This window comes from Pseudopodoces humilis, chromosome 3 (assembly GCF_049639895.1).
Source record: "Pseudopodoces humilis isolate 2021_Gansu_Grassland_sample_001 chromosome 3, ASM4963989v1, whole genome shotgun sequence".
Taxonomy (NCBI): domain Eukaryota; kingdom Metazoa; phylum Chordata; class Aves; order Passeriformes; family Paridae; genus Pseudopodoces; species Pseudopodoces humilis.
Window position 1 is genome coordinate 30,075,230 of NC_142202.1, and position 144,179 is coordinate 30,219,408.

Genomic DNA, 144,179 nt, shown 5'->3' on the forward strand with positions numbered 1-144,179 from the left:
AAGGAGGAATTTCTTCACAAAAGATCTGATTAGACACTGGAATTGCCTGCCCAGAGAAATGGTGGAGTCACCATCTCTAGGGGTGCTCAAGAAATGACTGGACATGGACATTTAATGTCATGATTTATTTGATTTGGTGTTGGGTCAGTGGTGGACTACAATTCAGACGCCTATTCCAACACAGTAATTGTGTGAAAACAAAACACGACAGGCCTCCGGTGAATTACAGCTTTTCTCCAGAGCGAATCGCCGGCTCCGCTGTCCGTCCCGGCCAGCGAGGAGGGGCTAACCAGCTGCCTGCGGCTGCCCACGCTGAGACAGCGCCCTCCCTCCCAGCCCCTTTCACAGCTCCCCGCGCCCCAGCCACACCTCCTCCCTGCGCCTTCACGCGCAGGCGCGGCTCGGCCATGGCGGCGGCTATAGAAGGGCGTCTCGCTCAGTTCCGCGCTGCCCGCAGCGGCGCTGTCGCCGTTCCGCGCCCCGCCGACCCACCGGGAAAGGCCGCGGCTCCGGAGGCCGTCGAGGAACCGCAGGCAGCCGCAGGGTGCCCGGGCAGCGGCGTTCAGGTGACCCCCGAGGCGGGTGGAGAGGGGGCTGCGGCAGCCGGCCGGTGCCTGACGCCGTGTCTCCCCACCGCCTCTGCAGGTCCGTCCTGGCGCGACGGCGGCAGCTCCGGTGTGGGCGCGCCCGCTGTTGCTGAAGGTGTTGCTGTGGTCCGTATTGCTGGCGCTGTTCGCGGAGCTGGAACTCGGGCTGCCCTACTTCGTCCTCTCCCTGCTCTACTGGATGTACGCCGGCACCCGCGGCCCCGCCGAGCGGCGGCCCGGCGAGCTCAGCGCCTACTCCGTCTTCAACCCCGGCTGCGCCGCCATCGCCGGGACGCTGACGGCCGAGCAGCTGGAGCGGGAGCTGCACTACCGCCCCGCCGCGGGCAGGTAGCACCCGGCCCGCCGGGGACTGCGCTGTGCTGGGTCGGCCTCGCAGCCGCCGCCCCGGGGAAGGGCCGGGCCTTGGGGGAATGAAATGGGGTTTGTTCCTATGCAAAAATCCGCCTGAGCCATACTGCTGGACCCGGGTCTTCCGGCGCCGGAGGGTCCCGAATAAAGCCGTAGCAAAGCCTGCACTCTGGTCTCGTTTCCTGGGGCCGGGCAGCTGTTTCGGCCGCTATGGAGCGACCCCGAAAAGCACGGCCTTGTCATAGCTGCGTCTGCCAGCGTGTCAGCTGGAGGGCTTCAAGTCCCAGGAGCTTTGCCACGAGTAACAGAAAGGCTGGCGTTTGACGACGCCTGCAGTAGAAGGGCCCGCTGCTGCTCTCCCCTGCACCGTATGGAAACCACATTCTGAAGAAATTACATGAAGCAATAACCATACACATAAAATAGGCTGCTGCTTTGGTTTGCAGTGGTGTCTTTCATCTAACACAAACATCAGATAATAATTCCCTTTTTGCTTCATATTCCAGGTTTCATAATTGTAAGCCAAAAAATACTTTTTTCTGGCCAGGTGTATTTGTATGATCCACTGCTGTTTTATATGTATTGCATTGAGGCAGACCTGCTTAGCAAAGTGGTACTCACCACTGCTCAAAGCATGTAAAAAAACACATGGATGTGACATTTGAGAACATGTTTCAGTGCTGTACATGGTGGTGATGCTAAGTTGGACTTGATTATCTTAAAGGTCTTTTCCAACCATAACAATTTAATGATTCAGTAAGTCATCATTTTGAAGAGCAGCTGCTAGAACTTGTGTCTCTGAGAACAGAGTTGAGAGGAAAAGTCACAAATTGGTCTTTCAAATCCTATTCCATTATGTCTTTTCTGATTTAACAGTTAAACTCATTGTTAAGGCAACATAAGTTCTATCATTGATTGTAGAAACAAAAGTGGAGCTTTGAATTTATTGGGACTAGTAAGAGAGTAATAGATACACAGCTAAGCATCTTTCAGTAGCTCTCCACAGCACTCTCACAGTTTCTGTCTTGGGCTGTTGTATAAATTCAAAGTCCTGCTACTTAAAGGCAAAAAATTTTGTCATTTGCACATATTCTGTCATCCTCCAGTAAACCCCCCCCCCCCCCGAGTTTTCATTATTCTTACTGATTCCTTTTGACTCTGTAACATGCTGCATTTTGGATTTGATTAACATAGGCTCAGCAGGGTCAAAGGCCTCATGGTAGTGGACACATGGTTGCACATATAAAGCGTTGTTTCCGTGGAAGAACCACAGATTGTGAATCTTTCCTTTCTTAAAAAATATTCTAATTGCAGGGTAAGAAATAGCTGGATGATACTCAAAACACTTGTAAACAATGGAATTTTGTGAATTGAAACTTTATTCACAACAATAAACATCAGCATAGTGTTTATGGGGAGTTGATAATCTGATATCTTGTCACAGTTCAGTTCTGTGGGTATTTATTAAAACAAGGAAATACATGCAAATAACTATTAAATATAAGGTAAGATCCATGAAATTATAAAAATTCTTAGCAGCAATGCTGGAAATAAAGTTTTCACTTGCTATAAACTCTAGCTGCATTATGTCCAGGTGGATTTATAGACTCTTGCATTTAATGCTTTATTAAACAAGTATGAAACAACCACAATAAGTGAGCATGAAGTCAAAAGGCACAAAAAATAAAAATTGACACAGTTCATCTGTTCCAGTGCTTTGTGTTGGTTTATTTATTTCATGCTACTCAAATAAATGTACATTACACATTGTAAAATAGAGATGGCATGAATAACAAGGGCTTGCAAAAAGGTTTTACTGAAGTAGATAAAGTATGATGGAGAAATTGGCATTGAGGCCTTGCTAAATCTCTAAATACACAAATACTGTGATTCTGCTTGGTGGTAATTACTTCCACTGAGTTGTTTTGAGAGGGCATTTAAAAAGGTCTGAACAAGTGAGAGCTTAATTAGAGGGGGGGAAAAAAATTTCTCTGCAGCCTTCTGCTTGGCTAAGACCTCACTTAGTTACCTTACTTTTCTCTTGCATTCTAACAAAGCAGAAGTCACCAGGATAAGTTAACTGGAGTTACTCCTGTGGGACCAAAACCCTCAGTTCACAAATGAGCAGGAGGGACAAGAACTTACTAATTCAAAAGCACGTCAAGCTGTTGAATCTTACGACAGTAACTAAGTACAAGTTTGTTACCTCACATGGAAATGCTCTCTATTCCCATGTCTGTCCTCTTTAATTTGTTACACACACTTGTTTGTCCAGCACAGCAGTGAATTAAAACAATTCTGTAACTTCTGTTGTAAAAGCAAAACTATCATCTTGCCAACAGCTGTGCAAGCAGCAGAAATGTTTTTTCCCAGGTTTGCACAAATTAAGCAGGACCAGCATCCACTCTTGAATATTAATTGAGTGAAATTAAGTGAAATTAAGTGCATTAAGCCACAGCTGTAAATTGCATCTGTCACCATGCTGCCCCTTCACCTGCCAGTAACAATCTTTAGTACTTTTTTCCTATTCTTAGCACTTCAGGGTAGACATTAGATAGAAACATCAAGCATACTCTGTATATACAGGAAGATAATTAACTTGTAGGACAGCAGTTAACACCTGCATTTATTAGACAAGTATTGTATTGATGGCCACATAACACAGAAGCTAGTTATTAAATACAGAGAAGAACCTGAAGTGCTTCATTCCAAAGTCAGCTTTGCACTGATGTTGGGGAGGGAAGGCGTGGAAGCAGCCTTCAGAGAAGTTAGCGTGCTGCACATAAGCCAGCCTGAGAACTGGGGTGGATTTCTGCAAACACGCCTTTCTCCTTGGAGTTCAGTTACAAGCATTAGAGCAGAAAAAGGTAACACATCCTCTTTAATTCAATTCTAACCGATTGCAAAACTAATCCATACTGTTGGCAATTAGAATTCTAATACAATAAATACAATAAATAATCCCATGCAAAGCAATCTAGCTTCAGGCAGGAAAGATGCTGAGTTACATCCCAGAATATCCAGTTCACTTTCTTGGCAATAGGGGCTGTGAATGCAAGTGCAAAAATACTTTAAAATAGGGAGGGTTATTTCTGCTGAACAGTTTTAACTGCTTTGCCATGGAAGTTACTTATTTATTTCAAGAAATCTGTGAGCAGGGAGATTCTCAGAGCTCGTCTTTGGCACTTTGCCTCTTTGTTGCAAAGGGAACCCAAGTAAGAGCGGAATAAAGATGTGCAAAGGTTGTTATTAAGTGATGCAACATACCACACCTGCTTCTAAAGGTACTTCGGCTTGTCCTCAGCAACTCTTGTCAACATCAGGCAGGGAACACACTACACAGTGCAGATGTAGTCACTGCACGAGCCCTTGTAATTTTAAGCAGATAGAAAAAGCTCATGGATTTCAGGAATTTTTGTTTGGAGTTGGTTTTGCTTGGGTTTTTTTGGAACGCTGCTGATGGGAAACTAGGAGGCTCTGGAGAAAGGCAGCCGGCCCCGGGCAGGGGGGCGGGAGCTGTCCTCGGTCCTGAACCCGTGCCCTGCACAAGGGCCACCTCCCCATCCGCGAGCGTGGGTACCTTGTGTCACAGAAGAAAAGGACCAAGGCCGGGGAGGGAAACAAAACTGCCAAAACCGAATCTTTGCAAAAAGAAAAGGTCTGCTGAGACCAGCAGCGGCTGTAAGCTGACTGCTTTCTGTGTTTGCACCCACAAGAAGCAGAGTAAAGCTCAGACAGGAAACATTCTCTTGAAAAACAAGCCATCACCCCATCCCTGTGAATGCCTGTGTGCCCACAAGGTGGGCATACTAGCACTGACAGTGGAAGGGCTGTTCATGCAGGGGACATTTCCATCCATGTCAACAGAGATAATGTGCACCTATTCCTTGCAGAGGAGGTTACTAACAGATACTGCATTTTTGTTTTATTTGGGTTTTTATATTTTTTTTAAGTGAAGCTTAAAGGTAGCATTTAGAAGTGCTCACTAACATTACCTGCTGTATATTGATACACCTTCAGGGTGCTGTTTTTCACCTACCCAGAAAATAGATTAGTGTATTTTCAATTTTAACTTTGGGAAACCCCTGCTACAAAACTGATTCTTCCCTGAAATGTAAGTTGTGTCCCACTAAATTATTTTTTTCTAGAAATGGTGATGGCACCTTACCCTATCCCCAGGAAAGTCTTAATTTATTTTTCGGCAATAATCATATTCTATATCCCTGTAATTTAATCAGTCGATCATTCAGCTCACCCACTCAACAGTAATAAGCCATTGACCCTGTGGTTTCAGACTGGATCAATGCTACACTTAAGTTCTGGACCCCCGGAGGCCTTGTGTGCAAATAGGAAGAAACTCTTTTAACTTACTTTAGATGTGACCAATTTTTCCTCTGATCTGTTGATTACATTAGCAGATTGCTTTCCCTAGGAACTCTGGCCAACAGCCTGCAGTGATGAGCAGCATATGCTTAAGTTTCTTTCTGGAGACAGCAAACTTAAGCCACAAGCTTAAGGTATTTAAGGGTTTTCAGGTATATTAAACATTGTTCTTAGTCTGATTCATCTGCAGAAATCTCAGCTGAACGTGGCCTGACAAGTGGCAGCATAGACACTGCTGCCGACTGTGCCCCCACTACTGATGCTGTTGGCTGGACACTTCAGAGGTTTCATACTGCTGTTTCTCTGGACATAAAAGTGTTCCAATCTCCAGCGCTCCCAGCTTTTCCGAAACTCCATCTGAACCTAACAGAAGCAAAGATGGAAACAAAAGGAATGAATGTAGAACTAATCAGCTCTTTAAATTACTCCATCAGAAAAAAGCAAGGATACCACACTACTGAAAAAAGCTGAAAGTGCTTTAAACCTGCAATATTATCACTTCCAATTATCCAATTATCTTATTAATCCATTGTAGGCCATTCCACATTTACAATAATGATGACATTCATTTTTACTTGTAGAAAAAAAGCTCTTTTATGCACCAGAAAATCTTACCTTCATTATTTTGCCCTAAGTTGTATTCACCTGCAATACTGATTTGCACTCTATGCCCTACCAGTACTAACAATTAAGCTGACTTTGCTTATCAGCCATGAAACAGATGAGAAGACTAGCTTTCTGCTCAATATTGCACCACAGGTATTCTTAAGAGTTCTGACTTCTGGTTTGATTTAAACATTATTTTTGTTCTCTGAATATTTATGCAGGTTCTTTATATTTCATACAAAACCAAATGTTTATTCAGAACTGAAAACAACAATTAAGCAAGTTAGAGACTGTGCTTGTCCCACCTTAAACAGCAATTACAGTATCTCATTCCAGATACCAGCTTTTCTTAAAGCTACAATGTATGCTCATCTAGTCACAGGTTCTGAGTTAAGACTCTGTAATCTCTACACTGGTTTGGAACTTTATCCAGGATTTCGTAACTGCTAAACAAGAACAGAATTAGATCTTCCCGCTCCATACGCAAAGTTCTTGCCACTTGATTGAATTAAGAACCTCCATTAGCTTTTAACATATAAGGCAGAGGACATAAAATTCCACACTTGTTACTCTACATAAAGGCAGGAGTGCAACCACAATAATAAGTTCATTATGGTGTGTACTTCAGCCTGGAAATAAGTTCACTGTAGATGGGTCACTTAAAGGAGCCTTCTCTGGAGAGATGCTTTTTCTTTTATTTTAAGTTCTCATACTGGCTACCAAAAGACTAAGTAGGTTGATGGCACAGTTTGAGCACAGGTTTGTCATCATGTCCAGGCTGTTGAAACCTTCATATTCTGAGGGAAACTTCCTAGGGAACCAGCTGCTGTATGTCTGCTTTCTTTGCTTGTTCACTGTGAAATACTGAATTTGAGAGGCTGTCCTAAAAAAGGTGCAAAACCTTACAAAATGAATTGTCTTCCCCTGGTGCTTGTCAGTGCTTGTCAGCTCTGGGCTACAGCCCTTGTACTGAATATCCTGGTGGAACCAGCTGCATCTCTGTGTTTCTGACAATCTGTCAGAATCCAGAGTCTGACCTCCACTGTCACAACCAAATCAGTCAGAAGATGCTGAAACAGATGCTTGTATTTTACCATGGTAGGGGGGTTGGTTGTGTCAAAAGGTGCACAAAGACACTAGAGAAAGACAGTATGTCTGGGATAGCTTGGCATAGAAGAATGAGGGAGAATGGTCAGATAATGGCAGAAATCCAGGAACCATAGTGTCTGCAGGAAAAGAATTTACCGTATCACCACTCCAGTATTTGGCACCTTTTGTGTGCATGGAAAACAATAAGGCAGCACTGGGAAAAAGCTGTTGTAGGCATTTACTGGCAAATCATGAATGAAAGTATGACCATAGTGACTGAGAGTAAGTCAATGAGTGATAGAAATAGGTACTTTAGGTCAGCCAAGGGGAGAAAATAAGTTTTTACTCCAGCTGGACATGACAGGCTTGAGCTATGATACAAATAGCCTGCAAAACTGAGATAAAGTGAATGGAAGACCTGAACAAAAGACTGTAGGAATGCATCTATCTTAGGAATGGATATGACTGGCATAATATCAGTTTTTCTCTCCAGGAGTTAGGAAGAGGGTAGGGAGCAGCTCTGCTGCCTGTGTTGAATTGACCTTTCACCCAGATGGCTTTGAATGTATAAGCAAGGGAATTGGTTAAGATTTATTTTGCAGAGGCAGTTCCTGAGCACAGAAGTAGATCTACAGATCCTTCAGCAAAGTAATTATCCTAGTAGCTTCCCTGTGTTGATAAGATTCCTCAGAAATTAGCCATACAGGAAAAAGGATACCAAGAACAAAGCTTCCATGATGTGCTGATTTTGGATGGTGGAGTTAATTTTCTTCATAGCAGCTAGTATGGTGCTGTGTTTTTTACTATTTCTGCTGGAATTGTGTTGGTAATACAAAGATGCTTTTGTTATTGCTGAACAGGGCTGGCACAGTGCCAAGGCCTTTTCAGCTTCTCATACCACCCTGACAGCAGGCAGGTTGGAGGTGTGCAAGAAGTTGGGAGACACCTGCCTGCCAGTGGGAAGTAGTAAATTAATTCCCTATTTTGCTTTGCTTTGCTTTACCTATTTAATTGTCTTTATCTCAATCCAAGAGTTTTTTCACTTTTATTCTTTCAATTCTCTTCCCCAGCCCACCAAAGTGGAGTGACCGAACGGCTGTGCAGTGTGTAGTTGCTGTCTGAGGTTAAACCATGACATGTGAGAAAGGGGAAGGAAAAATTTTTATGCAGAGTATTTTAAAAGAGAAAAGAAAGAAAGAAATGGGAGAACTTGAAAAAGATGGTCATGGAGGTTAAAGAAGAGAGAAGATCTCTCACAGAGAGCTCTTGATTGAGCTTTATGCAGCTGATGGGGAAGGAAGTTTACAGTGTGGCAATGGATCTGGAATCTAATTATGAAAAGCGCTAAATTTTGGCAAAAAAAATCTCAGCAAGTGATAGTGAAAGAAGGTAAGTCTAAAGTGAGATGGAATTAAGGTGATGGAAGAGTTTAATTAATGGTCTGTATAGAGAATGAAAAGAAATTAAAAGCAAAAGGGAGGATTGGGTAGTATTTCAAGAACTCAGGAGTCCTGGCATCAGGACAGATTCTTTGAAGTAGAAGAGACTGAATAATACTTCCATTGTGACAAGAATGCAAAAAGCAAAACCAAGGCTACAGACAATGAAATCTGAACCATCTTCAGCTAAATGGTGGAAAAAGGCAGCATCTCTGTGGTTTAAAATATTTCTTATAGAAAGCAGCACTAACAGAAGAAAAACTGGTCATATTAAGCCTAGCTCATTTTGCAAACAACATTGGTGGTAACAGGGAATCTCATGAGATCCTACTGTTGGCTTCAGAGCAAGTTCGGAGAAAATCCAGAATCTTTCAGGCAAAATAAGACTGAAATATGAACAAATTATATATTTTTTTTCAGAAGTAGATATTAAAAAATTAATTAAAAAATTAATATAATTTCTATCTTAACTTCTACTATTGATCTGGGCACCAGGACTTGCAAATAACTTTCATTCTGTATGGTTAAGGAAAAAGAAAAAGGAGTCAATGAGTCAGACAAAAATAAAATGTAGACCACATAGTCTTTGGACACATACAGTGTGTCAGAAGACAGTTTCTCATTTAGCTTAGGAAAAGAATTATTGTATAGTTTAGAAAAGACTTCACTTAAATTCTTTGCAAAGATTTTTTTTTATGGAACCCAAACAGGTTTGGGATTCAGCTGAAGTCACAGAAGATGGTGCTTGCAATCAATTAACTCAAAGCCAAAGGTACATTTCTTCTGGGTGTGTGAGTTTTACCACTCTGTGAAGTTCAGTTTTAATGAGAGAGTAATTATGCTTTTAAGCAGCTGGGCCACAGGGAAACCAGATGAAACCAAACTGTACAGTAATAGCCATGAGGACTCTCCAACTTCACCAGCAAGCTGAGCTGAGTTCATAGAATAAAATGGGCTTCACTCCCACATTCACAAAAAAAGGCAAATAAGAAGCACTGTAAGACAGATTAAGAAGAGCAGCTGTAATTCTTAAAGAATCTACCAGTGCAAACTACACAATTGTAAGCAAGACTATTTGTGAGATTCCACATCTACAAATAGTGACTGTAAATTATACTACCTGAATTCCTTCCAACCACATTTGTCTGATGAGTTATCCCACAGACCTGTGCAGAGGTCTGTAAAAAAAAAAAAGTCCTGAACAAGGACAATTTAGCAGTTCAAGACCATTTTCAATTTCCTTTTCCTATAGTGTATGCTGATAAGGCAAATTGGAACAAATAGTTTCTCTCTTACCTCATTATTAATGAAACAGTAAAGAATCGCAACCATCAGCCCCTGAAATCAAAAACCAGAACAGTGAGCAGAACAGTTTCCTCACTTTTCCAAACTCAGTTGCAAAGGGCTAGAGGATCCACACTGACATGTCTGATAAGACTGAGAGGTGGAAAATCCTTGCTGCCTGTCAATTCTGATGGCAGAGCAGAGGTTTGACCAAACTATGTCTCAAAGCATGTGATCTTAGGAAAAAGGAGTTGTTGTTTTCCTCAATCTGTTATTTTTGTCTAGTGATTTCTTTCCCCTTCTTCCTTACAAAGAAAAGGTTTTAAGTCCTAAACACTTCGTGAGTAATTCACAGTGGTCTTAAATACAGCTCTGTGACTGATAAACAGGGAACGATTGAGTGTGCAGGGAAACAATAATGTTTTCCTTACAAGGAGACTCATTTGAAATGCCTTTACCGAAAGCAACAGTTAAACAAAAATCACAGTAAGTCTACACCCTCCTCACACACAGTTACAGCTAGAGACATTTACCTCTCCCAGCCCAGATTTTCCAAGGAGACTAAGAAACACTGGAGAAAGTACAAAATGTGCTTTCAGCAGTGCCACTGTACAGGAAATCACAATTTTGTTATTGCCCTGAGGTGAACCATGGGAAATAAATATTAATATGTGGACAGGAATATCAGCCTATTGTAGTAAAGTTGGCTGTTAAATATTAGTCCTTACACTTTTTCCCTTTCACTGTCATGATCCTATAACATCCAGAGCTAAACTAAGAAATATAAGGAACAAGGAGCATGCAATGAATGAAAGAGAAAGCAGGACCCCAAATAGCATTTAAAAAATATCTTATGCCCATGGGCACACTGTGAGTGCTACCTGGAATGAAGCAAAGGAGAGCTCAGTAAAAAGCTTCACAAAGCGCAGCATCCCTCTGGCATGCTCATCAGTAATAAAGGCAAAGATGACCTCATGAGTCCCCAACAGTGGGATCAGAGTCAGCGTAGACTTGGCCAACCTAAGATCACAAGAAATTTTAAAAACACAATGCACTGAATAGACCATTTTTGATCCAAATGATCACTGGGAGTCACCATTTCTGCATTCTGTTTCTGACACAGGTTCAACTTCGGTAAGTTGCTGCACCACTTTGTGACACAGGGTCTTCCTCCAGAGGCTGCAGGTTAAAAACTTCCTCAAAATAACCTGAGTAAGTTCCTACAAGTTTTAACCTCCCCTACCACTTGGAGACCATTTATTGGTGAGAGCAAAGCTCTGTATCTGGCTACTGGCTGTATTTCATCTGGAAAATCTTCCAAACTCAGTAAGAAGCCATGTGCTTTCTTGTACCTGTGATGTCATTCCTCTGTGTTCTTTTCTCCACCTGTAATTGGGAAAGAGAACCAAAACCTACCTTCTTGATATCCTGAAAGACATAATCTATCAATAACTGGAATCTTTTAAAAATATCTTGGCAAAGGGAGGAGCACTTGGTATTCCTTTCCACCTCTGTGCTGTGTTAAATCTTCTAAAAATTGTAACTATCTAACTGCAGAACACTTTGTCAAAGCAATCAAACTTTCTTGAAATGAGGATGGCAAGTTCAAAGACACAGCTAGCAAAGGATGAAAGCCAAACCAATCTGAAATAAATTATTATTCACCTGTGAGAGAGCTGAAGGTACACTAGTACAGGAAAAAAATCACAAGAACGATCCTTAATTCCCTTTTGATAGACATACATACCAGCCACCCAACAGGTTAGTGAAAGATGACTGGGGATCATGTGAGAGCTTCCTGGGCCGCAGAACTTACCAACATCTCACAACAATCTGTCTTGAGAAAAGTCACAAGTCACTTTGATGCAAAATCACGCAATTAGAAGGGCTGTCACATCTTTGTAGATCGTGTGTGCCTGAGAGCGATCAGCTGCTATTCTGAGTCATGTAACCATTCAGGTTGGAAGGCACCTCTGGAAGTCTCTAACCCAGGTCCAGCTACAGCAAGTTATTCAAGGCTGTCTCCAGCCAAGTTTTGAGTATCTCCAAAGTCATCCAAAGCTCCTCTGGGCCTCTCTTCCAGCATCAGACCACCATGACTGTGAACTAATTTTCACCTTACATGCAAGGGGAATTTCTCTTGCTATAAGTTGTGACTTCTGCCCTTGTCCTTTCACTGTGATGCTTTGAAAATACTATGTTTTCTGTACACGTGGGCTTGGAATCAAAGCCTCCAGCTCAGACAAGTCCTCATCTTTGCTTTGAACTTTCAAAAAACATTAGTATTTCCAAAATTTCATGTGAGGTAAAGAAGGTAGGTAACATACATGGCAACTCTACAGTGATAAGAATGCACCAAAATACATGCTGTGTCTAGTTTAGAAGGCTGCAGCATCGAAATACCCAATGGCAAAGTAGTTAAATCCAGTGCCAGCAGCAGTACCACAGCATGTAGCTTCACACTTCAAGAGCTAACTTGTTATTCTTACATTGTTTTTCAGACTGTGATACAAAAGTGAAGATGCAGAAATTAAGGATGCAACAATGAATCTTAGCACAGTGATTAAATAACAGGAATAATATAAACATGGATAGACTGAAGGCTGCAAACCAAAAATTGCACATTTCTGTAACAGCCCTGACACCTCTCTGGAAATACCTCGTGCATTCAAGACTGAAAGTTTGTCCCAATAACAACTATTAAGAAGAACAAGGAGCAAAACTCAAAATGATCCTATCTTGTCTTCCTTGAAGTAAAAGCTTTTATTTCTAGCAACTCGAATTATTTTGTTCAAATTGAAATGAGATAGGATACTTCAGCTGGGAGGAACCTACAACAACCACCTGTTCAAAACTTAAAGCACATTCTTAATGGCACCATGCAAATGCCTCTTAAACACTGAGAGTCTTGGGGCATTGATCACCTCTCTAGGAAGGCCTGTTACAGGGTTTTCCCATCCTCCCAGTAAAGAAATGCTTCCTAACATCCAATCCAAACCTCCCCTAGTGCAGCTTTGAACTATTCTCACATATCCTATCCCTGGATACCAGGGAGAAGAGCTTATCACCTCCCTCTCCACTTCTGCTCCTCAGGGGACTGTAGAAGGCAATGAGGTCATCTCTCAGAGCCCTTTGCTCTAAACTAAACTAGTCAGAAGCCCTCACAGGATGTTCCTTCCAGCCCTTACACCAGCTTTGCTGCCTTTCTTTGTGTGATTTCAAGGACTCTAACATTCAGTACTTACATATGCTGCAAGTATTTTTAAAAAATCTGCTTAATTAATATTCATCCAGTTTAATGGAAGACTGTAAAGTGAGAGACATCAAGCCTTCTCTTTATAACACAAGTGAAATACCTGCCCTGGCTGCACTAGACTTTTCTGGGGACTGACTGTCTATGCAGTTACACCAATGTGTGACACCACACTTGTGCATTACTATGGGGCTTGTGCTCTTTAACCACCTTTGTCAACCCACTCCTTTCATATATGTCATTGTCTACTTTTATTCTGATGAGCATGAAAAGTGTCAGACCACCTTAAAATATACCTGCATTTTATGTCAGTTTTGCACATCAAATTAGCCTGCAGTTTGGAGATGATGATGCATATAACTCTGACGAAGATGAGGAAATTCACCTGGAGAAATGAAAGAAGAATTTATATCACTAACAATAAACACATGTCCATAAGTAATCAAAAACAGTGATTCATGTATGCATGTGTAGGTCTGTGTGCATCCTGATATGCAGCAGCTGCAGAATTTACCATGGAGCTCAGCTCCTTGCTAAGGAATTGTGGACTAAATGTGAAGGAAATATGGACTAAATTCAAGCCAGCCTTGAAAACACAGGCACTTCATTACACGAAACAGGGGATCCTACTTACTCTCTGGGGTGTGAGACACAGTGAAGGTGTGGGTTGGCCCATTTGCCTTGTATGGAAGTCTGAGCCTGACACAGTATTGTGTCTGCAGAACATTTCTACACAATACTACACATGTTGCAGTTTTTTTGTGGCCCAGTACCTGAAATAGTATCTGTGGTCTCCTTGAACTACTTTCCATACCTCCTGCTTGGAGGGGAGTTAATGCAACTGTTGCAGAATGCTGTTCAGTTCCCACCTTCTGCCACTACAACATGACAGCTTGTGGCCAAGTTAAAGAAACAAAATGCTAGTCTGGAATTTCAGTGACAGAAACTAACTTGTCTTCATAAAATCACATTTCTGAATGAAAATATAAATAACCTCAAGGGTTATTAGCCTTCGGACATGCGTAATAGCCATGTGTGCATATTTGTACCATATTGTGCTGTTCTCAGGAAAATCTGCTATCTCACAGCATATGTCTCAGACTCACCCCGATGGCAATAAGAATGGGCAGTCTGATGATCAGCCAGTAGTTCATATTATAGTTTCTGGTCCAGCAACTAATAAGAGGACAAAAAGGAGATGAAGGAAAAGTTTCAGTTCATTACTAACATTTCTTGCTTTTTCTGTTCCAGGAATGCATATGGAAAACAGTTTTAAGGGCTAGATACTAGGAAAGCACATCATGCTGACATGGAAACAGATGCAGCTGCTTCTTAGAAATCCTGAATGCTTTGTACTATTGCAGCTATCATAATCCAGCTGGATACTACTCACTGGCCTTTCTTGCCCACTAATGGCTAGCTCTACTCCACAATTTGCTGTGAATTAGCATCCATTAATTGTGAAGATTTACTCCATTAAAACCAAGGTCAAATTTGTCATTTGGATGAAAGGAGAAGGGGAGGAATCTGTTTGAGTCTGATCTTTCAGTTGTCATTCCTAGCCTCCTCATCCTGCACTATTTTTTATTTTTCTTTAGTCTCTAATATCAGATCATCTCATTTAATTGCTTATTAGTTCTTTATCCCATCACTTACCATCATTATTCTCATATCAAAATTGAGATCAGTCATCTATTTTATCTCTCCTTCTTTTGAAAAAGGAGTTACTAATTTCAACCAGGGGAAAGCAATTGCAGCTGCAAACTCCAGCTCCTTCAGTTCACATGCTCAAGGTTTCAGGCCCGCTGGAAGTTTTAAAAATTATAAACAAATAAAATCAAGAACGGGAGCAACACTTCCTAACTTTTGCTGACCTGAGCCCTCTGCCAAGTAAGTAGCATGCTGCAGCAATATAAGACTTCATTTACTACCAGTCTCATTTTACCTTTTAAAATTCCTGTCTCTTTGAGCAATACGGGAGAAAAGTTATAAGAAAAGTCATGGCAGCCACAGTTTGGGATCACTGGGCTGAAGTGAACCTTAAACTGAGGGTTTTTACATCTAGTTCCTTTCCTCTGGCCACAACCATCCACCACCACTATCTGATGGGCTGTATCTGTGTAGGATGGCTCAGGTGTTAGGGCGGCGCTCATGTGCCACTTCCCTTGTTGCTGCAGTGACAGCATTCTTAATATTTCTATGAAAAGACATTTTCAGCCTCTTGCTCAGCATTACTCAAAAGCAACAGTCACCAGTAAAGCCAGAAGTTCCCTGAGCTACACAGGCTAGAAAACAAACTAGGAAACAGCACTACATAAAACATAGGTTCCTTCCCAAAAAAAAAGGTTTTTCTTCATCTCCAAATCTGCCAAATCTGTTCTGCCAAAACATACATATACACAATTTTCCCTAAGACTTCTTAACAGACCTATGAAAATCAGCTTGGGTGACACTGGTGGAGCTGAAACCCGCTCCAGCCTTGTAGTGGGACAGTCTAAGGGAAAAGAACAAACCATGCAGCACCTGGGAGGGATCCATGCTACAAGCACACACCCACATGTGTCACACTATATTAGTAATGGCGAAGCAGTACAACATGACTCTCTTAGCTGCACTGTCCAAGAGAGCAAAGTTTGTTAATCTCCTTTTACACATGTTCGAGAAGGTCCAAGAGGTAAAACTCTGGTCATTCAAGGTACACATCACCATAAGTGGAACAACACCCCTTGACTAAACAACACCGGCAGATTGTTGTCCTTTACCAAGGACTGTTTGAATTCTTTCTCATGCTTTCTCAGGCCAGAGTGAGAAGCCTGTGTGACTTAGTTTCACACAGGCTCTCTTCCCTGCTTGCTTTTTGCATTTAATATCTACACACATGCTCATTTACAAGAGAGGAAAGTGTAGCAGCTTGGCTGTGGAAATTCCACATTTCCTTGCATTGACTGCAAGTTTGAGAAGGGCTCGGGATATAGTTTTTCCTTCAATTTCACGTGTACAAAAAGCATATTATTGCCACCAGCAGCTCTACAGCCTCAAATTGCATTTTAGGTACGAACAAAAAAGGTGTGCAGACTGTGTGCAGTGTACCTGAGCCAGAATCTGAGTTACAGAACTTCTTAACTGGCACATGTGACTGGGAACCAGCTTTGTGGAGACTTTGAATAATTTTATTTGAACACCTCAAGACTGATGGGGTAATAGGCATAGATGGAAGTGGAGTTCTACTTTTCTCATTAGATACAGTAGGAGCAGATGCAATTTAAAAATTTATAATAACAGAGGCTGAGAAACAATTCTTTACATTAACTCTGCTACATTTCTGTGTTAATTTGCTTCCTGTGACACACATCAATTTTAGCTACCTTTAAATTTATACAAATATGTGCAATAACAAAAAAAATTGCAGGTCAATTAAGGTGTCATGGCTATTAAACTCTCCAGAAAATGAAACTGGTAGATCTCTGCATGATTTCTTGTCCATCTGTGCTTTCTGTGATTACGACACTGATAAATCTATACAATATCTATTGTGCTTCAGATCTATCCCTACAGTTTGCTTGGAACCTCTCAGATGATGCTTGGCAACTAATAGCCTCAGAGCCATGAATGGAGCATTTGTCCAGCATAAAAAAAATGCTAGTGGGATGTTTCTGTCTTTGCTTATCAATCCAGTATTCTCCTTCTAAAAGAGAAAATAGTGAATTTTTACCTTGAATTGCTACAGGTGGATGGAAAAAAAGGATTGAAGGCTGACTATTTTGTTCCCATACTTAACTGCAGACAGAAGCAAAAATGTGTAAGCATTAGCTTTTTAGGCACAGTCTAGTAACTAAGAACAACAGCTTGCCTTTAATTGTATTTGTAATCTAGACAAAATATTTTTGAATAGCTCATTTTTAAAAACACTAATTGCATTCTAAAGGAGTTTATACTTGCATATGTAAGGAAAGAAGAAGCTGGTGTGCAACCAACCAAGTCTGGCAGGCTTCAGTCCATTACTCAAATGGCTACATTCACAGGACTGCCTCAGATTCCTAGCCCTGACCACATTTATTTCCAGTTATTCTTCATAGCCAGGGAAGTAGTTAAATCACAAATGAAATTTACAGCCCACTGCATGGTGACAGAGCTATGGCAAACAGCATGAGAGATATCCCTGGCTGCTCCAGCAAATGCCTGCCCAAGGCACAGAAATCTTGCCTTTCAGACCAGCTGCTGCATGTGGTTATTTATTGCTGTATTTTACAAATATTTAAACAAGATTTAGAAAATTCAATAATGTGCAAAATTGCCCCTTAAGGTCTGCTGAAGGTAGTGAATGACAGTTTTCCTTAATAGAAAATATAAATCAGCTCTGAGCACCACATAATGTGGGAGGCACAGCATGAGCACTTTGAATACATTTTCTACATAAATGGGAAGATATGCCCATGGAATGTTGCCTATTCAGAGGCTGCATGGTCTCTACACCTATTCTGATAATTTCAACAAAACCTGCACTACATCAATACAGACAATCTTGCTACAGAATATCATCAAGTCAACCTTGAAAAGGAAATTCAAAAAATCCTAGCATTACTTAAGCTAGAAAAGGAAGCTTTGACTGAACTTGTTCAGTACTAGGAACACACATACACACACAAAAAAAAAGCAAAAACAAAAAAGCAAGCTGGTGCTTAATACTCAGAAACACCAGAAAACTATTTGGAGGTGGCTCTGACTAAACTGAATTTTTATATTGCAGCATCTCTCCAGCAATTATTGTGTTTGGGTAGTTTGATTGGGTAGTTTGGAAACCAAGTAAGAGGAAAACCCATTAAATAATAAATTTAAAATAAAAATTAAAGAGCATAGATTTATTTCTTTTCAAAAAGAAAGCTACCTAAATATTTCTAGTCAGCCACTATCTCTATAAAGAAGAAGCCATTTTCTTCCCTTTAAAAAAAAAAACCAAAACACAACTAAAACCAAAACCAACAAGCTACAGGGCTATTTGTAAAATAGCTATTTATAAAGCATATAAAAATGTAATTTTTTTCAGAGCAGCCACCATGGAAAAATGGACAAAAAATATTTTGTGTTTTACAGCAGTCTTCTGCTTCAGCACAAACTAACATAAGCAAACAGAGAATGTGCTTTTATTTTAGGAAAATCTAAATAATGAGAGCTTAAACAAGAAAAGGCAATCACTTCTCTGGTGCTAGGCATAGGCTAATCACTACAAATTGCAGTCAGAATCCTGTGGGAGGTTGCTGTCTTCTTCTGAAGCAATTGTAAACACTACTGCCAAAAGCACAGTATCATGAGTGATCTTGTTTGGGTAGGATGACTGCTATTGTTGTTACTATAAGTACAGAAATACAAAATATACCTTTCCTTGACCTGCAAAAGAACAGATTCATTCAGACATGCAGAAAATTCTGATCAGTAAAAAAATTATGCTCCTTTCTGAAATGTTATGCAAGACCTTCAGACAAAACAGAAGCAATTATGTGAGGTTTCAGCACATGGCCAAAGCAAACCACATTAAACAGAAAGCAAACAGGGACCTGCTGGTGCACACATACAGCATAAATGAGATAGCTATAAAAATCAGAACTAAACCAACCCCTCATCTTCATAAAGGTACTTGACAGTTCCCCAGAGAATAACAAACAGCATTGGCACACCTGAAAAGAGAGGAGACAAGGCTGACATTGACATTGAGACTGAGAAAAGCAGAGAGAAGAACAACTTTCTCTGCCCCCACCATAAAGATGAGCAACATAATTAACTGGTGTCAGGGTTGCAGCTCCTATCCAACACAGATTTCCATGAACAGTGGACTCCCACCTAGTTCTCAACAGGCATGAAAAATGAACAACACCAGTGCCCCGTAACAGGCATTCACCACTTCTTCTGTGGATATTTTCACAGAGAGGCCAAGGGAGTTAAATTTTTGGAAGCTCTACTAGCCTCTGTATTCATGGTAGAGAGGGGTGCAGTGTGTTCTGACCAAAACTTTTGTGCCTAAATTTCTGCTTGTGGGTCACCTACACTGTACTGAAGCAGGTCCAAGTTCAGACTGTCTATTGGTGTTGAGGCTGGAGCACGCCCAACCCTACATGCCTTCCATGGCAGAGTGAGTGTAGGCACACTCAGCAAGTGTCCTCCCTCACAGAGAAGTCCCAGTTCAGTCTGTGGAACTGGTGTGGACTTGAGTAGCTGCAGAAAACACAGAAGATGAAACTGGCAGTGAAGAGAGGCTTGGCCCTACCCTCACCTGACAGCACATATGCTATAGCTGGTCAGTTCATTTGGTGTGTAAAGGGCAGTGAGACACACCAAGTAAGTTGCCACACACTACCTGCTTTACAGTGAAGGCTCTCTAATTAACTTCTTTCATTTATGAAGAGCCTAGGTTATTAAAAACAATTTAAAGTGCATCTACCAACAAATACTCAGTACAGAGAATGATAAAAATGCACACAAGGAAGGAAACCAGATTGTGAGTCAAAATGCAAGGTGAGGAATTTCTGCTGAAGGATAGATCAAGACCATCTAATTCCTCCTTGGACGGTGTCTGATGCTTCATGTGCATTGTACAGAAAGAGCAACATTTAGCTTACTTTGTTACTTCATTCTTAAGAACCAGTAAAATAAGGGACCATAAGAACATCAGGCTGCAGCAGTTAGTTCTGTGCAGGGCAAATCCACAGTTAATGGCAGCAGAAGCCACTGGCAAATGGGTAATCTCCCACAGTCTGAATACCTCAAGCAGTATCTTTATTGGGTACTATCAGTCAAAAACCTTCACTGTTGTTGCACTATAGAACTTCTCTGCTATCAGAACAGCTAAATACTACAGACACTGAATAACAATAATATTCTCCTTAATCAGTTAATTAAAAAAAAAAATTAAAGGAGATAAGAAAGAGCAGCAAGGAAAAATTACCAATAATTAGAATAATAGCAAAGATAATGAATTGAATAGAGATTATTTGGGGCAAATAGCTGTTGTAGTGCATCTAAAAATCTTGATACCTCCCAAGGGTAAAACTCACCTCTGGTTTGTGTAATGTGAGTTCCTACCTGAGAACCTTCTTTCCCTTCCCCCTTCCCATTGGCTGTGACCTCCCTGCATCCCCTAATCACCCCTGCCCCCTGGTATAAGAGATGAGACCCAGAGCATTTCGGTCTCTCTCTTGCCCCGGATGGACGACAGACAATAAACCCGGGATTATTCCAGCAAGTTTGAGCCTCCAGTGTCTAGATACTTTGAGTCCGTGTTGTATCCACTCCAGGACCCCCTCGGCCGCCTGTGCCTTGAGACGAGCAGGCTCTCACCACGGGGGGTGGAACGGAGGGGTCCCATCGGGGAGAAGGATTACAACAGAGTGGCGCCCGACCGTAGGGGCTATACAAGCCCACGTTTAAAGGCTTATCGGAGCCAGGGTGAGCCGTTCTTTGGAGACTTTGGATGCAGTTTAAACAATACAGCAAAAAAAGTTTCTGAAAAGGAGTCGAAAATCCTCCAGCACCAGGGGACCGATTCCAGGGCAATAAGTATCTTTCCACCGCCAGAAAACGACAGAAAAAGGTAAGATTGAACTCCGACACCGGGCTGGGAAGGGTGGAGAGTGAAACAGGCCCCGGGGGGGACTGTGTTCTGTGTAACGCCTTCCCAGCGGCAGCGCCCCAAGCGTGTGGGGAATCCCCCAGCCGTGGGCAGAGACGGGGTGGGGGGGGGGAAGAGGGAATTCTCCCTTCTGTCTGTAGAGTGTGAGTTTAATTGTAATCCTTTTGGTGCAACTTTGTTTTCTGTGGTAGGGAAAATAGACAGATTGTGTGCAGAGCTGCTGTGACCTCCAAAATGGGAGCCCGGCTCTGCACACAAGAAAGGAGTCATACACAAAAGGTACAGAATTTTTTAAAAACCACAAATGTAAAAATTTCAAAACATAAGATAAAACAGTTTGTATCATATTTGACTCAGCAAAGTAAACAGATCGAATTGTTGAAATTAGATTCAGTAACTGCCTGGGATGAAATTGGAAATTTATTAACCTTAAAAATAGAAAGAGGAGACAAATCGGCCCTGAAATTCCTCCCGGTTTTTCTTTTAATTCGAAAAGAATTAGTTAACAGAGAAATAAAAACGGAAGACAAACAAGCACCACAGTATCCACCTAACTTTCCTAACTTTCCCCCCAAAACCTCTGTTCCCCCAATGAAAAAGATACCCGAGACAAACAATTCAAGTTCTAGTCCGGTGTGTCTCTCTCAGCCACCCAGTCCTGCCTCACAAGCCATCAAGGCTCCCTCCCTATACCCCTGCAGTGTTAAAGAAAATGTATCTTCCTATCCCCACATGGCTGAGAGCCAAGATGGCACTGGCCACGTGTTACCTGGCCACATGGCGAATTCCCCTGTGTATCCCCTTTCTTCTACCCATGATCCCTCCCACCCACCGGTTCCCACCCATAACCCTTATCACAACCCCTTTGTTCCCCCTGACATTCCACCCTGCACCACCCCCCAGCCCTGCCTGGCCCCACCCTATGACCCTGTCCCCCGAGGCTGTAACCCTATCCCCTATCCCTCCGGCCCCTGTCCCGCGGGGAGGAGGAGCGGGGAGGGAGATAGTTACACCCCTTGCTCCTGCAGAGGGGCAGGGGGAGGGGTGTCCCGGCACTGCTGCCCGATGGGGGGGTGCCTGCCTACCGGGCCTGGAGTGGTGGGGCGCGGGCCCTCTCCCGGCTCCTGCGGGGGTGGGGCTGGGTCTCTCCACAAGCCCGGTGAGGGAATGGGAACCCCGGGGCCCGGCGTGAGGGGGGGCTGCCCACTGCCCGGCTCCTGCGGGGGAACAGGCACCCCGGACCCCGGCGTGGGGGGGGGGTGGAACCCCGGGGCCCGGCGTGAGGGGGGGCCGCCCCCTGCCCGGCTCCTGCGGGGGGACAGGCACCCCGGAGCCCGGCGTGCGGGGGGGGGGGGGAACCCCGGGACCCGGCGTGGGGGGAAGTGGAACCCCGGAACCCGCCGTGGGGAGGGGCGGCCCCCCGCCCGGCTCCTGCGGGGCAGGAGCTGTGTCTCTCCACAGGTGTGGGGAAGGAACAGGCACCCCGGAGCCCGGCGTGGGCGGCGGCGGGCTGAGGAGCCCGGGGAATGCCAGCCCTGGAGAAGATATGCTGACAGCAGCCCCTGTAGTATACAGTAACAGCAGAAGAGCAATGCGATTACAACATCAGCCTTTCAATTACCAAGTAATCAAAGATATTTGTAAAATTAAAAATGATTTTGGTCGTGATAGTGAAGTCTTAAGGGGAATAATAAGAACTACATTGAAATCACAGGATTTAATTCCTGCAGATATTAAAGATTTATTTCGGTGTTTGCTAACTCCCTCTGAATATGATCTTTGGGAAAGCTTATGGAAAGGATCGTTAACAAAACTCCTAGCTGAACTCAAACAAAGTAATCAAAATGCACATGATACAGAGAACAATGAAATCACTTTAGAACATTTATGTGGGGAGGGAAACTGGATTAATCCTGCTGATCAAGTGAGAGTGTTAACAAAGTTTGTTGCAGATAAAGTTTGTGATGTGGCTGAAAACATTTTTAACCAATTACCAACAGCTGATATTCAAGTCAGTTATGTTAATATTAACCAGTTTCCATGTGAGAGTTTCTTACAGTTTGTAGATTGTCTGAGACTACAGATACAGAAACAAGTTAAAGAACCAGTGGCCCAGGCGGAACTGCTTAAAGAAATGGCCCAAAGAAATGCTAACGAGGCTTGTCGTGGAATAATTCTGAGTCTTCCTATCAACCCTCCACCCACCATAGCAGATATGATTGAAGCGTGTGCCCAGAAAGCAGACTTGTACAGTGTACACGACAAGAAACCAGACAACCCAAGGACAGTAGCAGCAGTGACACCAGGAATGAACAAGCCACAGATGTCACCAGGACAGCTGCAGCACATTGTCTGTTTCCAGTGCAAGAGGCCAGGGCATTTTGCAAGGAACTGTCCTCAAACCCAGCAACAAGGGAAACAGCAGAAAAAAGACTCTGTTTTAATGGGAAAAGGGGAGGAAAGGGAGGGGGGTGAAAAACTGCAAAAATATAATTGTGAAAATCGTTTGCCTAATAAGGTCTGGCAACTGCAAAAGCGATTCAGACTTGTAACTTCTAAAGCCTTTTTTTTCAGATCTGACCGCTGGACTGTCGTGGGAGTAGATTTGCAGGATAATTCACAAGACCCGGCTGGACTGGATAGTAGGTATTTTGTTATTGGAGACACAGCACACACACCAATAGAGATTGAGGTGGCTCCCATGACAATCACGGGAGACCTAACACACCTCATTCTCTTAGCTAGGTGCCCCCAACCACCTTTCTATGTAGATAAAGGGCAAGTAATAGCCCAGGTAATCCCTGTTCCAACAGAAGTCCCAGTAGATGACAAAGCACCGGGAGTCTACTGGGCAGAAGTAGTGGGTGAAAACAAGCCCATTATGGGATGCAATTTAATAAATAAATCAGAACATCTCCATGTGGAAGGGTTAATTGACATTGGGGCAGACGTGACCATCATACCGGAAAAGGTGTGGCCCTCACATAGGGACCTACAACCAGTGGCAGGGAAAATACAGGGTGTTGGAGGAATGAAACTGGCAAAAATTGCTAGAGATATCGTCCAGATCGAAGGTCCGGACGGTAGGATAGCTAGTGTCCGACCTTTTGTTATTGACTACAAGTGCCCCTTGTGGGGGAGAGATACCATGTCCCAGTGGGGGGTAAAACTAACAATCCCTGAGACACCTCAGGATTTTTGATAGAGGCCACTGTAGAGCGTCCTGACCAAAAATTATCTTGGCTAGATAATGATCCAATTTGGGTGAACCAGTGGCCTCTCAGCAAACAAAAACTTGGGGCGCTAGAAAAATTAGTGGAAGAATAATTGGCTAAAGGACACATAGTAGAAACAACCAGCCCTTGGAATTCCCCGGTGTTTGTAATAAAAAAGCCAGGGAAAGATAAATGGCGTCTCCTTCAAGATTTAAGAGAAATAAATAAAAAAATACAGGACATGGGATCTCTCCAAACAGGAATGCCGTCTCCAACCATGCTACCGCAAGATTGGCTACTAGCAGTAGTAGATATTAAAGATTGCTTTTTTCAAATTCCCCTTCATCCAGAGGATGCACCAAGGTTTGCCTTTTCCATTCCCACAATTAACCAGGAAGCTCCAATGAAACGGTACCACTGGACAGTTCTACCTCAGGGGATGAAAGCCAGCCCCTTCATCTGCCAGTGGTATGTGGGGTCTTTGCTGTCCTCAGTGCGTGCTGAAAAGAGAGAGGCTATCATTTTGCATTATATGGACGATATTTTAATATGCTGTCCCAATAACAACATACTGAAAGACACCCTTGACCTAGTGGTTAAAGTTTTAACCTCTGCTGGATTCCAATTGCAGGAAGACAAAGTTCAAAGGATGCCACCTTGGAAATACCTGGGCCTGGAAATTACTGCACGGACTGTTGTTCCACAAAAATTGGAAATTATTGGTAATCCTAAAACTCTAGCAGATCTTCATTCCCTATGCGGGTCACTAAACTGGGTCAGACCATGGCTAGGTCTCACAAATGAGGACCTGAGCCCCCTACTCAATTTATTGAAAGGGGAGAGAGAATTACTGTCTCCCAGGGAGCTGACTCCAGAAGCAAAAACTGTAATAGAAAAAGCACAAAAGGCCTTGACAGAAAGACAGGCACACCGCTTCAAACCTGAGCTGCCTTTCAAATTTATTGTCCTGGGGAAATTGCCACACCTGCATGGGTTAATATTCCAATGGGCCGAGGGGCAGAGAGATGCACTCTTAATCATAGAGTGGGTCTTCCTCTCCCATCAAAGACCCAAAACTATCACCAAGCCACAAGAGCTGATGGCTCAGCTGATTCAAAAGGCCAGGGTAAGGCTGCGGGAACTGGCAGGCTGTGATTTTATGTGTATTCACCTCCCAGTCAGGCTCTCTGGAGAAGGCAAAAACTCCCCTGAGAGACTGACCAAAGAGATGTTTGAGCATCTGTTGCAGAGCAATGCTAATCTCCAGTTAGCTCTGGACAGCTATAGTGGGCAAATTTCAGTTCATGCACCATCACACAAATTGTTTCATGAGGAATTCCATCTCATTCCTCATGAGAAAAGGAGCCGAAGGCCACTCAAAGCGCTCACAGTGTTCACTGAAGCATCTGGGACATCCCACAAGTCGGTGATGACTTGGAGAAATCCACAGACTCAGCTTTGGGAAGCTGATGTTGAGTTTGTGGAGGGGTCACCCCAGATAGCTGAACTAGCTGCGGTCGTGAGAGCCTTTGAGAAATTTTCAGAACCGATTAATTTAGTTACTGACTCAGCCTACGTAGCAGGAGTGGTGTCCAGAGCGGAACAGGCAGTTCTCAAGGACATTGAGAACGAGCATCTCTTTAGATTGCTTTCAAAACTGATTTATTTGGTTTCAAATCGAGAACAACCTTTCTATGTGATGCACATAACATCGCACACCCCGTTGCCAGGTGAAATCGCTGAGGGGAACCGGAAGGCTGATTCCCTTACTGCCCCAGCTGAAAACGTATCTCTCCCAGATGTGTTTCAGCAGGCAAAAATAAGTCACCAGCAATACCATCAAAATGTGCCAGGACTGATTCGTCAGTTCCAGCTGACACGGGATCAGGCTAAAGCCATCGTGGCTACCTGTCCCAATTGTCAGCTCCAGGCAGTGCCATCATTGGGCATCGGGGTTAATCCCCGAGGCCTCAAGAGCTGTGAGGTGTGGCAAACAGATATCACTCACATCCCCAGTTTTGGCCGCCTTAAGTATGTACATGTGAGTATTGATACATACTCAGGAGCGGTGTATGCCTCTGCTCATGCAGGAGAAAAGTCTGTACATGCTAAACAACACTTAGTGCAGGCCTTTTCCGTATTGGGAATCCCTAAAGAAATTAAAACAGATAATGGCCCAGCGTATAAATCCAAGGAGTTCCTGGGATTTGTCCAGCAGTGGGGAGTGGAACATAAAACTGGCATCCCCCACTCCCCCACAGGTCAGGCTGTAATCGAGCGTACACACCAGACGCTCAAACAAGTCCTAGCCCGGCAAGGTAGTGAAGCAGTGTGGATGTCTCCCCAACAGAAACTCTGTAAAGCTCTGTTTAACATTAACTTCCTAAACTGCTCATTTGAAAACATGAATCCTCCTGTAACTCAGCATTTTAACAGTGGTGATCAGTTTAAATTGTCACAGCATCCACCAGTTTTAATCAGGGACCCTGAAACTTGGCAAACCAAGGGTCCCTATGAACTTGTCACCTGGGGGCGAGGTTATGCGTGTGTATCCACCCCTTCAGGCCCCCGATGGATTCCTCAGAAATGGGTAAAACCTTTTGTTCCAAAGAATCCAGGACCAGCAAGAAGAGAAGAGAAGCAAGTGGCTGTTGCTTCCAAGAGAAGACGCCGCTGAAGAGAGCAAGAAGAAACCTCTCTAGCCTCTGACCTGCATACTGTAACTGTGAATATGTTTTTAAAAAATTTCTGTTTCCTTTTTTTTAGAAATAACCTACCTCTTACTCAAATCCATGTTTCTCATTTTTGTATAACAGAAAAGGGTGAGGTGATGTAGTGCATCTAAAAATCTTGGTACCTCCCAAGGGTAAAACTCACCTCTGGTTTGTGTAATGTGAGTTCCTACCTGAGAACCTTCTTTCCCTTCCCCCTTCCCATTGGCTGTGACCTCCCTGCATCCCCTAATCACCCCTGCCCCCTGGTATAAGAGATGAGACCCAGAGCATTTCGGTCTCTCTCTTGCCCCGGATGGACGACAGACAATAAACCCGGGATTATTCCAGCAAGTTTGAGCCTCCTGTGTCTAGATACTTTGAGTCCGTGTTGTATCCACTCCAGGACCCCCTCGGCCGCCTGTGCCTTGAGACGAGCAGGCTCTCACCACGGGGGGTGGAACGGAGGGGGTCCCATCGGGGAGAAGGATTACAACAAATAGCTACCATGTTCCATGGATTTACTTACTGAGAATACATAGTATTTTGGGAGCAAAGTTACCAAAACCTCTATGCTGCCTTGATAGTTGTATAAGTAGATTAAGAGCAGCCTCACTGTACATTGCTTCCAAACCAAATGAGACTTTGATTCACAGAAACAAATTACAGCTTGAATTATTCCCTTCTTGACTTTGCTGAGCATTAAGTCATCTCAGTATGAAACTTACAGGATAAGACACAAACACTGAGAGCACAAAGGCTGTATCTCACTGGATATATCATTTGATAGATCAAGTGATAATAGTGATTTGTGGATATCTTAGTCTTGTGGATTCATGAGAAATCTCTCCATGTTTAATCAAACCACTTGACATTTGAATTGAGAACCTATTATTAATACTGCTATTATTTCTATATCCTCTGCTTCTCTGTTGCCACTGTCCGCCCAGCTGCAGCCAGGGAAACAGGGGAGATCTTATATAGCATCGACCAGAGGGCTAAAAATGAGGCTCTTCCCCTTGCTGAGATGGAAGTTCAGCTTTATTCTTGTTCTTGGGACCCGTGGAGAAAGAGAGCAGGAGGAAAAGAGGAAGAATATTGATAACATGTGTCTTTTTGAAGGTAGGGGAAAGAGGGTGGATTACATTCACACAGCCAATAAGGAGAACTGGGGAGAAAGAGATAAGGGGGAAGAAGCTTACATTCTGTACTTTGGGGTTACAGCTTGGGTTATACCATTTTTCTAAATGCATTACAACATAATACTATATTTAAAAAGAGCCCATAATACTATATTTAAAAAGAGCCTAGGGATAATAGAATTGTATCAGCTATGCAAGTATTACACAAATTAATAGGCAGCAAGTATATAGCAACTTGTTCAACATTCTCTGCCCACTCCCACTTGTGATACATGCAGCTGGTGTCTCGGTATTGCAGCACCATCAATCACACTGTTTTCCATGCTGGCAATGCACATTTTAGTCTGAGACACCAAGACTTAACAGTGCAATACACACATGAATATGCATTCATGTTCAAACCTTACTGCATGGATACCACCTGACATATACCAAATTCACAAAGCCTTGTCCTGAGAAATGGGTTGTTTTGGAAACTAACTGGGATACAGTCTCAGCAGATGGGAATACATGCAGTTTTCCAAAGCCCTGGTAAAGATCTAAAGAGGAGACTGCCTCAAGAACATTCCCTAATTCACTTTAAGCCTGTAGAAGTCATTCTATCATAGCAAAAGAGCAAATCTGAAGCATCTCTGCAATAGCTGTAGCTTGCAAAGATCACTGATCTCCAAAGACTAATTAACAATCTTGATATCAAATTTACCTGTATTAACCAGCAAAAAACCATACATTATTCTGGTTACCTTACTCACTCAAGAGAATTCTCTGGTTTGAACAGGGAGTAGAAATAGACCGAATACAACTCACTAACACCACAGATGACTATGTTTCATTAACAGAATCAGTGGTGTATTCCATTCCCAGGCTACCAGCATAATACTTTTGATGCATTTGAGTTTCAGTCTCACACTTCTTTCTTCTGCTGCTGCTAATCAATGTATATCAGATAGCCAAGAAAAAAAACTGCACTCATTTATAGGAGGCATTTATTTAAGGTGTTGGCTGAACTCTTTCTGGTTTTGCTTTTTTGTCATGCAGAAAGCTCTGAGACGGATCCTTTCTGAGATTAACTGACCAGAGGAAAGTCTCTGAATTCTGGAAATGGTAAAGTGTACTTTTCCTTCTGTACTGCATCACTTCTGAAGATGTCAGAAACCGCAACAGCCTGATCATGATAAACTCTGTAATCCTAATTCTTGCAGGCTGACAGCTGACCCAAGATCTTTGAACACTACATGGTGATTATGAAATCTGTCAAGTGTATTAAAAAATAAGCCTGCTGACAGTTCCACTAATAAAGTTCAACTTCAGATGACTGGGTATCTGAATTATAGGTTGCAATAATAATATATATTATGGATGATGAGAAAGTAATGGAACTGCCAAATCAACATCTTAACACCCCACTGCATAAGTAAGCAGTACAACATACTTAGTTTTACTCTAGCTCACATATTCTACACCTGATCAGGTGTTTTCATAGTAAGGGGGAAAAAAAAAGAAGTTGGAAAACCAGTCTTTTTTCAGAATGACAGAAGGATGGGGTAGATAAAAGGACAAAATGTTGAGAAAATCTTCACAGGGTGACATTTTCAGAATGCTCCACTATCCCTAACAAGAGGAGCAAGAATTCCCGCAGCTGCTAATGGAAGTTACCATGTCCTGATAGGAGCATGCAAAAATCAGTCTTTTCATTTAATAGGTCTGAGATATTTTGGTAACAGAACAGAAAAGCTTGAGTTTGTTCTGGAACCCACAGTGTCCCCACTACCAAGAGACATGTCACCGGATGGTGATATTCTATGCCATCATCTTTCCCTTACCTCCACATGCAAGCAGGTTTCCATTCTTACAAACACACCACTGTAGCTTTGACACTACTACAGACACTATGATTTGTAGCTTTGTAATGTACCTCACTTTATGTGGAGGCAATTCCAGGAAAGACTGAATGAAGAGCAAGAGAAGCTCCTCTCATCCTCATGTGTGATTAGAGATTCTTTCTGAAGAAGATTTCTCTCTGAAGGAGCAGAGCACTGCCATCCTGCTGAAACCCTTAAAGAAGGGTTTATGTGTGATAAGTTCAACCCCCAAGAAAATCAGGCACATAAACCAGAAGGACACTACTGCTGTCAGACCAAGTTCATTCTTCTTTCTCTCAGAAAGCATCCAAGATGGTCTGAATTGGTCAACTGACTGATGAAGGAATGCAAGAATGATGCTCTGACAAACTGAAAGAAATTATAAATAAATAAGAATACATATAGAAATAGTAAAAGTACTGTAAAAGATGAAACATTTTTGTTCTTCCTAAAAAAAGGAAAATCATGGAAGTTTCATTTAGCGAGCAAAGAGGATTAAGAGGAACTCCTGACATGCATTTCTTACTAAGATCAGTCTGGACACAAAATCTATTTTTACGTCCTTGTCTGAAGCAGAGCTTTCATTTGAGAATAGAAAAGAAGTGGTCAGTGCAATGAATGCATCCTGTTGCTACAGTGAATTCATACAGGACTTCTGAAGGAAGGTTTCTTACTGGCTCTGCTCCAGTCAGATCCTCCTTGCAATCAGGATGTAGATTTTGATGCCCTAGCCAGGCTTCTTGCTTTAAATAGCTTCATTCCTCAAAGTATTCTTCCTCAGAGCAAGTTTGGATTGCCAAGGCTTGGAAGGAAGCAGATTATTTATTTTTTTATGGTGATTTTCCTGCTGCAAGTGCAACTGGGTGTAAAATTACCACAGAAGCTCAGAGAATATTTAGCTGTTTATTAACATTTTCTTCTTAGCCTTTAGTGCTGAAAATGGTCTCCTGGTCTGGACGCTCAGAGTCACTGTGGGATCTTTCTGTTGTTTCCCCATTCTTCCCTCCTCTCTACTCCTATATGTGAATAGGTTCCTTTTCCACTAAGATCTGCTGATACTGCAGCTTTACAGTATAAACTGCTCTTTTCCAGAGACTACTCAGTACAGTACTGATAGCTGAAAGTCAATGTCAGGCTCAGCAGCTCCTGCCTTGGGTTCAGACATGATTGGTTGGCGTCCTGGACATTGATTCAGACCAGTCTGGACATACTGAGAAACAAAAACACCAAAGAAGTAATGACCTTGATCATTAACTTAAGTAGTTAAATTGTTTTTTTTTTTTTCACCCCTTTCTTATAAATGTTTTTTCTTCTCTCTACAAAGTGAGATCCATGGGCGAGGATTTCTCAAGGAAGCACCAGGTACCAGCAATGTATAACAACAGATTTTCTTTTCTGCAAGTGCAAATGGCTATGTGAATCAACAGCTGTTGCAGCTGCTGTTCTGCTGACACACATGTTAAAGAAAACCTCTCACCTACCTGCTCTTCCATTAACCTATTAAAAATTTTGCGGTTTTGATGCTGCTAAGTGTTTTTGCCTTGTTTTTCTCCATCAGCATTGAAAATGGAATATACCATTGTTTTTGCAGTAAGATACATAGAACTTAAAGCTGACACAAATGTATGAAAGTCTGCTTTGACAAAGAAATAGAAGACATAAGCATGACATATTGCACATTAAATGAAATAGGAAAAAATTAACACCGCCATCTCAAAGCCTAGTATGGCATGAAATCTCAGCAAGGAAGTGGCCATTAGGAATACAGTTACCTCACAAGTAATAGAGAAGGTTCATAGAATCCTATCAATATACATAATGTTAATATAAATGACTCACAATTTATGAAACTATATTAGTTTTCATAGGTCTATCAAGATTTTATGACTTTTCTAGGTTTTGTAAAGTACAATAATGCAAGACAAACAGACTTTTCCCTTTATAAACACTTGAACAGAAAAGAATAATTAATCATTTGAACTGATGATAAATGGACTACTGTCTAATAACTGACTTTAGAACTGTCCTGATATTATCATATAACAAAAAATACATTTGGAACATCTTGGAACAACTGGTCTATTGTGGGCTGAATCTGACAGAGAAGGGAAAGGGCATCTTTAGTCATGGGCTTGCCAAGCCTGGGAAGAGGGTTTTAAACTAAAATTACTGGGGAATGGGATCTTTAATCCATCCCACTCCTCCCAGCAGGATGCCAGTGCCAGTATCTACAAGGCTATGATCTCACTGGCATCACAGAGACATGGTGGGATGGCTCCTCACTGGAGTGTTGGAACAGAATGCCACAGGCTCTTCAGGAAGGCCAGGCAGAGGAGGAGGGGGTGTCACCACATCAATGGCAGCTGGAGTGCATGGAGTTCCACCTGGGGATGGATGACGAGCTAACTAGGTGCTTATGGGTCAGGATTAAAGGGAAGACAGGGACAAGTGACATTATAGGGGAGTCTGCTGTAGGCTGCCTGACAAGAAAGCCCTCCTGTAGACAGAACAGAGCATCCCTGTAGTCACAACCCCTGGTCCTCCTGGGGGACTTCAACCACGCATATCTGCTGGAGGGATACCACAGCAGAACACAAGCAATCCAGGAGTTTCCTGGATCACACTAATGATAGATTCCTTCTCCAAGTGACAGAGGAGCCAATGAGGAGAGGTGCCATGCTGGATCTTGTTCTCACAAGGAGGACCTGGTGGGGAACATGAAGCTCAAGGGCAGCCTTGGCTGCAGTGACCATGAAATGGTGGAATTCAAGAACCTTAGGGCAGTGAGGAGGATGTACATCAAGCTCAGTACCCTGGGCTTCAGGGGAGCAGACTCCAGCATGTCTGAGAGTGATCACAATCTTCAGTTATAATTGTAAAAAATAACAATATGAAGTGACTGTTTTTAAGCAATACGAACATGAAATATTTTGACATAATTATTCATCAAATGATGAGAAATGAACAAGTTAAAAAATTATCCTGTAAGAAGACAACTCATTAATGGAACAAAGGGTCAGAGTATCAAATTAGTTCTGGCAATCAAATAAATATTTATTTTTTGTTCCAGCTTTATTTTTACAGTTGATTAACTATTTCAAAGAGCAGGACAACAGTTCAAACAGGAATCTACTGGCTTTCTCTGAAGCCTCAGCATTACACTGAGGCTATCATGCAGCTCAAAAATCAAATTAAATGAAATTCCTCTGAGCATTACATACAGCAGAAAGTCACGTGGTGAGGGACTTGAACACCCAAAAGATGGAATCACAAACAAAGAAACAGAAAGAAAGGGGAAAATCTTTGAATCTTCCCACTGGTTAGAGATGAAACTGTTATTTGGTATAACTAATCTGGGAGCACTGAAATAGCAGATGCTTCTGCATTTGAAGATGGAGAATGATTGGCAAGGTTTGCGTGTGCAGACACAAACGGAAGAGCAAGAAACTGTACAGGTAACAATTGAACGGCACGGACAGAGCTTTTTCAGGAAGTTTGGATGAAACCCATGTATCTAGCGCCAAGTTCTTGCATTGCTGCTCATTTCCACAAACTCCTCTAGAAATTCAATATACAATAGCAAAACCGTTTTTGTAAATAACATAATCTGTTTCTGCTTTCTGCATTTTCAGGAGACAAACTCAGAAGTGATTCAGACCAAAAGCAGACTAACCCTTTCTTATAAAACAACACAATCCCCTCAGGATTTGACTGGATATAATTTTATTCTAATTTCTTTTCGATTTACTTTCATGACCTCAGTCACTGCTTCAGGACAGCTCCCACTCCCCCTTTTTTTAAATTAAATTGAGGGTCTAATTAAAACATATAGTTCAAATGTTAAACAAAATGATGCTGTTTTTGCCACATGCCTTATATGAAAGAATATGGAAGACAGAGAACTTTAATTAAAAATCTCCAGCAGGAAACTGCTATTATTTGCATTTATTTATTTATTACTATCATTTAGCCAGAAAACCTTTTCCCCTTATATATCACGTTTTTGTAGAAATGGGTAATTCACACTAATATGCCATTTATATGAATTTTCCCAGTGAACTAATCTGCTAAAATATTCACAGTTGAAATCCATAGAGAGAGGAGGAGTGTTAAAGCAATTTAAATGTTCAAACTAGCATCTGTGAAAGCACTTGCAGTATTTACTTGGATTTACTTTCATTTTTCCAAAAGTAGCCTGATTTCACCAAAAGGGGAGGGTAGAGAAGAAGAAGGGAGAAAATGCAATAAAAGTGCATGCAAGATCACTCCAAAAATAGAATTAATCCCAACCTGTAATGTATTTTCAGGTGAACTATACAGTGGAAGAATCAAAGCTTTAGCCCTTCTACAGAAGGTGACCCTTGCTCAACCAGCTGATTTCAAGGCATCACAATCCTTGATTTCAAGCACTCATGTGCCCATGGCACATGCACCCTGACCCTTTTTTCCCAGGCAATCCCTATTTGACCTGCTCTGCCACTTAGCCAACTTGACACCTCCCTGCTAGCAGCCCCTTGTTCATCAGCCCCTTGGCATCACCCCCACCTCATGCTGCCACCATTTCTTTACTGTTGTCCTCACCCAGATGCAAAGCATCGTTGCTCTTTTGCACCACATGTAGTTAACACATCTTTTAATGCAATTTGAAACTTTCAGGAGATGAAATCCACAAAGTCCAGAAAGTCCACACCCAGCTGGAACCACCCACGCATAATTTGGTCTGGGAATCTAATGTTCTGCAGGGAAAGTCCCATGTGCCTGCTACTGGTTTGGTGAGTTTCTGCTGTGTCCCACAGCCTCTGTGCCATGAGCATCCAGGAGCTGTGATCACATTCTCCAGCCCAAGCAAGGTAAGGGATTGGGAACAAAAAAGGAATGCGGAGTGCAGGACTTGAACTGGACAGCACTAGGACAGACACGCAAGTTTTCCTCTTATACACCTGCCAGTGCAGCCACAGGCAAACAGAAAAATCAACTCACCCCAGCCAATACAGAGATAAAGGCGGAAAATCCTTTGCTCAGAGAAGACCGAAAGTACCAGCAGTGTGTACAGGTACATGCCTTCCACCAGCAGCCAGTAGTAGTTTGCAGCCACGCAATATTGCATCATCACGAAGACCAAACGGCAGCTGAGTGATTCCTGTTACAGAAAAACCACAGCCCAAAGTAATGCAACAGAGACTGAGAATAAAAGGATACTAACTCAAAAGATTGGTTCTCTTTCCTTCTTTTGCTCCTCAACAAAAAGAGCTTGCTAAATGAATCACGTTTTATTGCATAATGGACAGAAGCCAGTAATAGGTGCTATGCACCACAGACAGATGCCTTCAACAATATTACTCCTTAAAAAAAGAAAGGTATGTGTTCTGTATTTTCCCCTCAATAAGCAATGGATTTCATTTTGAAAAGGATGAATAAAGATGAACAGTCAGTGAATCTTTCACTTTCCTGTATGCTTTATTTTGCAGTTGAGGATTTCTCTATTAAAAAGAAAAGAGTGGGTGCTGTAAGGTTGACTATTTGCTAAAGCAAAAGATATTTTCATAGAATAGCAATGTTGGCCAGTGCACCCCATTTAAGTGCAAATTCTCTCATAGATGATAAATTACAGAGATGAGCAGTAGGGCTTTAGATAAGTTTGAAACCTGATTACCTAATTAATATATCCATCAGACCTGATGAAACCACTATTGAGCAAACCATGTGTAAAACCATAAAGCGTATGTTTTTTGAAAAGAGGAAATGACTGACTATCCAATATGAACATTTCCAAACCATTAAGATGTTTAAATTTTACAATGTTATTTTCTGGCAACTGATAAATTGGAAAAAAAAAAAAAAAAAAAGCAACCATCATATGAGATTCACTAAATTGTTTTAGCACTTCTGCCTTAGGCAGTGTCAGAAAGGGATGGGCACTAAGGATACATCAGGAGAGTTTCCCTGTTTCCCTTTACCACTCCAACCCTGTACTGCAAATGCTGTACCCATGTTTTAGAGTCACAAGAGCTCTATACAGATAATAAAGCTACCTTTCTTTGATATTTCAAGTACATTTTGCATTCCAAATCCAAATGAAGAAGAGCACTCTTCCATCATTATTTACAGAAGAGTTGTATATCCTCTCTCATCAATTAGAAGTATTTAATTAGCCTATTCCTCCAATTTTCTAAATGCTTTCAAACTTGCATTTTAATCTGATACTTCCTTTTTTTACTGTCATCAAGAGATTATATAGAAATGACTAAAAACAACCAACTTAGCTGGTGGACAACCAACTGACCAGATGGACAGTTCTATCACAAAAAGTGCTGGCTTAGGAAAATAAATGCCCTCATATCACTGCTAGAAAGAAACAAAACTGCAGCATAGAAAGAAGATATGGGCACTGGTGTATGTATACACATATGTATGCAAAAAGATCAGCTTCTTGTTCCTCTGTCTAGTGGGGACAAACTTCCCACAGGTACACGTCACTTTCCCACAGAAACACATCATGCCATCAGCTAAAGAATTAAATTACCTGCTGTCATGCAGACACAACAGTGATGACTCCAATATCCTAAGAACAACCACAGTGTCTGCCCTTACCTGGAAGGCTATAAGTCCTTCCCACTGGTACTCCTGTGTGGCTGTGCTGTACATCCACTTCACCACCGAGTCTTTAATGAAAACAGATATAGCTCTCAGGATAAAAGAGGTGAAGAGGTTCAGGTGAATGTAATTCCTCGTGCAGTGCAGATGTCTGTAAAAAGAAAAATCTAGTCATGGTCCACTAGCTACATAAAAGATGGAACATCAGACACAGGACTGAGAAAGGGAACAATGAGCCCTGTAAGAAATCATGAGGCACCAGAGGCAATCCCATAACTTGAGAATGGCTGTAGGGATTTCAAACTGTCTTGTCTTTGGGAAGAAAATATTATCAAGAAAAACACATTCAAAACTTCAGCCCCTAGAGCCAATGTTTGGGGAAAGGAAGAAGATAGGTGCGTTAAAAAAAAAAAAAAAAATCAAAAGCTCATAAAGTGTAAAAATAAAGTCATTTTCAGAAGCCTTATCTGAAAGGACTAAAAAAGTCAAGTTCCAAATAATCCTGAAGCTAATTGCTTTGAACTAACCCCAATGTCACTGCACAAGTTTTGGCGCTTGGCAAAGCTCAGGACTGGTGTGCAGTGCACTTTCTGGCTGTGCTCAAACTCGCAATGAAAAAACATACATCTGTAAATCACCCTTTGACAACAAGAGAAAAATCTGTATTCAAATTGCCTTCTCGGAGAATTGTAAATATTTTCTGTAGAAGTAAAAGGAACAGATTTTTCACCTATGCATTCAGAACTGGAAGCAAAAAACAAAGGAAAAATCCTCTTGAGTTTCAGCAGCCAGCTGCAAAGACAATAAAATTGCTACTTGTCAAAAAAAAAAACAACGCACATTAAGGGATAGCGAAAGAAACTGCAGTCATGTAAATGGCATCCAGTTGCAGAGTACTGACAATATTTTACTAGATTTATTCGCAAACATTTTTCTGCCAGCTCAGCAAGGGTAAACACTTTACCTCAATGAAAGTTACACTGGGTACGATTTTTAATATGCTAAAAGATAGACATAACATATGATAATCAGCAATTATTCCAGCAAAACGTTCAATGAACTTATACTTTAAATGCCTGGTTTTTACAGATTTATACATTTTGGTAGAAAAATTGTCTCAGTCTGAAAGTTAGAGGTTTGCGCTGAAGAGCAATTTGTCTGTCATAGGTCAGATAGAATTTTTTGTATCGCTTTTAAGCCACAATTTATTTCAAGACTTATCTATGTTGGTACCCTTCAGAACTGCTTCACATTTTAATCTGATTAAAAAAGTTATGTAAATTAGGCAATTGAAGAAAATAGGTCGTAAGTAGTTACAGAGTATTTTTTTACAGGAAATGCAAGTTATTCAAATTGCTTCAGTCATGAAGCTATGGGCCTAATTCAGCTTCCACCACGGAAATTACAGACTGCCTTCCATTTTTTTCGGAAGGTGCAAAATAGGACTCTAGAGAGATACTGTTTCCTCCACTCTATCACCTTTAAAGACAAATATAAAGGTTATTCTGTAGTCTAAGAACTCTCTAAGAGGCCCATCAGTATTTGCATGTCATTGAATTAGATTTTGATCCCCATTTGTTGAGGCTGAGCAACTCTGGGGAGATGACCAAAGATTCCAGTCAGAATCCAGAAACTGCAATTCACATTGGGGTAGGTCTCATATTTCATGAGATCAAGGACCAAGTTGTGTCCTGGTAAACAGCTTCGACAGGAGAACACAAAATAGATTGATAGCATAGTTTTAACAAGACTCTTGGTACCTCTGATGTCCCTGGAACCTCACCTTCAAAATGAGATGCACACACTTGTGTACACTTCTTCAGTCTCTGCTTCATAGTTGAATGAAAAAAATGCTAAAGCATTACCCCACAAAAGTCAGGGCATCAAAATTCCATCTCTCCTGCCAGTCCTTGGTGACAAACTTGCTCTTTGTCCCCTGCCAGAAAACATCCTTTCTTCCTTCAAAAGTATATGGTTGTGCTCTGTAACCTTTACATTTGGGCTGCTAAGATTACTCAAGAATTAATTAATTAATTAATAGGTGAAATGAGGAGAAAACAGTTATCCTGGGGGACATCTGGAGACTTCAAGACCATCTGGTGCTTTTTCAGAAAGGTCCCAAAGTTGCACACGTACAACACATACAAATGATAATTATCACATGGCATTCACAGAGGGTGAGCCTGTCTGTGGATTTCTGCAGTAATTTTAAAACTTTCTTGATATTGCCCACCTATGGTACTTCACTGGAAATAGAAGGGATAATACAGTGCTAACATGTATGCTTCCATGTAAGAAGGCTTGCATCATTTCAGTTTTGGAAATTAGAAGCTAAAAGACATGACTGATCTTTTTAAATACATAAGGGAAGAAAGGAAAGGGACTGCCTTGCTAAAAGCATAGTGCAGACACCAGAGCAAATGACTAATAACTGGCAATGATAATTCTTCAGTCAGGGAAGGAAGTTTCTTAAGGATCAGCATACTTAAGGTCCATGACTGGATTTCAAATAAGGGTACCAGGGAGGCAGTCTCATCAGGACACAAGAGTAATGGGATCCTGCCTGTAGAGATCATCTTCATTGCAGAGAGACTTCCCACAACAGAACAGGATCTCATCTTTGTGTTTTCTAAGTATCATTCTCCTGTGCTCAGCACCCCCGAACTGAAGGAAATTCTGGCTGGAATCAAAACATCTCTTGCATTTACACGGAGGAAAAGAAAAGATCCCTATTAGAATCCAAAGTTGTGTTTTGGTCTGGTGGGGGGTTTTGTCTTTTATTTCTTTTTTTGACCAAACATACAGAGTATTTTTCACATATGCAACCAAGAGTTTTTAAATTTTTACATGCTCTGTTGAATTTGTAGGTGCAAACCTGGATGAACTCAGTATGTCACTATGGCCGGCTGTCAGCAATATATTTCACAAACTTTTCAAGTTTCAAATTAGACTCTCTTCTACATTGCAAAAAAAATAAAAAAAATACAAAAATCTGAAAGTTCTCCAAAAATAAAAACTTTGTCAAAAATACATTTCTGCACATCTTGCATGTGAGGGCTGAGATACAGGCCAGACTGAGATTCATGCTCTGGGTAACTCCAAGCAAAGCAAGATGAAAATTTTTCTCCTAAATGTTCTTGCTCATCTCAGATTTGTGCCTCATCTGCAAGGTGAGATCATGAAGGAACACTTGCATCTCTCTCTTTTACCACCTCTTCCAGCAGAAATTCCATTGAAATAAAAACTTGCCTAACAAAATATTCCAATTGATAAAAAGTACCTGTTCCACATGTTCATATGGGTAACTGCATACATTTTGAGAAGGAATTATTTTAGGAAGGAACACAGAAGTGACAAAAGATAGAGAAATAATGATGTGACGGAAGGAGAGCAAACAATAATCAAATGTTTCTGTCAAAGTCTGATACTGTCATACAGAAAAACATAAAACCTTTAGTCCATTCTCTTCAAAGCTTCGCCAGTTACCTGAATCCAAGAAGAATGGCAGTTGCTATTACAAGGGCAGAGAAGGAAAGAGCATATCCAATGGTGTATATGATGGACAAATTCAGGAGCTGTTCTTCTGGTGCATCCTGAGAGCATATAAAGAAGAAAAAAAAAAAAAAAAAAAAAAGTGGAGGGGAAAAGAGAGAGCTCATGGCCTTCAGTTCTTTTCTCCCAGCTACTTTCTTACTTTCTTAATGATAACCAGAAGTCATTCTCCGACTTTCAAGTTTAAATGCACATGTCAAATCAGTCTTCCATTTTCCATATGCTCTAAAGAAATAAAAATTTAATCTTAATTCCTCAGCTGCTCCCAGGTGTTTGCTCAAATAATTGGGTTGCCTGGCTAGAAAAAATAGATAATGTGACATTATTTCATAATAAAGAGAGACGTGAATTACCACACAAGCAAGTCTTAAAACTGATGGCAGGAAGCACAGACACAATTCAGACCTGCAGTAAAAATGAAGACCTAATCTTTTCAGACTTGAGCACTGCAAGCAAGTCTCCTTACTGTGATAATGAGGGGGATCCTCATCTACACTTCAAAGTGCTACATCTACACTTTTAAGTGCAACAAGCCAGGTCACAGTTGATGATTTGGAGGCAAAGCATGCCTTGTGTTCACATAGCTAAACCTCATCTGCCCCCAAATAATCTGTCTTGTGCCTCAGCTATGCAACCTCCCGGTAACAAACCACAGCCCAACAGCATCTCATGTGCTGGGTGTTACTGCACTATTTGAGAGGAAGCAACCTGCTGCATACCAGAACAGTGGGGACTCCCTTCAGATTCACTGAAAATATGATAATTGAGACCCTTGCTTGAAAACTCTGGCAAAAATCCTTACAGAGAAGAGAATTACTTGAAAAGGTACAGGCAGCTCTGAATTTTAACACAGTCTTATTGCTCAGCCTCCAAGACACATTCATATTCACTGTTCTAGTTCATCTCTAAGCACATATCTTTGTCAAAATAGACTCAATGATTTTCCCTTCTTCAAGCTGCTAACTCTGCAATTGACTCCTGAGACCTGTGCTGTATAAAGGAATACATTCTTTGTACTTCATAAATAGGTGCAGTTATTCAAATGTATTTTGCAGAGCCACGAGGATTTAAGGTAAACATACATGCTGTACCTCAGATTTGCTAGTTTAATGCTTTGAAGGGAATGCTATGAAAGCTGCCTTATGAACAGGAAAAATCTCTTCAGTATCAAAGCTTAAGCAAACAACTGAAACCTGACAATTTAAAACATGTACACAGATGAAAATGATATCGTACACCTAAATTTATAAAGATTCACCAACACTTTGGAATTTGTTTTAGTTACATTTTTAATATAACACATGACAAACTTATAAAAACAACTTCTTGTTCCTGCATGCCAGATGCATAAACCAAAGTTACTATGGGGCTCTATATACCTTAGCTGGAAAACCAAACATGGCTGTTCACATTTCAGGGAGTGACACCATGTACAAAGGGTTTCAGAATCCAAATCAGTTCATGAAAAATTCAAGTCGGGTGCCAAATGAACAAATGTTACCATTAGGTATCTCACTCATTGGCATGTCCCAACACAGCTCTGGAAGAAATCATAATGGCCAACAAGGAAAAGTCAAATAACACAGCATTAACACATTAACAATGTTAAGACATTAACAAGACAATGTGCTCTGCAGGTATAGTGCAAAACACAAAAGGGATAAGGAATTAAGGTTGCAAGTCAAAAAAAAAGGTTAAAATTCATATATTTGGAGAACAGAAACTCTCTTTTTTCCCATCTTCTCCTAGGCTGTAGCCATTTATTCTTTCTGAAGAATGAGGCACTGAGCAATGGAAACTACAGAAAGTATAGATACTGAAGCTCTTGGGACTTTCATAAACTTGAACTGTTTTGACTAGGTAATGCACTAGTTCCCAGTACCCTGGGATAGAGAGAGTGCACTCAATTTCTGTGAGGGAAAGCATCGCCCTTGGAGGTTCACAGTAGTAGTGGTATCACGTGTCATGGGAATGCACACAGTGTGCTGGCTGACGCCAACACTGTTAAAAATCCTTTGAAAATCCCTGTGCTCTCCATTTAGTGCCAGGCATCTCAGCTCCCTGCAGAGTAAAAAGCATGAGGGCAAGAAAATAACACTGACAAGCCTAATTCCACTGCCCACAGAAAATGAAGTATAAAGACAAAAAAAACATTAAACAAAAAAAAAAGGCAGGGATTGCCCCATGCCCAAAGGTGAAAAAGCAAATATTCTTCAGTTCAGTTCATCTTAATTACCTTAATAGCTGCTAACAAGAAAGAGCAAATGTTCACAGTTGAGTTCCTTGCACGGCACCACAGCTGGGATGACCTGAGTCACTTCTCTTGGTTCTTACGTACATTTAAAAGTGCTCTCATCTACTTTCCATGTTCCCTTTGTTGAAGGGAAGAGATCTGATGTCCCTTACCATTAGGCTCACTGAGTCCAGATTACTTTGACAAAAAGTAATGACAAAAAGGTGTGGGCATCAACAACTATTTTTTTACCTCTCTTCTGCTTTGTCCTAAACAGCAGCAAGACTGGGGGGAAATGGGAAATACTCTTACCTGGTCAGAGGGCTCACACTCAGACAGGTTCCTCCAGGGCAGAGTCGAATTCTCCTTCAGCAGCCAGGTCCCGTCCAAGGTGCAGAAGCGATACACCTGTCCATGCAGAACTGCCAGGAGCAAAATGGGCCACAGGGTCAGTAGGAAGAGAGCCTGCTTGACCAAGGTACAAGGCTCATAGAGCATCTCCATGCAACCCTCCTTTCTCACCCACCACTCTCCTGTCTGGAGGGGGAAGTTGCAGCATGGCAGGGGAAGTGCTCTACCCACTCCCTGCCTGCCACCAACACTCTGCTGCTTGTCTTCAGGGCCCCAGAGGAGCTGCCAAGACATCAGATAGCACCAGGACATGTTCCAGGACAGCTGCTGACCATTCCACAGTAACAAGAGACTGAAATAATTGCTGCCATCTTTGTGAGGATTTTACAACTTGCATAAATTCCAGCTCACTAAAATATTAGATTTTGAAACATACACATTCTAGGAGTGTTAAAGTTCAGCTACAGATTTTACATGGAAAAGAAGGTGCGCAAAGACTAAATGCACCTTTTCTTTTCTGAAAGCATGCACACCCAGAGAAACCTCAGAACAGGTACACTAACACAAGCTTCCCAAAATGTAAATGCTTATACAAACATCCGTGCTACAAAATGAAACCATTAATCTTTTCCTAAACTACCCACATATTCTTTCTACTCCTTTTGTCTCCATGTTTGAATAACAAAATTAGCAATTAATTAAACCCCTTTCCGGATTTCCAAGTTAGCTGCTTGATCTTGTAAAAGCAAGTACATTGAAATGTACAATGCAACTGCCATCTGACATAATAAAATTATGTCAGACCGAAGCACCAAAAGGAAAAATGCAAAGGGAAAGCAGCACTCAGTCATAGTGTATGAAAATAAACTCCCTCTCTAGTGTCTGGAGTACTGGGGAAATCTAATAACTTACACAGCTGTATACATAAGCAACCTGGAAGTGTCCTTGTATGAGCTGCTTTGCAAAGAAAGTTTCTTACTAATCACATTTTTGACCCAGTAAATTGACCTATTCTATATAATGAAGCTACCCCTCAAAAAGCAATGCTGGGAGACCCTCCACCTCAACCCCCTACCCAGATGATGTCTGGAAAAAAACTCTTACAATATTCTGGGATATAAGAAGTTCAGTTAGGAGATTTAGTTCTCAAGGGCATCAAAATACATCCCAATTACAGCTTTTGCTCAAACCCAGCCTTGCCTGCTGCAACCTCATCCTGTTGTCAGCTCCCTCATTACTGCAAAACAGAATCATTAGAATTTGGCATTTCTGTTCAAGGGCAAAATTTAAAAAATTACTTAAAATTCTGACAAGCCAGGAGGTTATTTGCATGTTAGCTGACAACTGGTAATCTCTTTGATAATTGTCAGCAGCTGACAACTAGTAGGTACTCTAATAAATGTTTAAAAAAAACCAATATAGACATTAAAATTCTAATAAGCCATTTTTAGTGAGTATGCTAAATGATGGCTGATAATGGTTCTGGTAGGCACAGCCTATTTGGTTTTGTAATTGCTATACTGAATATACCAGTAAGAGATAATATAAAGATGATATAAAAATGAAGTTGTACTTGTGGAAGTTTTTTCTTACTATTAAGGGTATCTGTTCACATGAAAACAGAAGAAGAGCTTAGGTTGATTATGTTGCAGCATCTGCAACACACACATTCACAGCCATTAACTGCACCTGCTTTCATTATCTACTGCCAGTGACAATCACTTCCTTAAGTCAGGGTATTGCTATGATGTTGCTCAAGGGTACTAAAAATTTTATTTAGGAACATCAGGAGTAAAAGAATGACTAGGAAAAATATGGGTCCCCTCAGGAAGGATAGGGGAGACCAGCTGCAAAGGACATGGAGAAGGCTGTGAGGTACTCAATGGCTTTTTCGCTTCAGCCTGGAGAAGAAAAGGGTACAGGGAAACCCTACAGCAGCCTTCCAGTTCCTGAAAGGAGCTACAAGAAAACTGGAGAGTAGACTTAGATTAGATATTAGAAAGAAATTCTTTACTGTAAAGGTGGTGAGTCACTGCAACAGGTTATGCTGAGAGGCTGAGTATGCCACATCCCAGGAAGAGTTCAAGACCAGGCTGGATGGGACTTTGAGCAACCTGGCCTGTGGAGTGCCCCCACCCAAAGAGGTGGGGATTTGACAGGCAGTGTTAAAGTGAGAGGCATGGCTTTAAAGCCCAGGAAGAGTTGCTCCACCCCCAAATCCCTTGTGGGGTGCCAGCCCGAGGTGTTCTGCCCTTCCTGTGTTGCTATTCGTTGTATTCTGCTGCATTAAGCCCTCCTATTGTACCCCTGTTGGTTTATGCTCCTGGGGATCTCCCTTGCTTTGTCCCTGTTGGACCCAGACCCTAAACTCCACCCTAGCTCGACCCCATAAAACCCACCACCCTGCCTCTGTTCAGGGTTCTCTGTCTCATGCTGGGTTAATTCCTGAGCTGGTGATATCCCAATAAATGGATTCTCGAGTTTAACGAAATTGAGACCCATCTTGTTGATTTCCCACGCTGGGCACTGGTGGCTGCACCTCCCTGGACATGATAGTGTTGCAACACGTGATACAACATTGGCCCAGTGGAAGACATCCCAGTCCAGGGCATGGTGGTTGGAACTAGATGATCTTTCAGGTCCCTCCCAACCCAACCATTCTATTGATTTTGTCCATATATTAAGGATTTCACACATCATTCCCACCCCCGCTTAGGATTAGTGGTCAGCAATTTGAAGTAAGCCATTCAAAACACCTATGCAAAAGCAGCCCTAGGAATCTGTAAATGTTGTGTATTTGGAGCCAATGAATGTGAATTCCAGGAGGTTTAAGTCCAGAGGGTCATAGGACTAGGCAATTCTGTCTGACTACCATTAGATGAGCTATAACCAAGTATTACAAGAAAAAATTATTATGAGGAATAATCTCAGAAAACAAGAAATTTAATTATATTCTTGAAAAAAAAAGAAAAGAAGAAAATAAATAAAACCACAAGACCCACACTTCAAAAAGAGAATTAATTAAAAAACAAGCAAGCAAAAAAAAAACCCAAACCCCAACATTATTTCACATTTCCTGAAACACTTTGTGAATTACCTCTCCCCACCAGTACTTCTTAATGGTGAGGTTTAATTGGGATGAATGCCTAGCTTCAATATATTTATTTTTTCTCCCAATCATCATGACACACATTAATTTTCTTTTTATCAATAACACTTCTTTTTAAATAATGAAAAGGAAAACCTGAAGCCTAGCATATATTACAGAATAGAAAGATTTACTGTAAATGGAACATGGAATTTGCTATCAGACAGAAAGACAAGGCAATTCATTTAGCTATGAAGAAAAAATTATGTAATGCTATTACACTGGACAGGAACGTTCTTGCCACATCTAGGAGTCACAAACACTCAAAGTGGATGGCTCTTACAGACTTCTAGGTAGACACATGCCAGCTGTGTCAGGTTGTCATAGACTCACTGATTGCCAAAACAGTGGTGATCAGTGCAAGACTCAGAGGCAGCTGAAGAACAGCTGGGCTATCTGTAACCAGGAAAAGCCTTAAAATGTGAAAGAATAAATCAAACAAATTCCAAATAGATGAAACTGCACATCACAATGTGAGAGCCTAAACACCTGGTCTATGGAATAATTTATTAACCAAGATGCTTATGAGACAGGAAATGTTAGAAAAGAGAAAACTTCCACTTTGAGGCACCACTGAGATTCTAATTCATACATGGGACAATGCTCATGAAAGACCTGACAGAATGCAGCTCTTAAAATAACAAGCCTGATGCACTGCAGGCAGCCAGTTGCTCACAGAAATGTGAAAACAAATCTCACTGTTGTGGAAATGGAATACTTTCAGTAATGTGTCAGACTCCCCCTTACCCACACAGCACCATTATGTGGAGCTGTAAAGGGCTCAGAAATGGATAAACACCACACATGAGACCCTTCACACCCTGCAGCTTGGCCCATCCAACACTAGCACCATGCAGGGTCTCCCAGGTAAATCCAGCCCAGGGGTGCAGACACCTCCAAGCACTGTGTGATCAGTTTAAGAAGCTGCTTAGAGGAGATTCCCAGAGCAACGGTGCCAAGAGCCCAGACTTCACACAGCATAGCCACAGAAAGGTCTGCCTTTGAAACAGACCCCTCCCAAACTGCATCAGCCCATGGTCATTCCTACTTTCTCCATTTCCCAGAAGCAGAAGGCAAACAGTCTTCATCTACTCCTCCAGGCAACAACCTCAGTCACAGGCAGCCACCTGCTACTGCCCAAACACAAAAAAGGCTGTAAATGACTGATAGAAGAGATTCACCTGATCTGAATGCTCTTCCCCAGTCTTGCCTCAGTGAAGTGAGGGACAGAGTAAAGCTTCTACACCAGAAACTGCTCTGTTGTTTCTCCAAAATAACTGATAAAACCCTGGAGACTTTAGATCTTCTCATATACAAAATTCCTACTTTGCTTACTGAAAGCAGTTCCATCGAAGTTCAAGGAATCCACTAGCTTTTAGACAGCAATGTTTTGACACAAAAATTTTAAGTGTCTTACCACTCTTACTGCTCAGAGGAAAGCATGTGATTTGCAATAAAGCTACCTAAAAATGTTTTAAATACAATTTTTTCACATGTACTTTTTATGACTCTCTCTGCACAGGTGGTCATGGCTTAAGATGGCAGATATCTTCAACCTTCTAAAACAGATAAAGGGATAGTATATGTACACATTCTGTCTTTGCTGAGGGTCTGGTCCAAAGCTCACTTGGAACTTAATTTCCTGCAACTTTCATGTGATGCCATTGCTGAAAAGAAAATCAGTTATTAATAGACACTGAGGCAAACTAACAGTGACACGCCCAGAGGTGGCCTGTATGCCATGAAAGAAAGAAGGCACCCACACAGCTTCCCTGGCAACTGCTGAGCAATTTCAGCTGTTTGCTTGCTTGCCTTACTCAGAGGCAATTCACGTTTGTCCATGGCTGAATTCTGCAGAGCAGGCCCTCTTACCTATAATGCAGTCAAAACACCAAGCATAAAATGATCAGTTATAACAGACCAGAATGACAAACAACATTTTTTAAAGGTTTGAGGTGGTTGTTGCTTCTTTGATATCCTGCAATACCTTTTCCCTGTCCTGTTATGTTTTCTGTTACCATATAGTCGATGTTTTAAATCATTCCACTATATTCTAGAATTGGCTATCATCTTCTGCAAATAAACAAACATACCCACAGCCAGTGCAAAGGGAATCTGATTTTATTTAAAGAGCAAAAAGCTGCAAAACCTTTGGAGCAGCAACTTAATGGTAAAGGTTTATTTGAACAGTGTCAATCACACCTCATTAGAATTACATATTAAAACATGGACTTATGCCCAAAACTCAGTCTCTGTAAGCTGATAAAAGGTAGATCACTGAAGGTAATAACATCTATCTAGTGAACCTGTAAATCAAATCAAATCTCAGAAGCAGCTGAATACTTTTATGTAAGGAGAGCATGGGCAAAAAGCTGACAAACTTTTCCTTATTAGCCCCACTTTTACTATAAAGAAAACCAAATTGAATATCTTCTCTGTTTAAACAGCCAACCTCATCTGCATTTTACAACATCAGGGTGTCAAGGTCAGTGTGACATTAGTCACCCAACTGTCCCTGAGGATAATCTGGAACATTATTGATTGTAATAATAAATTATATCATGTCCTAGCTAATCTATTCTATTCAGGCGTGAGAAGAACAAGAGACTGCAGTTTTGTCTGTCTGCTCTGTGTCAAGTATTATAGACCTGTCCTCTATTAACATCCATTCTCTGCTTCCAGCTGGGGAATTGTTTTGGAAAAAGTTCAATTTTCTCCATAAAGCAGGGACTCAGCAGTATGAGAGCATCATCCCAGTCTTCAAGACAGACTGGCTTGTTCCTGAAATGAGCAACCTGCCCCTTGATGGGGACAACAACTTATCAGAATTTAGGAGGTTGTGCCCCCATCAGCAGCTCTGTTTAGCTATCACTTGCTGTGACTTGGGCAATGCTCTCCAGGAATCACTCTTGGCCATAAAAGCTGCTGCTAAGTGTCACTCAGTCCCAACCTTGGTGCTGCTTTCTGCAAAGGCATCCTAAACCCAGGACTCATGCCTAGGAGCATGCAGCTAAAAACGTGACATAAGGGAACAGCCTGATCCTGAAACCTCCAGGGAGCTGGAAGAGCCCCAGCCTGCAGCACTGTCCAAGAATCACATTTATTAAAGTGCTCCTTTGTGCTGGGCTTACCACCCTGTCATCTGAAATTATATTACCTCAACAGACAGTTTAACCTACAGGTACTTCCTACTATTCTTCTTCCCTCATAACGTATTAGTCATCTCAACTCCTTTGCTTTTGTGATAAAACCAAGCCTGTGCTTGCTTACTTGGATCTTCCCTTGCACCATGTAAAGGTGGCGGTTAGGTGGGTGCAAGCTCATGTCTATCTCTTGGTAGGAGTGTGAATGCATCTACTTTTCTTTTTCCTCTTGTTACTCTTCCTCCTTGCAGTGTTTTGGGTTTTTTTTTTTGATTGGAAAAGGCTGGAGAACTTCTTGGCTCTTTCAAACTAAGAGCTAGTGATAAGAAACATTTACAATAGGGGTGTTTGAGCCTGTTTCCCCGCCTCTCACCCAAAAACCATACACACTACTGAAAATTATTCTCTTGCAGCAAGAACTTGAAGTGATCACCTGACACAACCTTATACAGACCTAACAGACACCTTTACCTGATGAAAGGGAAGATCCAACCAAGCACAGGTCATGCCACAGACTACACAGACACCCCTGTATGTCCTGGAAATTCTCAGTGCCAGAATCCTCTGCTGTGCTGTCAAAAGCACAAAGTTACAGACACCGCAGATAGAGATGATGCTCTTTGGCATCATCCAAGGAATACTGCCTGCATATAAATTCTTATTTAAAAGCATTTCCTTTGAAATTACATTAGCAGAACAGCACTAAAGATTCAAGAATTAGGAAGTGTTAAGCTAAGGCTGCTTATATGAGTTCTAGTTCCATCCAATAACATTGTTCTACATACACAATCATACATTGTTTTCCCCATCAGAATCCACGGTTTTATTCAGGATATAAAACAGAGGGAGATAATTTGATGTGAAATTACTCATTCTTACTACTGTGAGATACAAGCCATATTTAAGCAGACAATCAAGTCTATACCAAATACAGCATTTTCTTATTTGAATGATCCATTCAAAGACCACCAACAATTCAGCTCCCCAATGAACACTAAAGGCTATTAGCTCATATGCATAAAGACATGACGAAAAAATAAGGACCATATTTTGGTAACATAATAAAGTCACATTTATACAAAAAGAAAATTATGCAGGCACAAAATTTGTTCTGCATGGGCATATTCAGTTCTCCTAGTGCAGAGATCTTCCTTGCCAGCTCTGCAATATCTTGCCTCAACACAAACTTCCTCAGTTAATGAGGCAATGATCCCGCAGAGAAGAGCCCCCTTTACTACATCTCACATGCAAATCTATTCTTCATACTGAAAGAGTAAGATCTGCGAAAAAGAAAATAATCATAAAATATAGCTTCATAATTAAAAACTACTTGAATAATGGCGGCAAATAAAAGTTATGGAAGCCAAGAAGACCATATTAAATCACAAAATATTCCTTAAGTCACAAATTTATACAATACTGGGAATGAGTATCTCAACAATTGAAATATCTTTCTGGAAAAGACCATTTTTTTTAACAGAGCTTTACCCTAAAAGGAACTATACCCTCCAAGCATTTAATTTGAGGAACTTGTATTAAGAAAAGGCTGCACATGTAGTGGTTTAGATTCACCAATTTGAGTTTCCCGGCCAATGCGCCAAATAAGGTGGTGGATCTCAGCGCTGGCTAAAATCACCAGTGCACTTACTCATTTCTTGCTGTGAGATATGGATCGTGAGAAGGGTAAAACAGGATCAAAACTTAAAAGGTATAAATAAACTTTATTAACAGGACTGCAAGAATAAGAAGTGTCAGAATAAAACCTCCAGAACACCTTTCCTCCCCCTGCCCAACTACTTTCCTTTCCCAACTGACAACATAGAGACAAAACCTGGGATGTTAAATCAGTTACCAACCATACCATAGTCTTTCATCAGTTCTTGTAGGGAGCGGAGTTTTCTCTTGCCATGCCATGGAGACTTCTCCACAAGAAACAGTTACCTTGTGGCTTTTCATTTCCACGAATAGCAGCTGCCTGGGAAAAGTTCTCCCACTGTGAAATTCCTCCCATTTTCACAGCCCTACTATAGGTGTGTCCACGGGCCATGAACTCATAGGGTATTATTTTAAGGATGAGTTATTCAAAGGAAAAGGTTCTCTTCATCTGTCTCTGTGATCACCTCTGGGAACAGAGATTTTCTCTTCTCCATGGCCTTATTAAAAGAATATTTCAGCCCCATTAGGCATCTCTTCTTTCTTCTTCCATCTGAGGCTTGACTCCTTCTTTACTCATCTTGGTGTTTTCATGTTGTCTTTCTACGCGTCGTCACTCTTTTTTTCTTTTTTTTTTTTTTTTTTTTTTTTTTTTTTTTTGTCTCGGCCCGGAGCCATTGGTGCAGGCCAAAAGGGGGGCTTAGTGTCAGCAAGATGTCAGCAGCCGTGGCCCAGCCCAGCCTGGGGCCGGAGCCCCGCAACCTCCATCCCCTGCCCAGAAGCTGCTGGGGTCCGGCCCAGCCACCCCCAGGCCACACAGGCTGCAGGGGAGCAGGGCCAGTCTCATCAGAGCTCCATTACCTTCTGAGGCCGAAAGCCAAGAGAGAGATTTGTGGGTTTGTGGTTTTTAAAATGTGGAATTCACAGAGGTGGATCTAATTTCCAAATGGTTCAAAATGTTGTCAGCTGTCAGAACTAGCCAGCTACTGGCCTTTTCTAGACACAGAGGAAGCTCCTAGCAGCTTCTCTCAGAGACATCAGTTCAGTGGGTGGTTTCTTCTTCCCCAAATGTCAGTCAATACAAAACCAGCACACTAGCTAGAGAACACCAACACCTAACAACTTTTTAAAATAAACTTAAAAAAAATCATAAAAGTGCACCCATGTATGTGGGCATCAGGTTTAATGAGTGTTTATGAACTATAAAAGGTAAGCAAATTAATGCAATTAAAGAAGGCAGCTTATGAAAAACAAGCATGTATGACACTTTGTCAACATTTGACAAGAAGCACCACTAAAAGTTTTGTTCAGAATAAATAAAAGTGGGTTGGAATACATTTATTGCAACAACAAACATGATTGGAAGTTTAATGCAAAATAAACTTGTAAAAAAGCTGTTAAGAGGTTTTGTATTTTTAAGTTATTGGATCTGTTATTGCAATTAATAGAAGCCATCCTATTAGAGGATATTAAAATGATGCAAAAAAATTCAAAAATTCTGCAGTAAAAAGTTCTCTTAAAAGGCTGCAAACCATACAACTAAAGTCTTCTCAGGGCAGAGGAAGGGATCTATTTTACTATGCTCGTATTCCGAGGCCTTATAAAAATAAGCAAAAAACCCTCAAAACAAGCTAAAAGGAAAGGAAAAAACTAGAAAAATCACTAGCATAATGCCTGCTGAGATAAAGCATGCAAAAAAAGAACTTTGAGAAAAGACAGCAGATAACTAGTATATTAAATATTCACAGTCAGGAGGAGAGTGATATACACATGCATATAAACACTGGTTGGTTGGATGCAGCTTCTGTGCAAAACAAAAAGCTCCAGAACATGGAGGCTAAAACAAATGCCAGGTGATGTAAGCAAACTGCCAGTCTTTGGCAACATGGAAATTAGTGGTATTTGGTTATCTGCAAAAACAATGGCATAAAGAACCACTGATTAAATAATCCTAAATTTATCATCTCTCGCAAGACAGTTATAAAGATCATCCAAAAAATCTTAAACAATAGGAAGCTTTCAGCACAGACACCTGCAAAATAGATCATAAAATTTATCTCAAACTATCAAACTTCATTTAGAGCTAGCTGTAATTCCACAAGAATTAGCCACTATCTACACAAAATAAAGAATGTGGATACTTCTAAGCAGAACAAATAAAATAAAGCATGTCATCCATTTTAAAGACTGTAGACATGCCATTCTTCTCTCCCCTAACTGCATTCCTCTCCTTGGTTCTCCTCTTCAGGTTCATCCTTCCAATACTTCCTGTTGCTGCAATATTTAGTTCTATGCTGCCGCTCTACCTTTGCACTGTTGCTCCCTTTCCCCCCACACTTTCATATTTTGGTCTGAGCTCCTACTTGGGGTTGTCATTTTCCAAAACCATTGTAATTAAATTTGCAACTTAACTCCAGCCTCTCCCATCTCCTTTCTCTATTCCTCAGCCTTCCTCATCATACTCCAAGCTCCTCTTGCTCCAGCCAAGCAGAGAAGAGAGGCAGAATTAATGAACAACATCTGCTCTCAGATCTGGACCTACTGCAGCCAACAAGGCCACAAGAAGCTCTGATCAGCCTGTGCACCAAAAGCACATCTGGCCTCAACAGTCACACATTTCAGGAGAAAGGAATACTACTTCACACAGCTATGGCCTCTGGAGACTGTAGGTGCAAACAAGCACACATAAGGAAGTCATTCCCACAAGCAGCAAGAGACATATCACCAGTATCACAGAAGCCATGCTCTTTCTCATCCACATGCTGAAATATAGAATAAGATTTTGACAAAAAGTTCTTGGAAAACATCAGCTTTAAAACAGCGTTCTAATTTATTGAATCTCATCATGCCAAGGCCTACAAATCTGTAAGACACTAAATACAAGCTCTTACAAATAATGAAAAAAAAGAAAAAAAAAAGGACCAATCAATTTCATTACGAAAATCATCATCTTTTCTGTCAGGAGGCCACTAAAGCTACAGTTATGTCTGGATTTACCTTTCCATCACAAAGTCAATCTTTACACCAGTCTCAATGATTCTTACCCTCCAACACAAAGCTGGGACCCATCCCTAATCTAAGAACCAAGATAATTACCCTTATATGGGTAATTTTCCCCAAGTTCTTGATTCCATTTTCATTTCTATTCCATTTTCAGTGCTTGAGATGTATTTGGATGGACATAAAATCCCTTTGACTTAAGCTTTTCTTTTCCTGCCAAGGAGCAATCCCTTCCCTTGAATATTCACTGCCAATGATACCTCACATTTAAAAATACTTAGAGAGGCCCACTGTCATTCATCAGTCACACCAACACAATGTTTTCCACATTTTAAGCATCCTTTCATTCTGTTTAAAGGAATTGTCGGTGCCCTGCTTCATTAAGCTCCAGGACCATTATCAGGCAGTTTTGGCACGTGAAAGTCAGTTTTTTGTTTTCAGGGGAAATATGCCAATGAGCACTTGATTATCATTTTCTTGCCTAATTAATTTCTGCTCATTCCAATTGTCAAAAAGCAAATTAGAACCAGAAAGTCATATGAGTCTGGATCAGGCATCAACCAGCATTATTTTTGTCATCAAACAAGTCATGTACCCAAGTTCTCTCATAAACATCGCCCAGAAAAACTTCATTCTTATCTAAAGAATAATTAAAATGATGTATGAGAATCCTAACAGTTAACATTTGGAGCATGTTTGAAGAGGATTAAACACTTTCAAAATTCATAGCAGGGGCCTGGGTCCCTCAGGGAAAAGCTAGTCAGTCTATGACAGAAAATTCTCAAGGGGAAAGTCACCAATAAAATGTGCAAGTAGAAAAGAATAATACTGTTAAACTAAACCATGTGCATAATTGAGAAGTGTAAACTTTACAAAGATTAGCATATTTTCAAGTTAAAGTTGCATATATGAAATGGCATGAAAAGGAGAATATTCTATAATTAGACTTACATTCAAACACCTTTCAAGTCAGTCCACATTTTTTTGCAGGACTACTCTGTCAAATGAAAATATTATTAAAAAATCCAACCGCAGAGCTATTCACTTCAAGAGGCAAAGACTCAGCTGCCTTTACATAAAGCATTTACATACTTATATATAAATATATATATATATATATATATATATATAAATATATATATATATATATATACATACATGGATTGAATTGTATCTTCACCAAAATTAACTGAGAATATTGAAAAAATTAATAATCTTTAAGATCACTATTATAACAGAAGCATATCTATTATGTGAGAGGACACATGTAGGTTGGATGTCAGAGGAGTCTTTCCCATCACCCAAGATGAAGTGCCAGGAATTCCCGAAAAGGGGAGGAAGAAGTGAGCCATATGGGCAAGTTGCTCTCCACCTATGCTGCTTAAGATCAGGCATTCATGTCTTATCACATCTTCAGGGACTTGGGGGGGGGAAACCCCAAAACAATCAATATTTAACTAATTAGCAACATTTAAGTAAGCTGAAAATTAATAATGCATTTTCAGCAAGGCATTTAATTACGTAGCACATACAAACACTATTGTTCATTCAGACCATTAATTAGTTCAGTTTACTCCTTGTCCACAGCAATTAAAAACTGCAAGTTCGTGAGTGTAAGTAACCTGTAGAAATGTGTGAGGTCCCTCTGTTTAAGAGTGCAGTGGTACAGAAAACAAATAAAAGCAAGTAGATAATAACTTCAGTTATGCAATTATGTAATGAGAGCACAGATGAAGTTAAGTGTTAAGCTCAAACATATCTAGCTACCTGCTAGACTAGCATGGACAAAGCACAGAGGCAGTCCAGCTCTTCCTTGCAGCTGGGTCTAATGGTGTTCATTTCTCACTGAAAGGCATTATTCATGGCCAGAACAGCTGTAGGAAATGTCTCAAGCACTCACAAATGAAGCTCAGCTATCTTTTCTGAGGTGTGCCTTGACATCCTTGACAGTGGATTTCAAGGAATTACTTTAAACAAAAACATGATACAGTTATAACTAAAAAAGTTCTGGAAAACATACAGTCCTGCCAACTGCTCCAACTCCCACAGACATAGCAAGCTGATATCCTACAGCAGGCTTGTCCAGCAGTGCAAAAACAGTAATTTTTCCTAGAAGGTCTCAGGTAACCAGATCTATACCTAACATATGAACATCATGCTTTCATCACACATATGTGCATTTTGTCATCTGGCCATATGCAAAGTTTCCTGTTCTATAACACATTCGACGTATTTTGGTAGCAGCAGGAGAAGAATCAAAGCAGAGAGCTTTTCATTGTCCCTACAGAAAGTCACATCTCAGCCCAGCTAGAAGGTCATAAACTACTGCATTATTATATGTACCTCAATCTGAAGCAGCAGTTTATTTATAAAGCTGTTTCTTTTGCTTAACAAAATTGATAAAACAGAGAATGGCATTGCCATGTGGCCTAAAATAACTGTATGTTAATAACATCTATCTGTTATTGATTTTAATAATTATTCCTGCCAACAGCCCCTATATCCACCCTTGAGACGGGTAACATATGTTTGAGAGTTCTCTGGTATACTACTGTTATAAATCTGTATTGTGATATTGGCTTTCACAAGTATTAGGATGAATATTATATGTTAAATACTTTTTGGCTATATATGTATTTTTTTTCTTGCTAACAAGTTGTAAGCTTAAAGGAATCTCCCAGTACAAAGCAAGGAAACCCCAGAGGGCAAAGACAGTGGGGCCCAAGCTGTTATCAGTGGAAGAACAATAGAGGCCAAGCTGTTATCAGCTGCCAGGACCAGGCTGGTGGCAGCAGTGGAAGGTTGTGCTGTGAAGCCCAGCTGTCATCAGGACAGGACGAGGGGCCCAGACTGTTATCAACACTGACCATATGCAGAAGAAAAGAAACCAATCTCAAAATAATGCTCATTAGCAAGAATAATGATGACAGCAAAAATAGTGCTGAACAGCAGAAATAAAAACCATACAGAGCATGTTCTAAATAGGCAGAACCAGGGAGGAGACATGCTAAATACTTCTTGAAAAAGTTTGAATATGCATTAAACCCTCACAGCAGGAGGGGATAAAAAGAGTGTTCCGGAGATACCAGGTGTGTTCCTGGCAACCCGCCAGGGCACCCGGCCATTTTAACCCTTTGCTTTATTTCCTTTGTCTCCTAATTGTCTTTTTGTTTATATTAAACTTTTTAAAATTTATTAAGTGAATCTCGTTTTTCACACTACCAGATGGAGACTGACAAACAGAGGCAGAGGTGAACTTGAAAGATTTTTTTTATTATTACTTAAAGCAACTGAAATTTCCAATTAGCTTGAGATAGCTTCTGGTGCAAGGAAATATAAATTCTGAATTGCTTACGGGTTAGCAGATACAAAGAAACATTTTTCACTGAAGAAAGGGTCACACCCCTTTTCAACATTATGGAGAACTTTCTGGAAGCTCGGTTTTATTAAAGCAAATAAGGGAAGAAATTGAATAAATGTCTAATCATCTTCAGAGTATCCAATATTTGAAGTGAAAGTTGTTTTCTTTCACACAAAAAGACAAGCAGGCACTTAAACTATACACTCACAAAGACATCTGCTGTCTTGCTTTTAAAAGACCATCTCAAACTGCAAAGCTAGATGATTAAACAAAAAATGAGAAAGATGAAACCAGACAAGGTTTAACTTGGACCCTTAAACCAAATGTTCCTGCCATGCATATAACTTCAAAAATTGTCCAAAGGAAAACTCTCACACAAATGCCTACTTCCTCAGCTGTAGGGTTTTCCTCAGAGCCCTCTAGAAAGCAACATAATTTCTTTTGCTCTGCTTTGCGCAGACAACATTAGAGCTTCACTCTGGCAGTGCTGCTATCCTTAGGAGGTTTCACAAACAAAATCAAACATATTTTTTTATGTTTTTGCCTCTTGCTGGCACTATGGCACTCTGTCCCCAAACTCCCTCACCCTCTGAGTTTTAATAGTGTGCAAACACAGGCAAGTCAGGGAAAGGGAAGAGGACCAGGACATTGGATTTCATCCTGCAGTACAGCAGATGCCTCAGGAGCGCAGATGCTTGAACACCAGCCCTGAATGACCACATTTGATAGCAAGGGGCTGTGGGGGTTACTAAATCACATTTAAGAAAATATTATCTGCAGAAGCTTTTCCAATGGTCCAGGCACCCAAGAAGCAATGACACAAAATCCTGCTGAGGCAGAAGTCTACATGTGATTCTCGCCTGGGTCACAGATCCAAAGCACTCATGGCAGCACCTTGACATACATAACAAGGTTCTGTTTCCTTTCTCAGCCCTTCTCCTTGGTGGGCACAACAATCAGTGATGGATTTATTTTGGGATCAAATGGATTAATTTTAACACTTTTGGCTTTCCTGGTGTGTATCAGGGAATAAAATCTGCAGTATTGCTGTACATGATATCATTAAAATTGTGTAACTGTGTAAACACAGTTACAGCTCTTGGGAAAAGAAAGGCACCACACAAGAAGGAAGGTATTAATTCATGACTTAAGCAATAGGACTAACTTAGACACTAATGCTGGGTGGGAACTGTGCAAACAATTTCCATGATCTCTGCTGCACCACAGTAAGGTTTGTCTATATCTCATAACCCTAGGGAAATTTCTTTAAACAAGCATAAAATCCTCGTGGTAAAACTGCTAACCTCTGATACTTGGGAGTTCCAAGGTAATACCTCACTTCCACCCAAAGCCTCATGCAGAGCCCTTACCTAAGGACACATCAGGAAAAGAAGTTCTGCCACCAGAGAGAAAATGGGTAATGCTGGAAGAGGGTCTCAAACATAGGTTACAGCAGGGGGAAATGAGAAAGATCTGACCTCAATGTATCCTTGCAACTGATGGTACTCTGGAGCAGCAACCCAGTCTGATCTCTGCATTTCCACACCCACACATGAAGCTCAGCACATACAATCTCTGTGACTGGGCAAAATTATTGTGTGAAGTACAGCTGTGGTGCCAGATATCTCCAAGATTTAATCAGGCTGATTCCATTTCTAGTAGCTAGAGGCAGTCACAAGGTTACTACCTGAGGTCATCTGGTATTACTGCTGGGTTAGTCTGCCACCAGAGAGATTTTCAGGTCTCTCACATCACAGGCTGGAAACTAATATTGTTTCTAGGGGTCCCCAGGATATACTTTGCCTGGTGATCTGGGAGAACAAAGAAGCAGGTGTCACCGTTGCAACAAGTAACATAGTAAAGAGAAGATAATACAGATAATAAAGTGAATTCTAGGAGACAAGTGATTCAAACAAAGGTGAATGACAATGGAAGTTATTAGGTAAACTAAGAAAATAATTTCAAACTAAGAGAAAGGTAGATTGAGAGAGCATAGGGAACTACAAAACCCTGAGGCTTCATGGACAGTATCTATTATGGCATACAAGCCATCTGGCCCTTTACCTGGCACAAGAAACATTAGAATTTAATGTGATCTTGGTAGTGCAAAAGTCCTCCAAAGGCCCGTGTATGGTTGTTCTGGAAGACTTCATAGTAATACAGCCTAATTTATAGGTCTTATGCCTCCCTCCAGGACTGAACAGAATCCAATGCACTCCTGGAGCACAGCTTCTGACTTAAGTTTCCTTCAAAGAAACAGACACCAAAGCTGCTCAAACTAAATAAGTCTCGGCAAGCAGCACAATCAGGGATTGCTTCACAATTCACTACTGTGCCATATGATGTGCCATATGATGCCAACACAGATAGAGACTGGCTTAAAACTAATTCAGGTGTCAGACTCCTCAAAACTAGAGACCGGTTCTAAGCTGAAATAAAAACTTTCAAAGATTTCAGATTTTGAGTGGAGATCTGAGCAACAGTCACATCTGTGTTGATGCAAGATGCTGCAGCCAGCCTTGATGCAGTCCAGTGCATATAGGAGCAAATGGTGCGGCTACTGTTCACATAACTCTTGTCAGAAACTAGTACCTCTGGAAGGTTTTTTTAATTAAAAAGGATTTAGTGCTATTAAACAATAAAATATCAGAACCCCCAGAGGAGGTGTAAGCGCAAGATGAATTGTGCAGCTCCGCAGTTTCCAAATCCACATGGTGTTACTGGCAGCTGGCCCTCAATTATGAGACGGTAACAAGAAAAAAAGCACACAGCCAGTGACAGAGAGGCAAGGTGCCCATTGTCCCTTAAAGGAGCCCCTACTGCTCTCCTCTGAGCTTCTGCACTGATTGTGCTTTGAGACAGCTATGGCCCCAGAACCTGTCATAATCTCTCCAACTACAATGTGGATAGCAAGGTGTGCAAAATTTACCTGGTGTAACTTCAGTGCTATCATAACCCGAGTGGGCTTCACATACAGAGGCAAAAGCTTCAACTCTGCCAGCCGGAAGTATAGAAAACTTGCCATCAACCAGCTCTGGCTGTGGGCCAAGATCTGTACTGGCAATTTGCAGAACAAATTCATTTAACAATAAGCTCCCTCCTGCTACTTCAGTATCTCCCTACAAAGACCTGCCCTCAGTGAGAATTGCATAAGAACAAATAAAAGCCAAACACAGCTAGAGTGAAATAGCTTGCACAGATTTGAGAAACTTCTGTACTTTGCTCTTTCAAAGATGTATAAGCAGGCCAAAAAACACCTTTGCCTTGGTTTGGGTTTTTTTGGGGCGGTAGGGAAGTAAGGTAAGCAAAAGTTAAGCATGTGCTTGTTTTGATAGTCTATACATTTCACTTCATATTTTCAAAGCATTTCAAAATAACACTTGAGAACCAAGAAATCTTCCCAAAGAGAAAATTTAAGAATTTCCCTGCAGAGCCCTGAACAGAATACTTTGACCAAAATTAGATTCCCTTTCACATTACATTTGCCTCAATGATCCTGCTTCCTGCTGTGAAGAAGCAAGAAAGTGCTCCCTCACTACATGCACAAAGCTATTTTATATGGCTCTCAAGGGATACAGATGACTTTATGAACTCCCGCCATGTAGTTGTAGCCCAGCAGCGTCTGGGCTCCTCATTTGCTAGGATACCAACCCCTGTGCTGTGAGACACATCAGCTGCATTGAAGCAGAGGCTACCCTAAACCTCAGCTACTTTGGTTTTGGTGGGATATTGATTATCCAGATACCCATAATATTCTTATTTCACAATTTTCTTATAAGAAAATAACAATAACCAATATACTTGAAGCAGATGAATGCTAATACAGCTGCAATCACATCAAGCAGGAGACTGATCTTCATGAGAGAATAAAAAAAACCCAAATGAAATCCAACCAAACAACAACAAAGAAAAAAACCCCAAAAAACCCCAACACCAAAAAACCAACCAACCAGAAAAAAACCCCACATCTCAGTTGGGTGAAATTTCCAATCCAAGTTTTCTGCATAACTACAGATGGAAAAATTACAGCAGTGCAGTGAATACTCACTATCTCAGTGCAACCTATAATAAAAAAATTCCTTTAAAAAATTAGGTTTGCCTGACACAAAAAAAGTCTGTAGCAGTGCAGACATACATGGTTTCAAACATAAAATCTTGGTCTAATGTTGTGATCTTTCTTCTGTTCAATTATCATGAACATATTCCCAACCCTCAGGGTCCATCCTTGTACACAACATACCAATACTGACTCTTTCAGGAATGCTGACACACCGGCTAGGTAACACAACAAAAAGAAGTCTCAGCCTCAGCATTTCTAAAGACATACAACAGGAGTGGGACAGTATTGATTGTCTCTGATTTATTTTATAGGCTGCCTTTGCAGGCAGCATTTTCAAAAAGGGCTGAAGATCAATGTTGCAATCGCAAGGGAAGTGATCTTATAAGGAAAAATCTTGCAAAGGCACATATTCCTTAGCACAAAAGATCTGTAAGCCCATTCTGCATGGATTTGTCTGGCAAAAGGCTGGTCTTGAGTCTCTGCATGCACACAAGTCTGAATAGGCACACTAGCACTGAACACCAGATTAACTCTCAAGTTCCTCAGTGAACAGATCCCCATCTCCCTAAAGCTGCTCTCGTACCCTGAGATAAATGAGCAAACCAAAGAACTGGAGAAGCACTACTGCTGAGCCATGTCCAAAATGCAGACAGGCATTCAGAAGCCACCACATTAATTGAGCAAGAAGAATGTCACACCTCAGTGAGCAACTCTGTGGCATCACACAGGGACAAGGACTGACTGACATCATCTGCAGTTGGACTAGTGACACAGCACATACCTGCTGAGCACATAAAAAGTTCTTCATACCATTTCCAGCTTGCCACTCTTCTAGGCAACCTGCTGGGCCACATATGCTGTTCAGGTTTGCAGAAGAGAAGGCTTAAGACTGACAGCCACTAGGATAAGAGTGGTACACAAACAGCAAAAGCTATTAAAGCATAGTTTGCAAAACCTGTAATTCCCCAAGGAACGCTCCTGCTTTCTAAACATTTACCATACAAATTTGTCTCCCAAACTCATAATCTGGCTGACACCAACAGAAATTTGTAACACCTGACAACAATTGGTTATCAAGATTTATCTTATAAAAAAGAAATAAACAGAAGAGAATCACAAAACAGTCAACATTGGATTGAGATTCTGGGTATTTCCAAATACAGCAAGTAACTAGGGAAACTTGATCAGGCTCATGTCTAGTCAGGCTATGATCATCTTCAGTGACAGAGACTCCACAACCTCTCTGTGTTACCCATGCTAGGTATTTGACCAACCTCACTGTGAAATAATTACATTTAAAGGAAATTTTCTGTATTTCAATATGTGAGCATACACATTGATAAGATTTCCCCTGAGGCCTTTTCCAGGCTGAAGAATACCAGTTTTCTCAGTCTCACCTCATAAGAGAGACACTCCCACTCCTCAGTAAACTTCACAGTCATTTGCTAGACCTGCTGAACCAAGTCCATGTCTCTCATACTGGGGAGCCCAGAACTGGACAAAGCACACCAGGTATGTCACCCCCCAGAGCAGAGGGGAAGGATCATCCTTCTGAGCTGCCACAAATGCTTTCCTAATACAACCCAGGAAGCCTTTGGTGTCCTTTGCCTCATGGGCACATTGCTGCTCACGCTGAGTTTGGTGTCCATTGTCGTTCTAATTGGGAATGGCAAAAAAGAACGACACAGACTCTCAAGGGAGTCGGAATAGGAGAAATCTTAGTTTATTACTACAGGCCTGTTTTTATAGACAGATACGTGGAAAATACAGAAAGGAAACTCTTATTGATTAGCAAATCAACACATCACCATCATTGGTCAGTGGCACAACACCCCCTGACCTTCTCTTGCAAGGAAAACAAGAGAACAGACAAACAGCACCTGGCAGTTGTTTTCTGTCTTTGAGGATTGTTTTGAAATCCTCCTATGAATTTCTCAGGCTAGCTGTCAGGCAGGACTGAGAGGCCATGGGGCCTGCAGCCTGCTCCAAAGCTAACATCCACAGTCCATCAGTACCTCCAAGACCTTTTCTGCAAAGTTGCTTTCCAGCCAGTCATCACTGATACACACAACTATTCCTTCCCAGGGGTAGAATTCACAGAATTCCTGTCAGTCCATTTTTTCAGCCTTCTGTCTAATCCACACTTCATCAATTTGCTATCAGTGTTATAGGAGCCTGTGTCAAAAGCCTTACAAAAGTCAAGATAAACACCTCCATTGCTCTTCCATTAGCCACCAGGCTAGTCCTCTTACCTGGTTTATCATGCATAATTTTACCTTCATAAATCCATGCTGACTACTCCTAATCACCTTCCTGCCCTTTAAGTGCTTGGAAACCATTCCCAGGATTATTTGTTTTGTTACTTGCCTGGAGACTGACAGGCCAATCATCTGTAATTCCCCAGATTTGCGTCCTTGCTCTTCTTGAAGATAGTAGTGACAATTGCAGGAATCTCCCTCAAGTACCATGACCTTTCAAAGATACTCAAAAGTGACCTCACATTGGTATTAACCAGCTCAATCAGCACTTGTCAGTACATCCTACCAATTGCTGTGGACTTGGGTATACTACATGAAAATGTTCCATATTCTGATCCTCATCCAGTTAGAGTAAGTCTTCATTGATCCCAACTTTACCACTGATCACAGTGGCCTCAGATTGCTTAAGATGAGTTTTACCAGTAAAGGCCATGGTGAAGGCAGTGAGTGCTTCAGTCATTTGCCCATCCTTCGCCAAAGATTCTCCTGCTGCACTCTGCAGTGGATCCAATTTTTTTTCTCATATCTGTTTAGAAGCCTTTTTTGTTGCTCTTCATCTCGCTTAATTCTGGGTGGGCTATGGCTTTCCTTTAATGACCAGTATATGCTTCCTGCTTCCAGCTCTACATTTTTATACAGAAGTGGTTAAGTCATGAAGAGACACTGACTCAATGCTTCCTCCATTTGAGCGCATCATCATAAGCAACACATGGTTTCAAGTGACTCAATTCAGTTCCCAGGGATTTCTGGGGGTATACCCCAGGAAGCTTTCTACAAACTTGAAAACCTGATTCCTAGTCAAGGCAGCAGCAGTCTTAAATATTTGAGTACGCTTGGCTGAAGTACTTCATACTTGATGATGACCTGTTGGGATTATCGAGACACAGATGACTGATAGACATTGTAAAAGGTGTTTTATTTCATAATCAGTCTCATGGAAGGGTGAGACATTAAAGATGTTTCATTCAACACCATCACATCAGAAGCTGTATTAATTCTAGTTACAATGCCTTTTATAAATTTCTTAGCCAATCAACTACTTCCACAAAGCTCACTAGTAACTTTTTACCCCAATCATTGACTATTTTGCATTACATGACTCTGTCACAATGCGTCTCTTCTTATCCAATCATATAATGCAACAGAAACCTACATTGATACATCTTAAGCTTCCTACTAACTCTATAGCAGGTTCTATTGTTAAACTTTAAAATTTTTCACTATCTTGCTCAACATATTTTTTTGCTTTCATAAAGTATATTTCTACTTGCATAAAACATATTTCTGTTTAAACCATAAACCCACATTCTTGCTTCATGTCTGTGTAACTTTATTGTTCCAAATCTTCAAGCCTTTTGCAAGGTCTTAGGTCAAACTTTGTATCCAAACTTTGTATCTCTATCTCTGTATACACAAGGCTCTGGGAGCTTTCTGCGACTCCTTTTCCCACAATGACCTTCCCTGTATATGTTTTGGTACTTCCCAAACTGTCTCATCTTTTCCTCCTCTCCATTTCCAGTGGGTGATGAGATGGAAGCCCTGAAGTGCTAGAACCTATTCCAAGTTCCAAGTAGGGGGCTAAGCATGAACAAGTAATAAACATGCTTTAGTGACCACTCTAAATCACAGGGTGTTCAATTTTCTACTGCTCTAGATCTTCTATTATAAAGACATTACCTCTTCATCACAGCAGCTCATTAACATTCACTTTGAACATGACTCCACAAGATGTCATGGAATTCTATCACATCACAGTAATTTAGGCTCCTAAAGTGCATACCTGGCACTGATACAAACTTCTTATTTTATATTGGACAGTGAAAGTCCTCCTTGTTCCATTTTTATTCCTCACTGATAAAATAGAGTTTGAGGTATATGCACAATTTGCTCAACAAGGGTACCAAAGGTTTAAAGATTTTCTGAAGTGTTTTGCAATTCTCCCTAGCAAGGCGTTTACAGAATACGGCACTTCTCACTGAAACAAAGACCATTTTCATGATAATTAATTTTTTAAAAAACTTATTTCCAAAAGTATGAAAGATATTGCACATTCAAGTAATTTAATTATCTGCAGTATTGCATTAAACCATGGCTTTTTCCAGCAGTGGTTTCAAGAGCAGTTGGAAGTCCATGGTCCTAAAGACTGAAAACAAACAGGTTTAGAGAAAAAGAAGTTGAAGTCTGTGAAGAGTTTCAGGTATCCAGCTGGAAAAGCATCATTGGAAAAAAATCTGCAGTATCCAATAATTTTTTGTCAAATATGAGGTAAATATTAATTTCATACATTTGAAAAAGCTTGTTTATCCATTCCAAAAGCATAACATCTTTAATAACTTGAGAAAGATTAGCAAACAGCATTTCAACTTCTGAAGTCACTTAGGAAAGCGGGCAAAGTTGAAGAGGTAACCAAAGGTGTCCTCTGCAAGGAGAGCCTGGAGCTGTCCCATGCTGGGCACGACTGGTTCCAAAGATCCACTGCAGAGCACAGCTGAGCCCCTCAGCCAAGATCACAGAATCAACTAGGTTGGAAAAGACCTTTGAGATCATTGAGTCCAACCTATGACCTAACACCACCTTACCAACTAGGCCATTGCACCTCAGGGAAAACATATGCAAGAAAGAACCAAAAACTGCCTGGCAGTGAGGGGTGAGAAAAGGAGTGTGAGAAACAGCCCTGTGCAGAGCACTAAGGTCAGAGAAGATGGAGATGGGGAGATGCTGCAGGCACTAGGGCAGAGACTTCTTCACAGCCCCTGGGCTTCAATGGTGGATGAGGTAAACTGACTGATGGGCTGCCAAACACACCCCTGGATGCTTTCGCTCCTCAACAGGATGGGGGAAAAAACAAAGATGTAATATCTTGTTGGTCAAGATAAACAAGTAACCAGGAAAAGTAATGGGAAAAACTGTGACTGGATGTTGCCACAGAGGGGAACAACTCCAAGGAATCCTTTGTGGTTGTAAAGTGGTGAAGGGCCAAGGGGTGTAGTAGTGTTGCGTGTGTAAATTTTTAACCTCTGTCAGTGTTGTGGTGACATTTTGATTTAAGCGTGGGAATTTACACATACACACACCACCAACCCTTCAAGATAATGACAGTTTAATAACTAAAGCAAAATAAGGAATTTATTCACTGCCTCCCGTTAGCAGGCAGACATCCAGCCACTTCTTGGAAAGGAGGGCCTCAGCATGTGTAACTATTTACATGGGAAGACAAGCACCATCATGAATGCCTTTACTGACTTCTCCCACTTCTTCCCCCTTTCCCTGAGCTTTACTGCCAACTATTGGAGTGAAAAACGCTCGCTCGCAGTGAGAGACTTCTCCAGGGTCAAGCTGTTCAAGTATAAGCAATTTATTATAAGGGTAAAAAGAGGGGAGATCCGTGTCCGCCACCAGCCTCGGCGTCCACGTGGTCAGGGGGAGGAGGGAGAGCCCGCAGAGCAGGAGAGGAGAGGTTGGAAAAGGGGAGGGAGGGAGTAAGAGAAACAGAGTGAAAGAGGGAAAAACCAGAGGGAGAGAGCAGGGAAGACGAGAGGGGTAGGAGCAGGGAGAGGGGGCTGAGAGTTAAGAGTGGGGGAGAGGGGTAAAAGGGTAAGAGGTAAGGGGTAAGAGTTAAGAGCTAAGAGCTAAGAGAGTGAAGTTCTTGTTACAATCCAGTATCTTTTTCTATCGTGAATATTCTAATTCTTAGTAACCAATCACCATGAGACACACCCACTAAAGAATTTACATACAGCCTATTCGCTTCCCTATATTAACATACAGTGTTGCATTTTAGATTCTACAAAGCTTTACAAGTTCTTTCCTTGCTTCTTGACCTTTGGACTTTGTTTTATCAGAAGGACATTGTTTTATCAACAGGGATTCTCCTCTAGCTGGATAGGCTATTGTTCTTTGGTTAACCACTACTCAGTATCCTAGGGCTCAAAGCAGGCTTTCATTTCTACTTTGATTCTAGCCTTCATATTTTCAGAATCTAGTGCCAAACAATCACATTCATAAGGTTTCCCTGTTTCACCCTCCCCAACAGCCAACCACATCATAGAGCAGGAATACCCCTTTAGTCAGATCAGATCAGCTGTCCCAATTATGTCACCTCCCAAACTTATGCAGACCCCCAGGCTCGCTGGCCTCAGGCACGGCTTTGAGTGAATGCTTTCATGCTGAGAAAGGGCTGTTGTGAAGAAAGTTACCTCCAGCCCAGCCAGACCCGATATCATCTCCACCCCTTTTTTCATGCTACTTGTATTATGCCCAGTTCCCACACTATGCAATACATTTAAGTAATCTGACTATCCCATCCCTTCTCCTTGTCATTCCTGATATCTCTCCATATCAACATGTTCTCCATACTTACACCATACACTTTGCACCCATCAATCATAATTATATATCCTCATTAAATAATATCCTCGATCCTTTAACAGAGACCAAAGCAAATTCTCCGCATCTGTGGGAACTGAATTAGCTGGGATCTATCACCTTAGACCAGGCTCCTGTCATGGAGGAAATAAATCTGAGGCCATGGGAGGCAGGCTGCTGGGGGGATGCTAAGGGGATGCTATACATTGTGAAGTTAACCACACCCCCAGGTCTTTAGAAGCAGCCCCTCAGACAATGCGGTCACTGTGAACATTAAAAGCTATCTTTGGGCACTCCATCATACCCATTCTGATTTATTCTACCACGCTTGAGCCAACCAAACTGGGGAGAGGGGTCCCAGAACCCCACCGTGACACACACCACCAGAGCTGGCTAATAAACTGTTTCATTTAGACTTCAAAGCATAGAAAGGGCTTCACAAAGAACAAGCTGTACAAATCCTTGGTTTGAAAGACAGAATGCTACACAAAGTGATCTAGTATACCTTGCCTTCAAGCGTACATGCACATAAACGTGTAAAATCTAGAGGTGGCATCCAGTCCTTCATAGAAGAAGTCTTTGCAACCACTGAAAATGCCTTCATCTCACATCATTCTGAGAAATAAGTTTATTTCAGGAAGCAGCACAAAACACTTTCACTTTAGACTTTTCAGTCTGTATCTTCTACAGGATGATGTACCAGTTACCTTTGTTACTTTTATGTCAGTTTTCCAACTAAGCCATTATCATTGTTAGATAGCCTTCAGCAAGCACACAGAGCTAAGTTATAGTCACCACTATCCAAGCAGTAAAACCAGATGAGAGCAAAAAATACCCAAACTAAATGCAGCCTTTAATAAGTCTGTTCCTCATTTTCATCTTCTTCTGCTAAACAGAGATAAAGAATGTATCATACTAATATCCTCCCCTACTTTTTTGTTACAGATAACTGACCGCACTCACAGACATTTAAGCCAATCTTGTCCTTGCTAAGACTGGGCAAGGAAAAAAGGATTGGTTTAAAGCTGTGCCTATAAGGAAAGGCTCTTACCTGCATTAGCCCAGGGAAGATACCAGGGGCAGCTGACATTCACATAGGTGCCAGGCAGTCCATCTGGCCAGCAGGCATAATCGTCAAATGTTCTGTTGCAGAATTTGCCTTCTGCACAGAGAGAGAGAGAGAGAGAAGGGAGGGTCATGCCACTGCCTTGTACTAATTCAGCAAGAAGGAAAAAAGAACAGAATATAAAAGGAAATACAGACACATGCATTTAAGATCTGATGTGGAATTATATGGCATTTATTGTCATAAAGAATGAGTTTATCTTCGCACAAGAAACTGTTGTTTCAGGAAGGAACTAAAAAACAGATTAGGGTCTTACACTGAATCAATAGACAAGAAAGTAATGGATTCGTATTAATTTATCTATTTTTTTTACACCCTTACTTGTCACAGTTTAAAATAATTTTTGCTATAAATACTAAAGATAATAAATAATTCCTCAAAATGGTTCAAAACCATGCAGTTGTAAAGTCTACCCTAATATATAGGGCCACCAATGAAATATCCACACACAACCATAACTTTGCATTACAGCTTAATCAACATGAGAATACTTCAGATTCATTAAACTGTCATTCTTAGAAGGCAGCATTCAATTGCTCAACAGAATAATGTAGCAGAGGGAGATTAATGTGTCCCTGCCATTGTCATGACCTACTGCTCTCACTCTGATATAATAATGTAGTTAAGACAAGGAATATTAACAGTTTTGAAATAATTCTTCACAGGCACAACTTTCAACATCCTCATTGTGTCCCAAAAGCACTTGAAGCAGAGGAAAGGCAGCATGGTGTCCAATGGGAAGCATTATTGACAAGTCACCACTTGTCCTCTAACCACAGCAACACTGGCACGTCACAGATGCTCTCAGCATATTACAGCAGCTCAAACACTAAAACAAGCTACATTCTCCTTAAGTCACTATTTTTTCCAAAGCCATCTCAGCATTTTACAAGGCTCATAATAATTTATACCAGCTTTACAACCTACAGACTCCTAGTTCAATGTGAACAGCATGGTCCCAGACTTCCTAACACTTTGACCCCTAAAGAAGTTCCAGGTCTATTACATTAGTGGCTGTTTGATATGGTTACAGCTACCACTTGCCACTGCATAACACTCTGGACCTAAGGACAAACATCTTTACAATTAGATTGTCCCATAAAACGCTTCCCCCAGCAGAGGGAAGAGTCCCACAGAGAGCAGATAGGAGCAAATGGGATGAAGAAGCAATGGACCAGAAAGAAGTATTTTCAAGTTCATAATCACTCTCTTGCTACTGTTATCATGAATTTTAAAAATTAATACAGCCAATCCTTACCAAATGAGCTTACCTGGAACAATGGGGGGTGTCTCATATAAGTATTTCTGGCACTGGAGCTGATATTCCTTCCATTTCTGCACAACCTCAGAGAGGGATCCATCTGAACTCTGAAAGAGAAATCATGAGTCTCAGACATTGCAAGGATTTAAACCACAGGGTTTTTCATCCAGAATGAGTAGGTGAGTGTGAAAATTACTACAAAAAGCTAGAACAGCACTGCTTATCACAAAGGGTACAAGATGATGCTATGTATTTGCCTAATTTCCAAAAATAACCAAAATAACAACAACAACAAAATCCCTTCTATTTGCACCACAAGGAAACAAAAACCCCACAAACTCTACTGTTTCCTCACTGAAACCCACACTGAGATACCCTTGCTCTCTTGAACACTCCTCAGCTGTGTGATTTATTATCTCATGAAAAGACAGGGACAGCAGTAAGTCCTTTATTAGTAGTTTTCTTTCCAACAGCAGCATTTCTGCTTTCCCATAAAAGAAAACAAGTTAATCACTGTATTCAGCAGATATTCTCCAAGCATTCTTCTAAAATGTGGATGAAAGCTCTTCCAGACATTTTTTTTCTCTGATGAACAGCTTTTTCCTGCATCCTGCATATTTTTCCTGCAACTGCAGAAAGATCTGGAGCCTTCTTTTTGCACATTTTGATAGCCTGCAGGCCCCACCATCAGCTATCCCAAGTAGTGAGGAGGCATGGGAAAAATATGTACAAACATGATCTGAGGACAAAGGAAATTAGCTGTTATTAGAGTGAGCAGCTAACTCAGGGCTGGCTGCTCATTCAGCCAGCAGACGTCCTACGTGGCTCACAGAAATCCAGCTTTACTCACTGCATTTGAGACACTACTCCTTATCCCCCCTCTTTGTATTTGTATAAACAAAATTTAAATATCCAGATCAGGAGGCTGTAAGTGATCAACAATGCAGGTAAGACAGCCTTTTTCCAGAGGAAGCCCCATGGATGTCTCAGACACACAATCAACAACATGAACATGGTATAATACAATAATGCTGCTGAATGAAAGGAAGTTCATTTAATCCCAGATGTCAGTCGGTTTATTTAGTGAAGCATGAGGGTAAATAATCCTTGCAGTTGTACCCTCCCAGCTTTAACTGCTGATTTTTATTTTCCACTTTTGATTCTGAATCTTTTCCAGGTGGTTAGAATAAAACCAAAGTATGGGAAGAATTATTTTAAAACTAAGGAATAATTGTTGTGAGGTGCCTCAGGGAGGAAAAGATTTAGTTTCAGATAAGCATTGTTAACGTGAGAGGCATGACTGTAAGCCAAGCTAGTGTGAATTTTGACCTCCTGCTTTGGAGGATGGGCAATGTGAGCCCTGGATGAAGTTACCCCATCCCAGACCTCTTGGGAGGAGTGGCCCAGGAGTTCTGATTGGGTTTGAGTCCCTGGGGGTTTCTGCCTTGTTGTGTTTCTCGTGGTCCCTAACCCTAAACTCCACCCTCAAAGGTGGAGACCCTCAAGGGTTCTGTCCCTCAAAACCCCTCACCCTGCCTTTGTTTGGGGCTCTGTGTCTCTGAATGACAGTTTGTTCCCACGCTGAATAAATGGTTTCATGAACAGAGGCCCGTCTCATTGGTATTACATGCTGATTCCCAGAAACTGTAGCTTCCCTGGACATGATCCTGCAGTTACGGACTGCAACAATAATTTTAAAACTCTACTGCATTTCAGGAAAGTCAAACTGAATCTTGTCCACTACAACCAATATGACTAAAATTTAGACACCAATGCAATCACCTTGGTATAAAAGAACAGAAAAGACCTCTCAAATCCTCTTCTTTTATATATTTCCAATTAAAAACCCATTTGAAAAGAAATAAACCAAGCACCATATGCATAATGATTCTGCCTGGATTAACCCACTACATTTAATTACAAATATGTTCTTGCACATATGATGAAAAGTACAACATCTAGTAAATACCTATGTTGCGTTTCAAGATTAAGTACCTATAACTTGTAGCAAGGGCCTCACAGCCATAATTCTAGAAGAATTTAGTCAGCTCCCCCTGAAATAAAAAAAAATCACAAGGTTGTGGATCTCGGAAATTCTGACCCTGTTAGCCTGATTTAAATCCGATTACCTATGCCAATAAATGCTGCAAAGTCTGTATATTGTAAAACAAATGGATTCTACTGAATGGAAAAACAAACCTGTAGCATGTATTCAACATAACTCAAGAGGAAAGAAAACATGACCTAAATTATATCTCCAGGTGTGTGTACAGAAACAGATCAGTAACTAAAATGCCATTTACATATCCATGTAGGCTGAATAAGGAGAGATGACCTGAATACAGGGAGAGAATCAGTTTTCAAACTTAAGTTCCTCTCAGGCTGTCTTTATGAAGTGACTTTTAGGTCATATATGTTTTAGATTATAATGTCTTGGGTTGCAATGCAAGATGTAATGAATAGTATGTATTCTATTACCATTTGTTAAAACCAGGTGGGACAGTTTTCTTTATCTCTTCCATGACTTATACCTCATAACTGGGGGATATCTTCTGTTAATGGGCCAGCTGTTAAAACCAAGTGTGGCAGTTTTCTTTATCTCTTCCAGGACTCATGCTCTCTCCAGGGAGGTATCTTCTGTTATTGGGCCATTGAGTCAGTCACTGCATGACTGATAAAAATGAATCATCCTATTGTGAGATGCTTCAACCAGGGGGAGGAGCCATTCCTACCTGAATATAATCAGAGACTTGGAACACCACAGTCAGCCTTTCTCCACTGGATTCCCAGAGAAAGACTGGACCCATCTACACCACCACTGGACCTTCAGAGGAAAACTACACCCTTCTGCAAGTTCATTGCTTCAACAGAACCTATCTGTTCTGTTGAACCTATATCTGTTGAACCTATCTATCACTCCAGGAAGACTGCAGCCATGATTTAATTGGAGTGCTACCAACACCCTGACTAACAGGGTGTCAGGTTGTATTCTGACTCTGCTAGTAGGTTTTTTTGTACTGCATTTTTATTTAAATTTTCTTAGTAAAGAACTGTTATTTCTATTCCCATATCTTTGCCTGAGAGCCCCTTGATTTCAAGATTATAATAATTTGGAGGGGGGTGGTTTACATTTTTCCATTTCAAGGGAGGTTTCTGCCTTCCTTAGAAGATACCCATCTTTTCAAACCAAGCGAAATCAAAGAATTATTTAAAGATCTTCATTTTACAACAGTGGTTAATTGAAGTTACACAAGACTGTTTCACTATCCTCTTATCACCAGGTTAACACTCTAATAAAGGAATTAAAAGGAACATTTTCAGGATGTGTTCTTAAATTATAATTCAGTATAATTTCAGAAGTTACAAAGCATTACACATCTGCCCAAAAAGTAACTGTTGATCAAGCATGTTGATGACTACATCAAGTTAATCCAAATTTAGCTTTTAAAATTATTACAAGATATGGATGCATACAGAGTTTCATTTAGAAACAATACCTTTTAAAACATCTTGACAATATCCTAAAACTGCTTACACTAAGAAAAGTAGCTCTTTTGAAGCCAAGAAGCTTTAAAGCAGTTTTTCTAAATCAAGCTTTCATCTGTTGCCTTCATGAATGCAGGAACCCAGCTTCAGCTACAGCTTAAAGCCAGCCTCTATCCCATAATTAAATGAAAAATTAAAAGCATTCTACTTATTCTACTTATACTGGTTTTTCATAATGTGAGAAGGCAACTCTAAAGAGATTAGCAAACTGTAAGAGTGAAATAATTAGACAAGCCTTTCTGCGGAGATGACCTATTTGGTAGACAGTTTTCTATAATCTATAGTTTGTTGCAATGTGGAGGGAGGCCAGTCCTCCAAAAGGCTTCCACCTTGAAGGTCTGCTCCCTAGGATGAAACAAAACTACTTAGTCATGGTGACTAAGCTATGGACGCCTTCCTGCTTCAGGATCCCATGTTATCTCCGTGTAAACTACTGATCATTTTACTCCAGTCTTAAACCATTGGTCCTTTTCCCAATTCTCCCCTTCACTGTAACACCCCAGCTTTTGCCCAGTTCAGGGGATGTGGCCATCCATGGCCCCCTTTGTTGAAGCCTGCTAATAAAGGACTCCTTGGAATGCTACACGGTCCCCCGTCTCTCATCCATGCATCGGCTGGGGTAACCCATGAGCTGAGCTGATGACTATAAGAGCTGGAATCACATCTAAAAGAGCTGATCACTTGAATACTCAGGCTGAGCTAGTATGCATTATCCCTGGCCGGAAACTGCCTGAGACCCCTGGATGGCTGTTCCTCATGGGACCACTATCCAGGAAGTCTGCAGCAGCTGGGGGTCAGATGAACCTCTCACCGGCTGCAACATTGCAGTAAGACACTGAAACATAAATTCTAAGCCTACATAATTTATTCTCTCTGAGCAACAGTTCACTGTAATACAGCTAAATACTTTTGTTTGTTATCAGCCAAATTGAGTTCAACTTGATTTTAATATATGCTACTTTCTAATTCTCAAAGCTTATGGCCCCCATGAACAAGAATCACAAGTTACACAGTCACGGATTTACCATGTGAGTAGTTATTCAAATATGAGACTGTGTATTTTCTTGAGAAGTTATTTAAGTCCTTCTGCAACAATATACTAAATGAAAGTATACATGGCCAAGGTTCCTGGGTCAGTACCTAAAATTTGGAGCAAATGGAAAATCTATAGCTTTGTTAAACTCAGAACTATGTTTTCATTGCTGAAAACATGTAGTTGTGGGTTTACTTGGATTTTTTTTCCTGTTACATTCAACCATGGGTGGAAAACAGCAGTAGTTTTGCTGTGGTGAAAATATATCACAGAAGGATAGCAGAGGAGAGGATGGAAACACAGCTGAATGGTTAAGGTGGAGAAGTCATGAATGGTGGAAAGGGCATGAATGGATGAAAGACATAAAGGAGGTGAGTGACGGTGCTTAACGAGCATGAAACAAATGAAGAAAAATTAGGAGAGTCAAGAGGACAGACTGGGAGCCTCTCAGTGTATGTATACAATTAAGTGTGATTAATCTCCAGTGAGCACACTCCAAATTAGCACATTTAACAATCTGAAGACAGAATTCCTTACAAATCCTTAACATCTTCATAGGAAAGCCCCTTTATATAGCCATAATTTGTCTTCATAGGCCAGTAAGCATTTTAACCACTTTTCAACATCTTTGAAACTATTCCTGCTGAAAGAAAAAACAGCATCCACACAGATCCAAGGTGATCAATGACACAAAAGCAACACTCTAATACAGTGAAATCAGAGCGCACAGGGTATAAAGCTTCCAGACAAAATGTACCATGAAATGGAATTAAAGTGGAGAGTTCTCAGAGCTTCAGAGGCAACTGGTGACCCCTGGGATTATCTTCTCTCTTCTCCCACCACCACATATAAGGTCTTATATGCAACAGAATGAGAAACTCCTTCTTACATTTGCATTTCTTTTGTCTTTTCTTGCCTGTTTTTAAACAGGACCACTTATACTAAACTTTTTCATGTTCTTAATATTTCAGGATAACAAGCAAGACTTTGCCTTGCTACTAAAGGCTCACACATAACACTACAATCATTGGGACCTCTAAATTGCTAGTCTTAACTTTCAAAAGCAAACTATAAGGAACTTGACATTAAAGAACAGTTTGGCACGTATAGATGCTGAATGCAAGAAAGCAGGCAGGGAGCAGAGAGCCTGTGTGAAACTAAGTCACACAAGGTTCTCACTTTGGCCTGAGAAATCATAAGGAGGAATCCAAACAGTCCTTGGGGAAAGACAACAACCTTTGCAGGTGTTGTTTAGATCCTTGTTGTTTACTTGCAAGAAACAGTCAAGGGATGTAGTACCCAATTGACCAATGATGGTGATGTGTTGGTTTAATGACCAATGAGAGTCTTACCTCTCGGACCTTCTCAGACCTGTCTATAAATGAAGATTGGGAATAATAAAACTTGCTCTCCTGGGCAACCCAACTAAGAGAGTCTGTGTTGTACTTCGCCGTTCCTAATATAGTGTGACAGGCACGGCCTTGATATTCTTCCCTTGGATAGTAATGCTGGCATATCAGTCTTGTGAGAGGAAAATTCAGATTATACTTACTGCCTTGTAGCTCAGAAGGGCACTAGTGAGTTACTCTTAAACTTCACTGCCATTTTTGAAAAGCCCAATGGAACACATTATTTCAAGGCTATTCTGCTCAGGATCAGCACATCAACCAAGTCCAAGATAGGTGAAGATTACACATTACAAGCCTTACGCTCATTCTGACTTGTAACATTCTTTCTGGTATAATACAGATCTTATTATATCATCACTTAGCCAACATAAGCTATAGGTTTGCATCAATACACCTATAGCACAGAGCAGAGCAGGACAATCCCCACCCTTGCCTGGCTGGTGATGCTGTGCCAGATGCATCCAAGGACGCGCTTGGCCCTCTTGACTGCCAGAGCACTGATGACTCACGTTCAACTTTTCATCAACCAGTGTCTTTCTGTGCCACTGCTTTCCAGCATCTCATTCCCCAGTCTGTCTGTACATCCAGGGTTTCCCCATTCCAGGTGCAGAATCCAGCACTTTCCCTTGCTGAACTACATATGGTTGGTTGTAAGAGCCGACAGAGAGATGGGGACTTCAGATGGCTTTTCTTGATAATGCTGTTTATTCCATAGATTGGGTTACAGCAGGGGGTTGTGTGTCGGCCTGTTACTGCTGAAGATGAATAGATCACGCGGACACAGGTCGAGGTGTGGTGAAAGAAAAAGCAGAGTTTATTTTTCCTCCCAGGATTTATAGGCTTCTTAACACGGCCAGGGATTGAATGGTCAGGATAACACTTTGTCACTGCACTGGCTATGAGAAATGCCCATCACAAGATGTGTAACAGAAAGAATGTACACTATCTATGTTTACAGTTACTGTCCTGGGAAAGTCTTTAGAAAACTATGTTAGCAAGCTCAGAAGCTGAGTTTTCAGGGCGACATCGGCCTACAGCTGCTGGCTATATGCAAGCCACGTGTCCTGAAGCCCCTTTGGTTCTGGTTACAATGCATTATATCTCTTTCTTTTGCTGTGCATATTATTACATAACAACCAATCAGCATCATACGTAATACACATTTACATCTATCCTATCCAAACTAGAATTACCACACTATGTTAGTGACTAACTAATCATCTGAGCTAGTAATTACATGTTAAAACTTTGAAACTTGTTTTGCAGTGGAAAATTTGTTTTGCTTTGGTAAAAAACATCTTTCTGTCTATGCATTTTTACTTGGTAGCAAACATGCTTTGTTTGAAGACCACATAACCTGTTGGACTTTAGCCATAAAACTTCCTTCTAACTGACTAAACCTTTGCTCTAAACCTTCTGACTTGACTAAACCTTTGTTCTTTCAGCTGTTTCAGCAAAAACTATTCCTAAAAACATCTTTTTATGTATCAAAGCTTGCTTTCATTTCTAGAGAACCTTCTGCTAAGCATTCCATAAAACTTTTCTGTTAAATTCTCATCCTTCCCAACAGTTGGTGATTGCCCACCACTCTGATTTGTCTATGTCTCCCTGCAGGGCCTCTCTCAAGAGAATCAACAGCTCCTCCCAGTTTTGTACTGTCTCCAAACTTGCTTAGTATCCTTTCCAGTCCTATGTCCAAGTTGTTTATGAAGATGCTGAAGAACAACAGGCCATGGACGGGGCCCTGCAGAACCCCACTAGTGCCAGGTCCCCCCCAGTCAGATGTCAGCCCATTCCCTGTAACCCTCTGTGCCATGAGCCAGTAGCTCACCCATCACATGACGTGTTTATTCAGTTGGGTGCTGGACATTCTGTCCAGAAGGATCCCATGAGAGACAGTATCCAAAACTTTACTGAAATGTACTGTACTGAACTTGGTATTAACAGAGTTCTTTGACTCACTGTTCACCCCCTGATAAAACAGTCCTGTTGAGGATAAGTCCTTCAACTACAGCACTTCTTAAGACCCAAAGACATTCTGGAAGTTTCGTTCTCTGGAAGGGAGAAGGCTTTATTGCTCAACCGTCACTCTCCCAAAGAGATGATATTCAACCCAATTTTATAACTACTTAGTTCAACTTCTGTGTAATAAGTTAATCTAAATCCATTATGTGCAACATCTCACAGTCCAGTTACTCTCCTTTGGGAACTGAAGCTATGCCAAAGGTGGAGAAGATACATCAAAAAATAATGTCTCTACTATAGATAGTTCAAAAGAAGTATCATTTAAAGGCATCCTTTTACAGAGATCATAAATTAGATCATACTTCAGGACTGACATTAGCTAGATCTATGTATTTATCAAATTGTTTTCCCACATTACGTTGCCCAGTATCAAGTTTAATGTAGTCATTTGACATTGTGAGAAATGAACTTGTAAAAATTCGTAGAAATCTAAATAAATGTATATAACAATAATGATATAAAATATAAAGTACAGTATGGCACACAAGCCCTTCCCAGATCTAGCCACGAATTCCCACTCAAAGGATAACGATCCTAGCCGGCGCCCATCAACGAAAAAGAATAGACAGGACAAGGCTCATCAAGCTGACAGGACAAGGCTCATCAAGCTGACAGGGACAGGCTCGGTGCCCATCAACGGGAAAGAATAGACAGGACACGAAACATCAAGCCAACAAGGAGAGGCTCCGACGAGATACTCATCACCGGACCTGAACACCCCGCCTTGCAGGCTACCGTTGGGGGAAGCCATCAGGTAGACAAAAGGAAAAATCCAGCCGAGATATCCATCAGCTCCAACCCGGATCCAACCATCCCATCCAGATGGCCTGAACCACAATGAAATCAAGAACCACCCAGAACTTCTTTACATATGAGGAGACTCGGTCCGGACGTCCATTTGACTCTATTCTCCAACGCCAGGGAATCAATTCATACGACAATCAAGGACCGTTGATGAATGGTGCCTGCCTGGAATTTGGCCTCAAGGCTAAAAATCCCTATAAAAACCCCGGACAGTCTACCCTCCTTCGTGGATTTGGGAACACCTATACCTTTGGGTATAGACCCCTATCCACCCAGCGCTGCGCTGTTTGTTTTATTGTGGTTTTTCCTCATTGTTTATTTTTTATAGAAATTGTTTTATAATAAATTGTTTTTATTTAACCCAAATCTGCCTTTGCATTTATAACAACATTATTAAACACCACTGAGATAAAATCATTACTCTCAGTCCCTTTTATAAGACTGCTTGACTGATCAGACGATATAATATTAATTATGCTTCCAACTCATATTTCACAAGATACTTCATCCAGTGGTTGGATCATTCTGTACAAATTCCTCACCCCTCAGAAAAAACAAACAGGATCAAAACAACTTATCTTTCAGAGGGAAGCCAGCTTCAAGGAGTTTCTCCTGTAAATTTTTCTCTTCCTTAGTTACTAATGAACCAATTATTTCAGAAGCACCAGAAAAATTCACCTTTCAGCATCCTCCCTGCTATTGAAAAGCAAAAAATTAGCTCCCTCAAAAGGAGCTACTGAATTCAGGAAGAAACTCCCTGGTGAAACCTGCCAGCTGTTCTTCTCCTTAGGCTGCAGCAGCTTAGTACTTTTAAGTCCTTCAAGAAAAACAAAAAGTCTCAGGACTTCAGTAAAGGCAAATCTAGGGAACAGTGTTTCACCATCTGTCCAAACATGGAAAGCCCTCTGTTCTGTCACTGACTTTGAATTTCATGACATTAAGCTTTTGAACTCAAAGCTGCGAGAGGAAGCTCTCATCAGACAATTATATATGATCAACACAAAGAAAATACATCCCTCTGCCTGCCTCTTCAGAGCTGCTCAGCCCAGATTTTTTTTTTCTTTTGGTGGTATTTGTTGCTGTTATTCTTTTTGTTTGTTTTAGACCAGTGGCTGAATCTCAGCATTCCTCTCTCTCTGTCTCAGCTGAAAATGACACTGCACCTCACAGTCCCTCATCCTGGCCTTTCTGCCTTTTTCTTTTCTCTTTTACACACCTGTACAGCTTCATAAAGAACGTTTGGCTGGGCTCAATCCCACAGCAACCTTTAATAGCATCTATAAGGGCACTTACCACCACCACCCCATTCCCCTCTCCCAGCCCCTCCGTTCTTAAGACCTGTTCTTTCTAGATTAAGGAAAAAAGAGTAAGCACAGGCATCTCCTAAAGGTCTAGAAATGCAGAAGGCTTCTGCACAGAATCTGAGATAAGGCATTTTAAAGAACAAAACCAAAACTGATTGAGGCCTACTTCTATTTCTTGGTACTTCTGCAAAGGAAGCTGCCAGTTCAGCTGTCTGTTTCACAAATCATTCCAAATACATGAACTGTCTGAGCAGGCAGAAGAGTTTCACCCTAACCACAAGGTTTTCATTTCAGGACCAAACACTACAGGTCTGTCCTGGGATCTTTCATCTGTGCTTTGAAAATAACCAGTTTTCCCAACCCTGAAAATTTTGTTTTTACAAGGTGCATCTCAATGAGAAAAATATCTCTTGGCCCTGTAATTTTCTGGATCAAGACAAAGTATTTGGCATTCAGAGACACAGATGTCAAAGAAAACTTTTAAAGACCTAAATCAACTTGCAAAGTATACAGTTGTCGTGGTTTTAAAGCAGTAACTAAAAAATTACTAGAAAACTTACTTATTTTCTTGCTGTGAGATATGGATTAGAACAAGAGCAAAACAGGCTTAAAACTTAAGAGGAATAAAGAAAGTTTATTAACAAAAACTAAGAATAAGAAAACCAGAATAAAACTTCCAGAAAACCCTTTTCTCCTCCCACTATTCAACTATTTCCTTGTTCACATGACAACATAGAGACAAAAAACCTTTGGTGTTTAAAACAGTCTCAGTTCTTGCTAGAGTCTTCTTATCAGTCTTTGTAGAGAAACAGAAGTCTTCTTCTGCTAATCTATGGAGTTTTTCACAAGAAAACTAATTTTCTTCATAGCTTTCTATTTCTCTGAGGCTAGCTGCCCGAAAATCTGTCATCAGTTGTCTCCTCCCATTTCTCATCACTCTGAGTTGTGTTATGGGTCAATGAGTCTAGGGATGTCATTTTTAAGGATGAGTTATTCAAAGGCAAAAGTTCTCTTCATCTGTCTCTGTGAGCCTCCCTGGAAACAGAAGTTTTCTCTTCGCCTCTACAAAGCTACAAATCTTCAACTATTACTTCTCTCCCTCTGTTCCAGCACCTCACTGTATCACAATTACTCCACTTTTTGCTCAAAATCTACACTTTGAACTACTCTATTCCTCCCAATATACTCTGTTATGAATTAAAGGAGTTTTTTCAGAATGCTATTGTCCATCTTCATAGCTTTAACAGAAAAATATTTCAGCTTATTAAAGCATCTCCTTATTCTTTACTTCTTCTGAAGCTTAATCCTTTTCTTTACTGTCTCTGATAGTTTATAAAGTCTCTTTACACATTGATTAATCTCTCTTTCTCTCTCTGGAAAAAAATGATTAATCTGCAAGTCTCATCTGGGTAATGAAAGGGTTAAAATCTTGCCCAGGCTTTGTAGATGGTTCTGTGATTTCTGCTGGAGCAGTGGCTGGAGTTGTCTGCGATGGAAGATTCTTCATGGCTTTTCTGGAGAGTGTGGTCACTTCTTCAGCCCGCCGCAGGTCAAGAGCTTTTTTTTTTCTTTTTCTTACTCGACAGTCTCTGGTGAATTCAGTCACAGTAAAAAACTGCAGCTGAGACCGGCCTGGCCCGGCCAGAGCCCGGGGGGAAGCCCCGCAGGCCCCATCTCCCGGCTGGGATCCACGGCAGGCTCCCATGGCCTGGGCAGGGGGACGGGAGCCAGCTAGAGCTCTGTTACTTTTCACAGCCAGGAAACAAAGAGACAAAGAAATTCCCAGGCTTAGGTCTTAAGGTGGTGCTCACAGGTGCTCACTTTTCAATGGTCAAAACTGCTGTCAATTCTTAGAAATGGCCAGTTGTTGGCCAGGAGAGAAACTCCCACCAGCCTCCGGCAGTTTTAACTTCTTTAGATGTTTCTCTTTGTTTTCTTAAATGCCAATCTACCACAACAGTTTCAAAATAAAGGTAATAAAGTCTAACATTTTAGCATGCTACAAAATTTAGCATCACCTTCTAGAGAAATAAATAAATTATATCAAACTCCTGTAGGCCAATTAAGATAGTTTGAAAATGTGGTGCAAACCTGTGTTCATAGGGTTCAAGTTTCTAATGTTTCTGTCTCCAGTGATGGACAGACCTGGGACAAGAACAGTTACTTGCACAGCTTTTTTTGTCCCATGAAGAACTTCCCAAGGATGGAAAGATTTTTGGCTTTGGTGACTGTAAGACCCATGGATCCAGTTGCTCATTGTTGAGGAAGGTACACATTTAGATTGGCAGCTGCTGTTACCAGAAAATGTTATTTTCATTACAATGTCTTTCATCTGTTCTGGTAAGTGCCCCTGTCAAGGATGTATTACATGAGCCACTCAAAAATGCCGGAAGAAAACTACTGAGTAACTATGTAGAAATAAAATTCAAAATTCAAAAGCAACTGTAACTCACAAACTCTTGGACAGAAGAAAGCAATCCAACAATTTTAGTAGGAGACAGTATACAGCACTCATGAGAATGTAATTCTCATACAAGGAAATGATACTGTGCATTACAAATCTAGACATGCTTTTTGAAGTGATCTTTTGCAGAGGATTTTATTGATGCAAACACAACAGAGCAAGCAAAACATAATAGTTTAACATGTATTTTTAGACAGATACACAAGGTATAGCTCTAGAAACATCATGGAATGAACAAAGGCAGAGTTGAAGAACACTGCAGGAGGAACAGAAACTACAAAGCTGAAAATGAGAGCAGAACTTCTTATCTACACTCACAAATTCATGAACAAAATTCAGCCTATGCTACTGGAAGAACAACTCAGCATTTAATTAAGAATTGTTCAGTAACACAGAATCATAGAATGATTTGGGTTGAAAGACATTTAAAGATCATCTAGTTCTAATATCCCAGCTGTGGTCAGGGATATCTTTCATATAGATCAGGTTGCTCAGAGCTCAGTCTAACATGGCCTTGAACACTTCCAGGGGTGGGACACGCACAACTTCTTTGAGCAAGCTGTTCCAGTGGTTAACCACACAAATTCTCATACAAATTTCTTCCTTCTATCTAAAATCATGCTACCCTTCTTTAGTTTAAAATCTTGTCCTATGACACTACAAGCCCTGGTAAAAAAATCTCTCTCCACCTTTCTTATAAGCACCATTTAAGTATTGAAAGGCCACAATAAGGTCTCCTCAGAGCCTTCTTTCCTCTGGGCTGAAGTATCTCTGTGTTCTCAGCCTTTCTTTGTAGAAGTCTCAGTTCATTTCAACAGCCCTCTTCCAGAGCCAGACTAACAAGTGTATTTCTTTCATTTATTGGGGACCTCAGAGCTGGATGTAGTGCTCCAGGTGGGTTTTCACGAGAACAGCAGGGAAAGAACCCCTTCCCTCTCCCTGCTGGCCACCCTGCCGTGAAAAACAAGGTTCACTCACTTAATGAAAGGTTTAATATAAAGACAATTAGGAGACAAAGATAATAAAGCAAAGGGTTAAAACAGCTGGCTGCCTTGGCGCCTTGCTAGGAACACACCTAGTATCTTTGGAACACTTTTTTTTATTTCATCTTGCTGTGAGGGTTTAATGCATACTCAAACTTTTCTAAGAAGTATTTTGCATGGCCACTCCCTGGTTCTGCCTTTTTAGCACATGCTCTATAAAAGTTTGATTTCTTCTGATCATAATTTTATTTGGGTTGGGGTTCTTTTCTTTGCAAGCGGTCAGTGCTGATAACAGTCTGGGACTCCTTGTCCTGCTGCTTTTAACAGCCTGGGCTTCACTGTCTTGCCCTCTGGGTTTATCTTGCTTTGTACAGAGGGACAGAGCTCTAACATTCAAAATTCTTCTATGCTTAAAACTTGTTAGCAAGAGAAAAAGGACAGACATAGCAAAAGCATATAACTTTCATCTTAATACTTGTGAAAGCTAATATCACAATATAGATTTATAACACTGCTTTGCATGCAGCCCAGGATACAATTTGGTTTCTGGGCTCTGAGTGCACACTGCCAGCTCATGGCCAGCCTCTCATCCACCAGCACCCTCAAGTCCTTATCTGCAAGGCTGTTCTCAATCCAAGTGTTGTGGTGGGCTTTTTACTTTGCCAGCTCGGTTGGAAGATTTTGTGTGGGTTTTTTCCCTTCGGCCGTCGCTGAAGTGTTCCCCCTGCCCCTCCCCCTTCCCTGCTGCCTGCAGGCGGCTGTGGCGACTGGCACCGCAGCCCCCAGTTCTACTGCACCAGGCAGCCCCCACCGCTGCCTTACCCCGCATCGGGTTCACTCACGCGGGCCCCGGCCTGCAGGACCCTGGGTTCTGGTTTCAGCTCGTGTTTCTCCCCGTGCTGTGTCCATCTCCATTTTCCCGCCAGGCGGCCCGCGCAGCCGCTGAGAATCTGTTCCTCTGCTGCCCGGCCCGGCGTTGGCCCCGGCGGGCGGCCGCTGCCGCCACTGGGGATCCACTCTTCTGTTACTCAAGCCGGGTGTCTGTGCCGCTTTTGCCCGTGTGTTTCCGGTTCCCTGTGTCCGAGCAGCAGGGGCCCGGGCGGCTCAGTTTCTCCCCCTCTCCTCCCTCCACGACTCCACCCCACTGTCTCCTGCCTGTGAAAAAACCCCTAATCCTCAGAAATTAGAGAATTCCCATGTCTGTTACTGCTTATCTTTACCTGTCGGTATCTTATTTGTAAAAAGTTTGTGTGCCTGCTGTATGTAATTTCTAACCGGTTCTTCTCACAATTCCCAATCCCCCGAGGCATTAACCCTTTAAAAGGAGACGGTCAGACCCCCCCGTCCTTCATCTTTTCTCCTGGATTTCTCCTTACAGAATAAATCTGTGAATTGCAAACCAGAAGAAAGTCCTCCCCTCATTCCTTCGCCTGACCTCAGAGACGTGTGTTCAAAGAAGGGCTGAAAAGCTCAATCCTGAACTGGGGCTAAAACACTGGCCTTGGTTCAGGCCCCTCCTGGCCCGAGCCAGAGTGAAAAAGAAAACCTGTCTGTGCTAGTTTCATCTATCAGCAGACCCACAGCTTGATTGTAAAGATAAATCTGTCATTCCTCTCACTTCCCTTACTCTCCCCAAGGTACGTGCAGCTAAAAAGGATTGTGCTTTAAGCTACAGAAGTGAACTGCAATTGTGTTGATGTTAAAGCTGATGGGACTTCCATTCCTTGCCACTTTTCCTTGGGGACACCTTCAAAATAAAGGGGAAAGTGAGCAGCAGAGAAAGATTGCTGTTCAAGCAAGTAAGCATACTGGTTTTCAGAAAGCAAGAGACAGAATAAAGCCCAAGGGAGAAGTAGCTTGGTAAGGCAAGAAAAGAAAAACATGCAGAGAGCTTCAAGTAAGCTGTCCAGCCTGGACAAATGGAAACACAAAAGAGAGCAGCCCCTCCAGTCAAGTCTCCAAATTATTCATTTTGAGGAAGGTGAAGTTGTGCACAAAGCTCCCCCTCCACCGAGCTCCAATTTTAAAAGCAGTGAGGGAAGCAGTGACCATGCAGTAAAGCTGAAAATTGATAGGTCCCTTAAAGGAATTAAATTCATTCCATGTTAGTAGCTTCACAGATACAGGTTTCCTCATCTGACACTAACCTTAAATCAAGCGGCACTTGTAGGAATAGAATACATTCACAGAGAAGACGCTAGAGAAAAAAACTTAGGGATTGAAATAGCATAGGCTTGGCTTGATGTGGGGGCCAGCAAAGAGTTGTGACACTCCTCTGGAGAGCCTATCCTTAAGCAGGATACTTTTCCTCATAGTGAGAAAGTATCCTACCCAGAGACCTTACTTTGCAAATTATATATTGATCTATTGTATCCCATTGGTTTTACTCCCTGTCACTTCACCAAGTTACTTGTATCCCATTTGTTACTAGTTTCTTTCCACCCCTCTCTTTCCCTTATATAAACCCCAGGGTTTTTTCCCTTGCTGGAGGAGCTGCTGTTCCTGGCTCCTTTCACAGAGGGCCCTGATTTTAATAAAGGCTTGTGCTCTGTGGAATGCCATACAGTGCTTCAGTCCCTCTCTGTGTCACCTGAGAGCTGCTGCTGGGCTGAGCTGACAATTACTCGCCAGGCTAGGGACATGCCTGTGCTCCTGGGCTGTCTTTTTAAAGATGCTTCTTCAGGCAGGTCGCAGCACCCCTACCATCTATCCTGCCGTGGCAATTGGCCCCAACGTAAGGCATACAAAGAGCCCCTGAAGAAGCATCCACTTGCAGTTTTAACTGCAGTGCTGCTGTTGGAGCCACCACCCCCTGAGGAGAACCCCTTACATTCTAGCAAGAGGCAATCTGAAGGGCAATGACCGGGACCCTCACTGACCATCTGGGGCAAAGGAGAAAGAAGAGCCCCTGAGGACTGGCTGTCAGGTGACCACCTGCCCACCAACTTTTCGTTGGCCCTGCCGGCATCAGCTGAAGAAAAATCGTGGGTTTCCTACATTTTCAAGTTTTTCAACTTTCTTGGGCCTTCCTCATTTTTATTAACATTTTTCCACTGGGCGGGGAACGAGATATTCAGATGGGAAATTGTCTTAGCAGACCCAAGCTTACCCCTCCTGAAAGAGACTTCTATATCCAAGTTGTGGACACCCTTGTCATGGGAGATTTTAAGTTTTCTAAATGGTAGTTAAAGAGATTTATTCATTGGATTTTCAAACATTTTAAAATTACTTCCGATTCTGTTTATCTGGGGGAATTTTGGGATAATGTGGGAAGAAAGTTGTATACAGTTCAAGCCAATGGGGATCTTTCTGTTGCAAAATTTTTTCCTTTGTTTTAAACCATTATTCAATCACTTGAGAAAGAGGGAAAAAGTTTTGAGATTGTTTCAGGACCCCAGTTAAAACCCCTATTCCCTTCAACCTCCCCATATTCTCCCAACCCCTCTTCCCCATCTGAGGGGCAGTCAGCAGGTGGATGTAGCCACCAGGCACAGGGTTGCTGCCGTTTCCCTGACACCCCCCCCACCGCCTCTCTACCCTTACCAGGATGGCACTGGCCATGCCGCTCTGGACCTTTCCTCTACCCTCCTCCCTCTGCCCACATACCAGCTGCATTCCCCCCAGTTAATGTTAATACACAAGATAGCACCAGCAACGTGGCCAGGCCCACCATCTTGTCTCCTTCGCACCCAAGTCTTCCTGCCTTTGCACCCCAAAATGGCCACTTTCCGCGTCTACCCCTCTTTTCCGATTGCATCCTGCTCCTCCTCCCTCCCCACCGCATCGCTGGGTGTAAGAGTGTTGGGCCCCTCCCATTCCACCAGGAAACCCTTCCCTATCATGGATCCTATCCAAGCCCCTTCCAACTTGAGCTGCTCTCTCGATGGCACTCCCACTTCCGGTCCTCATAATACCAGGACCAGAAGTCAGAATTACAGCAACTGGAAGGAAGCCATCTTGGATTCCACAAACTCACAGAAACAAGCAAGCTCTGGTTGCCTGAAACGGCCACACACTGTTATTAAACACCCTCCATCCCCCCCAGAGAATGTGAGCAGTGTGGCTTCATACTCAGATTTAGATTATGAGTATGAGGACCACTGGGCTGAAATTCAAGGGGAGGTGACTCGGGCCAGGGACTCAGCCCTGTCCATGAAGATTCTAGCCTTCCCTGTAGTACATAGGCGTGACAGGGCAGGGGCAGTCGCCAGTGTATGGGAATCCCTACATTACAGGGAGTTACAGGATCTATGCAAAGCAGACAAGGAGTATGGTAGAGGCTCCCATTTTTTTCAAAAACTTGTTTGAAGCCACCTTCACCACCCATGTCATGGTGCCCCATGACATCAAGAACATTATGAACTGCCTCCTCTCCCCAGCAGAATACATGCTGTGGGAGAGACAGTGGAAAAAACATCTTAAACAATTGGCAGACTCATACACATAAGATGCTAACAAGTGAAATTTAACGTTAGAATGAACAATTGGCGAGTGAAGGTGACTTCCAAAAATCTTGGGACCAAGCCTGAGACCTACCAGGATGAGGCAACCTTACAGGACATTGCTAGTGCTGCAAAGATATCTCTTTCTACTACCTTGATGACAAAATGCCAACACAGTGCTTCACAAATATCAAGCAAGGGGCAAGCAAATCTTTCATTAAATACATAGTTAAGTTAAAATTGGCCATTGAAAAACAAATAGAGTGCCTGCAGGCAAAAAAGGAACTGCTGGTAAAAATAGCTATGGCTAATAAATGCTAACACTGCTAAAACGGCAGTTTTAAGGGCCCTTCCGCTTGACCCTGAACCAACAATTGACCAAATGGCAGAAGCCTGCACCAAGCACGTCTCCACTTCCACTGAGAACACTGTGGCCCTTGTGGTCGCTAAAGGGGTAGCAGAAGGACTATCTGGTGCATATGCAGCAGAAGTGAACAAAGATAGCAGCCACTGTTTCAATTGAGGCAAACCTGGGCATTTCTTTAAAGACTGTCTGAGACACATTTTTTACAAAACCAATACCAACCACCCAACCACCAATGGTTACCGAGACAGAGCTGGCATTTGGGAAACTTCAAGCAGAGTGCAGGACAGCCCTGCGCTCCGACAGCAAATCAAATGCTGCATTGTTCCATTCCAGCAGCAAGGCCTACCATCCTGCCTCCACAAGGACCCTAGTCACAAATCCCCGACCACATCCAGAAGACATGACATAGGGAGCGATTCAGGTGGGAACCCGGTGCCAGCTGGTGACCAGACTTTCTATACATCTAAGAAGTGACTATTTATAAAATCCCCACAGGGAAACGTGGGCCACCAGATGGTCCCTCCAATATTCTAATCCTTGGGGATCCTTCTAATTCACCAGGACAAATCTACATTATTCCGTAAGTCCAAACTGTATACCCAGGAGACAAGATTTTTGTCTCCTTGGCATACACAGACCCACCTTACTATTTACATAGTCAGACGCCTGTGGCACAAGCTTTTTTATTACCATCAAACTGTCCAGAACAGGTTCCCCTCAATCCTACCACAATATGGGCTCAGGTTGTGGGCTTCAAGAAACCTATTATAGAGTGTAGCCATTTCTGCAAGGGGAAAAAGATCCATTGCCCAGTCATGCTTGACACGGGAGTGGACGTCACCATCATTGCCCGTTCCGAGTGGCCAGCCAATTGGGAATTACAGCCTGTGGCAGGGATGATTTTGAAGATTGGAGGAGTTGTGGTCTCTATGAGGAGCAAGCAAAATGTCACCATAGAAGGGCCCAAGGGAAAAATGGCAACCATCCGGCCATTTGTTGTGAGGGCACCAATCACCCTCTGGGGGAGGGATCTCTTATCCCAATGGCAGGCCTCTTTGCGCATTCCCAGCAGGGATTTTTAGTAGGGGTCACTGAAAAGCGTGCCAAGCTTACCATCCCTCAGCTCACCTGGAAACAACACTATCCAGTGTGGGTTGATCAGTCTATGTGACACCAAACTGCATGTATTGGAAGCCCTTGTGGAGGAACAGATCACCAAGGGACGCATCACAGAAACTAACAGCCCTTGGAATTCCCCTGTTTTTGTTTTGCAAAAACCAGGCAAAGACAGGTGGAGGCTCCTCCACGATCTTAGAAAAATAAATGATGTCATCAAATATATGGGCCCCCTCCAGCCCAGCATGCCCTCACCTTCCATGCTTCCTCGGGACTGGAAGCTTGCAATTATAGACATGAAGGACTGCTTTTTTAACATCCCCCTCCATCCCCGAGATGCCCCAAGATTTGCATTTTCTGATCCCTCCCCGAACAGACAGGCACCCCTAAAAAGGTACCACTGGCTTGTTCTCCCGCAAGGAATGAAAAATTCTTCCACCATTTGCCAGTGGTAGGTAGCCCACATCCTGTCCCCAGTGAGGGTCCTGTTCCTAAATGCAATCATATTGCATTGGACGGATGACTGTTGGGAAGGTAGAATTAGAAAGAAATTATAAATATGACTCTGTAGCCAGAAAGGCTAAGGAAGAAATACAAATGATAGCACGGTTTGAATAATTCAAAGAAACCGGGCTGGTATGCCAGAACACATTCTTTCCTGCAATAAAACCAAGCTGAGACCCCTCTTCCCAGCCTTATAAGGAAAGCTCTGAAGGACCCTGAGATAACTAAAAATATGCAAAAACTGCGATTTCTATAGGTTGCACACAAATGTTACTGTATTAGTATACTTAGAAAGATTGGTTAGTAAAGGAATAGAATATTCAAAGGTATAGGTTATATAAGTAATTGCAAAAGAGAATTCGCTCTCTTGGTTTTCTTTGTCTCTCTTAGCTCTTGCTACTCTCTTACTACGCTCTCTTGGCTCTCTTGGTTCTCTTGGTTCTCTTAGCTCTCTTTTAGCCCTCTTGGTCTCTCTTGTCTCTCTTGGTTTTCTAAGCTCTCTTCGTCTCTCTTGGCCTTCTTGCCTCACGCTTTCTACACTCTTGACTCACTCTCTTTTTCCCTGGCTCTCTCACTTCTGTTCTGTTACTCTCTTTCTTAGCAATCTTAAGTCTTGAACTCATGTATTCATATTTTACCCTCTTTTGTATTGTTCTCTCTGAGCCCGCTTTGAGCTCTATCTGCTGGCTCATAGCAGGCTCCCTCTCTCTCTCTATCCCACGCCCTGAAATAAACTTCTAACACCTAACTCAATTATAGAGGTCTTTGCCGTGTCTCAGACTGTCCCCAGAAAGCATCTCCTACAGATGACATCCTGATCTGTGCCGCTGATGAAAACTATTTAAAACAAACTCTATATAAAAACAATAAAGACAATTGAAGACACTGGGTTCGAAATCCGCAAAGACAAAATCCAGCACACCTGCCCATGGACCTACCTGGGACTTCGGATTTGTAAGCAGATCTTTGTACCCCAGCAGCTGACCATCCAGGATGAGCCAAAGACCCTGCGAGATCTACACCAGCTCTGCGGGTCCATCAATTTGGTATGTCCCCTGCTTGGGATCATGACAGAGAACCTCGTGCCACTCTTCAACCTGCTCCACGGCAGCGAGGACCTTGACTCACCATGCACCCTCATGCTGGAGGCCCAAGAATCCATTGTCAAGGTCCAGGAGGCACTGTCTTCATGGCAAGCCCACCATTATAAGCCCAGCCTGCCCTTTCAATTGATCGTCCGTCCTGGGTAAGGCCCCATGCTTGCATGCACTCATATTTCAATGGGACATGGCATTGAAAGATCCACTCATTATCGAGTGGATCTTTACAGATAATCAACCAACCAAGACTATCACTACTCTGCAGGAAATCATTGCTGAACTCATTAAAAAGGCTAGAGCCCATCTCCGCGCTGTTGCAGGGTGTAAATTCACATTCTTTACATTCGCATTTTCCTTACATTGACAACTGGAGATTTGGAGCCTTTGCTCCAGACCAACAAAAGCCTTCAATTCGCTCTTGATAGCTACTCAGGCCAGATTTCTATACACTCACCTGGCCACAAATTATACAAATCCACATTCAATTTGGTCCCTGAATTATTACTTAGCAAAACACTGCTCAAGGCTCTGACTGTTTTTACTGATGGCTCAGGGAAATCCCACAAGTCAGTCATGACTTGGAGGGACCCCAGGACACAGAAGTGGGAGTCTGATGTCCAAGTGGTTGAAGGATCACCACAGATTGCAAAACTGGCAGCCATTGTCAGGGCTTTTGAAAAGTTTCAAGAACCTTTTAACTTAGTAACTGATCTAACCGAAATTTGTATAAATTGCTTTCTAAATTAATATACCTCATCTCCCACAGAAAGCAACCATATTATATCATGCATGTGAGGTCACACACCAACCTCCCAGGCACCATCGCGGAAGGAAATAGGAGAGCGGATGCATTAGCCATGCCTGCTGGAGCGGCCATTGTCCCTGACATTTTTGCTCAAGTGAAATTGTCACACTCATTTTATCATCAAAATGTCCCTGCATTAATAAGAATGTTATTCTTATTAATTACCCAGAGATCGAGCAACGACGATTGTTGCCATCTGTCCCAATTGCCAGTCCTTTCAAATCCCAGCTATGAGTTACGGAGTAAACCCCCGAGGCCTTAACAGCTGCCAATTATGGTAAACTGATGTTACACATATTATCTCCCTCTTTCAGGAGAGTCAAGTATCTCCATGTTTCAGTGGACACATTTTCTGGTGCAGTGTTTGCCTCAGCCAACACAGGAGAAAATGCCAAACATACCATCCAGCATTTTCTCCTTGTGTTTGCTACCCTGGGAGTCCCACAACAAATAAAAACTGACAATGGGCCTGCTTACACCTCTCACAGATTGAGGGACTTTTTCAATCAGTGTGGAGTGAAGCACACCACAGGCATACCTCACTCTCCCACAGGGCAATCAGTTGTGGAAAGGACACATCAGAACCTCAAGAGAGTCCTTGATCAGCAGCGGGGAGGAACAGAGATCATCCCTCCCATTGAGAGGCTCTGTAAGGCTTTGTATGTTATGAATTTTCTAAATTGTTCACCTACAGAGCCTGACCCCCCTGTAATATGGCACTTCTCTAATTCGGCCCAAGCTAAATTCACAGAGAAGCTGCCGGTGCTGATCAAGGACTCTGAATCACAACAAACATCAGGACCTTTCCCACTGATTACCTGGGTGAGAGGGTATGCTTACATGTCCACACCATCCGGTCTTAAATGGCTCCCAGGAAAAAATATAAAACCATACTTAGGCCCTGCAAAACCTGCACCAGAACCAAATCAATCACAGCCTTCTGAGACCCACACAGGTCCATCGACAAGACAAGCCACCACCTGGAGACGGAGACATTACTGGAGTCCACCAAATTGTCCTGCCACCAGAGCCCAAACAAGATCCAAGCCAACACCCAGCTGAAAACTGTGAAGCTGCAATTTTTCAAACAAAGCTCCTCTAACTCCCTTCTCCTTTCCCTTCCTTTTCCATATCCTCCTCCTTCCACTAAACCTTTACCCATATGTTATCCCCCCTTCTTAATTGCACTGAAATGCACCTCAGTGCTGCTGCTGGTGACTGGTCATGCGTCCCCTCTGCATAGAATGACTCCACCAGCAAATAACTACTTCAACCCCAATACCTGCTCCTTTTATATAGTTTTTTAAAGAAAAAGTGGGGAGAGAAGAGAAGAAAGGGGAAAAAAATACCCCCCCTTCAAAATCAGAGTTAATCTTTTTATATTCTATTATAGCATATGGGAATCAAAGCCATCCTTGATTTCTTGACCTTCTGGATGCTCCTGAAAATATCGGTCCTGGATGCCTGGCTGGTAGCACAGCCCAAAGAAAACATATGGCTTACCCTTGCAAAGACTCTTAAGCAAGATCATATGTGCTTGTCCATGGGCAGTGCCACCAACCCTCTGTCATCATGCCTGGTAGGGGTTTCTTTGAAGCCCCACGAATACCAATTCATGGGGAAAGTACCCAACCCGGTAGATACTTGGGACGAGTGGACAAGGATCTTGCCTCATGTATCAGAGGAATCCCAGGAATTGGAGCTTTTGGGGTCCTCCAAGGCCACCTACTGTGTAAACTTTGACTATCGCCCAGTAGGCAAGGCATGGCTTGCCTCCAAATATCATAGGGTAATCCAGACAAAGAAAAATGTTTCGCCAAACAATAAAATTCATAATCAATTTAAGTGGTGCAATTACACCAGCAGCACACAGTTCGCCTCCTCTCACTGTCCCAAAATGCTATCCCAGGGAGTGTTCTTGATCTGTGGGGATAGAGTGTGGGCAGGAATTGCCCGCTGACTCCAGGGAGGTTGCTTCACACTTGGCCAGCTTATCATTCTCACTCCAAATTCAACCCTGATTTACGATGGGCAGAAAAGAAATGAATTGGCCGGCCAAAAAAGAGAACTCACTCAATTAGATGAAAATCGCGATAGCCAAATTGAAGATTAGTCCGATACAAAGAGGGTAGTGATGTCAGCTTTTTTACCTTGGGGAGCCACTGCTAAAGCCTTCGGTGAGCTTTCTCACCTGGACTGTTTGCTTGGTAAGTAGGTCAACTTAACCTCCTCTGTACTGAGTGACCTTCTGGCTGATGAAGAGACGGTCAGGCATGCAACGCTCCAAAACTGAGCTGCGATAGACTTCTTGCTCCTTGCCCAACTACACAGCTGTGAGGAGTTTGATGGACTGTACTGCTTCAACTTAACCAGCCACAGTGAAGGCATCCACACACACATCCAAACTATGCATATCCACAATATGGTTCAGGAACTCAGAATGGAGAAAGAGCCCAAATGGTTTGAAGGCCTTTCTGAAAGTTGGAGACTCAAAGGATGGGTTGCCTCCCCCTTGAAAAATATTTTTTGTACCCTTTTAATTATCATTATTTTCTTATGTGTGTTTAGCTGTTGCAAAAGGTTAATTGCAAAGTCTCTGGGAGAAGCTTTTTTTATTAAATAAAGGAGGGGGAGTTGTGGGGCAAAAAAATCGGCCAGCAAAGAAGTTGTGACACTCCTCTGGAGAGCCTATCCTTAAGCAGGATACTTTTCCTCATAGTGAGAAAGTATCCTACCCAGAGACCTTTGCAAGTTATATATTGATCTATTGTATCCCATTGGTTTTACTCCCTGTCACTTCACCAAGTTACTTGTATCCCATTTGTTACTAGTTTCTTTCCACCCCTCTCTTTCCCTTATATAAACCCCAGGGTTTTTTCCCTTGCTGGAGGAGCTGCTGTTCCTGGCTCCTTTCACAGAGGGCCCTGATTTTAATAAAGGCTTGTGCTCTGTGGAATGCCATACAGTGCTTCAGTCCCTCTCTGTGTCACCTGAGAGCTGCTGCTGGGCTGAGCTGACAATCACACGCCAGGCTAGGGACATGCCTGTGCTCCTGGGCTGTCTTTTTAAAGATGCTTCTTCAGGCAGGTCGCAGCACCCCTACCATCTATACCGCTGCAGCAGCTTGACATGTATTTTCAGAGGAAAAGTTTTCTCTCTGAATGAACCTGCTCTGCAAAAGACTTATGTTTTCACCTCAGTTCACCCTTAAAATCTACTTTTGAAGGATTGGCTCATCTTACAGCATAATAATCATCAGCATTTAAAGCAGCATAAACCAGCATCACTGTTTAAAGGCAGTGGTTTCCCTGTGCCCAAAGAATGGTGGTGATTTTCTCACCCAGACCTCACTCTCCTTGTCTCTTTATGATTTACAAGGCACTCATACTATCAGCACTGCAAGCCAAACAGCCTTACTTTCAGATGCAAAATCAAACAGGAAAAATGCGTGACAAGCTAAGTGTTGCTGTGAAGCAGACACAAATGCAGCACAGCTCACAGTACGATGTAAGAATAATCCGAGTTTTCCACCATCTTAGAAGTGAGTAGTAATAAAATCTTATACACTGTATAAAATTAATTACCAGTATCAAAATGTTAAGCTAGGAGTCAAATATATTACTCAAAAGAAGCAAAGACATGAGTACTTCAACAGTTGGAGAAATAGCCCCTCAATTTTCCTCATCTACGCTCCCTCCCATACAGCTCATGATTTTTCACCTTTTGCAACCACAGTGACCTTGAGGCCAAAGGATTCATGTGATAAACTCATAAATTTTCCACATAGTACATTCTAAAGCCTCACACAAACTGCTGCATCCATTTCACACATGCCAACTTGACCAGAAAATATCCTTCAGAAACAGATCTAATCTTGACTTGAAGACTCCAAGTGACCAAGAATCCACTGCACTCATGCTAGATGCTACTGTGGTTTATCACCCTTGGTACTGAATTCTTCATTTATTTCTAGTCCAAGTTAAATTAGCCATACAAATTACTTTGTTTAAAACTAACTACCTTGCAAAATATTAAGTATGTCACAATAGTTTTAATTAATAAGATGTATCTGAAGTAACTAAAATTTTATCTGCCTTAGTTTTCCCAAGATAACAGGTTTGTTAATATTTATGAGGTTAGACAACTTTTCAGTCTTTCCACAAAATTGGTGGATGCATATCAGATTAAACAGATAAGAGTTACTAGTGAAAGCAAACAGAAGTTGAATTTTTCATAGATCGCTATCATTACATACCACGACACTGTTGTGGAGCCTTGCAAAGGAGAGTATAGCTCCTCCACCCCATGGCCATTAAGTGGGTTTCTGACAAAGAAGCCAGTTGTCCTTTAGCCTCAGATTATGCAGACGTATTAGACAGTTTTATCTTCATTTGCATTTTTGAAACCGTTGGTTTGTACTTGTTGCTATCAGCTTCCTTACCTTTTCATTATACATAACCATTGCAGTTATTTTAGCCACCATTTCTTACCAGAACAGTTTAAGTTCTGAGAAGATATCTGCAGAGCTGGAGGTAGTCATGCTTATAGTATCCCCCAATATCTCCTCAAAGTTAAAAGTACTTGTTCTTTTTATATGATGTTTTCCTTTCACACAATTTTTACTCTTTCAGTTTTGCAGCTTGCAGATGGTAGTTTACATTCTGTTTTCTACTTTTCCAGTTGGAAGGCATGAACTAGGTAAACAAGTCAGAATCTGTAGATGGAAGTGCTGTAGTATCAGGGCTGTGGATCACACCTGCTTTTAGAGATTGGTAAAAATTTTCATGCCTGAACACATTGCCCAAAAAAATATGTATGCTCCTTGTAGCTACCCAAGTAGCACACTGCTGTACTGCAGACAACAGTCCCTTTTCCACCTCAGGCCTCTTCTTTACTTTAGCATTGTAGATTATGAACACAGAAAGTTCACTGAAGCACTTAGATTTAAAATAGGTAAATAAGACACAGTATGTGAAAGTCCGGCTCAAACATCACTCCATAGATATAAGTAAAAACACTTATTACCCAGTTAGAATTAAAAGTACTAAGGGGAAAAGAAAGTAAAGGCCAGCTCCAAAAACAGGCTGGAAATGGCAGAAACATAAAAACCCTTGTGTTCTAACAACCTGCAGGAACAGCTTCTGTTCAGGTCACTAAGATGCATCCTGTAGGGCAACCAAAATTTATTCAGATGCAGTAAGTCCTTCTGCATACAAACCTCCTGCAACATCCTTTATCCAACAATCTCAAATTATTGAAATAAACAAGTCAGAAAATAATGAAGTTAAATCCTTTACAATTCCTGTATCCAAAATAATAGGTTGTTCAGCTATATACAGTGTTTAAAAAAAGTAGGGGAAAAAAATAGACAAAAAGACATTTTTATTTGCTTTTCAAAACAACAACAAAAAAATCACTAATGCTCATCACTACAATATAGTGAAGCTCCAGGTGAGCCCAGAATCTCTAAAGGCTAATCACTGTATAAAAAAGGGGGTGGGGGGAGGCAGGGGGAAGGGAGGAGGGCCAGGATCATTCTAAAAACCTTCATTTTAACTGGAGTTGTTCCAAAGTATCCATTTTATGGAATTCAAGGGAGGAAACAACACAGCCAGAAAAGGCAGTAACTGACTACATGGAGGACAGGAAGACAACACTGGCCAGAACTGGGACATGCTCCCTAGAGGAGCCCACTAGATGAGCAGCTTGGGCAAGCAGACAAACACACAGCAGACAGGCGCTTTGTTTCTACCAGAGTTTTTAATGGAAAGGACACTAACTCACAGAACATTTCTCTTGTCAGATTCCTTGGACCAGAAATGGTCAAAAACTTAAGAAGGCGCCAGGGTAGAGGAAAAGACAGATGAGAGGGAAAGGCAGCTAAAGAGAAGATTATTTAGACAAGACCAAATAGGCTGACACTCTCCATTCCCAACTGTTCAAATAGTTTATTTTCCAGTTTGGATCATAAAACTAGATAAAAGCAAAGTATTGCAAAATAAGCACGAAGCATTTAGATCTCAGTGGCAGTGGAAGTTGAATATTTCCAGGCCAGCTGCCTGTCATCCCATACTTGAGTGTTCCAAACTTGTTGTTTATAACTGTAAATCTTTCCATGCAAGATAGTAAAATAAAAAAGGAAACACTATCCCAAGGTCCAAATCTGGACATTTCTCATCAGCTACAAGATGTTCCACCAGACTTGATGAGAGGCTACAAAGACATTTAACACAGATCTTGAGACACCTGTGCTTCTTTTCTCACCTGACTATTCCATTCTCTAGCTCTGGAAGAAAGCTTTTATTTGAAAGCACAAACACCACATCAGCAAAAAAGAAAACTTATTAGTGAGCCACAACCTACAGTTAGATTCCTCGTCATCAATAACCACTGTCTTGGATGGCACCTCTCCCTTGACTGCTCAGACTAACCACGACTACTTCAGCAACAAGATGGACAGCTTGCTCTGCACATTCTCCTCTAACCATGTAAAGAAGTTTGAGTACTAACCCCAAAGAGGACCCCAAGTACTTTCTGCAGCTGAAAGCATGTACTTTCCACCCATCCTGACACAGGAATTAATCTTCTGTTAAAAAACATTTGATTCTGACTGGATTTTCCAAGAGCTTCCCTACAATACACCATACACACCCCTCAAGACAAAAAAAAAAAAAAAAAAAAATACCCCACCCCAGAAACCCCATCTATCATCCTTCTAGGAAGAGGAAGAGCATGTTGGAAGATCACAGTAAAGGTCCAAAGACAAGACTGCTGTTCACATTTGGAAAGTCTGTGATGCCCTTTTGCAAAAACCAAGCAGTAGTCAAAGCTGCAATAACACAAGACATTTCAAAATATTAACATTACAGAAAATTAAGTCTACTAATATAAGAGCTTCCTCTAGAATTAATATGTCAGGGAAGAGATTAATCCATGTACTCATTAGCCTATTTCCTTACTCAATGTTTAATTGCTGGTGTGATCTTGTAAAGGTCTATCTGAGTCCAATCCAAAGTGATTTTAAGTCTACTGGACAGAGATTTATTAGACCTTTTCACCTCAAAAAAAAAGTTTGGATCAGTGAAAAGCTACAGTAAATTGAGTTTATAACTAATTAAGATGGATGAATGGTGGCAGAGTGCAAAGAAGGCAGGAGGAAGGAGTAAGAAAAAAGCTTCATTCAACCATTACAGGATGTCCCACCACTCATTAAGTATAAGCAACAAGTAGGAAAACAGAGCAGGAAATAGAGAGCTCTGACAGCTCAATGACCCACTGGCATTGAGGTTACCTTACACGAATAAATAACTAAGTGGCCCTGCTTGAGCAAGAAGGTTGAACCAGATTATATCCAGAGGTTCCTTCCAACCTCAGCCATTCTCTGGTTCCAATATCATTTAGGTATCAAAACAAGTGAGACATCAAGAAATGCAGTTTCCAGCTCCAGCTTTGTTTCCTGCAATTTAAAACCATCTCTACTATTGCAAGGCTATTAAGTTAAGAGTTCAAATTATCAAGATAACATTCCTTTATAATTACATTTTATTAGTAATAAAATCAATTTTATTTTACTCAGCTTTAATAGCCTTATTCATTACCACCAAGTGTCTTAATCCCCAAAGAGCAATGAACAAATACAGAGCATATAACTAAATAGTTATAGAATCATTCTACAATTTTTTTCTAGCAGAAATTTCTCCTCTAACTATTGTTAATTAAAAGATAAAATTGCTGCCCCTTGGAAGCCCATAGGGAGCAAAGATGAGTGCAATGAATGCAGGTTTTTCAAGTTTCCTGTGTCAACTTTTACTCAATTCAACTAATACAAAGGATTGGCAGGGTCTAGGCTCAAAGCACATCTATCACAACAATAAATGTGATGGCATATCATTTTCTGAAATACTATTTGAACAGGATGTTTCTCACTACCTTTATATCTGAAAGCCATCCATACCATCTGTGATGCTCTGTATTTCATTTAGAGAGGTCATACATATTAAGGATTTAGGTCTTTTTGAAAGAAGTCGACTACAAACACAATTTATTTGCTGAGCAATTTGTAACAGTGCCACTGTAAACAGCACAGAACAGCATCCTGTCTTTCTTTTCCTCCACAGCGTACTCTGCCTGCAGTGTTGCTGAAATAAAAAAGGAATGGGATCTTTTTGTTATTCTTAGAGTGATGCATTTCAAATGGTACTTGATGAACTTGTCTTCATTAAGAAACAATAATGAAAAGGGCAGTATATTAGAGAATATCACAGCATCTAACAAAAGCAAAGACCAATTGCTATTTCAAATAATTTAGACCAAATAGTACACCTTTCACTTTCCCATTCTTAAAAATGAGATTCACTTAATAAATTATAAAAAGAATTTAATATAAATAAAAGACAATTAGGAGACAAAATAAATAAAGCAAAGTGTTAAAACGGCCGGGTGCCCTGGCGCCTTGCCAGGAACACACCTGGTATCTCAGGGATACCCTTTTTATCCCCTCCTTGCTGTGAGGGGTTAATGCATATTCAAGCATGTCCCCTCCCTGGTTCCACCTTCTTGGATCATGCTTTTCACAGTTTTATTTTCTGCTGGTCAACATATATTTTTTTGCTGGTCATCATTATTTTTGCTGGTCAGCATTTTTCTGGAGTTTGGTTTCCTTTCTTTTTGCAAATGGTCAGGGCAGATAACAGTCCGGGGCTGTCATCCTTCCCCTGAGGACAGCTGGGTTTCATATCTTCTGCTGATAACAGTTTGGCCTCTATTGTTCTCTTGATAAGAGCTTGGGCCCCACTGTCCTTGCCCTCTGGGGTTTCCTTGCCTTGTACCTAGGAAATTCTTTTAAGCTTAAGACTTGTTAGCAAGAAAAAAAGTACATACATAGCTAAAAAGTATTTAACATATAATATTCATCTGCAAAAGCCAATATCACAATACAAATTTATAACACCATCACAAAGGAAAATTCATTCTGCATATAAAGCTTTATACAACAGAACAACTTTATTTGCGAGGAATAGGATGATGATGGAGATTGACCTAAGTGGTTATTGCTGATCTAGTGATATATAGCTGTATATATTATTTGTAATGCATCCACAGCTCTACCAACATCCTTTTAGAGGCGACTTAGGAAGAAGTTTAAGTGTTTTACAGGATCTAATTCTTTCCACAACAGCAGTAGCACCTCTGATGATTTTGGGGTATAGGAGAGGGATTGTTAACTTCCTAGGTATTGGTGTTCCCCTCACACTTCATACTTCCTACTCAATTTCACATACTCAAACAGAGTGAAAAATTCAAGCACTGATGCTTACGTTCTCACTCTCTCTGAAAGGTACAAAATGTGGATTTCTGTGTGCAGATCTCTTCAGCGCAATAAAGAGAAGCTTCTGTAGAGAAGTGACAGCCATAAAGGCAACATATTTCTGGACTTCGCAAATATGACAGGTACTTCGTCCTGTGTTGAGGGTTAGGTGTTCTTTTTTATTTTTTTTTTTTTTACCCATTATGTGCTGGGACAACCTAACTACCGGTACTTAGGGGTGTTCACAACGGACAAAGAGTGGCCGGGCCCAGGGAGGGGGGGGAAGGGGGCAGGAAAGGAGGGTGGGGACAGTTTTTTGGGCTGTCTTTCTTCGGCTTCTGGGTGCTGGGTTCGTGTGCTGGGTCGCGGAGCTGCTGCGGTGGGGAGAAGGGATTTTTCGCCATCACCCAGACGGAGCGGCTGCTTCTTCTCCTTCTCCCCTCTTTGTTGGTGGCCTCTCACCCCCTGCCCTGCCGGGACGTGTGGCAGCCACCGCCGCGGAGCTGCTGATACACCTCAGCCACCGGCCCAGGATCTCAGCTCGTCCCTGCTGTTTCCAGCCGACTGTTCCTCAGAGCCCTGCAGGAGCACCGGGACTGACTGCCCGAGGGGGTTTGTGAAAACAAAACCTCTCCTCCATCCCATCTCAGCTGAGAAAGCTGTCCCGGGGTCCCTGGTTCTGTGTTCTTGTTATTGCTGTAGTTATTGTTTGTTTGTTTGCCTGGTTATACTAGTAAAGAACTGTTATTCCTATCCCCAGATCTCTGCCTGAAAGCCCCCTTGATTTCAAATTTATAATAATTCGGAGGGAGGGGGTCTACATTCTTTCATCCCAAGGGAGGCTCCTGCTCTCCCTAGCAGACACCTGTCTTCTAGAACCAAGACATCCTGCCACCCTATTCCAGCTCTCAGGGTACTACTTTGAGCCTGAACAACCCAAAGATCACGTTGGGATGAGTAAATTAATAGTTTCATAAAGTAGTCATTGAATAGAACATTCTGTAACCTATAAACCAGGCCTTTTGAGTTTCCTGGTTCTCCCCCTCCAATTAGACAAAGTAAGACATCTGATATTTCACAAAGCTTTTTACACCCAACCCTTTCTGCATATCAAAATGACTTGCAGCAAGCCCTATGTTTATTTGATATAGTTTATTTCACACAGAAGAAAACATAGTTTCACAGTAGCTTCTGTACAACATTCTATACATGTCAGAGGAGAAACAAAGTTACCAATTTCCATCCTGAAGAAGACCCATGAATAGGCTACTGCATCGCCAGGAGCCTTTGTATTGATTTCAGGAAATTAATTTTGTGAAACAGGACTGCAGGTATCAGGCACCTCAGTCTCTCCAAGAAGATTTGAAATATAACAAGAACTACATTTTCACACCACAGCTTAGTAGTTACATTAAGCCTATACTTCAGAATTTCCACCAGGCACCTGCACAAACTAGAAGAAGCAACAAACACCCAAAGGGAGTAAGTCTTCTGCCTTTATTTTATCTGCAATAGCTCAGAAACAGTCTCCTTTACAGGCAAGAGCAAAAACACCTGCTGAGTTGCTGACAATACACATGGCACACTGTGCCTAGGATTTATCATCTACTCAATGAAAAGCTAGGAGAGAGACAAATATCACAGGAGTATGTTAGACAGAAGTAGATAGTTATTCTAGTGTCTCCAACCCTTCCCCAGCGTTGGGGCTTTAGAGATGGACTGCAGCACAGAATGCAGTATTAACCCACATCCACAAAGGCTCCTTCTAAGATGAACATCAAATGTTTTCCTGTATGCTTTGTGTATACATGACCTGAAATGTAACAAGTGACTTAAAAAACAGTCTTCCCATCTAACTGAGCCCAAACCCTTTGTCCTTTGCTCTTCATTAAAAGCTGACTATGCCATCTTGAAAAACATTAAAGACTTGGTGATAAGATCTTTGCAATTACAGGGATATATCATACCTCCTCACCTACTATCCTCCTAATGCCTTATATAGAGTAAATTTCAAATTAAAAAAGAGATGTTCTGGAATGCCTGAGAAGTTCAGTTCTGTTTTGGAGTGATTTTCAAGTTTGCTTTGGTTTGATTGGGTTTTTTTGAAGGTGGTCAAAGGTTTTGACAGCCATGAAAGGTAATAAAGTAATCCTCTGATTTATCTGCTCTATAAGGTTCTTGGAGAACTGTGGCCCTATTGCTGCAGTTGAGAAGTCATCTGTAACAGCTACAGCTGGTCTGTAAGCTGCACAGATAAACCTGCTATAACAGACACCAACTCAACCAGCCTAAGCTTGTTAGAGAATATTAGTAAACAAGTCCCCAGCTATCATAATGATAGGCCAGATTCAAATTCAAACAGGACCCCAGCCAACCCCCTTCAATCATTGAATGCAGACATATTATTGGCCAGCAAGATGGGTGGTGTTAAGAAACCAGCCAATCAAGTGTGTAAGCATGGGAAATTTGAGGCCGCTATAAGAAAAGGCGCCCAACAATAAACCGTGGCTGTTGTTGCATGAACTTTGGTGTGTTCAGTTGCATGCAGTCTCAAAAACTGCGATAGTTGCCTATTTGTCATCTATCCTTTATGTCTCCCAGTCACACTCTATATATCATAAAGTCCAATTACACTCATAAGAGTTTCTTTCAGATGTCAAGAAAGATTTAATTGCTAGAAGAGATGAGCATATGCAAAATTTGACTCTGTCCGGTTACATGAGAAATAAACTCTCTGCAAGTCAGTTGTAAAAAAAGCAGAGCTGCAACTGAACAACTGGAATATGCTTGAAGAAAAAAAAAGTGTTCACAATTAAATACATAAGGATGAATGTAGCATCCAGGAGATGTTGCTCACAACATGATATCTATGGAGCAGAACACAAGTAGGAATATTAGCAAAAGAAAGAATACCATAGTTGTTTCCTGTAATATATAAAAGTTTATTGTCAGCAGAACTCAGAGGAAAAGGAAGATTAATGCCACATATCATGAAATAACCTGGTTTTAAGAGGTGCAATCCACCCATTTTTTGGAATTACTTTTGTACATCTCTTGAGTGCTTAGTAGACATTAGGGTAAAGCTTGACATCCATTCCTCAACTTGCTTCAGCACACACATTGTGCTCACAGGTAGCTGGACCGCCTTTCAAAGCACCAGAGAAATACCCACCCTAAGCAAAGCCAAAGCAGCTGGGAGGGCTCTTCTGAAGCTGAACTTCTCGTCTGCTTTTGGCTTGTCCACACATAACAGCAAATCTCAGCCTACTCATGCTGCCATAAACACATGCTCTGCAGTATAAAGAGGACCATTCTGTCACTAGTGGACACGAAGTAGAAAGTGAGGGTTCAATATCACAAGCAGCTGACGTTTTATTTCCAGGAGGCAGAAGCCTTTATTTCAGTGTTTTCAACCCTTTTTATAAGGTGTTCCAATACAGATTAACGTGATTGGTACAAGGAACAATACCTCCCTCATCCCACTGGTGGCACAAGAGAAAAAACATCTCAGAACATCTGTGTCATTGTTTTGAGAACTAAAATCTTACTTACACAACAGTCCTTGAGAGAGAAAAGTTTCCCAAAAGACCTTGGGAGACAGATCAGCCACTGAGAGCCTGAAACTCTCTCAAGTTCAGAAAATCATGTCCACACTGTTCTATACGCTTCTGCCCTGCACCAGAGACATGTGTAGTGCAAAAAGGCTCAGTGGTCACCATTCTTCCCATTTCAATAAGGATTTATAGGACAGCACTGCTCTCCCTCAGGCTGCTCACACAAGTGTTTTGGTTTTCCTGATGCCAGGCCTTTCAGTGTGATTCAGCTTCCAGACTGATGTACTGTGCAGCACCAGAACTCCAGATGTCAGAAGAGTTACCAAAGAACCCTAGTCAGAAATGAAAGTCTTAAGAAGAGTAAAACTTCAGAGATTGTCCTGTGCAGGTGTGCCCATATAAACACCCCACATCCCCCTTCCTATTTGCCCTAAACTCATTAAATCTGACAAAGAAACTGCTTCATGGGGAGAAGAGGCAGCTGGGGAGGTGGGGGAGAAGTGCAGTTCTACAGAAGGGACAGGGAAAAATGAGCCTGAACAACAGTAAGAGGTAAGCAGATATGCTCTACTTACAACAAAACTTAGATAACAGGCTAACTCACGCTCGCTTGTTCTCTAAAGAAACAGAGAACCAGAAGGTAGTGGAAAAAGGCAGGACACCAAAAGAGTCACAAGCTTCTAAGTGTGATCATACGATTCATAATTTCACACACGCAAAAAAGTTCTTCTACAAAGGTCCCAACCCTTTAGCTGCTTCCAAGGCACAACGAGAAAGCAGGTTCCTTTTCCTGAACTTGTCCTAGAGTGCAGCAGACAGCACATAGGTAAAACAGTATCTATCAATAATAGAATGCAAGTTTCAAAAATTGTCCTGAAATTATCAGAGAAGGCACTGGGAGAGTGGCAGGGCATGTGCACAGTGTGACAAGGCAAGAATAGAACAGGTCAATGCAGTTGACCTCAATGAACAGACAAGCACAAGACAAAAATATGGTAATTCTAAAAGCCAGCATAAAACAATTGAAGAAAAAGATGGTGAGAAGGCAAACTAACAATAAAATGCAATTAATTGAAAGAAAAATAGCAGTCAATACCAGACTACACTAAGACAGCAATCTATTAACAATCAATTATGGTGAAACAGCAATAAAACAGTCAGTAAAATGACCAGCTGAAGGAAGTATTTTTTTTCACGTCTAAACGACTTCCTCTACACAGTTACCATATTTTTGATTGTTCTTTCTATTAAATTAAGCCTCTGTTTTCACTGTACAGTAACTGCAGTATTTACAAGACTATTAAGAAACCATATTTGACCTTGGGGCACAGGCTGCTCGCAAGGTTTCATGTAAACATTTGGGAAAGAGTTGTTCATGTTATTATAGCCACACTTAAGCAACCCATATAGATTCATTCACATACAGCAGTGGCAGTTGTTTATTTCTGTGAGAAGAGCTTAAAAATTAAGGTGAGGACAACTGGTAGAAATCTAATCAGGTTCTCCTCCACAAAGATGTGCAGTATCCCTGGAACACTGTCTTTAAGTCTTACTGAAGTCCCAGTAAAACTGGAGGGAGTTTCCTCTTGCATGGGTCCATATTCCTGGCTATATGAGTAAACTCATCTACATTCCTTCAGCAGTGGAAGCAGTGGGCTTTTCATGTTTATGCTTATAAACCACAGATCTAGATGCTGCTGCAACTTTTTCTGGAGATTGTCCTCCTGCCTATGAAGACTGATGAGTATTTTCTAAGCTCCTCCACTTTCATACCAAGGCAAGGGATCACTGGAATGCAGAAAGCATAGCCCAGTATGGTTGAAATTCATAAATACCACTTTCCAAAACTGATAAGAACAAAGCATTGAAGAACACTATTCAGCCACCACCACCACACGTTTTTTCACCCTTCATAAGTTCAAATTTGTTGCATATGAAACTATAACATCTGAAGGGGTTACCTTCTACTTGGCAAGCTAAAGATCCCTAGATATGCTTACCATATCCCTCTTCTAATGCAAAGCATTGGATGCAAGCAATAAATTCAGTCTTTATTCAGCAGCTAGGGTAGGAAATTTTATTTAATGAAATGAGTTCCTGCTTGATGTTTTAATTTAGGCTCACAAGAAAACAACATTGTAGAGCTTAAATAAAAGGTCTCATATATTTGGCTGAATTTTTTTTTTCCAAAACAGAGACATAGCTGCTATTGTGTACACTTTTGTTCAGACACAAACTAATACAAATGATGTATTCCACAAAGATACTTGAGGAGGCAGCCTTGATGGCAGTACATACACTGGTTTATCACAGAAACGCAAAAGCTGTTCATGAAAGAAGATGGTAACAGCTTTCATTTCCCTACAGCATTGGAGAAAGAAACAATCAGTTTTGAAAAGGACTATTTCCAAGTTAAAAACTAGTGCAAGCCCTGTGATTTCACAGATAACAGCTCCTCCTGGTATGTCCTCTCAAGTAACTGGTAATCAATCAATGCAGCAAATTAAAGCCCTATTTATACAGGCTTTATAATACTGTATCTTTAAAAATCTGACAGAAGGCAAACAACTGTTTATGTTCTGTAAATCAGGCCCAGTTTCACTGAAGTTTATCTCAGTTACAGAGTCACAACTTTCAGAGTGCAGAAGGATTAATTTTGCAAACCTTCATCACTTCCATCTTACTTTGACAATATTCTTTTTTGTGAGTTCTTCTCACAAAGGAGAGCTACATATCCTTGCACAGCCATAGTATCTGTCCTTCCATGCCCAGCTGTATCTTTCTACACTTTCCCTCAAATACTTTTGTCCGAACTTTCAGATTGTTTCCTAGTTTGGGGGGGTGGGGAAGTAGTGATGCTGAAGTCACAGCTACAGAAATAGGGGGAAGGATTTAAGAGCTGTTTCACCAACTTAAACTTTCCTGGAACAGACATCAGAGCTTTTAAACAATGCCAAGGACCAAGTCATTGTTCTGTTGTGTGAAATACAGTCCTTTCCTCTGGTTCTTGGAGATCACAGAACCATGGAATAGCCTGAATTAGAAGAGATTTTAAGACTACCTAGTTCCAACACCTCTGCCATGGGCAGGGACACCTTCTACTAGACCAGGTTGCTCAAGGCTCCATCCAGCTTGGCCTTAAGCACTGACAGGGCTGGGGCATCCACAACTTCTCTGAGCCTGTTCCAGTGCCTCAATAACCTCACAGTAAACAATTTCTTCCTATCATCTAACCTAAAACTAGTCTCTTTCAGTTTGAAGCCATTCCCCCTTGTCCTGTCATGACATATCTTTGTCCTAGGCATCTTAAGCCTGAAATGCCATGTGTCATCCCCTCCTCTTCTCAATATAGTTATGTTTGGGATATTGTAACAAGTATAATTTTAATTTTTATAATCAGATTTGCTATGTTAGGCCATCTGGCTTTTTAGCACACACACTGCCACTATCTTTAAAAAGTTTCCAGAAAATTAGGGTTTTTCTAAACAAAACAAAAATTGCCACATTATTTTATGAATACATAAAGGTTTTAAACACTTCAGATAGCAATTTAATCCACATTGAATTATATATAATACAATCATCTAATTTATGTTTTACACCATAATAATATAATAACAAACTTAAATAGCCTACAAATATTAAGGTTTTAAGAACCTGGACATATTCCTGGGAAAGCAGCCCATTACCTAGAAGCCAGACAAGTGTCCTTGAATATTAACTACAGCAAGATGGTCCAGTGGTTCACCCTTTACTCCACTGCTTCCTATACCTCTGCCAGTATATGCTGCTGATGCTGGTCTAGCATATTTTGATTTTCAGAGTACGGGCAACAAAAAAAGACCAAAATACAGTTCAGTGAAGCTTTTGGGAGCAGAAAATGGAGAGAAGGAATAACACAGAACCTCCAGCCAACTTGCTACTGGAGGGATTTTTACCCAGGTGAAGATCTAGCTTGTTGTAATGAGGGTTGTTACTATATTACTAAGTTAGAGATTGTTAGTTTATGTTTGTAGCTGTTAGCCTGGAATGCACACCCCCCCAAGCCACAGCTCCTCCCCTGCACCCCCCTCCCCCCCCCCCGGGCTCCCTGCCAGGGGCTGGGTTCACCGTGGTTACCGGAGTTTTCCTTCTTCAGACCCCTCTGTTTGAGTCCTTGCCGTCGCAGAGGGCCTGCCATTACCCCCCTCCCCCTCTGCCCCGCAGCAGGGAAACAGCGGGGAGCCCGATAGAGTGGAGAGAATGCGCCGCTGTCATTTCCAGCAGTCAGAGCCGCTCTGTGTTATGGATGCTGACTATGAAGCAGGGAGCACAGTGCCTGTGGAATAGCAGGCCGCATAACTTTCTCAGTCTTGACTGAGAAAGTGGCCTGGGAATTCATAAGGAGGAATTAAAACAATCCTCAGAGATAGAAAACAGCCTTGCAGGTGTTGTTTGTTAGTTTCTTGTTTTCTTGCAAGAGAAGGTCGAGGGGTGGTGTACACCACTGACCAATGATGGTGATGTGTTAGTTTACTAACCAATAAGAGTTTTACTTTTCTGTACTTTCACGTATCGGTCTATAAAGAAGATCGGAGGTAATAAACCGAAGAGAAATTCTCTGTTTGATTCTCAAGAGAGTCTGTGTCGTTCTTTCCGTTCCAAATAGAGCGACACCGTCTTTCTCTGGCCCCGGCACGGGAAGGCGCGGGAGTAGTCCCGACAGGCGAGCTAGCTCCCAATGCGCGCGGGAACTCCAGCCTTTGTTCTCCCGGTCCCTGTTTGAAGTTACTGCCTCTGGTTTCCATGCATTTTCCGGTTCCTGTGTCCCATCTAAGGGAGGCCGGGTGTGTACCTTTACCCCCTTCTCCCCCCTGCGCTTCCAGGCTTACTCTGTACATCCCACGCATGATGTTTCTCATTCAGAGGAATGTACGTCTGTTACTACCTTAGCGTGTTTAACCTTGATGTGTAGAAAGTGTGTAAATTTCCTTTCTGTGGAAAATAATTGTTTCTCCCTGAAATTCTCACCCTCCGAAGAAGCTCTGTTAGAAGAAGCACCCCAGACCCCAAACCTTTGTCTCATTCTCTGGAGTTCCCTTCACAGTAATAAATTGTGGAACATAACCCAGCAGAAGGATCCCCCGTTTCTTTACTTGTTCGAGAGACTTGAGTTCCAAAAGTAAATTGGTGAGCTCAAATCCTAAGCTAAAACTGAATAAAAGGTTTAGCTAAAACTCCTCCTGGGCTCGAGCTGGAGTGAAGAAAAAACCCATCTCTGAGCTAGCCAAGAAACTCTGGGCTCAGGTTCACAGCTAACCAAGATGCAGTTCAACTCACCATCCTCACTTCCACAAGGAGTGTTTACAGGTTCACTTTTTGTTTTTTTCAGATAAGCTCTACAGTCATTTTACCACCCTAATGACTTCTAAAGAACACTGATCTACAGGACAGTGGTAGTCAAGAACCATAGTTCAGTCTTCTCAGCATTCGGGGACATAACAAAAGACAAGAAGTCAAATTAGGCATGATCCTACAAGCCTGGGCTGGGGCATGCAAACACTTTGGGGACCTCCATGCCCTCAAGGGCAGAGTACAGCAGACTAACAAGGCACTTAAAACCACCCCCCTCACATTGCATCTTTTCTTCACAGCTTATCAGGATTTAAAGTTAGCCCTCCTAGAGACAAATACTCAATCCTACACACCCATGGTTAAAGAAGCAGATGCTGCATGCGGAACTAGAAAGCAGCCATGGCAGGCTTTGGAAGGATGAGCAAGTAGCTGTAACTAATTATACATGCCTCTAATACCTGCAACCGAACAAAGTCATGCTGGTGATGGGGAGAACAGCTGGCTGCTGTATCTAAATAAGCCTCATTAACATAACAGTAACTGACAGCAGCAGTAGTAACATACATACACCCACACTCAGTGTTGATATTTACATGTGTTTTTCTATTCATATACCAGTACACTTCAGAAACAAGACGTGAGGAGAGCAAAATATCTATAGCCTTGCCACTAAATTAATCTGTTTCTACTTCTACCCAGACCACCTCTATTATTCCCATTTCACCTTAGAAACAAAAGCAGGGGTAGTTTGAAGAACAGAAGCCCCTAAATCAAAGCTGTGGCATAACTTTTCTGCACTTCACTGACATTTAAACTACTTTTTTGAGATTATCTTATCAAAGCTTTGAGCAAAAGTACTACATAGAAAAGCAGGATCTGAAATCCAAATCCAAGAGAGAGCTGGATGGCAGTGAACCAGGGGCCAGCTGCCTGTCAGCTCTCTCAGCAGCAGGGCATCACTGCTCAAGGCCAAATAGGAAAAGGACACAAGTTTGTCATTAGTAATGAGATTCTGCAGTGCAACCTTGTGCTGCCAACTCTTGGTAATTTTACTACCCTCAATGCTGTAAGGAAGATCTAGACCTAGGAATTACCTGTCACCCTGCATTTAAGATTACAGCATATAAGCAACACCACCTCAGATAAAAGCTACAGACTAGAATTTTTCTTCCTTCTACACACAGTCTCAGCTTTCTCTTCTTCCTCTTCCCTTCCTCACTTGTTTGAGGGGGTGAGGGGAGAAAGTCAAGATAAAACATTAGTTGGAGCACCAATGAAATTCTTCTTCCCTCCACTCTGTATCACATCATTCTGCCTTCCTCTCACCTGTCTTTCACAGATTTTACTACCAACTATTGCCTGCACAGTGATATTTTAAGTTTCCTTTAAAACTATTCTAAACTGAACCTCAGAAAAGAATTGAGATAGCCAGTCTTATACTTTTGTACACTTATGACTGAGCAGAGTACTTAATTCTGTTTCTCAGCATACAACAAGCACAATCACAGCTCTAGAGACATTGTCAGGTAAGACCCTCTGGTGTTACTTGTTCTACTGCATGACTAAAGTTATAGTGTATAACTTTATATAGTGTTGAGGCCATGGAAGCCTCTTTCTTCTCATGGTTCTTCATCCAGGTAGAAAAGGAGTCTTGGCTTAGACACGTACTTCACCTTGATTATCTCCTGCTGGCAGCTCCACTAATAGTTTGCTCTGTGGTCAAAGCTCCAGTAGCTCAGGGATTTAAGCTGTCAAATATCAAACACCTGTACAGATGGAAGCTGCCCGGCCTCTATGGGCCCCTGCTTCAGTATGTGATCGTCTTAACAATGAAGCGATTTTCCTAATTTTGGGATTTTCCCTAGGGCAAATTGTGCCTGTTGCACCCTTAAGGGCCTGAGGTGGATCACAAGTAAAACAAAATCACCAAGAAAACCCAACCTGTCAGACAACCGTACAGGCTTAGACCCATAATTTGGTATTAAACAGATCCTCTTAGTGCTTTATTGTAGAAATCTGTAACCTCAAAAGCTTTTAGCAATTGGAAAGAAACTAGACAGTGTATTAGGTCCATCATCAGATACACTGCTCTTTCCTTGACCTCTGCAGCTCACAATGCCAGCTTTGAACCTTGCTCTCCCTACAGCAGTAGCCTCCTGCTGCCACCCCAACACTGTAACCTCCATCTCTCTCCATGAGAGATTGCACCTCTGTCCCCAGGTCACCAAACCAATCAGACTTCTCTGTCCATCATCCCTTCCCTAGCCCTTTCCCTTTTCCCCATTGCCTCCTCTTGCTCTTCACACAGATTATATTTTGCTTTCCCACGCTCAACGCTGTGTCACAGCCAACCCTACAATTCCCCGCCAGGGCGCTGCTCTGGTTTTCCCACGGCACTACGTTTGTTTGCCTTTACAGACACGCGTATTATTTCCTGTGGGTGCCGGGGGGAGCATTACCTCGAGGACAATGCCCTCCCAGTAGCAGCGTCTCCGCTTCTTCCCACCACTCCGTTCGCTCTAAGCCCACGCCCGCCCGTCGAGACACCCTGCGGGGCCGCACACCTCCTAGGCGGGACCCACGCCCAGAAAATTCCCCACGTTTCAGTCCCGCCGTCCCCGGCGGCCGCCGCTTGTGCTGCAAGTGTTGGCGAGGGTGCCCAAAAAGTGACGGGTTTAAAACTTCTGTCTTCTCTTCGAGGCGCGTCCGAAGCCGCGGCTACAGCAGCAGCGAGGGGGAGCACAGCCCCCACAGGACGCCCTGAGGGCGCCGGCCGGCCCGGGGCAGCCCCACGGGGCAGGGGAGGCTCCGCAAGGCCCCCGCGCCCAGCGCAGGCACTCACCCTCCTCACCGGGAGCGACCTTCCCGCGGTCGCCAGCAGCAGGACAGAGAAGCCGAGCGGCGAGAAGGGCATGTCCGGGAGCGACCCCCCATGCGCGGGGGCCCGGCAAAGCTTCAGCTCCCACTCCCCACAGAAGCTCCGCAACTGACACAGCGGAGCAGCGGCAGGCAGGCAGGCAGGGGGCTCCGGCGGCCGCTTTTGTAGCGGCGGCGGAAGCGGGGAGGGGCCGGCCCAGGTACAGCCCGGCCCAGCCCAGCCCAGCCGGACCCGGCCCCGCCCGGCAGACATGAGGAGCCGTCGCGGGGGCGGACGGGCGGGTGTCGGGAGGCTGCAGCGCCAAGGATTGTGTCGGGGAGGGGAAGGGAAAGAAAAAAGTGGAGGCAGAGCCTCTACGATCCTGCTCCCCACCTTTCCAACTTCTTATTTTCTTTTATTTTACTCTGAATCTGTTCAGGCTTGGGCATTTTGGTGACCTTCATGTCGTTCGTGATGTCCAAGTTTTATTAGGTTTAATAACAGTGAATGCAATTATCCATTTATAACCTGAATTTGCAGAGCTGCACACAGAGCAGATCAGATCTTGGTTGAAGGTCTTGAAGACGGGTCGCAGGTTAGTTCTGGCACTACCATGATGTGTAAATCTGGAGGATTTAGAATACTTATTTTCCTAGCAAAAGAAGGCTCTGAGTCTGCTTTGTACTAGATTCATATTACTGTTCTTACTTACTTTGCACTGACTGGTAGAACTGCACTAAAGCACCTATATTTGGTGATATTCTATGCCAGAATCTGGAAGAAAGCCATGAGAGCTAGAAGGAAAGCTCAAAATTGAACCAGGAAGTGGGCAAAATATTTCACGTTGGTCAGTTAGATGCAGCTATAGAATATAAACAAGTTAATAGCTTAAATGTTAATGATGTGTATTAGTTTTAAATACAACACAGCATCAGTTTAATGCTTTAAAAATGTAACTAGTTCGAGCATTGATGCTGTAAGATCATGAAATCGTGAAATTCCTCAATGTGAATTGCCAGGGCAGCACTTACGCCTCACCGGCTAACTCAGAAGTAATCTGCCATGGTGGTTTGATTGACTGAAGGCTGAAAAGATATTTCCTTTAACTTTTCTGAAATAAGAAAAAATAAAGATTAAAAATAAATAAATAAATTACTACCTTCAGGCCAGGCAAAAGAAACCTTTAAATAAAGAGCAATAAATCTCTTCCACTTGGACAGCAGTGCCAGCCTTAGCATAGTGTACCTTTTTTACATGCTGATTTTTACTGCTCTTTATTGTTTCTGCACTAGGCTTATTAATGAAATTCTCCACTTAAGACTTCTGCTTCTGAGATGATTCCCAGCACCTGTGTGCAGTAGAGGCCAGCTGCTTTTGCCAGACCTTAGTAGACTCACGCCTCCATTGAAATGCCTCATCAGGGCAGTGACATATATCCTGTCGGAAGCAGGAATTTTACTTTGGAGAATAACTCTGATTTCCAGAAATAATCCAAGGTAGCTCTTCAGGCATGATGACCTCATACCAGGGGATGATGACGAAACAGCCAGGCAAAGACTAAAGCTTAACTATCGCAGCCTACACTGTGTACCCTCTACCTTATCCTTGATGACAGAGATGTGCATGCCTGATGGCAAGGAAAGATGAGTTGGCTGAAGGAGGAGGTGCTGTGGAGATTGAATGGTTCTGTTTAGGCTCCAAATAACACAGAGAACAGAAAAAAAAGTTATATAACCGGAACTCTGAAGGACACCATGGCCAAAAAACCCATTCTTGCCTTTATTAAAGGACATTTACATATAAACAGGCAAATTCTGCATATGGTAATAAGCTCAATGAAGTACATGCTGCTGCATACATGACTATATTACTCAACTCCCACCTTAGATCATGATATACAGAAGGAGGAGAAGGGGTATAAGATTGGACTGTGTACAAGCAGGGTAGAAATATCGCCTGGTTAGGAAGAAGGCCCACAAGGGCCTTGGAAACCAATGGCGGGCTACTCTATTCTCCTCTCTTCTCCTTCCTCCCAAGCAAGGATGCCTTTTTTTGTAAGCTTCTGCACACAATTATTATTACTATTATATCTCTATTGCATCAAGTGAATTTATCAACCTCAGTTTTGAATCTGTATTTCTATTGCTTCATTAAACCACACTATTCATGGATTTGTGATTGCACAAGTTCCTATCCAACACAGCCAGACCTACAGGGTTGAAACTGTGATATTTGTGAATCTGTGCTTGTGGAAGTTCCTACTGAACATGACCAGACTTAGGGCCAAGTTGGTTATAATCAGAAATCAACCCCAGCTGCACTCAGACCCTCTGATCCCCGAGGACTTGCTGGAACACAAGGAGTTTAATTTCTTGCCGAATTTCTATACACTTAACAAAACACAGACTAGTGTTATCTATATGAATAAAGGAAAAAACCAAAGTAGATCAGAGTAAACTCTGAACAGATGCATTTTCACCATACCCATTAAGAAGCTATTATCACAAGACTAAACAAATACTCTTGACTGAAATAACTGTATTAAAAGACAGGTAATTTTCCTAGAGTTGGAAAAAGTATTGAATAAATTCAAATCTTTTCTGTGGGAAAATATTGTTGAAAATTGTCTCTCAAACCTGGGTCCATTGGATTTTTGTTATATTTATTCATGTTTTTAATATTATTAATATTTAGCTTGATCTTTTATCGATGATTATGTAAGAAAAGAACAGTTTGAAAATAAATCAATCAGTAAAATGACTCTGTTCAAATTTGAAAGGAGCTATGATCCAAAATACAATGCAGTGAATTGATGAAGCTTGTTCAACTTCAGAATTTTGTTTGTTGAGGCAAGCACTTCTTTTTCTGTAGCTGAAAGACTGGAGATACTATTTAAAATGCAGGACTTTGTAACTGCTCTCTTGTTCCCTTACCTTCCAGCTGGACCAGACCTCTCATGTATTAAGGAGGAGCTGCCTTGCAGTTACACTGCAACACAGGGATTATCATCCTTCTATGACCATTAAAGCATTCTTAATGCAATTGACTATGTTTTGAAGACAAAACTGCATTTTGAAAAAGTCCAATGTCTCTTTCAATAATCTCCCCTGATAATCCCTTTCTGTGGAGGTGGCATAAACATAACTGCATAAATACACAAAGCCTTCTCAAGGGTTTGGGCTCTCTGCTATCTGAAAATTATCACCACCGGACTTGTATATGCAGAAAGTAACATCCCTGTCCCATGAGACTGAATGCTTTGTCTCTGAAACTTTCTGAAAGGAAAAGTCTGTGTCACAGAGAAATTGTGTATTTCTGCTGTGACATTTGCTGAGTAGCAGACATTTTCCTAAGCTGCCATTAGGCAGTATCCTAAAGAATGTTATCAGTTTTAACTGCAAGTTATGCACTTCATGCTTCTCCATGACCATGACTTATACTAGCTTTTATAAGCATTATCTTTCATAATAACTTTGTTTGGGATAGAGATATACTCTTGGATCTCAGTGCAAATAGATCTGAACTCTTAGTAGAATTTTATTGCTTTCAACCTTGTACATGTGTATTTAAAGTTGAAGGGTACAGGCTTGCTGACATTTGGAGAATTGAGTGTTTTCTGAGACTCAGGATTTAAAAACTGGAGGGAGTGGCTGCCCTGTACAATGGCTGTACAAATGTTGTCCAAGTGCCTGAAAGGCAAGAGCCATTTGCTGTTGTATTTTATACCTGTAGTGTGCTGCAGCAGTGAATATTCTTTGGCTCATTTTTTTCTCTACAAAGCTAGGAGGATATTGAGAGACCACCAGCTATTCACCAGTCTTCACAGAAGTAATCGTGAATGCCATTTATTTTCATCTTTAGCACACCTTTTATAGGGTTCTACAGGGTCCACAGGCAGAACAAGCTACTATTGGCTAACACACACAGTTTACATTTTTTCTTCTACACACAAGGATATTGTTTTGCTTTACTCTCTCTTCTGCATGAAGGTTTCAAGGACTTTAGCCTTTAATATCACGACTTATTTCAAAGGCTGGTTTGTGCATACAGGCCTTTACTAATATATAAAATATATCAACAATTCCCCCTTTCTCTTTTTGCACAAACCAGACTTTGGATAAGATAACATACAACTTAGACTGTCATCCCAATTAACATTATAAGTAAAGTCCATCCCCCTTCTAGCACAAGAGACCTCAACCATCTGGTGATGCCCCAGCTGGCGAACCAGCTTCCAATGGGATCACTATCTTCTTTCAGGGCATGTAACCCATCCTGTAGCTGATGTAATTGCTCATGGATGGAAGCTGAATGATCAGTAAGATTCAGACAGCACATGCCTTCAAATTCCTCACAACCATGTCCTTGTGCTAAGAGCAAAAAAATTGCAGCTCGATTTCATAATACTGCATGACGTACAATACTCACATCGGCTGAAAGCTCACTTAACATGGTGGATGTTAAGTTAAATTCTTCCTTAGTCTAGCAAGCGAGCCTTTTTAGAGTTACTAGGCCTTAATTCATTCAGGCTTCGCTTTGACTGTTTGATGTTCTTCATTTTGCTAGCTATATTCAACAATTGATGTAAGCTTAGGTGGAACAAAATTAAGTTTCCCAAGATAACAGGGTCTTCTATGTGGACTAGCAGGAATCTCATTCCATGCTCTATCTATCTATCTATCTCTACAGATTAGGAATATGGAACTAGGTAATCGCTTTGGTAATTGTCCTGTGAGATTGCACCGTGAATAAAGGCTTTACTTTCAATGGTAGTAATGAGATCAGCTATAGGGCTGACTGCAGCTCAGTGCCGCATTACTTTGTTAGAATGACTTTTTGTTGGGGGTTCAAACATTATCCATCCACTGAGGTATTGGTGGAACTTAACAAATCTAATTCTTCTGAGGGTTGTAACATTGAGAACTTTGGTAATTTTTGCTTGCCAACAGGCTTCAAGTTGTCTTAATGTGAAGCCAACAGTGCGATTGCACTCTTGCAACATTGCAAATCGATTCAGTCGAGTCTCATTACTAATTAAACCTTTAAATGCTGGAGGATCCCATTCAGGGACTCCTATGAGACAGGTGCGAAAGGATCTCCAGGGGTGGCTAGGCTTAGACACATTGACCTTTGGCCCGTTCAATGTGCCAGAGTGACCCATATGTTCTGCCACTTTTGGATGTTAGTTAGCAGACAGTTGGTCAGGACTATATACAGCACCATTACCATAAGCAGTTTGTTCCATGCAAATGACATCATATTTGCAAACTCACAGCTAAAACTTTAACGTTAAATGAACTTTCAAAGATGCTTACACTAGCTCTTGAAGGGGGAATACTTATACTTTATACTAACATAACAATTACTACGCAGGCTAAGCTCTTTATCTTAAACTATTATCTAACTACTTTTAACACACATGCTCTGGTATATATGTAGTCTAAGCATGAAAGCAATTTGCTGAAAGGGTAAACACACAACTACAATTTGCTTTATATACAGTTAGATGGAGTCTGTACACTTTTCTTAGATCTTCTACAGAATTTCTCTAACACGATTCAGTCTTGGAACGTTCACTGCTCCCGTGATGTCAGCTGGCAGCTGATCGGTGACTGAGGGCTTTGATGTTCAAGTTGTTCTTCACATCCTTCTAAATCTTAAAACAAAGGATACCTGAAAAATTGGTAGAGACACAACATCATAATAACAACATAAAAGTTCTGTTGGCAACTGTGTAGTGTTCAGACACAACTGTGTCCTGACAGGTCCACTTCTGATCCATGTCTGGAGTACCAAGGCTGTGTGATGACATCTCTGTTCACTGGGTCTCATGTGTTCAGAGGCACACAGTCTGGTCAGATGGACAGGTGACCTTTTTGAACCTGCCAACAAAACACAGACACTTCTCTCCTTGAAGTTAATGAATTACACTAATTAAATGCTTTTAGGGCATCCATTTCCCCCGTTTTCTTAAAAAAAAAAAAAAAAAGAGATGTACTTCTGTTATAAACATCAACATCAACACAAAACCATATACACAATTAATAAGAACTTATACCAGTTAAAAATCAAATCATAAACATTATTAATAACATATGTAATATAAAACTACTATTAATTACTAAAACACTGCACCAGCATCCCATAGTTAGCAAACAAACAGAAACAAAAAAAATCAGTGAAGGATTGGATAATCACCTCTGGAAATGATTCTCCAAGCCCACTTCAAAATTGATCCAGCTGTCATATTAATAGGGTCAAATTGCTGAGTCAAAAACTGACTCAAATACTGATTTGGTACAGAAAACATCTGGATCTGTTGGCAAACATTCCATCCAGGTAAAGTCAAGGCCTGGCCAGGGCCTAGGCTTTAAACTGGAAAGATGCCTCTTAACATATTTCTAGAACAAGGTTCTCAATAGTAGCAGCTAGGAGATGCTTACAGCACAGCAAAGTGTTAAAATGCATTTGTACAAAGCAAATGATCAGAAGCCTTAGGTACCAGACCAATTAAACCATTCAGCAGTTGGTTTAATCTGAAGCCTCCCCCATGGCAGCTGATCCTCAGCAATGGCACATCTTCTTAAAATTCTGGAAACACTGAAAAATAAGAAAGCTGTAACAAACAAAAACTGCAGAGATTGCAACAACCAATAGAACTCCCGATGAAGTCAAGGGTGCCACAGACTGCATTCACTTCTATCCACAAGCAAGTGTTCATCAGTGTTCTATCACAGCTGTTTCAGTTGTGGCTGTCTTCATATCTCTAGGAAAATAATTATACTTTGCAGTTTAAACAAGTGTCTCAAATAAAACATAAAACAATTTAAATTAAACAATATTTAAACCTAACAATAATTATTTATGACAAAAGGAAATAACAAACTTAACCTTAAAAGAATATCTAAGTTAGAAAACTTAACTTAAAAACATTCAAGCCTAAACATTATAAAACTTGACTATCCTTAATTCTATTAACACTTAATCTATATTAAATAAAAACATAACTTAATCTTATTCTGTTACTACAAAAAGCAACTAAAAGTTTGATATATACCTTTTAAACACAATATAACAATAACATGGATTCACTATAAAGATTATAAAACTGTAACAAATACATCACAATTCTATGTCATCTAGCTTTGAGAATAACCCACAATAACTGCAAATGGTACTAAAAATACTTATTCATAACAGGAATTTACCTAGTATATGCTTAAACTGGTTAGGATTTTAAAGTGCAGTTTTTCTAGAGAAAAACCACAGCAACACAGGATTTGGCAAGTTGCCATTTAGCTTTTGTAGCACTTTTCAGGAGCATAAAGTCCAATTCTTAAACTAAAATCCAAAATCCAAATTGGTATATATGCAGTTATATGTGTTTTATATAAAAAAAGAACTCACATTAAAATTACCTTATTAAAATTGTGGAAAAAACAAGCAAATAGATAATATATGCTCTAACTTAACTTTGTCTTGTAAAGTTCTCTTAACTAATTATTTTTTAAACTACAAATCTCTTCTGTAGATAACATTAATTGGAAGGTTTTCTTAGAAGCTGTAAATCATACCATGTTTTGACCTTAGGTTCTAAAACCAATTATTGCAAGGCAACTTCTGTTAAAGACTTTAAACACTTTTTTTTTTTTTTTTTAAAGAATCCCAATAATTTCTCTAGTAAAACTCTAAAAACTGCAACTGCATAAACTCATAATTACTGAAAACACAAAATTAACTCTAAAAGGGTATATAAAAACATTTTGAAAACCCAATAAATCATGACTTTTTAACAAACTGGGTATTATCCCGGTGCTTTTTCTTAGCAAGGGAGCGGGAGGGTTGACTTCCCGCCCTGCTGCTGCTCTCTGCTGCTGTTATCTTCTTTCACATCCTCCACATACTCTCAAAGAGAGGAAAAACGGAGAGAAAGAAAAAAAAAAACCTCATAAAGTTAACTTTAACAAATGCAGTTTTTTCTCTCAATCTCTCTTGTTGTTCTCAGATAGAGGAAAAAAGGGCACGATTTTACAAAAGCAGGCAATGTTACACAAAAAGTCTCTCACAGCCAGGTGCTAACAACGGCGATCATTGCAGCTTATCAGCGTGGCCTTTTCTTGTGCTGCTTCTACCCTGAGGGTGCCCCTGCTCTCTGCTCACACCTCAGTGCTCCCCCATGTCCCCCTGGTTCAGGTGGAAACCAATCTAAATTTGGCTTCTTTTCTTCCAGGGTAGTAAAGATGGAACTTAAATAAGATTGTAGTGTTAAAAGTGACTCCAAAAATGAAGCAAATAGTTCCGGATGTATCACATCCTGCCATAACTGAACAGATTCTGTTCGTTGTTTCAGCATTCGCTGTGGAACTTTTTTCTCATTATTTTCTTCTCTTTGACTCTCCCTCCCTCTCTCCAAGGGCAGCATAGATAGGAGTGCTTGCCCAGCAGTGGGAGGTAAAGGCATCTGCCACTGTGACGCAGGTAGAATTACAGGGTCTCACAGCCTCAGCATATCTCGCTTTTCTGTTTTTTAAGGTATTAATTACAATCTGCCAAGTTTGACTGAGAGACACAGTGTCCTTGCTCTTTTTCGTGATTGCCGTTTCCCATATCAGAACCAATATATCAGTCCGTTCTTTCACTGCAAAAAGCAGTGGTGGCACTACTAAATGCCCGTGATAATTAGCCCATATAATGAGCATATCCAAGTCCTTTTCCCGGGCTGCTTCACCTCGTTTAACAAGGATGCTAAGAAGCAGTTTTTCCGCCGCCGCGCATTCCGCTTCCATGCTAGCGGCAAACTGCGGGAGGGAAGGTTGCGACCCTTCTACTACGCCCCCGCCTCTCGGTCTCCCCCAGCAACCTGAATTTCCACGTCCAACCGCACCGTGTCTCACTGTGCTCAGGCTGCCTATCTGGTGCCAATCCGCGGCTTCCCGCACCCAGATCCGCTCCGCTGGCTCCAAAGCCCCTCTGCCCGCAGGAGCTCCCTGTTCGGGCGCCAGATATTGAGAGACCGCCAGCTATTCACCAGTCTTCACAGAAGTAATTGTGAACGCCGTTTATTTCTATCTTTAGCACAACTTTTATAGGGTTCTACAGGGTCCGCAGGCAGAGCAAGCTACTATTGGCTAACACACACAGTTTACATTTTTTCTTCTACACACAAGGATATTGTTTTGCTTTACTCTCTCTTCTGCATGAAGGTTTCATGGACTTTAGCCTTTAATATCACGACTTATTTCAAAGGCTGGTTTGTGCATACAGGCCTTTACTAATATATAAAATATATCAACAGGAGGAACTGTTAGTAAAGATCCTTCCAAGGTCAATAAAAGCTAAAGTGTTGAAATCAACCAGCTTTCCATAACTGTAGATGCAGACTCAGAATTAATGAAAATAATCTGTTGCTCACTTGTTTTTCCAGACACATAAGGGTGTGGTTGTAATAGACTGCTCCATTTCTCAGCTGTCAGACAGTATGGCTTGTATACTTTGGGCTATACATTTCTTAATGATGACAAAGAAATGAGTACAAATATTTATTTTTTTAACTAAAGTTTTGTAAACTACATAATGAACTGAAATAGTTGAATTTACTTTTGGAGTCTAGCTGCTTTGTGGAATTTATTCTGTGTAATGCTTGTATGGAGGGCACAATTTAGATAGGTATTTAATATCAAAACAATACAGTTCTCTGTCTTATAAAGAATAAATTGATTTAAATATTTTCCTTAAAATGTTGTTGAAGAATTCATATGACTATGTCAATTTGTGAATATGATCCAGTCATTCATATATTTAAAAATCTTAGAATTATAGAATTAGAATTGTCAAAGCTAGTTACAGTCTTGTAATATAATAGAAAATAACTTTTTTATTACAGATTGAATTTCTTACCAAAATCCCTGACTCCTATTTAAAATTTCCGTATTAAAACACCCATTCAAAAAGTTTGTTAAGAATTGTGTTTTGGACTACAGAAGGCTGCTAGGATGAACTAATGATGGTAAGAAATTCGCAAAGAATTCAATTTCTCTCCTCATTTTCTCAAGAAAATAGGAAGCAATGACCCACAGAACAAAGGAAGAAATTATAAGTCGTCTTATTCTTAAGTAAAATTGACTGAAACATTACTTTTCCACCTACCTCTTTTGTTGTTGATACCATTTTTTCCATGAAGAAATTGTTTGGAAATGCCTCCATTAAATGTTTTCCCACCAAGGGAAACCTCAGTACAGAAGAGGAAGACTGCATTGTACATCTTGCACTATGATCTAATACTGTTTTTTTTTTCCAAAGAGACAGAGAGAATTTCTGTCTACTCTGCTGCTAGATGCCTTGTAAGTAGGACCTGTATCCCCCTCAGCAAAATGCTTCCCAAATGCTTAGACAAGCATTTAGTTGCTTGTCTGCAGTATCTAATGGATTTTTGAGAAAAATGTCCTTTGAAGAGGGACAGGATGTGTCTCTTGAGAAATAAAATTTTATGGTCTAGCATTTCCTATCAGAACATTCCCTGCATGAATGAGTGAATTTGGGAACCTGTTTCTTGGATTTCCCGTGTATTATCATGACTGTGACTAAAGAGAGAGAGAAGGGTACTCTTTAGATTAAATTCTCTAGATTGTAATTATACAGGTTTAATGGCTTTCATTTACATTTACATGGCCATTTCTGTTACAGTATTTTGACTTTTTGTGCTCAGTGAGAAGGAGATCACAAACTTCTAATCACAATGTCTTTGAGGCTGTTGCTTATCACATCATAAACATCCCCCTAAAAAGAGAGGGTGACCCTAACCATCCTTCATTTCTGTTGCTATTCAGCAGCCTGCTCACAGGTCATCTGAAGGTGCAGGAACAAACGGCGGTTACCTATTGAACACAGCTCTCGGATTACTGTGTCTGTAAGGCAAATGATCATTCTCAGTCTCTGAGTAGCTGTTCACAGAAATCCTGCTTTGCTGATTAGCCAGCAGACTTTGGGAAATTAATATTGGGGTTTTGTGAAAGATTGGCATTTAAGAAAACAAAGAGAAACACCTAAGGAAGTTAAAACTGCTGGCGGCTGATGGGAGTTTTTCTCCTAGCCAACAGCTAGCCATTTCTAAGAATTGACAGCAGTTTTGACTTGAAAAGTGAGATCAACCTGTGAACACCACCTTAAGACCTAAGCCTGGGAATTTCTTTGTCTCTTTGTTTCCTGGCTGTGAAAGGTAACTGAGCTTTAGCTGGCTTCCAGTCCCCTGCGCAGGCCATGTGGCCCGGGCAGGGGCTGGGCTGGGCCTGCCACGGATCCCAGCTAGGAGATGGGGCCTGCGGGGGTTGCCCTGGTCCCTGGCTCGGCTGCAGTTTTTGCTGTGACTGAATTCACCAGAGACTGCCAAGTAAAGAAAGGGAAAAAAGCTCTTGATCTGGGGTGGGCTGAGACAGGGACCACACTCTCCAGAGCAGCCATGAAGAATCTTCCATCGCAGACAACTCCAGCCACTGCTCCAGCAGAGATCACAGAACCATCTACAAAGCCTGGGCAAGATTTTAACCCTTTCATTACCCAGATGAGACTTGCAGATTAATCCTTTTTTTCCAGAGAAAGAAAGAGAGAGTAATCAACATGTAAAGAGACTTTATAAACTATTAGAGACAGTAAAGAAAAGAATTAAGCTTCAGAAGAGGTAGAGAATAAGGAGATGCTTTAATTAAGCTGAAATATTTTTCTGTTAAAGCTATGGAGATGGACAATAATGTTCTGAAAAAACTCCTTTAATTCATGACAAAGTATATTGGGAGGAATAGAGTGTTCAAAGTGTGAACTTTGAGCAAAAAGTGGAGTAATTGTGAGGTGCTGGAACAGAAAGGGAGAAGTAATAGTTGAAGATTTGGGGCCGCTTGAGGCAGAAAGAAAACTTCTGTTTCCAGAGAAGCTCACAGAGACAGATGAAGAGAACTTTTGCCTTTGAATAACTCATCCTTAAAAATGACATCCCTAGACTCATGGCCCATAACACACCCCAGAGTGATAAGAAATGGGAGGAGAAAATCTGATGACAGATTTCCGGGCAGCTGGCATCAGAGAAATAGAAAGTCATAACAGAAATAGTATTCTTGTGAAAAACTCCATAGATTAGCAGAAAACTTCTGTTTCTCTACAAAGACTGATGAAAAGACTCTATCAGGAATTGAGACTGTTTCAAACACCAAAGTTCCAAAGTTTTTCGTCTCTATGTTGTCATGTGAACAAGAGAATGGTTGAGTAGTGAGAGAAAAGGGGGTTTTCTGGAGGTCCTTATTCTTGTAGTTTTGTTAATAAACTTTCTTTATTCCTTTTAAGTTTTAAGCCTGTTTTGCTCTTGTTCTAATCCATATCTCACAGCAAGAAAATAAGTAAGTTTTCTAGTAATTTTTTAGTTACTGCTTTAAAACCATGACATTTATTTGGTATGTTGGCCGGGAAATGGAATTGACAAATCTAAACCACTACAGGTTTTAATCAGCTAACCTCTTGAACAACCATTCAACTAACCTGAATATCAAACATAAGCATGTAAACATGGTAGGAGGAGCTACTGAGTAGTGAATATACGCAGGAAGCTGCAGACAGTTTACCTGTTAAGACATCTTGCCATGATTGCTTGGGAAAATGAAGCATAAGGTGAATTGAAGGAGTCAGCCTGCTGATATTGTAGGACATTTGAAGTTGTAGATCCGCAAAGAAAGTCCAGGAGTTAGGACAGGGGTGAGGGTAAAGGCAAGAAGTCAGAGAGGAAATTCTTTAACTTTAGGTGTGTCATTTTGTCCTGGAAATAATAAAAGGTAGTGTTTTCTTAATATTCAGAAGGTGGAATCACATCTCCCAGGAGCTGAATGAGAGCTAGGTGGAAAATATTGATAACTGAATGTTAATTAAGGTAAATGTTGGTACTGATATTAAGAATGAATTTTGGATGAGATCTCAATATTTATGAAAAATGCTAAAATAATTTTGATAAAGACTAAATCTCACAGGAACAGTGTGAAGAGTATTTTTCATCATAATAAAGGATACAAAAATACAAGGCAAATTTTAAGATCAAAAAGCAAGATAAGAAATAAAGTCTTAAAAATTTAACTTTTTAACTGGTGGAATGCAATCACTAATTCTTTTTGACATCTGGGAACGTGAAGATAGCGGAAATTGAATAAGTTGGGTCTTGTACTCCTGGATATTCCTTAATTGTTAGTCATCTAACTAACTAATAGCTTGGCTGAGTGATGTCTTTATTAAATAGTTGATGCAATAAGTCAGAGACTGTTCTGATGTCCTCAATGATGTTATCATCATGTAGTTATAGCAAATTAATTAGAAATTGTAATGGAAATAGAGAGGCATAGAAATGAGTCATACATGTTAGCAGTGCTTTATTTCCCCTTGCTAATACCTGCTATATAAAAATCACAAGGTATTTCTAGTTTCAAAGTCTTTTTCTGGATTTTACCTTTATCATGGACCATTGCTAAGTTAAAAAATAGTTTTCCTTAATTTCTAAGAGTTAATGTATGCATGACTCTTGGTACTCTGAAGGCAGTCCTGATCACTGGAAAAGACATGGGGTTTTGGCTTTTATAAAACTAGACTCACCTCAGGAATATCCTGTTTGTGTGGTATAGATACATGTACCAAATCTTACAAAGTCTTGTGAAGTATTTGTGATGTATAGAAGTAGAGAACTCATTCACTGACCATATCTATTCTTAATAGTTAAACTAATATGTTACTTTTGATAGTCTGGAAGAACATCTGGCAGCAGTATATATGTGTTTCTGTTGACACAAATACTGAAAAGCAAATGTATGGAACATGCAAGCTGCTGTTTAAAGTATATTGATGTTTCTGCTGAGTTTTGAATATTTGAGTGTAACTGCATTGCTGTGACAAGACTGTAATTCAGATTTCTTCAGAAGCCACTGCTATTATTTTTGTTTAAACACATATATACTGCTGCCAGATGTTCTTCCAGACAATCAAAGTAACATATTAATTTAACTATTAAGAATAGATATGCTCAGTGAATGAGGTTACTGAATAAGAAAACAGTGGGTCTTACCATAAACTATGAATATTTTGAACAAATTTTGATTACAGCTGACCAGAATCTAGAGGCAGAAACAGAAGGTATAGATGAAGAAAACAATTCTATGGAATTAACAAATCTTTCAAGTTAAAACTTAGCTGAAATGTTACCTTCTTGGAAAAAGCTCATTCCGGTCAGTGGTTTTGTGAGATTTAGAAACCTAGCCAGAAAACAAATCCTCCCCTTCCTGCCATTTTCAAGCTCGTTTCCATAGTTTTTGTTAATTCTTAGCCACTGTAACATAAAACTTCATCACACAACCAAGCTTCAGGCTTCTCATGAATCATCACCTAAGAAGAAAAAGTTCTGTGAAAAGTGAGTATCTTGAGGTACCAGCAGATCAATGACTCCCAATTAAGGTGTCTGCTCTAAAGCAGCAGGAAAGAGTAGAAATGCCTTCCCTTGTCTCACTGGCTTGGATTACCTCTGAAAATCAGAGCAAACAGGCAGGAAAATTCTTCTGGGTGACACCAAGAGAGGAAAGAAAAATGCATGCTGTGAATACACTCTCTAAGCCAATTCTGGACATGTTTTTCTTTACATTCTCAAACACAGACCTTCATGAGTTAGGTCTTTGTCGCACTGTATTAGGAACGGCAAAGTGACAACACGTACTCTCTAGCTTTGGTTGCAAAAGACAGTAAGTTTTATTCTTCCAGATCTTCTTTTATAGACAGTTCCAAGAAGGTCTGAGAAGGTAAAACTCTCATTGATCATGAAACCAACACATCACCATTATTGGACAGTTAGGAACAACACCCCTTGACTGTTTCTTACAAGTAAACAAGGTGACAAGCAACACCTGCAAAGGTCGTTTTTCCTCTCCAAGGACTATTTGGATTTCTCCTTATGATTTCACAGGCCAGAGTGAGAAAGTTGTGTGATTTAGTTTCACACAGGCTCAAGCTAATGCCTGAAGTCTAAAAAACTCTTATTTGACCATTGTCTTCTCTCATGGAGAATAATGAAATGTCATATTTCAAGTACTTGGGGTTTTTTTGATCATCTGTTAAATATTTGTGTTTTGCTGACATGATGTTCCTTTCTTTGTGAGTTGAGGCACCGCAATACTGTCTCACAACTTAAACAGCAGTAACTTGAATGGTAAACGAGCATTAAAAAGTTCAGAGAGTAACTTTTAGTTACTTTTAAAAAACACAACAAACTGTGTTGGAGTTAATTTAGGAATTTGAATGCTTATTACAATATCCTGGAGCTATAGTGACTCTGAGAGAGTTTTCCCGGCTAGTTCAAATATAGGTTTTTTCTTCTCTCTCTGGCCTGAAGCCTGGAGGGGTCTCAGCTGCTGTCTGGGTTTAGATCAGGATTTGAGCATGCCAATGTCCTCTGAGCACAAGTCTATAGACCGAGTAAAAAGCCAGAAGGGAGGACTCTTCTGGGTTATAGTTCACAGTTTATTTTTGCAAAGGTGACATCAGGAAGAGACAAAGGTTTGGGGATCTTGGGCTGCTTCTTTTAACAGGATTTCTTCGGAGGGTGGGAGTTTCAGAAAGAACCAATTCATTTCCATAGCTAGCAAACTCACAAACTTTCTACAAATCAAGGTTAAACACACTAAGATAAGAAATAACAGACAGAGTCCTTCGAATGCCTACCAAGGTGTAGGAGTAAGCTCACGGGGGGGGGGGGCATGGGTATGCGGGGGGTGGGGGGAGGGGCAGTCACCCAACCTCCTTTAGATGGGACAAAGGAGACGGAAATGCCCCGGGGACCAACAGCGGTAACACTTCACTATAAACTAAAAGGCTGAGTCTTCCGCATGTTCCCGGGCCGGGGCCAGAGAAACACAGAGCGACCCTGACTGCTGGAAATGACAGTGGTGGTTTCTCTCCACCCCCTCGGGCTTCCCGCTGCATCCTCGCTGCGGGGAAGAGAGGTCTGGAGGAGGAAAACTCTGACAACAGAGGTAAACCCGGCCCCCAGCAGGGAGCAAGGGAGGCAGAGGAAAAAATCCTCAACCTCTGGCACTCCCCGCCAGAGCGGGGGAAGTGGGCACTCCCCGAGAAGTGGGCACTCCCCGAGCTGACAGCCAGAGGGGAATAATACAATACTGTAATAAATTTTTATTGTTTGTTAATCAAATTTAATATGATTACTAAAATAAAATATGATTGCTAAAGTTGTTTTAAGAGCTAACATTGCAGAAACGCCTAACCACGACCACATATCCGGCTGTGAAGGCAAGAAGCTGAAACTGCAGAGCTGAAGCTGCAGGATGCTATCCGGCTGCACAAAGGAGAAGTAGAACATCTCCTTATTAAGGAGGATTGCCTACCCACGACCACCAAGAAGCAGAGGAAGACCCTACCCACGACCACCAAGAGGCAGAAGAAGACCCCCTAGCAACATGAGGGTCAGGAGCTGATGCAATCCAGGAAGACACAGATCCAGGGACTGTATAAGAAAGGGAACCTCCTCAGCCAAGGCATGCGCTGTGTGCGGGACACTAAGAGGAAGTGTCGCCCTGCTTGTCCCAGCTGGCTTTTGCTTGCTTTACTGCTTGCTGAATTAATAAAATTGGCTTTCATGAATGATTATCTAAATTGTCCCTTCTAAACTGTCACGACAATCTATAACAACACTATAGAGGATTCCTGGGTGCAAAATGTCTTGAATTGAGATCTTGAATTCCTATACATTATGACAGCTGGGAGGAATGACTTGTGGTTCAAGTAATTAACTGCACCTCTTCAGATGTTTGAAGAGCTGGCTGTAAACAAATTAAGTGTAAGAATACTACCCCACATATGAAAATACTTCCTAAATATTCTTGAAGCATGCAGAGACAAAAAAAAGAGACATCTGAATACATAGTAGATTATTCTTGTCACAAAAAATAGATTATTTCCATAAATTAACTGGAAAGCTTATGAAAATTAACATTCACTGTAACCTGAAAGTAGTAAGCTAATGCATGGTATTGAGAAAAGAGAATGGAACAAACCCCTAGACAGGCTCAGAGAAGATGGGAAATGGGGACTGGACTCTGACAAACAAGAAAGAGATGCTCTCAAGATGCAATATCTGATGCAATATATGATATAGTTGAGATAATATACTATTCATCTCTATTCTTGGTATTATGCTGGATGAAGAATAAAATCATCTTCAGAGTAAGTTGTGTAACTCAGCACATTAATTTGCACTTTTCCTGCTATTTTACCATACAGACTTTCACTTGTAAATGTGTCAGTGAACATCTTCCACCTGTGGAGGCATGCAAGGTTACATACTTTTTCTCCATTGTAATTAGGCTGAAAGGCTAGACCAGGGAAAAAAAAAAACTTTTAGGAATGAATATATACAGCTCTTGTGCTGGTTTTTGGAGATGAATTGTTTTCTCCTCTGCCCCTGCAGCAAGTATACTGGATGTGTGCAAGAACATGGGAGGGGAAAAAGCCAGAACAACTGACTCAAACTGTCCAAAGGGACATTCCATAAACATGATGTCATGTTCAGCACCAAAGACTTCAGGAAAGGAGTAGGATAGAGGACATTCGTTCTCACTGACTCTGTCTTACCATGTAACTATTATGTGTGTTAAGGCTCTTATCAGAAAGCGGCTAAACATCTGCCTACCAGTGGGAAGCAGTAAATAAATTCCTTAATTTAATTTTCTTGTGTGTGCGGTTTTGCTTCACTTATTAAACAGTCTTCATCTTGGCCCCCTCACTTTCAGCTTCTGATCTTGCAATTCTTTGCCGCATTCTGATTGGGCAAGGCAGGGTGCGGCAAGCAACTGGGTACTTAGCTGCTGGTCAACCCACCACAAGTTCTATCATCAATATTGTGATTACTTAGGGAAAAGTCTTTTGCAATTGCAAAGTCAGATATTTTTTTCCATTTTTGCAGATGTTCTGTGGTACAACTTCTAAAAATACATATAAACTGTAAAAGTTATCCAATGCCACTGGGTTTCTTGAATTTGAATCTAAGTAAATGTATAGAGGAGAGAGAAGAAATGTTTTCCTTAATTGCGTTTAGAGATCTCACTTTTTGTTGCTCTGATCATGATATTGGTTCATTATTTCCTTTATGCCACAGACTTTCTGCGAGAAGATATTTTGGGATGATGACCTCCAACAGAAAGCCATAGGACTCTAACTCATGGAAAGGCTTTTTATCATCCCAACAGATGCCCAGGACTTTGTCAAGTAGTGGTAGTTTGTCAAGTAGCTGCACTTTGTCACAGCAGATGTATTTGAACACTCTTGAATGGTAAAAGGAAAAACATCATCCAGTGGGTGTAAGTTAAAATCTCTGTTGCCAAATAAAAGTATCTGAAGGAATAAACATTTGGAGATTATTTAAGAGATAGTGTAGACTGCACATCTTGTTTAGTATTACATGAACAGAATTAGTTTAATACTAATTATGTGTGGAAAACTCATAGGATATTCCTGAGTATCACAGAATAATACTGTGATAGTAATTTCAAGGATTGCAACCTACACTTTAGAGCTAAAAAATAGCAGAAAATATAAAATATGCAGAAATGCAGAAAAAATAATTATACTTGTTCTCTAATTATTAAATATTATAATTAAAAATAATTATACTGGTTCTCTAATTTAAAAAAACATCCATATTTAGCGTTTGGAACTGTTCTACTTCTGTTCCCACACAGCTAAACGGGACAGAAAACATACTAGTCTCTGTCAGATATTCCAGACAAACATTCCCAGTGTAGTTTTGCTTAATTTAGATAGTTTAACAAGAATAAGTGAGTTCTGAGAAACCCCAAAAAGAAAATATGGATAAAATATATTTTTCTGTTACATGATTTCCTGCAGACTCACAGAAAATAAGGTCTGTATTGTGCAGAATCTAGGAATTTCTATTTTCATCTAGGCAATTTTAAATTTTTTTGTCATCATATGTCACTGAAACACAAGCTAAAAGTTGTACATGTGAAAGAATGTAAAAAAGCAAAGTTTTTATTTTTTTAAGATTTAATAGCATTCCATTTTACATTATTAAAGCAAATATCCATTTAAAGTAATATAATGCATACTTCAAAGACTACAAGCAGTGAACTTATTTGGAAAGATTTACTTTAAAACTGTCAACAAACAGCCAGGGCAAACTGAATTTACTGAAAGTGAAGAAAAAAAAATCAGTAAGCCAAGACTGAAATGCAATTACCAGTATAATGACAAGTAGCCACCAAATAAAGAGCACAAGAAGAATTACACATTTAATTTGTTACATGCGCCACATATTTCTCTGTTGCTATCGTAGGAAAAATAGCTTACTTGATGTCACAGAGAAGGGCCACTCCTCTCAGGATCCAGTGGTCTGGAGACTTTACTGTTTTTAAAAATACTTCTGTAATAAAGTTCAAATCTGTCCTCATGGGCTTTTTGTAAAGGGGACAAACGTAGAGCTTGGGATCCCTAGGTCTGGTGGAATCAACAGCATACATATGGAGCACAGGCAGCTGGACAAAAAGAATCTTTGGTGTAGACTCAATGAGTATGCTTCTTCGTTTGTCCCAGCCTGCACCTTCCAAGTAGAGCCCATAGATATATACTCCTTCCTGTGTGAAGGGTAAGGACACACATCACAACATATAAAGCATAATAATTGTCTTAAACCATTAAAAGAAATATATATTTTACAATAAAAAATATCTGATGTATCTTCAAACTATTTCATTTTAAACTATAATATAATCCTTTTTCAGAAGATAATACTACTGAAATGGAAGGCAACACAAGTTGTTTAGTGAAGTCTATATAATACAAAGTTGCATGTACACTTTACTATAAATTCCAAAAATCAACAGGTGGTACAATGGAAGAGTTATTTTAATTAAATGTTTTTCTAAATTAATTAACATCTTTATATTTAGTATTTGGCTTCTATGCTAAGCAAAAGAAGTTAAGGTGAAGACAGTAGTGACTTTTTCCTCTATCAATCCAAAATAACTCAGTGGTACATAATATAAACTAAATACCAAAATTAATACTGAAACATCTTTGCATGTCATACATACAGAAGGAGATGATGTGATTTCTTCTCTGGTTTGCTTTAGCACGTCATTATGTACTGCAACTTTATCTAAAGCCCAGTCTTTATGTGCTCGAGTTGCTTCTTGTTTCATTGCTGTCAGGAATCCTTGAGGAATTAAGCCAGACACTTAGTAATTATCTCATATGATAACATAACATCTTGCTCAGTTATTAGCATGGTTCTGCACTGAACTTAAAGACATATAATCAGAATTGTATTGAAAATAAGCAGCCTTACTAATGATAGCAAACTTTGCTTTGGGACCAAAATAGGAACAAGTGACAAAAGTGGCATAGAGTGCATTACACTGAGAAAAATATTTTTAATGACATGTACTTTTTTTCTTCTATTAAATTACTCTGTTAAGAAATATTTGGTCAGGACACTGACTGATTGCATAAGGCAATCAACTAGATGATTCATGATAAAGGTGTCTTTCAAGAAAGAATTTCAAGGCAAACAAGTTATCCATTGTGTGAGCTGATATTTATGTAAAGACAACTTAGCTAAAAGGTGGGGGTGTTTTAAATGAAAGAAATAGAATGAATTTCATTGATGAAAAACGGAAAATATGTGTCTGAATATTATAATAAAATAACTGTGAGTGTGGGGAATCTAGTGAATGCAGTGCCTATGAAGAATGAAAAATGTATGTTTTGTTATGGGAAAAAGGGGTGTCAGACAGAAATGAAGGTAGAGGATGACATAACTGGGCAGCAAGTTATGTGATTTTTTGAGTATTGTTTTGAACAGACTACAGAAGTTTGAAATAAGAAAGGTTTGAGATGCAAAGGGCTGAATAATTTAAATACAGATGACTAAGCAGCAAAGAGGTTTGAATATGTTCTAAAGGAAAAAGCTACAAAAACAGAAACACTAGTATCAAATACCTGGTTGTTTCTGTGTGTATCAGAAAATAACAATGAAGTAATCAAAAACATGATATCTGCTATTTTAAGCTGCTAGATGAAGAACTGCTTGGAATTGAGAGTCATAGAGATCGAGATGAAGAAAGAGAAGTTAACATAGAGAACTGCATACTTAATAGTGAATTTCCTGGTGAGCAGTATTACAAATATGGTCTGATATTACAAATATACTCACCTCACCCCTACCCACAGAACACATTTTGAACGTAGCAAACCTCTCTCTAGCTGCAGGACTACTTATGTAGTTTTTTTAACACAGAGGTTGAAGAAATAATAAAGTTCAAGACCATCTGTATCTCAGGTTTGTAGCCTATTAGGCTAAATGTTTTCATTTGTCAAAAGTATGTGGTCCATTATCTTCTTTTATCTTTCTTTTCAACACTGTAAGTGCTGCTTTTCAATCACCAGAGATGCTTATCAGCTGTGCCACTTAGGATACATATGGAGTGATGATTTGACTGGCATCCCAATACCATCTTTTAATAATAAATTGGATGTACTCCAGGCACCTCAGCTGTTTCTGAAAGTGACTCTAAAATAGACTTTGGTATTAGTACTTTTTACAGTTCTGGCAGTAGGAAGGACAGTAAGAAGAGAGGCATCACAAAGCAAAGGTAACTCATATTGCATTCAAGAATTTCAGAGGTTACTCCTAATTTTAAAAACCAACTAACCAAAAAAAAATCTCATCTCTGTCACGCAGGAGTTTCTTATAATAATTTTGTATGGGTTGTTTAGGCTGAAGGAGATTCTCCCAGGAACATACACCTCATAAGGTAGTGTGGTTTTTTACTCATGAAGATGGTTAAAATTTCTTTTTCTTCCTCTATTCTCTAAATGGTAAAAATATCAAGCTATAACAGATAATGATGTTTACTTGTACTTCACAGCATGTCTGATGATTTTGAAGAAACTGTTCATTAAATAACCCATGAAATGGATACACCGTAAAACTACATTTTGAAGATTCTCTGTGAAAGACAAATAACTACTATAAATTCTGGTACATTCATAGAACAGCCGATGTTGGAATAAACATGGGAAGTTCATCTGGTCCAACCTTTTGTGGGAAAGGGAGACTACATGAGATTATCTAGCACGGTCCAATTACATTTTGAAAACCTCCAGAAATGAGGACTCCACTAGGTTTTGATAAGGTTATTCCAGTGAGTGATTGCTCTTACTGTACTGTAAAAAGTTATTTTGTTGCTACTGTAACATCTTACTCTATATTAAAGCTTTTCCATGCTTGCAACATAGTTTAAAGTGAGTTAAAAAGTTTCAAACCACAGAAAAATAATATTTTCTTTAAAAGCTGGATCATTATCATTAAGTATACTTTCTTTAGAAGCTACAATATGTCAACAAGATAAATTATTTTATTTATTAACCATATGTTTTCCTTCTTGTAATATAAAAATTGTTTTTTTGGGTCAGACTAAAAGATCAGACAACCACAGAATCACATAGAATGGTTTGGGTTGAAAGGGACCATAAAAATCATCAAGTTCCAAATCCTCTGCCATGGTCAGGGTCACTGAAAAAACCCCCAAAACACCAGTTTGAATTATAGAATTCTACTAGACCAAATAAAATCCAACCTGGCCTTAGACACTGCCAGAAATGGGGCACTCACACTTCTTTGGGCAATCTGTTCCAATGCCTCAGCCCCTCACAGTAAGGAATTATTCATAATATCAATTCTAAACATACCCATTTTCAGTTTAAATCTGTCCTCTCTTGTCCTATCACTAAAAGCAGTTGTGAAAAGTTCCTCTCCAGCTTTCTTGTAGCCCCCTCTAGGTACTGGAAGGTGCTATAAAGGTCATTCCCAGAGCTTTTTCCTCCAGCTGAATGGCCCCAGCTCTCCCTTCCGGCCTTCATAAAAGAGGTGCTCCAGCCCTCTGATCATCTTCATGTCCCTTTGCTGCTCTCATTCCAGCAGGTTCACATCCTTTCTATGAGAGGCCAAGGGCTGGATGCAGCACTCCAGATGGCCTCTCACCAGAGCTGAGCAGAGCAGAGGGGCAGAACCACCTCCCTTGCCTTGCTGGCCATGCTTTATTCAATGGAGCCCAGGCTAAGGTTGGCTTTATGGGCTGTGAGTGCACATTAAACCCATTTTTCATCTTGGCTTCTGTGACACACTCTGGCTGTATAACCATTAAATTACCATTCAGTACATTACTACTCAAGTCTTTTCAGTAGTCTTACCTTGTGGATTAAAGAATCCAGTTATCCAAAATACCTTTGGTCTTCCTTGAAATATCCAAGTAGATAATTGAGCATTTCTATCCAAAAGTTCAGTAAACCAGAAGCCAAGTGTGGAAGACTCCCAAGATACTCTTTTCCATACTTGAGGGATTCGAGCATCATACATGTTATCAAGTGCATCTCTTAAATTCTGAAGGAATGAAATAATATTCAAAATAAATAAATCAATTTAGTTGAAAATCAATTAATCAATTTAGTTTAAATCAATTTAAAGCACAGTATTCCATATGTAGTAAAAGTACTTTACTTGCCTCACTCATAACAATAGTTCCTTCTATGGCTAGTTTCAGATCAATCAAGCTGGTGCGGACAACTGTGATCACCTTCTGCATACGGTCAATTTCTTGACGAAGAAAAATATTCATAGAGTTAAGTGCTCCCATTTTAACTAAACGAGCCTTTACCTAAATTATAAAAGTACAGAAGGAATATCGTCAGCTCTAAATTGTTGAAATGCTGTTGTAGTATGCTATGGAGAAGGCACAGTCCTCTAACAGGCATCCTCCCTGGAGATCAATTCCCTAAGATAAGATAAAACTGCCTAGTCACTGTGACTAAGCTGTGAACACCCCCCCACCCCCCCCAATCTCAGGAACCCCATGTTAACTATTGGTCATCTTACCCCAGTACCAGACTATTGGTCCCCTTCCCAATCCTCCCCTTCCCTATAAAACTCCAGCTTTTACCCAAGACCATCACTGGCCCCCTTTGCTGAAGCCTGCATTAAAGAGTCTGCAGAATGCTACACGGTCTTCCTGTCTCTTATCTGCATCGGCAGGGGAACCCCAGAACGGAGCTGGCTGGGCTGAACAGAACTGATCACAGAGCAGAAATCGCTGCTAAAAGAGCTGATCACTAAAGGCCCTTGCCCATGCTCCAAGGTTTACCCCTGACTGGAGGCTGCTTGCAGAACCCTGGATGGCGGCTCTGTCTCCTGGGACAGCCTGACTATCTGGGTTTGTTGCCGGCAGAAGCCAGGGGTCAGACAGGCCCCCAGGATCCCAGCCTGCAACAGTATGCAACATCTTAACTTTCCGTGTCTTCAGAAAAGCAAATATTAGACTTGTATATTATCCAACTAACATTTATCCCCTTAAAACTGCTTCAGTTTTTACTTTTTGTCTGATACTACCCAATTACTCATGATTTTGCTAGAACAGGACTTCACCCAGAAGCCCAGGAGACTGCTATCATAAAATGTTGAGACTGACTTCTTTTTGTTTTCACAAGTAGCTTTGGAAGTCCAAGCATAGTCTCCTTGACATATCTACATGGCCGATTGTTAGACGTCTTGATTTTAGATAAAAAATCTTCATACCAATTCATGCTGGGAGCAATAAGGGTGTTGGCTCCTTACTTGAATCTGCTACTATTCATATGAACTTTGGTACAATTCAGTGTTTCTTTCTTGCAATGTGTACTGTGAAAACTCAACAGAGAACAGTAAAACAGGACTAAGATTAACTTGCCTCATGAGGTATGTAATCTGGAGGAAGTTTCTCTAGCATGTCTTCAGCTGAACGATAAACAACTGATTCACGAGTTTCTCCAGATCCTCCCCCACTTTCTTTAGGCTGAATGTTGGTAATAGTATCCAAAACATCAGCCGATGTATTTTTCTGGTATCTGAGAGGATGGGAAATATAAGTTACATAGAATTTTTTAATAGTTAATGATAACTTTGTAGAACACACAAAAAACAGTGTGCCATGAAGTCAAATCAAAACTCACATGAAATTGTTTCTTTTGCATCCTGCACCAACCAATGAGTGGAAATAAGAAAGCAAGCCCGAAGTACTTAAGTGTCAGCAATGCCTACTTTCACCTTCTGGAATTAGCTACATAAGGAACTGTGTATCAATGAGCGATGTAGGACACACATACTGATTCAAAGCATAGATTTGCATGTCAGCCTTACTTTTCAGCTTTCATATGACACCCATCTCCTTCTATTACTTTGTCATACATAATTATATAAGACATGAAACCAAAGATAGAATGTGTGAACTCCTAAAACACCTAAAGATACTTTGGATACAGGGTCACAGTACTAGAGAAGCTAGATACTACAGTATTTCAACAAAAAATTTTTGAAAATGCAATTACAAAGACTATAGATCAGAAAAATCAAAGAAACACTGCCAGGAGTTTGCTTCTGAGAGGACATACTTTATGCTTCTAAAAGTAGGAATGGTGGGGGCTTTTCATAACCCTTGACTTTAGACTCAAAACTCAAGCTTTTTTTCAATTTATGGCCCCATTCAAAGAATGAAAGATTTATTCAAGACCATATATGAGCAGAAAAGATAAAATTTCTCTTGGACTCATGGCTTCATTGGTAATTTGGATGATATACTGGTGGTTGTAACCTTTGTGTCTTGCTGATTTAACAAGTAACAAGTTGATTTAACATTTAATAAGTAGTGATTATAGAGATGTGAACCTTCCTCTTCATACTGTAAACAATCTTCTTCCAATTCTGCTGTTAGACTATTTTATGTAGAAGGTATAAGTTCCCTGATTATAATATCAAATAAATTATAATAAATTACAGGATTTTAGAAATGGTTTTTCTAAGTCTAAAAAAAAAAATAGAAACAATTAAAAAAATAAGGCAGTATGCAAATTTTGAGGAAAAGGAGAGAACAGCTTTTGAAAAATAGCATCAAAGAAACAGAATCAAAGGATAGTGATATTCCTTTCTTCAATGAAACAAGCTAGGAACCTTCTGAAGAGGAGAAATTATGTAAATATTGTATAAATAACAATTACTGTTTGAACAAGACTTTTTTTGTAAATGAAAGGAGAAAAGACAAAATATATGTCTTGATCTTTACATAATTAAAAATAATTTTCCCGTGTGGAAGTGAGATTAAAATATTAAGAAGAAATTTCATTTACATACCATTGGGACATATTCAACATAAAAACCACTCTGCAACAAATTTTTTCTAGGTTTTGAGAAACCTCACTTTCCTTTAGATTGCAAATAAAATGAAGTATAGATGAAAACAGTAACAATAAAAAGATGGCAGAAGTCTGTAGAGGAAGTACCATGCTCCTGAGAACAGAATCGGTTGCACGTGATGGGTTGACCCTCATCACTCGTAGATATTTATGTGTAGATGTCTCCATGACAGCTTTTTATCTAGATTGTCCAATTCAGCTCATGTATTTTAGATGTCTGCTTTGTGATGAGAGAAATTACACTTTACAAGGATCTGTTTTTCTCTGTTACTGTTAAGGAAGTCTACAGTAACCATAAAGGAAGCTACAGCAACATTTAATGAATCTCATTATAGTGTCAGTGTTGCCTAAATGTATGTAAGATAAAGCACTCAATACCTATTTATATATTGCTTTTCCCTCAAGCAAAGTGAATTGTGTCATAAGAAGAAAAAAGAAAATTAATTTTCTATGGATTTTGATTTACTCCAAAAAGCATTATTAAGAGTATTTTCTCAATAGTTTGGATGTAACATGCTATCATTATTTGAGGGCTGGAATCTGTGCCATCAGGGGTTTTCTGTACTGGAAGTGAAAACTAAGAAAACATGCATGTGAAAGAAGCATTGCCTCAGCTTTGTGTAGAAAACAACAATATCTATTACAGCACAGGGCTCAAACCCTTACATTCACCAGCTTGCAATAGCTTAACTAAAATTCAGCTACATTTAAAGCTTCAGTGGGGAACCAGTTGGGAAAGGGGTTTGGCAGAAGACTGTCAGAATATTCCTTTCCTGCTCAGGTAGCTGTTAACCTGTGGTTTTTGCAGAGCCTATGATTCATATAGCAAGTTAAAATCATTCTCAGTGACTTCAGGTGTTAATCCTAAATGAAAGCATTGAAATTCATTGAAGCCTTACAGTTGGAACCAACAGATTTAGCATTTGGCTGAACTGTAAAACTGCCACAGTAAATTAGTGAGAGAGACGATTTTTCTTGCTCTCCACAATAGTAATATGGACAGGTCTTGGCTCTCTCAGGGTTTCAATTCTCACAGTTAGCCTTCTGCATACTCTGAGATGAGTTTATAGGGTATTATCTGGAGAATTTGAATAAAAGTTTTTATATTGTATGGGATGCTAATCCATTTGATCTGTGTGTCAAAGATGAAATTCCGACACACTAGCTGTGCATAGTTACTTATAACAGACCGTGATAAGACATGGAAAAAAACATGAAGTCTCATTTCCCCCAAACTCTAAAGAAGGAATTAAAAGGCAAAATCGACAGGGAAAAAAAAAGGACTAAAGTAACAGGAATATGCTGAGGCAGCAAGTGGAAGAAAAACTGAGCATTAAAGAGAAACCAGAGATGTACCTACTCACTAAACCTTTCCCAACAGTGTTAGTCTCAAGTTTCCTCCTATAAATTAGCTCTCCTACAAGCCTAATTTTGGATCTAAAGCATGTCCATCTTCAAGACTTTGTTTAGCTCTCTATTAAATCTTGGCTCTTTTTCTTTAATCATTTCTAGAAGGGAGGTCTTGCAAGTATCAGAGAATGACTTGGAACAGAGTCTACTCTTAGATTCTTTTCTTCACAAGCATATACTAACAGTAGTATGTGTTAGGCAGAGTTGACAATAAAACTGTGTACTGTTCTCACAGCATGCTTAGAATACAGGCCTTTTGACATGGCATCAGCCTCTCAACTTTGAGACTGAAAAATTGTGGGAAATTATTGTTTCATCCAAAAGTATTAGAAGATGTTAGGTTTTCATAGCAGCTCTGCATTTGAATAACATTTGGTTTATTTAAAAGTAGAAAAAATAGCTACATGAAGAAACAATGAATGTGGAATGTGGACATACTGGATATGAAAATGCAATAATTCATGGCAGAATTATTAAGAATTTCAGTGAAATAAATATGATGATGTTCATATCCTTTCATAGGGTATATAATATTAGAAGGAAATAAAGGGCAAGCTGTTACACAGATTATTTGGAATGAAAGAATGAATTTAGTCAGAGATAAAATTTTAAATGGAACTAGTACTTGGTGCAGTTGAAAAGCCTCTTTTAAATAATGGGAATGGTGGAACCATTGCAATGTAAGTTTGTAGCTGCATCCAAAAGCATGCTTGTAAACCAAATGGTAATCCAGAAAATAATTTAACAAGTGTTTAAAGAAAAATAAAGTGCTTGAAACAGAAGGCAAATACTAGAAACTGTCTCTAGCTGAACTGTATAGAACCATCTATCACATATTCATATAAAAGTTTCATAATGCTTTCAATTAAAAAAAGTAAAATCACGAGCAGTAAGTAATGACTTACAACTGCTTTAAAAAGACATGTAAAATCTAGCTGAAGATACTGCATTTATAACAATGTACATACACAGAAAGTGTTCCACTCAACAGAGAAATTTACATGAATCCTAGGTTTCCTATGAAAAATATATTTTACTTAAACATTTGATAGGGATTTGTTTCCAAATACTAAAAGAAACATTCTCTGTTTTCAATGTGCTGAGACCTACTTACGTAATATCAGCATTGGGATGGAGACCAAACACCTCTGGACTGTCCATGGCAGGGAGTAACTGGATGTAGTCAAAGTACTGTTCCACTGTTTTGCAAACTGGAATTTTATACCCAGTATAAAAGCAAAAGGCGCTGTCAAACATACTTTCATTAAACCATACCTGTGAAAAATCCATGGGGAAAAAAGAAATCCAGCAATTATTTTGCTAATTAGATGGCTTTTTAGTCTCATTTTTACTCCTGGAAGATTAGGGTTCTTGTTTCAGCTACTACATCTAATTTTACTTTAATACGACAGCAAATCATTAAAAATTATGTCTATTAAGTTTGACTTCCAGCTAAGTCTTTTTAGCTAAGACTTTCTGTTGGGGAGGATGAAACAGGGAGACTTATCATTATGAATATGATTGTTTAGCAAAAGATTCTGAAAATATGAAACCTAGAATCGAAATAGAAATGAAGGCTAGCTTTGGGCCATAGGATACTGAGCACTAGTTACTATACAACCAAAGAACAGTAGCCTAGCCAGCTGAAGGAGAATCCTTGTTGATGAAACAATACCCTTCTGCTGACAGAATCCAAAGGTCAAGCAGCAAGAGAAGAATTTGAAAGGCTTTTAGAGTCTAAAATGTAACACTGTATGGTAATGTAGTAGTTCTTATAGGCTATATGTAAATTCTCTAGTATGTGTGTCTCGTAGTGGTTGGTTATTGGGAATTAGAATATTCACTATAGAAAGGGATATAATGCATTGTAACAAGAACTTCGCTCTCATGCTCTCTTCTGCATCTCTCTTAACTCTCATCCTCTTCTTCCCTCTCTCTCTTAACCCTTATCCCGTCTTACCTCTCTCTCTTAATTCTTATTCCCTTCTCCCCTCTCCCCCCTCTCTTAACTTGCTCCCTTATTCCCTTCTCTACTCTTATTCTCTACTCTACTCCCCTCGCTCTTAAGCTCTCCCCTCGCTCTTAACTTCTCTCCCCTAGCTCTTAAGATCTCTTACCTTTGCCCTCTCTTACCCGTACCTCTCTTACTCCATTCTCCTACTCTCTATCTCTCTCCCCTCTCCACTCTCTCTCTCCCTCCCTGACGTGTACGCTGTGGCTGGTGGCAGAAACAGGTCTCTTCCTCCCTCTACCAAATTAATAAATTGCTTATACCTGAACAACTTGACCCTGGAGAAGTCTCTCACCGTGTATGTTTTGTACATCTATAAATTTCCGGCTAAGTTTCTGCTCCTCACCAAAGAGGAACCAAGGGGAAGAACCTCACTGCCAAAGAATGAGGTTTTAAAAACTTCATTTTACTTTGAAAAGCCTTATAAACTAGTAAAGTGCATGTTCGGCAGAAAGAAGACCTTCTGATTTCTGTATTGGAGATATCAATAAAAATGACAACTGTATTTCTAAGGTCTCTTACCCTTGCAAAGCAATTAAGAAGACGCTTATCATAGTCATCTGTGACTCGGCCTCCATACTGTACTTCTCCAATCATGTAGCGTACTGTGTTCCATGATATCCCCTGTAAAGTAAAGTACATGAAAGACTAGAGTTATATGTAAGAAGAAGATTGTAATTTAAATATAATCTGAAGCTTATAATGTTCTGAAATGTAAACTGAAAAAATCACATAACAATAATACTTTATTTCTAATTTATTTACAGAGCTCAACTCTGTAATTTTATAGAAGAATTGGGCTTGGTCCTGCTATTATTAATATAGAATCACAGGATCATTAGGATGGAAAAGACCTTTAAGATCATCATGTCCAATCTTTGACCAAACACCAATTTAGACCATGGCACTAAGAGCCATGTCCAGTTGTTTCTTGAACACCTACAGGCACAGTGACTCCTCAGCCTTCCTGGGCTGTCCATTCCAATGCTTGAGAATCCTTTCCACTAAGAAAAACCTCCTAATGTTCAACCTAAATCTCCCCTGGAATAGCTTGAGGCTGTGTCCTCTTGTCCTGGCACTGGTTGCCTGGGAGAAGAGGCCGATCCCCACCTGGCTACAGCCTCCTTTTGGGGAAGTGTAGAGAGTGACAAGGTCCCCTGAGCCTCCTTTTCTCCAGGCTAAACACTCCTGGTCCCTCAGCCACTCCTCATATGCCTGGATCTCTAGAAGTAAAATCTCATAATATATTTTTTATATATATATATATATGTATGTATGTATGTATGTATGTATGTGTATGTGTATATATGTATATGTATGTATATATGTATGTATATATATATATATATGTATGTATGTATGTATGTATGTATATGTATATATGTAAATAAAATACTTTTCATTATTACAGTTTGACCAGAAATCACTCATTGCTGCTATTGCCTCTCTTCTTACCCCCAATTCCACCCTCCCCACCCCACCCCCTCTCCCTGTTTCTCATCTTTCTCTCTTGGCTGAGTGCTGCTTCATAAGGAATGGCTATTCCCTGCTAAGTATGGCAGCTGTAGAGAAGTTTGATTTGCTCTGTCAAACTCAGTAAATATTTTAGCTCTCTTTCCAAAACAGATAACATACAGACTTGTTAGTTTTGGATATAGTAGTGAAGAAGAAAAAGAAATTTTAAGGTTCTTAACAAATATGTATTTTTACATGCATGACAGCACATAAAATATTTCAGCTTTATTTTCTTGCAGAGAACCTCAAACTTTGATCATTAGAAATGGCACTGAATTAATACCAATGAATAAATTATGATAAACAT

General features: G+C 40.9%; 3 protein-coding genes across 5 annotated transcripts in view; 1 reads left to right on the top strand and 2 right to left on the bottom strand.

The window, feature by feature from the left end:
• The first annotated feature begins 401 nt into the window (after positions 1 to 401).
• On the top strand, positions 402 to 1,119 carry SAYSD1 (SAYSVFN motif domain containing 1). Its single transcript, XM_014261778.2, has 2 exons — positions 402 to 566; positions 646 to 1,119. Exons 1-2 carry the CDS (start codon positions 408 to 410, stop codon positions 937 to 939), a joined length of 453 nt encoding a protein of 150 aa, XP_014117253.1. The 5' UTR covers positions 402 to 407; the 3' UTR covers positions 940 to 1,119.
• A 1,542-nt stretch (positions 1,120 to 2,661) lies between these two features.
• GLP1R (glucagon like peptide 1 receptor) lies at positions 2,662 to 112,793 on the bottom strand. 3 transcript variants are annotated; one of them, XM_005533237.3, is made up of 13 exons: positions 112,606 to 112,793; positions 69,677 to 69,773; positions 68,331 to 68,441; positions 42,253 to 42,362; positions 39,642 to 39,748; positions 36,153 to 36,306; positions 34,542 to 34,701; positions 18,622 to 18,682; positions 14,117 to 14,186; positions 13,307 to 13,395; positions 10,639 to 10,777; positions 9,770 to 9,811; positions 2,662 to 5,702 (listed from the first exon to the last, which is right to left on the bottom strand). In XM_005533237.3, exons 1-13 carry the CDS (start codon positions 112,675 to 112,677, stop codon positions 5,535 to 5,537), a joined length of 1,380 nt encoding a protein of 459 aa, XP_005533294.2. In that variant the 5' UTR covers positions 112,678 to 112,793; the 3' UTR covers positions 2,662 to 5,534. The 3 variants fall into 3 exon arrangements, with proteins under 3 accessions (XP_005533294.2, XP_087909367.1, XP_087909366.1); XM_088053241.1 differs by lacking the exons at positions 9,770 to 9,811; positions 10,639 to 10,777; XM_088053240.1 differs by lacking the exons at positions 68,331 to 68,441; positions 69,677 to 69,773; positions 112,606 to 112,793 and adding an exon at positions 46,488 to 46,549.
• A 19,209-nt stretch (positions 112,794 to 132,002) lies between these two features.
• DNAH8 (dynein axonemal heavy chain 8) overlaps positions 132,003 to 144,179 on the bottom strand; it is a 126,046-nt gene continuing 113,869 nt past the window's right edge. Inside the window, exons 87-93 of the mRNA XM_088052644.1 lie at positions 142,880 to 142,981; positions 141,461 to 141,621; positions 137,439 to 137,595; positions 136,221 to 136,373; positions 135,910 to 136,099; positions 132,750 to 132,871; positions 132,003 to 132,290 (exon numbers count right to left, since the gene is read on the bottom strand). Of these exons, the coding sequence (XP_087908770.1) occupies positions 132,003 to 132,290; positions 132,750 to 132,871; positions 135,910 to 136,099; positions 136,221 to 136,373; positions 137,439 to 137,595; positions 141,461 to 141,621; positions 142,880 to 142,981 (1,173 nt within the window). The remainder of the gene's footprint in view (positions 132,291 to 132,749; positions 132,872 to 135,909; positions 136,100 to 136,220; positions 136,374 to 137,438; positions 137,596 to 141,460; positions 141,622 to 142,879; positions 142,982 to 144,179) is intronic.

Coding starts and splice junctions, on each gene's coding strand:
- GLP1R (XM_005533237.3), bottom strand. CDS start 112,677: ATGCCCTTCTCGCCGCTCGGCTTCTCTGTCCTGCTGCTGGCGACCGCG. Junction 68,442..69,676: donor GACACCCCCCATTGTTCCAG/GTAAGCTCATTT, acceptor CTCTCTGTGCAG/AAGGCAAATTCTGCAACAGA. Junction 36,307..39,641: donor GCCATTCTTCTTGGATTCAG/GTAACTGGCGAA, acceptor TTCTTTTTACAG/ACATCTGCACTGCACGAGGA.
- SAYSD1 (XM_014261778.2), top strand. CDS start 408: ATGGCGGCGGCTATAGAAGGGCGTCTCGCTCAGTTCCGCGCTGCCCGC. Junction 567..645: donor GCCCGGGCAGCGGCGTTCAG/GTGACCCCCGAG, acceptor CCGCCTCTGCAG/GTCCGTCCTGGCGCGACGGC.